The sequence below is a fragment of the Manis pentadactyla genome, chromosome 13 (assembly GCF_030020395.1).
Source record: "Manis pentadactyla isolate mManPen7 chromosome 13, mManPen7.hap1, whole genome shotgun sequence".
NCBI classification, from domain to species: Eukaryota; Metazoa; Chordata; class Mammalia; order Pholidota; family Manidae; genus Manis; species Manis pentadactyla.
In genome coordinates this window covers 105,887,082-106,008,825 of record NC_080031.1, presented here as the reverse complement: position 1 = coordinate 106,008,825, position 121,744 = coordinate 105,887,082, and the positions used below count along the sequence as shown (strand labels likewise).

Genomic DNA, 121,744 nt, shown 5'->3' with positions numbered 1-121,744 from the left:
AACACCTCTGAAAAACTCACAATGGACGGAACTTCGGGTCAGCCATCATTAGGTTTCTCACGGACTCTGCAGCCTTCTTTAATTCTCCAGCCACGTGTGTTTGGTCTCAGCCGCTGATGGGCTGAGGCTGGTGAGGGCCGGCGTGGGGGAGAAAGCCGTGCAGGCTCTTCCTCTCCAACAGTGTGGGTCCCTCCAAGGGCAACATCAGCATCCCCTGGGAGCTTGTCAGAAATGTGAATTCTTGGACCCCCCTCCGGCCCCACTGGGTCAGTCAGTCCGGGTGATTTGGGGACTTGCTGAGGTTTAAAGGACTCCAGTTGCTGAGATGCAGCGCTGACTGAATTACACAGGATTTTAGGGCGAGCTGGTCAAAAATAATTGTCTTGATTAGATCTAGCGACGCCCCAGAAACATATCCCACTTACATGTATGTTCTCTCACTTATCATTTATGGGTATGTTGGGTGTTTTTACTCCACTGGGGTTAATAACTGGATATTAGACTTGCTAATGAGCCGCAGCCACGCACTCCTGCTGTCATTCAGGGGATGCAGTCGAGGAATAATCGCCTGCAGCAGCCAAGGGCTCAGCAGTCACCCATCTTCCACATTCTGCTCTCATGAAATAAGCAAGGGGAGGGTCCAGAGGTGTCACTGACGCTGACGACAGCATATTTATTTCCTACAGAGAAAAGAGCCACAGCAGAAAGACAGAAAGGAGGCTAACTTCTCTGAGGAGGAGCTACATGGAAAAGGTGATGCTGGCAGCTGCCTTTGCAGACGCCAACTCCAGCACCATGAACGTGTCCTTCGCGCACCTCCACTTTGCTGGAGGGTACCTGCCCTCTGACTCCAAGGACTGGAGGACCGTAGTCCCAGCTCTCTTGGTGGCTGTCTGCCTGGTGGGCTCCGTAGGGAACCTGTGTGTGATTGGCATCCTCCTTCACAGCACTTGGAAAGGAAAGCCATCCATGATCCACTCCCTGATTCTGAATCTCAGCCTCGCTGACCTCTCTCTCCTGCTGTTCTCTGCACCCGTCCGAGCTACGGCATACTCCAAAGGTGTCTGGGACCTCGGCTGGTTCGTCTGCAAGTCCTCTGACTGGTTCATCCACATGTGCATGGCAGCCAAGAGCCTGACAATCGTTGCAGTGGCCAAAGTGTGCTTCCTGTATGCAAGTGACCCAGCCAAGCAAGTCAGGGTCCACAACTGCACCATCTGGTCAGTGCTGGTGGCCATCTGGGCTGTGGCCAGCCTGCTACCCCTGCCAGAGTGGTTCTTCAGCACTACGAGGCATCATGCAGGTGTGGAAATGTGCCTCATGGATGTACCTGCTGTGGCCGAAGAGTTCATGTCACTGTTCGGTAAGCTTTACCCCCTCCTGGTATTTTGCCTTCCAATACTCCTTGCCAGTTTTTATTTCTGGAGAGCTTATGGCCGATGTCAAAAGCGAGGAACTAAGACTCAGAATCTTAGAAACCAGATGCGCTCAAAGCAGCTCACCGTGATGCTGCTGAGCATCGCCCTCACCTCCGCTGTCTTGTGGCTCCCGGAATGGATAGCTTGGCTGTGGACATGGCACCTGAAGGCTGCAGGCCCGGCGCCACCGCAAGGTTTTGTAGCCCTGTCGCAAGTCCTAATGTTTTCCATCTCATCAGCAAACCCTCTCATTTTTCTAGTGATGTCAGAGGAGTTCAAAGCCTTGAAAGGCTTATGGAAATGGTTAGCCAAAAAACGTCCGAATGCCTCAGAGTCTCAGAAAACGCCAGATGGCAACTCAGAGGTCCTCCCTGCCAATGTCCTACCCCCCGAGTCCCCTGCATCCACACCAGAGAGAGAGAAAGAAGCGGGCTCTCCATCCTCCGGCAAAGAGAAAACTGAGAAGGCAGAGGTTCCTGTCCTCCCTGACGTGGAACAGTTTTGGCATGAGAGGGACACAGTCCCCTGCGTGCAAGACAACGACCCTGTTCCCTGGGAGCACGAGGGTCAAGAGGCAGGAGACGATGATAAATAAAGTTCCAAAACAAATTGCAACTATTGTATTAACTCATACTGCTGCTTATCAGTATTTTGGACTTCATCATATAACACATGATAGAATAATTACTGCAGGAATTACAAAAATGCTTCAGTCTGCATTCTCAAAATATGCAATTTGGTAAGTTGAACACCATATTAGTTATAACCTGGCTATCCAAATAATTAACCAAGTGCTGTGTGAAGATGCTTCTCTCACAAGTGCACAGAAAGCCCAGCTATTCTGGCCCTTGTTCACAATAGCTGTCACCGGGCGCTCCTAAGGACCGGCCCTGCTCCCCCTGGGGTAGAGCTTATCTGTCAAAGGCTTTCAGTTTCTTCCCGAACCTGCTAGCCCTGACCTCACCCATCCATCTTTATGTCATGTAACCAAAGCTCAAAGTCTACTTCCACTTGAGATTTTTCTTTAACACATTAATGAATAAATTTTAATGAATTATTTTCATTTGCTTTAAAAGAATGTTAATTTACTTGGTGAAAACACACACAGAATTTCCATAACTTCAGGTTGCAGAACAGAGCCCACCACTTCCTTCTGGGTTAATTTCCAACCATGGCTTAGGCTGGCTAAATTCAATCCAAACTTTGCTTGTATGCTAAACATGCTTACAGATCTTGTTAAAGCCACCTGTGAAGATTTTAGTAATTTAGCATGACATTATTATTCCAAAATGCCAGAGACAGTTCTCTTCTACAAGCTGAAATCAATCTGTTCCTCTCAAAATAAACTATCTTGAAAGTGAATCTCTCAAGATAAACTGTCAGCTCCTGGTTAATGATATGGGTATTAATCACCGAAGGCAGCCTTCAAATACAGAAGTCAGGATAGAGATGGTGATCTTCCTTGCTAAATGGTATTAAATGAACCCATCACACCGAACCTGAAGCCTGCCCAATTTTTAAAATACCTCAGGGTTTTCAAGTTATACGATGCAAGAGTACCAAGAAAAGAAAAAAACAGAAAAGACTAGTAAGGAAGAGAGAAAATTCAATGGACACAAGGTAATTTGGCTGAATATAGGAAAAAGCACCAAGGCAATGAAGAAAAGCAGTAAAATTAAATTCTGTGTTATTTATAACTTATTATCAGTATGATTCGAACAAGAAGCAGTAACTGCTCATTTTACAGCAAGGCAAAGCATAGCCAGTAAACATGATGATTATGATACATTTCTTCCCCTATAAAACAAGAACATTTACGCATGTTTCTTGATTACTTTGTAATAGAACTCTGGGGTATTTTCACCAAGGGGTTCCCCCAGAAAAAAACTGCCATTAGGGCAAATAATGGGGACTTTGCTGTGGATGGAATTTTAGTTTTTTTTTAAAAGTGTTCAGTCTGTGGGTCTTTCTTTTTTTTTTTTTTTTTAAACATAGAAGATAAGGTTTTTTTTTACCTGGTTCATTACAAATCTCATCTTAATCTCACAAGATCACATAAAGTATAATTTAACCCAAGTATCCAAAATAGTTTTGTGAGGCAACAATTGAAAACTGTCTGTAATGAACTATTTGAATTAAGGATTTTTATGTTTGCATTATATATATAAATGTAGGATGTAAGCTTTGTGTCTGACATTTTAACTTGTAAACAAATAAAAACAATTACGTTTTACTTCTGACAGTTTTAGAGATTTAAAGCTACTTTGTCTTGAATGCTTCTTTCAAAATCATCACTTGGCATTTTGGGGCTCACAGGGACGTCAGACATTCACTGGCCCAGGTCTCAGGGTAAACTGAACCACATTCTTGTAAAGTGTTTGCTGTCGAGCACCATATCAAGATGCAGACAGTTTAATTATAATGACCCACCCTTTAATTTGTACCTTATATGAACAATCAATCCTGAATACTTTATGACAAAAGTAGGAAATTACATTTAGAATAGATACCACCAAACCATTTTCCTCACGCTTCTCCGCCAGGAGAGACTAAATGTGGTGACTGGCAAACAGTACTGCGTGGAATTCAGAATAACAAAATAAAGCACTCTAGAAACTTCACCTTTATAGGATACATTCCTGTAATAGCTATGTTCCTCTTGGCAAACATTTCAGTTTGACTCATAGAACTTAAAAATCACTCAATGACTTTATGAAAATGAACTTCAAAAAAAGGAAAAAAATTTTCCTATTATTCATTTTACAGGTCACAAACTTTAGATAATCAGCTTCAAGTTTCTACATACACAGCTCACATTTCTATGGGGCTTAATATATTTAAGCTAAATACTAAGTAACAGACATGTGCTTGCCTGTGTGTGCGAAGCACAGCTGTGTCTGTGTGCACTAACAAACAGGTCTATCTGTATTCCCTCTTTTTAGGTTTGCTGCAGTCCACAATAGGTGTGAGATAACAGGGAAAATATCCTATGAACATACATATTTCTTAAATTTTTATTTATATGGGACTCTGAAACTAGAAATCTATGAAGGAATGAAAAAGAGGGATCTTTTCTGAACAGGAGAAGTGAAGCTAAGAGCAAAAGGTAAGTTCCATGCTCTGACGTGTACGACACGCTGGAAGGATGCCCAAAGGGCACGTCATCAGTGTGTTAACATGAAAGACAAAAACATGAAAACAAAAAAATTAGTGCCCTTTGCTATGAAACAACAGGATATTGCTAAGAGACAGAGCACCAAAATGGTTCTTTGCAAATCTCTTCCCTTTTATATCACAAATAATTTATTATTACAGTCAAGCCTTTAAAAATTATGTGACACTCAAGATTTAAAATCAACTTTCTTTGTGCCAAATTACATTTGCTTCAGCTTTTAAGAACAGGTTTAAAAGAAATTTTATAAATTATGTAACAATAATCATATACAATCCACATATATAAAAAGGGCTGGTTTATTGTAGTTCAAATACATAAACTGAACATCAAAACATCTTAAAATTAAACTTTAGAAACAAAAGTTTAACATTTAACAGGAGTACTGTTTACAGGGAACACCCAAGAAAGGTAATTTGTTGTCTAATCCAGAATATTGATAAAGATCACTTAATGGCGAATAAAATGTGTTTAACCAGCAGTCCTGTTTTGGTCAAATGTTAGTTATGACCGTAGTTCCATACCTGAGAAGAAATTACTACATAAATCTTCTCTTAGGCTAAACAACAAGACATGGCCTATAATTCAGAAGGGATAATCAAAGCACATAGAGTGAACAAACAAAACTAAAGTGTTGTTTAGAGACAAAGGTAAAAGTATGTCCATAATAATCTTAGCCTCTGGAAGATAAGGATTCAATTTTCAGTGTTTTCTCTTTTACCCGCTTTAAAAAACAAAATCAAAACATAACAAACCCCAGCTTAGGTTTCTTGGAGTCTGTGGTATTAGCATCTTGCAAGTTCAAACCACAAATGCTCTTAATGTCTTGCATGTGTAACACTGCTAGAAAGAACTTCACCAAAAGTCACTGACTTCCACACCTCATAAAGGGATGATTTTTAGCTTCAAGATTTAAGAGTTACTAGAGACAGCCTATATTTGAGTATGTATGTCAGTCATGCCACACAAAGAAAAGCATAAATATTTCCAAAGTGTTCTCTGTTCAGAAACTGTTCACGAATGCTTCTCCTTCTGTTCATTGGATGGTTTTGCAATAGTTTGACTAATGCACATGTATGTAAAAACCTGAAAATTGGCTCATGCAAGCATTTTGATTTAATAGATACCCCTGGGGAAGAGTATTCAGAATTACTTTGTTGATCGTCTTGTGGGCTCTGACGCCGTGGGAGGTGGGGGGGGACCCCGGCGATCCAGGTCATCCACATATGCCACAATCAGTTTACGCCTCTCCTCTGGCACACAGTCTAGTACTAGATACCGTTTGTCGTTCTGCAAAATTTTTTCTACATCTTTCAGGTGCTGATCAGATTCCTGGATTAGCTTTTTGGATCTGAAATAAAAGAATTCCAAGAATTACTGACTGCTGTTCATAGGTCTTTCAGAAATGAGCTGGAAATGTCCATCTAGTTCCTAATTGTGTTTCCATTTTTTTTTTAAGAAAAATTTCACTGCAGTGGTCACCTTTGTCAGTCGCCTCAGCAAAGACTCCAAGGAGCGAAAGGGCCTCAGAAGCTGAATTACCCTCCCGCCCCTACTGGTGGTCCCTCCAGACCAGGGCTGAGGGTGGGTGGGTGAATCTTGCCCGTGCTGTACCTGTTCTGTGGATGAACAGAGGACTTCAGTCTGCGGGGCTGCCAATCCCAGCATCTTTCACAAGCTTTCACTTTCACATCTTTCACTAAATTAACTATAAAAATGTAGAAAGAAGTCTTACTTCACATCTAATTTAAAAGCCCAAGCTGATGCAAAACATTAAGGATCCTGACCAAAAAAATCCATGACAAAATACCTAAAAACCACACCCTCAGCACTCTCTATCCTCCCGTGCACATTCCCTTCATTAAGATGTTTCAGATTTTTCTCTTAAAGGAAGAAAAGCTGGAGCATGGAACAAAAATGGTTTCCTGCATACTGACTGCTAAGCAATGTAAAATTGTTTTCCTGATGATAAACTGTTGATTGGGGAACTACTGGGTATGCTATAGAGAAACTTTGTTTTAAAGCTCTGGCTGTATAATTTAAAATTTTTATTTAGAAATATCCAGCAAACTGCTTTCCTCCAAGAAAAAATGTTTTTGCTGAGCTTAAATAAGATGATTTCAAGCTTTAGAATAGTTCAACAACACTGAATAGTCTTCAGAGGAGGCAAAGATAACTGATAGTGAAGGATTATTTTAAAAGTCTGTATGAAATACAATTTTTATACAGCCTAGGGGTACTCCTAAAAAAGCAGTGAAGTAAAAACAAAAGTATGTTCAAAAACTGGATGGGTGGGTAACACAAAATAAGAATTGACATCTGGGCCCTTTCTTCAAAAAAAAAAAAAAAAAAAGTAAGGTAGATATGGGCTGTATTTGGCCTTTGATAAAAGTTGGTTTCTTCTTATTCCTAAAAATTAATAATGTCAACATGTGTGTGAATGCAAAGTATGCTCTGGCCATCAGAGTAAGGACTAGTAAAGACAATGACTGCCGACGTGAAACACTGCACCACACACACCTGTATGTTATAAATTTGGTCTCTTTCAAAAGCGTCCTGAAGTCAGCTTTGGCTGTGATGTATTTGTCTCTGATGTATTCTTCAAACTCTCTTTGTTTTTTCTGCAAAAAGATAATAGAATTATGAAAAAAAGTTCCACTAATCCCAAATTAGAATCAATTATTTTTTAAGCCAGGGTTTTGTAAGTCACAGCATAAAATAATTCAAAAGAAAAAGGAAAGAAGGTGTACATTTTTGCTCATATAACTAATTCATTAAAATGAAAATATGCAATGTACATTTGTAAAACGAAGCAGGAAGGAGGCACCATACAATGTATCAGTCACCACTAACGCCTGAAGGCTTGCTATGCGCCCCACTGCGCTCAGGGTTTTATGAGGTTATCTCCTTTGATCTTCCTAATGACCTCATGTGGTAGAAACTCTTAGGAATAAGGACATTAAGGCTTAAATGGGCATTTCCTGTAGACTGTATTTATATTTTCAAGCACAAATGCAATAATGTGATATAATTTACAGACACACCAACTGTAAAATAACACTCAGAACTTTATACTGAGCATTTAGCTTTTCTAGTAAAGGAATACTTATGAAAGGCATAAACTCACTGGGCTAAAAGAAAGACCTTATTATCAATTTTAATCAGAAAAGGTAGAAACTGAGCCTGGATCTGCTTTCAGTCTACTACTCTCTCCCAGCCATGTATATTTTGTGGTCCGCACATCCAAAATCCTGCTTACTAGGGTCTGAGGGGGAGGAATATTACATCTGTGGACTTTTGGACTCTAGATCTGGAGAAACTAACCAGGACAGGAGAATGATGGGAAGACATAACGAATGGAAGGCCGAGGGACGAAACGGACTGGAGTAAGCCACAGTTCCCCTGACATCCTTCACTGCTTCAGTCCCTAGGTGAGTTCGTTTCCTACACGGGAGGCAGGGTGCGCCAGGACAGAGCTCAGCTTCCACAAACTTCCCGCACCTGAGATCCCCCTATTTCAAAGTCTCTGCAGGATACAGAACTAGAGACCATGTTACAGTGTTTTGCTAGCATGCCTTAAGAGGCAGGCACTTTGACAGCCTGATACCAACTGTTAGCCTGAAGTGTATTTATCTAGTGGGATCTAACTACACAATAAATAAAACCTGTAGCTTCACTGAATCTCTAAGGTTAAAAACACAGGCTTAACCCCAAGGATTACATTTTTTTTTTTTTTAGGAGCAAGAACGTGTGACACAGACTCACTTTAATAATCGTATAGCCTAGAGGCCTCACTGGAAGTCAGCAGACCTGGATCTTATGCTGGTTGACATGATGTGGTAGAAATCACACAGGCTTTGCCAAACCCCATTCAAATCCTGATTCTGCCCCTGCTTAGCTGTGGGACCCTGGCCAATGCATTCCAACCTTTCCCAAGGACTACATTTTTAAAGTTTCTATTGTGCTGTCTTAATATATTGTGCAAGAAAGAAAATATGAACTTAAAATTCAGATTTATTCCTCATACACTTACAAGTATATATACACTTAAGACCATCAACTCCATTTTGGTCAAGTGCTGCTGATTAAGCATTCAACTAGTATTTATAAAATGACAGTAAATCTCAGATAAAATCCTCTTACCCTGTCACTGGAAGAGAATTTAATGCACCGAGGATCTTCCTTAATGATTTTTTTTACTTCTTTCCATGTGGATGTTAAGGTAATCTTTGAAAAATAAGTAAATAAAGGACGTAAATACAACTCTCTTTCATTGGGTGGGTCAAACCGCAGCACATAGGCACATAGTATTACACACTGACCTGCAATCTCTTGCAATGCCCAAGCGTAACTGGACTAGTTAGGGACAGGGAAGCGGCTTTAATGCAATCTCTTTTTGCTGGCTTGCCACCAGTTATTTTCATGGCCACACTCTCAAGGTGGCCTAAGACAATCACCTGCAAACCCTGTATCTCCATGGGCAACATCACAACTTCTGAAGAAACCATCACCAAAGAGATCAGACAAACAGGAGCAAAACCTGAACAACAGAGCGTACAAACCGCCAGGCCAGGGGGCCATGGCACCGAAGTGAAAATGAAGCAAAAGAAGGACTATGTTAGCATCTATCATCAGGAGGCACCGACGACCGCACAGAGCTGAGCGGGGCTTAGACTTTACCAAGGGAGCAGATGTGGATCTGAAAACTAGACAAGGGAATAATTTCTAACTAGTAAGAATACAATCAGCATTTTACTTTAAAAAAACCAGAGAAGAAATTATAGGAATTCCAGGAATGGATCTAAAGACCATGACACTAAAAATCCTATCAATATTTTACTTTTGGGAATTATTGATGAAAATTAATCTTACAGGAGAAACGAGACTTACTGCAGAAGTTTCATCCAGAAGTTGCCTAAAGTGCTCCCTCTTTTTTTTGGTAAGTGCTTCAATGTGTTCATTAAAAAGCTTCTCTTTCTCCTCTCTCTCCAACAAGGACCCAGATTCCCAGCGGTGATCTTTACGGAGAGTCCTCCGAGTATCAGACCAGGACACATCTGAAGAACGTACCTAAAAACAAAGAACCTTATCTATTACCAGACAGACTTATCTTTTCATATTTCAACAATAAAAAGCACATTTATTTAGTTTAGGAATGATATACTCAATAAAAGAGCTTCTGGTGACCCCACCTTAGTTAATGAGTCACTGAAAGTCTGCTTCTTTAAACCAGGAATCTTACCCCTCAGAACTCACCTAACCTATCAAGTGCGGGTCTTAGAGGTGGGGAAGGATGAAGAGAAGATCTCCCATCAACCATGGTCCCTAAGAACCTTAACAGAACTTAGGCACTCTATTTAATAGCTTACCAACTTCTGGTAGGGAAAAATGGGTATGAATAAAAAAGGAAGTAACATTGTCTTACTGTAACTCTAAGCAGCTCAGGGAAAAAACAGAAACACTAAACAAATCCAGAGCTCCAATTTAGACTTATCAATTTCACAATAAAAGTGGCACTTCTAAGCACAAACAAGGATTAGCATGGTTAACAAGACAAGGTAACAGAAGACATGACAGGTCTGGCTGGCTCACCAACCAGCAGAAAGGTATGTCTCACTGCTGGTAATGAATGGCATTACAAGTTAAGTCACACGGCTGCCAATGCTAAAAAATATGGAAGGCTGAAAAGACAGAAAAGTAGAAGAAAAAGAAACATTTATTTAATCAACATTTATTAGGCATTGAAAAACATGTCAGGTAAATGCTAAGACCATCACTGGGAATACAAAATAAGTAAGACATTATTCCTTCCTTCAAAGGGCTTGCCTTTTTTTTAGGCAAGACAGGCTTTAAGCAAATAATTGCAATAACATGTAGTAAGTGCCGTAGTGTGTGCTGAGCATGGCACAGTAGAAGGAACCGTGAGATCGCGTGTGCCTAGATGGAGTGGCATCAGCCCCCGGAAGTGATGCTGCAGTGTGCTCCTGGAGAATGGCGAAGACCGCCACTGCAGGAGGAAGTCTAAAGGCATTCTAGGTGGAGAGACAGGCATAAAAAATGGTATGATTTATTAAATGTATGATTCATTAAAGGCAAGTTCAGTAAGGTTAGCATTCAGGGGGCAAGAGGGGAAACCACAGAGATGAGGTGATACGGAGGGTGGGAGTCAGGGATGAACAGTCTCAGGTATGACACCTGAAGACGGGATCTGAGACGTAGGCACCTGCGAGGGGTAGGGACAATCTGCACCCTGCACGCGACAGGGAGAGGAACAAAGTGAGATTTGCGTCCGGCAAAGATTTCTGTGAGTGCAATAACGATGATGAACTGGGGGAAAATAGAGGCAGGGAGAGAAATTAGGTAATGACTTTAACTGTCCAAGAACAGAAGTAAAAATTGAAAACAGATGACTAGAAGCCAAGGAAGAAATCAGAGGAAGAAGCGACAGGAGTGAGAAGAGCCCGCGGCGACACAGAGGGGGGACTCGGGCCGGACGGCAGGGCGGTCAGGGGCGTTCACCGTAGGGACAAAAGACCCTACATACCTCAACGAGCCTGGGTAATGCAGGACTCTGAGAAAGTTCCAGGCTATCTCCTGGGGTCAGCACACCTCCAGCCCTACATCTCATACCATCTACATGTACAATAACTGATCATCACAGTGATGACCCTAAATCATCAAGAAAAAGGTTAAATTATGTTCAGCACACTTACTTATATATATAAAACACCTATCTCCTGAAAATGTTAAATAACCAGGTGTTCCTCTAACAGTGCTAATACCAACACTCCATTTTAAAACACTTTATAAATAACTTAGCAAATTTTATCTCCCTGAGCCAATTTAACGAATACTAAAATGTTCACTAATGGGGAAATATAATGGATTTTCTAATATCCAGCACTTATAAGGAAAAAAGCAAGAGGAACATATACCATGTCAGACAGAAGAGCCTTGAAATTCTGGATGGCTTCTTCCCGCTTGTGTTGCTCTCTCTCCCGATCTATTTCCTTCGTCTGCTCTGAGCGAGCCTTCTGAACCTCTCTTTCTCGTTCTCGAAGGCTTGCCTCAATCCGGGCTTGCCTTTCAAGCTCCTTTTCTTTTTCTGAGTCTAGATTCTGTAAAAGTGAAATTTCATTATCCTCGTTAACAACTGCATTCAAGTGTATTTCCACAGAGTAACCGGTTTGCAAACACAAAATTTCAAACCTAGTTTTTACCAAAAATATGTCTAATTTCCAAATCAACTACTGGGGATTCTTATATTAAGAATATAAGAATTTGTTCAGCAAGAAAATGTCCAAACCCCAAAAACAGCAGCAAATACCTACATAATGCAATTAGGGATTTCATTATTTTATGGCTACAGTACAAGTAAACACAATAGTTACCTTGGCTATTTTTTCAATGTACTGTTTGAAAAGGTCTTCTCTCATCGATGAACTGTCCACTGCTTTGTACCGTGGATCACTTTCTACTTTGTCTTTAACTTTGCTCCATCGAGACTGACTGTCCAAGTGATGATTAGACAACAGTTCAAAGAAATCCGACTTAATCTATAGTTTAAAATATGTAGTAGGATGGGGGAAAAGTATGAGAAATTCCTCATATCTAAATGCTCAGAACACAACTAGAAAAAAAGTTCACTTATGTTAAAGTTAAGAATAATTATTTTTAAAATGTACACATTTAGAGTGGAATAAATGTTAATAAAAAGAATATCAGAATCAATTTATGAGAAACATAAAAATCAACACAAATACAGACTCATTTAAAATCTACCAAATTCAAGATAAATTCTATTCTCCAATGAAATTATTCAAATATAGAAAAAAAAATTTTAGATTGTAACTTTTGACCTCAGAGCTGCCAAGTTTTTATAAGGAATATGAATTTGGCATTTATTTTTAGCTAAGATTCAGGCATATGAACTGATAATAAAATAACATCAAGATGGTAAGAATGATTTATTATAAAAAGTAGATGAATAAAAATTTTGTTTATTAAAATAGGTGCACAAATACCAAGTCTTTTTCATTACAAACCTGAAACCACACTGTCAAATGTCAGAACAAAAAAAAGGGTGAATATTTGCATTCTGGTTTAAAAAAAAGCAATGTTTGTACGCTTATATTTAAGAAAATGAAAATTTCTATGGTCATAATTATTCCTTAAAATTTTCCATTCAAATTTTGTACTTTTTCAGAAATTTATGTAATTTCATGTACATAAAAACATGTATGCTTTCACCATTATATAACTCAGAATGTAAGTGCTAATAACATACTTTATAAATCAAATACTAAGTTAGTAATATTATACTAAAGGCATTAAATAACATTACTCCTTTAGTGTAAACATATAATACTTAGGACCTCTCCCTAACAGTATTTTTAATTTTTTTAAATAGGGGAAGAAAGGGATGAGGTATTTTTATGCACCTTTGAGGATGTGTTTCACAATTTAGTCTCATTTAAATATTTTGCGATTCTTCCTACCCGGAAAGACTAAGTCACTGCACCAGAGGATTCCCACGTCAAGAGCTTCTCCTCGCCAGGGGGACTAAACATGCTGCCTTCCCACCCGACCGAGGGAGGGCCTGAGAAATCAGGGACGCAATCAGAATTTACAATGTGTGGGCACAAAATAAATGAATCACTCCTACCCGGTTCAACCCTCCTACTTCCTCCTATAAGCCTTACTTCTATTAGAGGGCCAAAAGGGAGGCTGATGTCCTTTCCAGAAAATACTGGGTAAGTTTATTAGCAACAGAGTCTCTGCGTTAGAGAATTTTTTAAGTAAAAGACAAAAGCTAAACAGCTGTGGACTCCTCCACTACAGAACCTAGCCTTTTTTTCACTTCGGACTTGTGGGAAATACCTAAACACCCAGTATTTCCAGACGGCGATAAACTACTTGACTAGAGACATAACGTGATTTTCCTGTTCACCCTGCTGACTTTGTTATCTGACAGGATGGACACCAGATTCCTAGATGTGTGTGAAAACTAGAAGGCAAAATTTATAGAATTTATGTTAAATAAAACACACAAGCTGTATCAAATAGGAATCTAAGTCACAGAAATTTATATTAACTCAAACAATTTTCAAATACTAGACATGAAGCCTATGAAGTAAGGATTACCATATAGCTTTTAAAATGCACGATGTATAAACAAAATAAACTTCAAATAAAATTAAACTTTATCTTTCATTCACTGTGAATATGACCACAACAGGTTACAAATGGCTTACCAAAGCTGCTATTTGTATGGAGAGTTTTAACAACCGGTTAATGTCAAAATATGTCAATTTCCACTAGCAGCAATTCAAGACCCTATTTTCCCTGTTTGCTTCTCTCCAAAAATGAAAGTAGCCAAGCATCTAGGCTATTCACCTTAATAAGGAGAAATCCTTAGCCTAATGTATGTTAACAAAAATACTTAACTTGCTAAACAGGAATTTTTAAAAGAGGGAAAAGAGAAAAAGGCCAATTTCATTAGAGGATTAACATTATATGCAACTTCAAATGTGTTGCTCCAAAAGGGACATTACCTGATCCTGAATTCTATAAAAATTGGTTATACCTACAATAACAGATTACAATAAAATAAACACTTAAGGGTAGCTAGCTACTTTCATAAACAAAATAATCTAGTAAAAACAAACAGTTTTTAGGGGCATTTTTTATAAAACAAAATTAGCAGTGAAACCTACATGAAATGATTGTTCTGGTTAGCTTGGAAATCTACTGAAGGAAAAAAAGGATTTCATCAAAAGTCAGTGTCTTTCACAGGTTTTTGACTGAGCAAATAATTACCTTTACACTTTAATTGCTCAGCTATTGATTCTATTATCTCAATGCCACAAAGACCAGTTAGACTCACAAGAACAAAGCAACTCCAATATAGCAGCATATTATTGGTACTGATCTTATTAATCAATTATATACAGTTAACATGTGATTTTAAAAGAGTACAGACGATATACTTTGTAAGAATAAATAAACAGCAGAGTCATGAAAGGATAAACTTCATCAATTAGATACTTCTCAGAATGTGAATCTAAATATACTATATTTAAACCCGTATTTTAAAGATGTCTGCTTTCATGGCCTAGTCAGTAATTGATTTTGCATTATTTAAATTGGCTGAGAAAGTTTCACTTTAGTAATTACCTGCCTTATTTTTTAATTAAGTAATGGTACGAACCTATAATTTACAGAATTAAAATTTTACAATCAAAAGAAAATAAAGCTGAATATATTAGGTTTATTTAGATGTAACGGCTATTTAATTTCTTATATTAACTAACATATTCTGGGCACAATCTCATCACTTCGTACGGAAAAAGACTAAAAAAATTGTAAAGTACCGGAACAGCGAGAGGCTAAAGTCATCACAGAGAGATACCAATTCTTTCCTCACTAGGGAATCCCATAATACTTTTCGTATCAGTGATTGACAGCTGTCAGACTGAACTGATTGCCAGGCCACACAGCACAAAACTGTAAAATCTATCCACTTGTTATAAAACAGAATACATAAAATAAGTTATAAAAAAGTATCTAGAAAAAAGAACATTAGTTACAAATGCAAAGAAAAATACATTCAACTTGTATAAAAGCAATTATAATAGGATATTAATCATTTATTCGGTTTTCTTTCACCGAACAGGTTATTATTAAACCAAAAATAGCAAGCAATTCATTAACATGACTCTAATTCAACATATAAAGTGTTTTCTGTAGAACTCAATTTTTCACATTTCCTCTAAGAAGCATAACCATTCATTTAAAAAGTTCATAGTGAAATAATTCTGGACAAATCTACTTTGAAGTCCAATAAATCAGATAGTCAGAAAATTTCAGATATTTCTGCCAAAACTTGTTTCATTTTCAGTGAAAGGGGCTTCTTCCCAACAAGAGTGGTATTACTTCCCTAATAACAGTTCTTTATAGAATTTGTAATATTTTAGCTTTCTGGAAGGAGAGACAATTGTAAATGTCAAGAATGATTAGGCTTCCTAGGCTCTCTTGCTCCATTCACAAAGCACACAGGGACACTAAGGGGGGCAGCTGCCGGTTGGAGGGCTCACGCCCTGCTGGTGCCGTGCCCCTCCCAGTCCGCCTCCCGGGTGGTGAGCTCCTCTCCCACTCCAGACACTGCTACCAAATGACATTTGGAATTCATTAATCTTTAATAGCTGACCTTTAATTCTGACAAGCAATAATTCGTATGTAAGACATGTTTACTAAAAGATTAGAAAGTCACTGAAATGCTGTCTTTTAGAGGGTAAAAAAGATAAAGAAGCTTTTTGAACTTAAATGTTACTATCTATAAAGAATCTTGAAATCTTAGCAGCCACAGAGCAGGCATCAGTGAACAGACAGGGCTAAAAACCAGTTCTGGGTTACTGCACATCTTAGTATTAATAAAATTCAAAACAAATCTATGTAGTTTAGCAAAACTACTAAAATAAGTATTATATAAGTAAAGTGACAGAATATACACACATGAACAACTGTGCAAGCTAACTCAAAAGGCTAAACAGTAAGTATTTATGCCAATGAATGAGATTAGAAACACAGCATCAGCCTAGTGCCTTTCCATTCACACTCCCATCAATCACACCACTGGAACTAAAACCATCTTACCTTCTCACCTCTGGTCTTCGAATCCTCTTTCTCTTTTTTCCTTGCAGCTGCCACAAATTCATTGAACAAGGCTTCTCGATCTTTCATCTTTTCAATTGCTTTGAATCTTGAATCTTTAGCATGCTTGGCTGCAAATTCACTAAAAGTAGCTCTGTAACAAAATGGCAAGTGTGCTAACTTTGGTAGAGCTATTTCTGCTTGTAGAAAGATACAGCAGAAGATACCATTTTTCCAGCAAGAATATGTACCCCAAAGATACTGAGTCCCAATATCTGCCTAAACAGTGAACAATGAGCTACAGAAAGGAATAAAAAAGGCTAACGGGTAAAAATGTGGTTACAGAGCTGTATACCATCAGCTGTATACTACCAGTACTAGGGGCATACCGTCAGCAGAGAATCTGTGCTTCACAAGACTCAAGAGCTCATGTATTTCCAACCTAAGATGAGGCCGAGTCTTGCTTCCAGCCATGGTGCAACAACTTTTATTGAATTAGCTCTCCTGCCATAACTAACTACAAAAGAGGACAAAATATTTGAGGCCACTGATTTCCAGCAGTGGACAATAGGAAGATTAAGACTGACATTAAGAGCCCCATCACCTCTGCCTCAAGACGATTTCCCAAGCTGCAGAGCTAGAGTCCAAGCAGAGTACAATGGTCCCAATGAACTAGAAGCAGCAAAGATCAGAGTCTGAGTGCCAAAACAACAGAGGAAGAAGCTAAACACAGACAAAACCCTAGAATACCACAGAGGGACTGTCCACAAACAGACGGCCAAAGCCAAGCCCCACAAGAGCAGCAGCGAAAGACTACTTACTCCCTATACCAAGCTGCCACATAGTTAAGAGCAAAAACAGAAACACCAGGCACTGAGTTCTGGGAAAAGAATCATATTAGGACAAGGAAATCCACAAAAGATCCACAACGGAGACAAAGTTGGTTAAGTTGAGACAAACATCTTCTACTTTCTGAGATCCACACTAACAAAGCATAAAATCTCACCTAAATCAAGGTGATCAACCTGTAATTGAACTGCCTGCTAAAACAAGAATCAACAATTTCCAGAGGTAAACAGCAGACTTCAGAGACTCTATTACTATCCACAATTTCCAATATTCAATTCAAAATCACTGAACATACAAAGAAACATGTGATCCACAGAAAAAAAATTTTAAGTCAGTACTGAACCCAAGATACGCAGATACCTATTTTCAGTGAAAGAGGCTTCTTTGTGTTGTTGTTCTAGGTTCACAAATCCTTTTAAACTATTATAGTTATATTGAAAGAATTCAAGAAAAATAGGTTCAAGAATTTAAAAACATGGTATTAATGAATGAAAAACTAGGGAGTTTCAGCAGAGGCACAGAAAATTTTTAAAAAGAACCCAAAAGTAACTGAAAGAAAAATTCACTGGAGGGCTTAACCTAAGAGCAGAAATAAAGAGTCAATGACTTGAAGTTAGATCGGTAATAACTACCTAATCAAAACAGTATGCAGAAAAATTTTGGGGGGTGAGGAGGCAGTCTCAGGGACGTGTGAGAAAATATCAAATACTTTAACAATATATATGTAATTAGGACCCTAAAAGAGAAAAGACTTAAATCAGGACAGAAAAATTCTGGCCAGAAACTTTCCAAATTTGATGAAAAACATCAATGTAGAGATCTAAAAAGCTTAGTAAATGCCAATCAGACTAAATAAAAAGATGTAATGCAGTTAGGTGTAAAAAGAAGTTTCTTCACAAATAAAAGGCATCTATAAAACTTCCACATATTTGGGTGTATTTCAATATTTGAAGCTTTCATTTTCCTAAGAATTTACTTTTATAAACACTTCCATATTTAGCATGTTTTAGGACAGGAAAAAATAAAGTCTAATTTCCCCTTGAAAAACTATTTAACCATTGTGGAAAGCAGTATGGAGGTTCCTCAAAAAACTAAAAATAGAAATACCATTTGACCCAGGAATTCCACATCTAGGAATTTACCCCAAGAATGCAGCATCCAGTTTGAAAAAGACAGATGCACCCCTATGTTTATCGCAGCACTATTTACAATACCAAGACATGGAAGCAACCTAAGTGTCCATCAGCAGATGAATGGATAAAGGAGAGGTGGTACATATACACAATGGAATATTATTCAGCCATAAGAAGAAAACAAATCCTACCATTTGCAACAAAATGAATGATGCTAGAGGGAATTATGCTCAGTGAAATAAGTCAGGCAGAGGGAGGCAAGTACCAAATGATTTCACTCATCTGTGGAGCATAAGAACAAAGCAAAAACTTAAGGAACAAAACAGCAGCAGAATCACAGAACCCAAGAATGGACTAACAGTTACAAACAGGAAAGGGACTGGGGAGGGTAGGTGGGAAGGGAGGGGGAAAGGGGAATAAGGGGCATTACGATTAGCACACATAATGCAGAGGGGGGCACGGGGAAGGCAGTACAGCACAGAGAAGACAAGTAGTGACTCTATAGCATCTTACTACGCTGATAGACAGTGACTGTAATGGGCTATGTGGTGGGGACTTGAGAATGGGGGGAATCTAGTAACCACAACGTTGCTCATGTGATTGTATATTAATAATACCAAAATTAAAAACTTAAAAAAAAAAAACCTTAACCCTGGCCCCTGACCCTAACCCCTCACCCTCACCATCAATGTCACCCACACCTCACCATAGACCTAAACCTCAATTTCACACTTATCCTAACAGTAAACCTGGACCCTAACTCTGTGACCCTATCCTCCCTTTACACAATACCAAAAACCTGACTCTAACCCTAACCCTGGCCCCTGACCCATAACCCCACATCCTCACCATCAAAAAAAAAAAAAAAAAAAACTATTCAGCTATTTCCATGCAAAAGTAAAACACCTGCTCAAAGGTATTAGAACAAAGATTCTAACTTTTAATTATTAAGAAAAAACTGGTTAACTTCAGAATTTAGAATTCAAAACATAAACTGAAGATTAGGAGTGCCACTTACAGCTAACTTCTGCTATTTTCAAGCTTTGCTAACCAAAGCCAGATTCTAGTAACCTTTTATATATGGCTGATATTACTCGCAATATCTAATTTCATTAAATCAACATTTTGAACCACAGGATATATTGCAAACCTGGTATCTATAACCATAAAAAAATTTAAGGTAAAATAAAAATGCATATCCCAGAAATGAGGTCCATGTTTTTTCATGATAAATTAAGAAGGCTGCTTTATCATTTTAAGACAGAAAAAAGCAATTATTACTATGATTCAAGAATAAACCTTCTTAAAAATGTAAAACCAATGTGTTAAAGTGAGAATTTAATTATTTTACATGTATTTATATTATTTATAATAACATAAGTAAAATACTTAATATTTTTCCCCAGGACAGACTAAAATGGAAGTTACAGCATTAGAGAGAGATATCTATGACTCATTCCTTAACTCCAAAAAGTGCCAGTTTATAACAGATGTGGTATAAGAATCCTTTTTAAGAGGGAGTAGGGGAGGTCAGACAAAGTTTGGTAGCAGAGGATGGGGAAGAGTAGAGTGATCAGAGGTGGACACAGGAAGTATGCCTGAAACTTTGATTAAAATACAAAGAAGACACAGAATAAACACCCACTAAAGTAAAGTAATTTTCCCCAGTCATTCTTTCTTTTGGAATATACCCCAACGACTGTATCTGCAAACTCTACTAAAAAAAGTTTGCTGATGGTGGTCTTTTCCCAATTCAAAGAGAGATTTAATTTTAAGTTTCTCCTGGTTTTCTGCTACCTACTAACTTGGTCCTAATCTCTATGCTAATATTAAATGTGTCAATACAGCACAATGTCCAAAGAGCTAATAGAACTTCAGTTATGTGCTTGATGGCTTTACTTTCTGAAATCTGCACAGTACAGGTCACTCCGGCAATCCTATTTGTCCCAAAAGAACATCAGTCAGGTCGGTCATACAGGAAGACTGACTCGTCTCACCCATAAAGGGAAGTAAGTCTGGAGTCTCAATTCTTCCCAGCCCATAGTTTTACGTAAATCAATGTATTTTGCTAAATCAGTTGAAAATAAGCTGTAGACATTATGAGACTTCACCTATAAATACTTCAGTATGCATCTGAGTAAATCTTTTTTTCTCTATAACCACAATACCCAAGAAAATATTACGGATTCTCTCACATTATTGTGATACCAGCCCATGTTCAAATTTCCTTAACCGTAAAACCCAGTTGCAGCGACTATGACCTGTGAACTCCCCCTTTTGATTAAGAATACGCCCAAGACCCCCTGGAGAATCTGAGACTCTTATTATCCCTGAAAGAATATTATGTTCTTCATAATCAAATACTCTATTAGCTTTATTTTCTGAAATTTCTATTAATGCCCCAATGGGTTTCTCTTATATTCAAATGTAAAATAATACCAAATATACTTTCTCAAACAATATCACTCTTCCCTACCTCCACTGACAAAAAAAAGTAACTGTTTCAACAGATGAACTTTTTATAAAAAACGCCACTGAACCTAGAGACTCCACAGTCCTACCCTACAGTTTCAGAAATTCTCTGAGATGTTCTCAGCAACCCAATTCCACTACTGCCAAAACTAAGCCATAAATAAGACAGCAATTCTCCCTGTCCGGACTACTCCTGGACTCTAACAAACCCTCTGGCCCCGTTCATTGGGCAAAGTTACCCAAATTATGTCTTATTAGCTTATATCTTATTTTCTTTATCTGAAAAATAGGTAGGAATACCTAAACCATATGGGCTGTTTTGAAGACAGAATGAGATAATGTAAGTCTGTGTATGTATATGCACATATACACAGAGATGCTTTAAATGGACACGTGTTTTTAAGTGCACATAAAATACCTAATAAATGATGTTTTTATTATGTTAGTTTAAAAAGGCGCGTAAGTTTAAAATGTCTCATTTTCGCCAGTCTGCTACATTAACAATTAATTGGAAATGTCAGGCAAAATGATACTCTAGACACTTAAAAAATTTTTTAATGAAAGATCCTTCACCACTTCAATTCAATCAAACTAATGTTCCTGCTCTGCAATTTATTCTGTGTAATACTTTAGGAACACAGCAACAGATTTACTTTATCATTTACCAGTTTGTAGAGAAGGAAAACTTATTCCTACAAGGAAGCTTTTAAAACAAAAGTACCCTTCTTGAAAACCAAAGCCTCTTGCAGAGCACCATGGATTCCTCTAAAGGAAATACAGTAAGAATAAAGATTAGAGAGGCAGAAACCAATAATCAAGTTAAGTTTTTTATGTCTAAATATCCAAAATATATTTTATATATATATTAACTAATAGTAAGAGAAAATACATACATATTTTGATATTTGATGGTAATGAACCATATACCTTGGATTAAATTTTGCTTCTTCCATCATTTTTTTGAAATCTTCCTTGGCTTGCATTATTTTGTTTTTCTTTTCCCTGCGTTCTTCCTCTGCCCTCGTCTTTACATACTGATCAAATACCTATCACAAAAAGAAATCAATTTGACAAATTAGTCTTTCATATAAGTAATCTAACTACCAAATTATGTAGTCTATAAAAAAAACTATAAGTCAATACCTTTGTCTAAACTGCAGCAGGAAAAAAATATTAACTCCAGGTAACTCAATTATATACAGACGATCCATGGCAAGTCTCACTTTAAAGATTCAGTTCATAGTATTAAACAGAGATACAAGCCCTCAGCTTATATTTCCAGAATAGAAAAAAATTAAACACCCCTTTAATTTTCATTTTCCCTGATTATAAACCGAATATTTATCAAAAATTCTCAAGCGATGTACAATGTGTAAGAGTCCTCACAAAACCTTCCAGGAAAAAAAATGACATAGAGAATCTATAATTTTACTTCTACATTTCTCTTTAAGATATATTGTCACCAAAATGTAACCATGCTTTATATCTGTATTTTTCTCCATAGTCAAGATGGTGAACTGAGCATGCAAATCTATTTCCTGCTTTCTTCGAACACCAATAAAATGACAACAGAGGACTTTTTTAAAAGTATTATTGATATACACTCTTATGAAGTGAAAAAACAATGTGCTTACTACACTTACCCATATTATCAAGTCCCCACCCATACCCCACTGCAGTCACTGTCCATCAGTGTAGTAAGATACCACAGAGTCACTACTTGTCTTCTCTGTGCTACACTGTTCTCCCCATGATCCCCCACACCATGTGTACTAAACATAATACCCCTCAAACCCCTTCTCCCTCTCCCCCCACCAGCCCCCCCAACACTCCTCCCCTTTGGTAACCATTAGTTCCTTCTTGGAGTCTCTGAATCTGCTGCTATTTTGTTCCTTCAGTTTTGCTTCATTGTTATACTCCACAAATGAGGAAAATCATTTGGCATTTGTCTTTCTCCGCCTGCCTTATTTCACTGAGCATGATGTCCTCCAGCTCCATCCATGTTGTTGCAAATGGTAGCATTTGTTTCCTTCTTATGGCTGAATAGTATTCCACTGTGTGTATGTACCACCTCTCCTTTATCCATTCATCTACTGATGGACACTTAGGTTGCTTCCATATCCTGGCTATTGCAAAAAGTGCTGTGATAAACATAAGGGTGTGTATGTCTTTTTGAATCTGGGTTGTATTCTTTGTGTAAATTCCAAGGAGTGGAATTCCTGGGTCAAATGGTATTTCTATTTTTAGTTTTTTGAGGAACCTCCATATTGCTTTCCACAATGGCTGAACTAGCTTACATTCCCACCAGCAGTGTAGGAGGGTTCTCCTTTCTTCACATCCCTGACAGCATTTGTTGTCCTTAGTCTTTTCGATGCTGGTGATCCTTACTGGAGTGAGGTGATATCTCATTGTGGTTTTAATTTGCATTTCCCTGATGATTAGTGATGTGGAGCATCTTTTCATGTGTCTGTTGGCCATCCTAATTTCTTCTTTGGAAAACTGTCTCTTCATGTCCTCTGCCCATTTGTTAATCGGGTTATATGCTTTTTGGGTGTTGAGGCTTGTGAGTTCTTTATATATTTTGGATGTTAACCCCCTTTCAGATATGTCATTTACAAATATATTCTCCCATATTGTAGGATTCCTTTTTGTCCTGTTGATGGTGTCCTTTGCCGTACAGAAGCTTTTTAGTTTGATGTAGTCCCATGAGTTCATTTTTGCTTTTTGTTTCCCTTGCTAGAGGAGATGCGTTCAGGAAGAAGTTGCTCATGCTTATATTCAGGAGATGTCTGCCTAGGTTGTCTTCTAAGAGTTTTATGGTTTCATGACTTACATTCAGGTCTTTGATCCATTTCGAGTTTACTTTTGTGTATGGGGTTAAACAATAATCCAGTTTCATTCTCTTGCATGTAGCTGGAGGACTTTCTTTTTTTAAGTCATAAACCAACAACAACAGGAAAATGGGGAGGAGAGAGAACAGCACCTCTGCAAGCTGCAAAGCACACGGACAAGTGGCAAAGGACTTGGCACACATGAGAAAGCTGACCCTAAACCAGCAGTCACGAAAACAAAGAAAGAACCTATTTTTTTTTTTTAATCAGAGGAATTCCTCAAACAGCCCTGGAATTGATGGCACTAGATACCCAAGGAAGTGAGGATGGGATACAGCTACAATAAGGCTGTTTAAGAAGCAGTTCAATCACCAAATTCCCCCATACCAACTTTCTGTGTCTGAGGAACTGCTACTCGTGAACCTCAGCAAAACAGGTGGTTATTCTCTAGATCAAGAGTTGACAAATCATGATCTACTAGCCAAATCCAGACTGCTGCCTGTTTTTGTATAGCCCAGATAGTTTTGACATTTTTAAATGAATAGAAAACATCATGACACGTGAAATATTAAATTTCAGTGTTTGTAAATAAGGCTTTAACACAGTCATGCTCATTACTTTACATTTATAATCTATGTACTCTTGTACTACAAGTGCAGAATTACACTATTTTATCAGAGATCATATGGCCCATAATACCTAAAATATTTATTATCTGACCCTTTCTGTAACAATTTGCTGACCCCTGCTCTAAAAGGTAAAACAGTGTCTCTGGACCAAGGGAACCTAAGTTAGGAATCAGGTGTACCAGCTGAGAAAACAGGGAATTAAGCAGTTATATACACTAGACACAATTCTCCCAGGACCAAAGCAGCAAGAAGTGTGACCACTGCCCAGAAGACTAGAAATAAGTTGTTATCCACAATCTGATCAGCCTAAAGATTATTTGCTCCAGGGAATCCTCAACAAACCAGCTTAAGTCGCTCTATAAGCAGAGTTTTTCAACCTCAGAACTTCTGACACTTGGGCTACATAGTATTTAGTAGCCTCCCCAACTAACAGATGCCAGCACCACCCCCCTCAGTTGTGAAAACCAAAAATGTCCCTTGGGGCAAAACTGCCCTGGCTGAAGCCCACTGCTCTACAGTAAAGGCAACAATCTGAGAGCCCACCCAGATGCTGAGTGCCCGAACGGCATTTTAGTGCCTCTTTCCTGATCATGAGCCATCAGGGTCTACAAAGACATCTAGGACACTTCCAACATGAAAAAGAGACCAAAACAGAGAAAATTTGGTAGAAACAGACTATGCAGGAAAGTGAAAACATAAAAGAAGAAAAAAATCCTAAATTGCAACCATAACCATAAACAAGAAAAACTGCAGAAAAAGAACTAGTAGAAATTAAAAGATGACATAAGAAATGAAAACTCTATTGAAGGGTTAGACAACAGAGTTGAGAAAATTACTCAGAAAGTTAAAAAAAGAGAAAAAACAGGTAGAAAATCAGAGAGAAAAGAAACTCTGAGGACCAGCCAAGCAGGGCAAATTCCAAAAAGAAAAAAATGTTGTAAAGTAGTTAGAAGCAAATAAAAAAGCAATGCAAGAAAATCTCCTAACTGAAAGATAGTGAGTTTCCCTATTGAAAGGGCCATCAGTGCCCAGCACAGCAGGCCCTCCCCGCAGGGCACACAGTCACCATGAAACTCTGGAACACTGAAGATGTGGGAAGACCTTCCACGCTTAAAGAGAAGGGAAACACGCAGGTCTCCATACAAAGGAACAGGTAACAGAATGGCTTCAAAAACAGCACCGCAATCCATAAGCAGAGCAATGCTTTCAAAATCTTGAAGGAAAAGATCTCCAACTTAAATTCCTTACCCAGCCAAACAATTCCAAATAAGGGTACAAAAAAGGTGTTTTCAAATAATGAAAGGCCTCAAAATTTTATTTCCCATGACTGTTTTCTCAAGAAGCTACTCCTCCTTGAGAAGGGATGGAATGCAGCAGAAGAGAGTAAACCGAAAAAGAAAAGACAAAGTAGGAAACAGGTGAACTCCCACCCCCACCAAGTAAGAGAGACGAAGGAAATCCCCAGGGGGCTGGTAAAGAGCTGACACCCCCAGAAATGCCTGCCGCACAGCACCTGGGACAGGCAGCCAACCCAGGCTCAAGCGGGTCAAAAGGCTCTGGAAGAAATGTCTTCACAAGATCAAACGAGGGCAACACTCCACTACTTTTCCTGACATATCTTATAGAACTATTTGGTCCTTTATGTGCAGGCACAATCTTTGGAAAAAGTAAAATAACAAAAATTTTCTTTAAAATACTTTTAAGACTTCTTTCCAGGTCAGTCTATATATATATATATATAAAACAAACCCTTTTAAAATATAGAAATAATCTATAATTATCTCACCAGTTCCCTGCTAAGCATGTAGGTCATTTTCAATAACCTTAAATATAGCACTGCAGTAAATCCAAGGATCTGCATGCTGACAGAGGTGGGAATGAGTATAGTTCCCAACCCCTTTCCTTTCTCAGTATATATTTACATATAAAGGTATTAAACTATAAATGATATCCAAGTGAATTTATATTAACTCTTTTCAGAAGCTGGAGAAAACTTCCAACCCCTTCCCCGACAACATCCCACTCAAGTTAGAAACCACTCTCTGAGATGAATACCTCACAGAAGATTAGGAGTTCTGTTATGCTTCCAAGTTTCTCCAAATAATTTGTCATGCTTCCGAATGTACCTGACTTTATGTTCCCTATTTTAAGCAGTTATTTTCTTATAACATCAACTCATGAACAAAATAAATACCATGAAAGTTAATAAGCTTTAACAATTTCTAGTTTATTTTTATAGGTATAATCAAAACATGCATGTTAAAGGGCTACATTGTCTAAGTCTTCAAGGAAGCTTCTGAGGAGCTGATAATAGTCCCTTTCTTTTCTTTTTTTAAACCACTTTACTGAGGTAATTAACATAAAAAAACTGTATGTACGTAATGTATACAACTTGATGAATTTGGAGATAAACACCTGGAAAACCATTACCACAATCTGTGCCAAACACATCCATCACCTCCAAAATGTTCCTCCAGCCCTTTTATTTATTATTATCATTTCTATTTCATTTGAGATATTAAGACCACTTAATGTGAGATCTACCCTCAGCAAATGTTGCAGTATATAACTATAGGCACTGTGCTGTATGGATTCTAGAACTTATCATCTTGCATAACTATTTCCATTTCTTAATCTAGGTAATTACACGGTATGTTCACTTTGATTTTCAGACTTTTCTATATGTATAGTTTTCTTCAAAATGTAAGTTTACAAAAGTAGGGGCATGATATTGTGATGTAATAAAATACACTTGGTCTTTGCACTGGCCAGAGCTCCTAAGACCCTTGTAATTTCCTAAGTGAGAAGAGCGACAGGAGCATCAACTATCATATCCGGTTTTTCTCCTGAACCTGAAATACATAAAGGTGGGAAGAGCAGTCTTCTGTTTCTCATACCAAGGCCCCTGCGACCACACCTAAGTTCACGTCAATGAAGTGGTTTCTGGAAAGCCTCTAACCGCAGAACGGCTACTGGCTGCTAGTACAACCAACCACGTGATTAGAGGGTTGGAACATTCAGCTCCCCACCACACACCCTCCCTACAAGGGAGGCAGGGGGCTTGCAGTTGAGACCAATCACCAGCGGTCAAAGATTTCATCAATCATGCCCATGCAACACTGCCACCAGAAAAACCATAACCACAGGAGTTCGGAGGGCTTCCAGGTTAGTGAACACACCCCAACTCCATAGAGACAAAAGCTCCTGCATTCAGGACCCTTCCAGACTTCGTCCTGTATCTCATCATCTACTGTTCACCTGCATCCTTTATCACATCCTTCATTACATAACCCAGTCAACGTGTTCCCTAGAGTTCTGTGAGTCATTATAGCAAATTATCAAACCTGAGGAGGGAGTCAAGGGAACTCTTAATTTGTAGGACAGAAGTGGGGGTAATCTAGAAACCTACTACTTGCAATTGGCATTTGAAGTAAGAGAATCTTGTGGAACTGAGCCCTTACCCTGTGGGATCTGATGTTCATTCCAGGTAGACAGTGTCAGAATTCAATTTAATTGTAAGATACCCAGCTGGTGTCAGAGAACTGACTGGCATTGGAAGAAAAACCTACATATTTGATGTCTAAATATTCAGTGTGTAGAGGAAGTTTTTCTTTTCAACAGGTCTCATTGCTTGATTCCCACATCAATCTAGTTCAATTTATAATTTGATACTGATTCAGTAAGCAGTGGCCTAGACAGCTGACAATCATGAGTAATACTGACAATATATTACCAAACTATAACACAGTCACGATTAAAAAGTTCTAAAGAACATACACTATATTAAAAGATTTATTTTTGAAATAAGATAACAGACAACTTATTTTGAAGTGTCTGCATAACTAATCTCTATGTCAGAGCCAATCTTGCATAGAAATGGTCTGGTTTTGTTGAAGAAGGCTATTCGTATCAGACTTTGCCAAAACATTTCTGCCTCCTTAATGACCTTTTATCAAAAACAAGATTAAGTAAGGAAAATCGTAATTTAAATTTATGGTTACAATTACATGAAATACTTCCTCTATAACGAAGTAAAATACATGTAAGTTGACGAATAACTAGAAATTCTAGGACAAAACTGAAAGAGATGTAACTGTAGATTATGAGGCATTTTCAATGAAATTGTTAGTTTTTTAAAATCAAAGCACAAATCTCAGATATGAAATTAGAGTGCACTACATAACCTCACATTTAATTGGCTTGTTTTACACTCCCATGAGAATAATAAAACTAAGTACCAAAAATACATATGTATATTAATACCAATGTTAACTTCTCCTTTCTCTCATTTCTTATACTGCAGTTTTAAGAATCCTATTTGAAAGGCATGTGAGCCTTTAAATGGAGTTTCAATTTAAAATTAAAAAATGCTTCTAATTTTTCTTTTTATGTGAAACTTATTAGTAAGGTAACACCATCAGCTTACAAAATGCCTCTAAAAGTAAAAAAGAATTTTAGTTCTCAGTATGTACTTATAATTTCACTCAGTCAGAAACTTAACATGCAGTGTCATAAAAGTCTTAAACTAAGTCTTCAGGGATATTCAGGTTAAGCACTGTTGTAGACACTACCCACAGAGCAAGGAACGAAACAAAGCTCCTGCCCTCACACAATTTATACTCTGCAGTAGGAGGAGAAAGATGATATTTTAGATAATCAGAGACATGAGTGCTATTCAGAAAGTAAAGAAGGCAAAGAAACAGGTGGGCCAGAAGGCAACCAGACAAGTACCTGAACAAAACAGCACCAGCTATGCAAACACCTTGGAGAAGAACATTCCATGCAGAGGGAATAGCAAGTACCTGTACGTGCCTGGCTTGTTCAAGGCGTATCAAGGCCAGTCAGTGAGGCTAGGATGAATGGCTATAAGAAAAGAGCGTCAAGAAAGAGACAGACATGCATGTATGCAGAATCTTACAGGCAGGGTAAGAGTTTCACTTTTATCCTAAATGAAGTGGGAAGCACTGTACATTTTTTAAGCAAGGAAACACTGTCTGAATTTATCATTAACTTAAAAATTAGTCTGGCCGCTGTGTAGAAGAACAACTAGACTACAGAGGAACAAAAGTAGAAAGAAGCAAAGAGATCCAATTAGAGGCTCACAGATGATGACAGCTGATAACGGGGCCTTGAAACAGGGTGTTAAGAGAGGGACATGTGAGTAAGTGGTTGAATTTAGAAAAGTGTCTCGAAATACATTTTGCTGGTAGACTTAAAATGCCCAGTGGGGAAAAGTAAAGAATCAAAGCTGATCCATAGGTTTGGATATGGCCATCAACAGAGGTGAGAATGAGACCATCACACATGAATCATCAGAAGAAAAGACTACTGTACTTGTAATGTAGATGTGAATATATTTGGAAAGTCATGTCTTTCTATAACAAGTACTAAAATACATGTCTGGCACACTGTAAATTTCCTCTCTTTATAAAAAGCCTATGATTAGACCTATATGCATAATGGCACAATGTGTGTAGAGAATTAGTCCAACCATTAAATTGTAAATGTGAAGGAAAGATGGATATTTCTGTCACCAAAGGAAATCTTGTAGCCCAACAGCACTATAGCAGGTGGTTCACTGTACTCACCATGTTATAGAGATCAGTATCAGGGTGGTCCAAGTAATTCAGAAATTATGTAAGTTAGAAGTATGCAATGCTTTAGAGGAAGAAACAATCACCATGAGATGATATGTGTCACAATCATCACGGGAATAAATGGCAACTTAGTAAGAAGGCAACTTCAGTTCATTTGAATTTTCGTTCAGCAGACACCCAGATGCACCCACCACGTCTCTGTGTTTATGATGAAAAGGCATTTTAACAGATGCCACTTAAATGTAATGTGGACTTTGCGCAGTGTGTGTGAGACAGAAACATGTCTGAGTGTTGTTTGTCTACAATACAGACACATAAATATGTACATACTGACACATAACAGGAAGGCTATAAACCAAACTGTTCAATGGTGGTCCTATCAGCTGGGTAGGATTGTACTGGTTTTTTTTTTCCTTTTTACTCACCTGTATTTTGCTATTTTTCTCCTCTAAATCTGCATCATTTGCCCAGTAAAATGGAAATTAATAAATGCATTTGAAATTAATTTTGAAATCTTCTTAGATAATAACTTTAGTGTGCATGAGGTACAAGGACAAAATGTTCATGAGGCAATAACCATGTCTATAAGGGCAAAACGTCAAAGTTATTTCTGAGGCAGAAAAGTCCACATAGAAGATGACTATGTTCTAAGATATGAAACTGTTTTTAAAGTACTGTTAAAGAAAAAAAGCATGGTAATTATTCCTTATAATTAAAAAATCTGTTGGCAAGGGATAAACATTTATTAAATGTTATTTTCCTTTTACCTGTTTTCTCTCTTTAGGATTGAGAAGTAAGTATCGAGGATCAAAAACTATCTTGTGCAATTCCTTCTCCCATGTTGAAAAAGCAGACACCTTTAAAATAAAAAATGTATTGCCTCATAACTAAGCTGTTTCTAAAACATAAATGTCACATAATTTTCCTTGAAATCTACAGGACATCTGCTTAAAAAGGAGACATAATAAAACACCACACTGAAGTTTCCATCACTAATAAATGACAAGCAGTGGGAGGCGAGCATTGCAAATTTCCACACTAATTGGCTCTGAACATTTCTATTCTATATAGAAATAACACAGACTTAATTACTCATTAAAATAACGACTACTGTGTGACATTTTAAAAATCAGTACATCAGAAAAAGCCTTGAAGATCTGCATTTTGACTTCCCATGCTTGCTCCAAGGAAGTGAACAATATTGTAATTTAGAACTGAACAATTTCACTTATTCAAGTGAATCTGTGAATATAACCAAAAGGTTGACATCTCTTCTTTAATATCATAAAGTACCAGTTCTCCTTTAACCAAAAGCCATTCTGAATATATTAAAGGAAAAATCGTATATACCTTACCTATCCCGAGTAGTCCGCCATTCCGCAATGTTAATACTCGTCTTATAATACTCACCAAAATTTAACGACCCAATAAATGTTAAACGTTATTTGCATTTGAAAGGATAGTAAAATTCATTTAGTTAAATATGACATGATTAGCCAAGAAAAAAGGCTGTTTGGAGAAAAAAAAAAAAAAAACAGTAAAATTTGATAGGCTTCCCTTCTCCCCCCCCCAACATGAGCACTAACCTTAGATTGGACCTTTTAGCAAGACATATTTATATTACTTATACAAAACAGAAATATCTCCCCCAAAGATTGTTTTCTGACCCCTCTCTCTAGCAGCATGTCCTTGAACTGCTTCATTCGGGCCTCCAGAGGGACAATGGCCCTTTCTCGGGCCGCTTTAATTTCAGCTTCCATGGCAGCTTCTTTCTCTGAATCCATGTCTTTATTATCATCTCTCCTATAAAAAAATAAAATACAAGGGATCAACTGACAAAATACTAACAGGAAATCTTACTAAAATCTTAAAATCAATGGAATATCCAAGACTCACTACTGAGCAGCATATTTTTGGGAAAAGCCAAGTATATTGAGGGTTTCAAATGTACCCTAAGGGATAAGTAACTTTCACTATAATAATAATAAAGTTACACTGAGCTTCTAATGATGTTACAATGGCTACATTGTTAGGAAAAAAAACTTTAACGTGCTGTCTCTCCCTGACACTAGTTGATACACAAAATGACCTTAAAAAAAATAAAAAGCAAACTTATCTAACATTGCGGTACAACTCTATGTGTTAGAATCAAACAGCACAGAATATAATTTTTAGTTCTTGAAATGATATAGGGAAAATAGTATTTTCCAAAAGATCTTACATTATAAATCCATAAAATATCTTTTAAATCTAATAAAAATTGGTGTCTTAGTAATGTGAAATATTTATTTTGAAAATAAAATGAAAATATCTGCAAACTTGGCCAAGTGAGATATATACCTTACCTACCTGACATTTTTTTACTCACTTTCTGGGTGATTAGTTGAGATTTAAGTTGAAGGACAGGTCCCAGAGAGCAACATAGGCCCAGGAGTAGTTAGGTGGAATTAGAACTGTTCATCAGTGACTAAACTACTTCTTGTTTCTCCAAAAATGCACCTCAGTGCTAAGACCAATGCTGTTGCTATGTTATACTCAAGGGGTTTGGAAACATGAAATCAAGTCACCTCTCAGACATCTTTACATGAAGAAAGCTCATTCATGTAAATAATCCAAAAAAATAGGTAATTCAGTAATATTCAGGTGTGGCTGAGCAGATCTTCCTTTTTAAATATGATCTGCTGGTGTACAAATAGAATCGGTTCATATTCCCTACATAAACTTAAGGGTAATAAATCAGGATATCAGGAAATTCAAAACCATGCTATACAAGGAAGTGAAGTTAGCCCAGGAGATTTAAATGGAACTGAGGCTAACCCACAAATAATAGTGAGAGGTAATTAGCAACTTAGGGAATGAATCAAAAGAAATAGAAGACATAGTCCGTGACCTGCAGGAACTTAGCGAGATAGTCTGTGACCTAAGATATGCACAAAACAAACAGGTAAAAGCAATTTGCCAAACAATACACCCTCTTATAATAATTTATTTAAGAACTATTTAAATAGAGTTAAAAGACATCCAAGAAACACAACTAATGAAAATAACCTTATAGAATTATATTAAATAAAAATGTCACAATACAAACTACCACTATCTATCTCAATAAAAGAAATAAAGAAAAACTAAGCCAGAAAAAATAGGCTTTTAACTTTGTACCTAAATAGAGAAGCTCGGGCAATCCACATAAAGGACTTCTTTGACATTCTCCTGATAAAAGCAGTTAAAAACCTTACAGAGTTGTCTATAAGAACAAACAATTAAAAACAACCTAAAAGTTTAACATCGTAGGAACATCCAAAATTATGGTATATAAACAGAATAAATGCAGTCATTTATCATAATTAAGAAAACAAATGTCTTATTCTAGATTTTTTTTTAAAAAAACACAAAATCAATTGATTACAACTAATAAAAATACTTATACATTTGGTCAAGAACTAAAAAGTCAACTGCAAAAATGAAAACAGCTGTGACTACTATGGTCGATTATGGGTGACTCTCTTGACTATCTTAATTTCTTTACCATTGTTGCCAATAAAGAAATTTTTTAAAAAGAGCCACCCTTCTAGGGGTTGTCTTCCTGATTTCTTTGCCATAATTTGGCTGCATTCAATCTGTCCTTTTCAGGTAAGGCCTATGATCAACCAGTCCCTAACCATGTCTTTAAACTTTCTTTTGCTGCTAAATAATGGTCCCATTCCTCCCCCACCCACACACAAACGCCCTCTACCCCACCATTTCACCACCCATACTCAGTAACATTCATATTTTGCCAGTTCTAGAGTGCTGGCCAGACTAACGTGCGCTCAGGACAGTCTCTCTCAGAGCGCTTTCAGAGCTCAAGGGTTCCCTCTTCAAAGGTGGCAATGACCCCAGACTCAAGAGCAAGGATATAAAAAGAAGTCTGTGTCTGTATTTATGAGGTTTCTGGAATGGTGTCTGTTGGAGTCTACATTAGGGAGGAAACTTATTTTTGATAAAATTCAGGCCTAATGAATGTCTGGAAATAATTTATCAACTAATTTCTAAAATTTAAACAACAGATCTTTCGCAAATCTAGCAAGAGAAGGGACACCATTTGTACATTTTAAAGCAAAGCTTTTATATCAGGCCCAAGAGAGCAATCATGACTTCTGTCTCCTGACAACATACACATTACCTGTCCCAATCACAAGCTGACTGCAACCTAATGAACTTTTAAAAGGTAAAATCTATGAATTACACATAAACTATAAGTATTACTTACTTCCGTTTTTTGGCTTTAATAGGTTCATCTTCATTAATTTCTTCCATTAATTCTTGCTCTTCTTTAACTGTAAGATAAAATTTAATTAAACTTTGTCAGAATAAAAGTAAACCAGTAACAACTGAATTATTTAGTTATGAATCCCTCTGCTACCCACTACCACAACATTTGCTCTAATAGTATTAAAAAGAAGCTGCAATTTAGTTCACTCACTTGCACTCATAGAGAACTGCCACTTCTGGATGGACAGCATTGTCGGGGTCGGGTGCCCTGGCAAAAAACATTTCAAATGTTATCATGAATAGCTATACACACATAACACTATTTTTTCTTTTTAAAAACTACTGTTTATCACAGAGAAGACAAGTAGTGATTCTACAACATCTAAGTACGCTGATGGACAGTGACTATAATGGGGTTTGTGGCGGGGGCTTGGTGAAGGGAAGAGCCTAGTAAACATAATGTTCTTCATGTAATTGTAGATTGATGATAACAAAATAAAAATAAATAAATAAATAAATAAATAAGCTACTGTTTATACAAATAAAATATCCATCTCATAACATTCACTCCTTTATAAAACATTCAACAAAGCATGGTAATTCTATACCTCTATTCATCTTCCCTTTCCATTAAATTTTGAATTCATTTTCAGCAGTTTATGATGCATGTATTTATCAAATATATGGATCAAATATTGGAAAACAGATTCACAAAATAAAAGCAAATCTCACACTTTCTTGGCATAATTCAATACTATGTTATAAAGTATCATCAATATCATAGCTGAAACAGATATTGCTGAAGGGGAAAAACAGATGCCTAGTGTCTTCAGCACCAGGCAAGCAGTTTTGTGGATTTAGAGATCACTTGTAAGCAGAAGATGTTAGTGCCACACGAATACAACCCAGTTACTGTAAATGATATGTGATCATCAGGACTTGCTTAAGTATTAAATGATTCTTTCATCAAGCTTCTACACGAATATGGGTTAAGTTCTATAAAACACAACCACATCAATATAAGGGCAAATTACCAATAAAAAATACACAATAAAAATTATGTACAAATATTTGTGTTCATTATATATACTTAAATGCTATCTGAACATGAGGTAGATAAAAAGATACTCTTAAGAAGGTTTAAGATGTCTCTATAGTCTCAGAAATAAGGCTTACTTTTCCTAAATTTCATCTAGTTTAAAAGATGAAACTTTTGATTTTCACAAAATTTTATATTTCATAATATTTTAGGAAACATTTAAAAAATATTCTGTACAGTTTTTATTATTTCAAAAAATACACTACTAGTCATGAAAGGTGCTAAAAGGCTCAGAGGAGCATCTTAGTATTATAAATAAGCATGGAGCCAAATGTCAGCAGTACAAACATATCTTGTACTAACTGAAAATCTACAAGTTAAAGCATACATATGTAAGTATTTTACAAAAAATAATTTTATTCAAATCCTCTATTTTTTTAAGTCTCTATTACTGAACTCAAACTATCATAGCAATCTATTTTCCAGCTCACAAATTTCTGATATTCCTTAATAGAAAATTTTTCTAAATGGTCTCTGTAAAAATGTTACAAGAATGTTACAACTAGAGGATAAACTCCTAATTTAAAACTTACTTAATTTCTTTACTTCTTCCATTCCTTTTTTATGAGGGGGCTCCTGAATAATTTTGTCAACATCCGCCCTTCCAATCAGATCATCAGGTCGGTCCCACATAGAAAGACGGGTGGTAGGATTATAAAAGAAGACCCGCTCATCACCGGTCCAAACAACACACCTACAAATGGATTCAAATATCAGTTTCTATGTCATATTTTACAGCTAAGTATTTTACTGTCATCCTGTCAAAAGCGGAGGTGGCAGTGGTGGGAAAGAACACTTTCATATTTCCACTAGTTATTTGGAGAGCCAAACATGACTTTTAGAGCAGAAGAGAGATGAGTGGCTGAGATTAAAACAGCAGCGCAACATATTAACTGAGAAAACCAGGAAAAGCAAAGCGATTTGTGATGAGAGTTGAGAGTGCTCAGAAAACTGGTCTGGCATGTTCAATTTGAGAATGATACACTTTAACCTATCACAGAGGCTAAGTTTAATGGCAACAAATAATAAAGCTATAAGGCAGTTCTAAGGCTAAACAACAGTTCACAGCACCCTACCTATCACATCATACTTAGTATTTCTTACCAAACCAGAATTACATACTCAAATATAACCTTCTAAGAAGCCTTTAATATCTGATTATATCCAGTATGAAAAATAAACAGATGCCCACTGCACTACAGCACTGAGTCCACTACAGCCACTGTTTCATTCATTACAACTAGGAACAAAGACAAAACAGAAAAAACCAAGTATGTGAGAACTCTGTAAAGTCTAAAAAAATAGAAGTATACAGGAGAGTCAAAATTCAGAGAAGCAATTGCAAGGGTGTCAACTCCCAATCTCCCTCCCTCACACCTCTGCCCCAGGGAGCCCCCGGCTGGACAGCGGCACAGGCAGCGACGGCTCCAGGGGACAGGGCTCTCCAGGGCCAGGTGATCACATGGTAACAGCTGCCAAGTCCACGGTGACCCAAAGTCTCCATTATTGAAGTAATCAGACAAAAACTTTAAAGCAGCAATTATAACTAGGTTTCATAAGATAAAGAAAAACAAACTTGAAATGATGAAAAGATAGTTCTCGGCAGAGAAACTTAAAAAAAAAAAAAAAGCACGGATTTTATAAATGAAAAATGCAAATGAAATAAAATTTCTCTGATTGGCTCGAGAATGGAAATGACAGAGGAAACGATCAATAAGCCAGGAGGAGATAGATCAATAAAAAAAGAAAAAAGAATGAATGAAGTCTCGCTCAGGAAGCCCTAGGCCCTTATATCCCAGTGCCTAGCATCAACGTCAGCAGTTTCCAGGAGACATTATTGGGGCAGAAAAAAATGTGGAGACATAATGACCAAAATAATCTCCAAATTGGGTAAAAGATAAATATTAAAGAAGCTCAGTGAATCCCAAACAGAATAAACTTCAAGAAAACCATGCTTAGATACAACATAATCAAACAGGTGAAAATCAAAAAGAAAGAAAAATCCTTGATAACTAAGAGAAAATATAGCACAATTACAAACAGAGCAAGCCCAGTGATCATGGATTTCTTACCAGAAACCACAGAGGCAAAGATACAGTAAAACATCTTAGAATTCTGAAAAAAGGAACTGCCAACTCAGAACTCTATATACAATGAAAATGTCCTTCAGAAACAAAGGCAAAAATTATATTCTTAGCTGAAGGAAAACGAAAAGATTTCAGCTCTGGCAGACTTGCTCTATAATAAAGTTTTTCAGGCTCAAAAGAAAATGATACTAAGAGAGAGCCTGGATCTTTAGGAACAAAAAGGGAAAAACAACAGAAGTGGTAAACAGTGGGGATGGGGCTTAAGAAGAACCTATACAGAAACAAGTTTTCCTTTCATGTTTTACATGAAGTGGTACTTAATAACTCTATATAATGACTTTAAATGAACTATAATGAGAGTTATAATAACTCTAAGTAGACTATAACGGTTGTTGGTATGTGTACTGTAATCCCTTAGATCCACAACTTTTAAAAAAACGCTAACAGGTATCACTGGGAAGACAACAGAAAACTTACTAAATGGAATGTTAAAAAAAATTCATATAATTCAATTGAAAGTGTAAAGGGAGAAGAGAGGACAAAAAATAGAGAAGACAGAAAACAATAGATCATATAACTGTATGAAAAATTACACCACTGTTAACAGTCTAACATGCCAATTAAAAAGCAAGTGGCAGAGTGGATAAAAACGCAAGACACTAACACCAGCTGTCTTAAGAGATGAAAGATAAAAACCCACAGAAAGGTTAAAGTAAGATGGAAAAAAGATACAATATGCAAACAGCATAAAGGTAGGAATGGCTATTTTATAATGCATGAAACAGACTTCAAAACAAAGAACACAAAGGGTTTATGAAAAACAAAGGTTATTTCATAATGGTAAAAAAGGAAATCAGGAATATGTAACCTCTGTAAAACACGTATAGCCTGTTAACAGAGCATCAAAATAGATGATGTGAGTCGAGAATGGATCAAATTACTCTCACCACTTTTATTCAACACAGTACTGGAGGTCCCAGCCATGGCAGTCGGACAAAACAAAGAGATAAAAGACATCCAGACTGGTAAGGAAGAAGTTAAACTGTTTCTATTTCCAGATGACATGATATTATACATAGAAAACCCTAATGAAACCAGCAAAAAAAACATCAGAACTAATAAGTGGATTCAGCAAAGTTGCAGGATACAAAACTAATACACAGAAATCTGCTGCATTCCTATATACTAAGAACAAACTAGCAGAAAGAGAAATCAGGAAAGAACTCCACTTGCAATTGCATCAAAAAGAATAAAACACCTATGAATAAACCTAACCAAGGAGGTGAAAGACCTATACTCTGAAAATTATAAGACACTCATGAGAGAAATCAAAGAAGACACCAATACATGGAAATCTATCCTGTGCTCATGGATAAGAATATTGTAAAAATGGCCATCCTGCTCAAAGCAATTTACGGGTTCAATGCAATCCCTATCAAAGTACCAACAGCATTTTTCAAAGAAACAGAAGAAATAGTTCTAAAATTCATATGGAACCACAAAAGACCCCAAATAGCCAAAGTAATCCTGAGAAAGAAGAACACAGCTGGGGGGAATTACGTGCCCTGACTTCAAGCTCTACTATAAAGCTATAGTAATCAAAACAGTATGGTACTGGCACAAGAACAGATCTATATACTAACAGACCAGAACAGAGAGCCCAGATACAAACCCATGCATATATGGTCAATTAATATACAATAAAGGAGCCATGGACATACAATGGGGAAATGACAGCCTCTTCAATAACTGGTGTAGGGGAAACTGGGAAGCTGCATGTTAAGAGAATGAAACTGAATTACTGTCTAACTCCATACACAAAGGTAAACTCAAAATGGATCAAAGACCTGAATGTAAGTCATGAAACCATAAAACTCTTAGAAGTAAAGATAGACAAAATCTCTTGAACGTAAGTATGGGCAATTTTTCCCAGGACACATCTCCTTTGGGCAGGGGAAGCAAAATAAAAAATGAACTAGTGGAACTACATCAAACTAAAAAGCTTCTGTACAGCATAGGACACCATCAGCAGAACAAAAAGCATCCTATAGTATGGGAGAATGTATTTGTAAATGACTCATCTGATAAAGGGTTAACACCCAAAATACATAAAGAACTCATATGCCTGGATATGAAGAAGAGGGAAAAATTACAATTGGTCTGTGACTTTAAAAACTTTTGTCAAAACATTAAAAATCTCTTAGAAACTAAAGTTTAGCAAAACAAGTGAATACAAAAGGCTTCTAATTTTGACCTCTCTTTCCTAATTTTTTTTAAATGGTCAAACTAATGTTGTTAAATGCCAGAAAAAAAAATCCCAACATAAGTACAGGAGAGATGAAACTTAATGTTGTACATTTAGCTTCTTTACTTTTCATTTGAAGAGCAACATGTGAAGATACCAAGAGACAGACTTAAAACTCTGATAATCCAAGAGAAGTGGCATACCCTGCTGAGATGAACAATTTGTTTAAACTTAGCATGTACCCATTTTATGACAGAAAATAATAAATTAGAGAATTACAGAAATATCGATCAAGATCTCCTAAACAGCAACTTTTGTAATGCCAAGGGTAAAAAACCCCACCAAAGACAGAAGACAACTGTATCACCTATTTGTAGGAAAATTATGCATATTTTCATATAACAGAAAACTACGCCATCACAAACAGATTTCTATGTACCAGAATTGAAAAATTTCTGAGACACATTTGGTAAAAAGCACTGAGGAAAAATTATACAGTTTTTAAAAAGATACTATAATGGGAATGTTACCACACACACCTCTACAAACATATACATAAAACACAATACAGCAAAAGGTCCAGAGACATATGTATATGAGGAAGGTTGGTGAGGGTGAAATTCTACAATTTTAAATTCCTGTACTTCTTTCATATTGTATACTTTTTTATGCATTCACATTTTCTTTTTTAACAATGTATCAGCTCAATGAGAAAAATAAATAAAGTCAAGCACAAAAACTATAGAAATATATTAAGAGAAAAAGAGGTTTAGAGGTTAATAAATATAAGAGACCTGACATGCAAACTATAAATGTTCCAGAGAAGGAAAAGAAACAAATGAAGAGAAGCAATAATTAAACAATTCCCAAAAGAATATTTCACTAATCTGAGGACAGACCCCAGTCTGAATGATGAGGCCCATGAAGCTCCAGAGTTGGTTACCAGCGTTTCATATACAATACTCAGAGAAATCACAACTTAGGAATATACTCTTTGCATACAGATTATTTCCATAACTTCAGTTTTGGAACCAAGTAAATATTTTGCATATGTATTAAGTTGGTGGAATAAATATATAGAAAACAACTTTTTAAAATACCTTTAAAACACAGTAATTTGACCATACATCCCTAGAGTGATAAACACTAAACATAAAAATAAAACAAAAAAAGTTTAAACTGTCTTGAGTATCACTCTGTTAGTGATAGTGTTGGTATTGTTATTCTATGACCTGCGGGTAAGAAAAGCAAACTGAGTTATTACAGTGCATTCACTCAGAAACTGTATTTTCAGCAGGAGATACTGAATTAAGATAGATGTTAAGGTTCACAAAAATCTTGTAGAAGACCTGAATTGCAAATAATGGTATGAAATTCATGACATAACTTTAATGTATGTACCTCCCATCTGTCCCTACCTAACAGGTCTAAAAATAATGACTAATTCAGTAGTAACAGCAATCCCGAATCCCACACCATGACATGTAAATGCCACATCCCACAAAAAGAAACCAGGGCTCCTTGGAGAAATGACTGCGTCTAGGTCTGGGAAAGGAAATACCTGAGATAAGCCAGGGACATCTTGTTAGAGCAGAAAGCAAAGGTAAAGATAGGGCTGTAACCAAAAAAACTCTCAGGAATCAACCTTAAGAAGCTTTTCACCTAGCTGAAGATGAAACAGTGAACATGAAGAATAATAATTACAATGGATAGAAACATAAAATATAGTTAACTCTATGAATCTGTAATATTCAAACAACTCATTATTACGAAAACCTCAGCACTTTGGGCCAGATAATTAATTCTTGCAAGGAGCCACCCTGCACATGAGCGTGCCTGGCCTCAACCCACTAGATGCTGCTGTTACCCTCCAAGTTATACAATCAGAAATGCCTCCAGACATTGCCAAACATCCACTCATGAGCTTGTCTTGCCAAAAAAAAAAATCTGATCTGAATGTGACTCCATGTCTGTGTCCGCTTGTGGCTGTAGAGCATCTGGGAATGGAGGGGTCTGCTAACAGTACCACGGGGATGCAATAAAATCCAGACTGCGGGGCGCTACAGAATAAACATACTCATTTTCCAATAACAAAAATAAGGAGGGAAAAACAAGGAGAACAAGTTGGAGGGGACCTTACAGATTACAAGACAGGAAACAAGGTGACCCATTGTAGTGTGTGGTATGTATGTGGATGAAGTGAGTTGGAGCAGGAACAAGAGAGAAAGCACTGATGGGAGAGGAAGAAAAGGGAGAACCAAACAGAAGAAGAAAAGAAAAAGTAGTCTTTCAACATTTAGACAGACATAACTTTATATGGTTTTATAACATACTCACACAGTATATATACACAAGTTTTTAAAAATTTTAAATAAAAAGCAGATTCAGGATCTCACAGTGGTTCATGTCTGTAACTATGAACCATAAGCATAGACGGAGAGTACCTTGAAGCAGGAAGACACTGTAGCAATTTGAGTTTTAGGTTTGAACATGCAAAACATTCAGTAGATAAAAACATGTATCTGACATAAACTTTTTTAAAGTACTTTCTCTTTCTACAGGATATATCATGTTATAATCAAGTATGACAATCAATTGAACGATTTATGAAGCCAGCTACATACCACGGAGTACCCGGAATCGGCGTGGTGGCTACTGGCTTCGCCTTCTGGGCGGCCTTTTCTTCTTCAGTCATCTCCTCTTCTTTGGGCTCCTATGGGAAAAGGTGTCACTCACATTTTATTAGTTATCACAAAGCTATACTGAATATTCCACAAATACAAGTATTGTGGCAAGTACTTTGAAGTGCAATCAACGTTAAGATCTGTTGCTAGCACAGGGCAGGGAGACTGAGTAGAAATTTCCAGAAAAGTTCTAAACCCTTGCAGCATAGACAGAGCCAAATTCCACAACAGCAGACCACAACAGCAGTAGACTTATCTTACAGACTCATTAACCCTCTGCTTAGAAACAGAAATGAGGAACACAGTACAGAAAATCAGAGGAGACCTCTTCATTTATCATTTCTTTTTTCTGCTAACTCCCTTACTAATACAATATGACTATCATTGAATAAAGGAAGCTTCCAAAGAAGCTCTTTTAGTCTTGTATAGAGATCCTTCCATGCCAGGAGAGGACAAATAAAATATAACAAACATCCCCAAATGTGAAATTGTACTTATAGTCTTTAACATGTACCAGTCTGTATGTCAGGAGGCTATGGATCAGGTCTAAGTCCCAGACCAATGCCCTTTCTTTCTAGAGCCCTCGGTTTAGTAGAAGAAATAATATAATGAAACTTCCAAATGAAAAACTGGATTAGAAACCTCAAAGAACTCTAAAATTTCTGGTTCATAACAATTACCTAAAACTCTTGTCATAAGGGTTTCCAGTTACAAATCAACTATACGCACAATCAATGCCGGCTCCCAGGTGAACGGGCCACAGCCCTTTACCTCCTTCATCTCCTTCAGCGGTTCCTCTTTGGGGTCTTCCTCCTCAGTCTCCATTGGTAAGGGTTCTTCAGAAGGTTCTTTAATTGGCTCTTTAATCTTCTCCTCTAATTTTTCTATCAAAAAGATAATGTCACTTAATGGTTTTAATAGAATTTCCCAAGAATTTTGAGAGACTAAGTAGTTAAGATAATCCATAACTAGAACTATTAACCATAAAAATAAAACGTTCTTCCTTGTATTATCATTAATATGATTCTAAGGTAAGGCTCAACTCCAAACACCTTGCTATACCAATCAGGGAACTGGGAAAGAACTACTGATTTCAGAAGGACATTGAAGTCTTTCAGGTCATTCATGAATCACCGATAGCAATCATTCATTTTGCTGACAGAGATAAGATGCTAAGACCCTTAGGAACAGAAACAGGGACTTATAACATAGAAAATTATGAGTCTTCATCCAAGACTCCAAGGGCCTTAATTTTTTTATTTAGAACACATAACAATACACACCTTCTTTCCTGATCAGTACGATCAATCTTGATAAGGATAACAATAATTAAACAGAATTATGCAATTCCTGACAACAGAAAAAATATGTATTTGTATACATGTGTGACTTAATTTTTCCAGATGGAAGAATGGACAAATATGTACATAGAAGAACTGGCCTTTTAAAATATATACTTACCAAAAAACAAAAAACAAAAAACCTCAAATGCTACACTAGAATTTTATATTCGGTAGAAATAAATAATCCAACTACATCATCACAAAACCCCTCAAATGTGTTAAAAAGGAATTTACTCAGAGTTTCAAATAACATTCTATTTATAGTATCATAGTTTTTACTACATCCTACCAAGCATCCAAGCATTAAACTATACCTTTCTCCTTTAGTTCTTGGGGTTTTTCCCAGGTTGATTCTAATGTTCTATTGTTATAATAATATGTCTTCCCATCTGCTGTTTTGTATTCAGTCCACTCAGAAACTGCTGTCGCTCCAGCTAAGGTAGCAGGTGAAGCTGCAATAGCGACCTGGGGATGTATCATGGGTACAATAGGAGGGGCCATTCCTGGCAATACACCTGGAAAAAGAATAAGAAGAAGTGAGATTCAAGTATCAAACTGAAATACAAAATAAATCTTTAGAACATGAGCTAAAGCTATTAAATATTAATAAATGAATGAGTCAGTTGGAACAAAAAAAAATCATATAAAATGTGATTTAATTACTTAAATCTATTTCCCTGGTTTAGTTCTAGTACCTAAATTCAATTAGATTTGGAATTCAACCCAAGAAGTACCTTAAGAACAATCAGAAATTTTGGGTCATACCTATAAAGAAGTCTTAATGTAACAACTTATAAAAATCGTGGTACATTTCTCATATTAATAGAAATACATTTTATAAAGATTTTCTCAAATTCTAATGAAATCAAGGCAACATATTTACTATATAGTTTGAGGCAAAATTATTTTGATTTCTAAGGTACCTAAAAGGGAATGAATAAAATTCTCAGCTTCAAAGTAAATGACTGAGTTTAGTATCAAATCTACTTTAACATGCTAAGTGATTAAATCAGATATCCCTTAAACTCTGTTTAGTTCTTCCCTAAAAGAAAGCAAAGTTTCTTCTATTTTTTTTAAAAGATAAGCCAAGATTTGTATTTTCTATGAGACAGCTAGACAAGCTATTAAATAAACAAAATAACTGAGGATATGTGAATCAAACTGGAAAAACAAAAAACCTCAAATACTATACTAGAATTTCAGTTCTGGGTAGTTATCTTCAATAACTTTAAAACGTAAATTTATACTATACACACAAATATTCACACACATATACTCACTAGCATGCAAGCATAATCACATCACTTTACACATGGAAATGATTTTTTTATATTTAACTTAAAAACATACATCAAAAAACAAAATTAAATGTTATGAATATGAGAATGAAGTTGTTTACACTTATTACAAAAATTAAGATATAAAGTGATCTGACCTTAATTGCTTTTGTGAACCAAAGAAGCTAATACTACAGGCAACTGGGAAAATTAAGTGTTGGCCAAAATGACAACTGCATTTATACTGCTCATTAAAAAGAAAAATATCAAACCCACTCACTTAGATAAAAATAAATAAATAAAAGGATAAACAACAACATTCACTACCATGCCAACTTACAGACAAAACAAACTAAGATGGTTTTAAAAATTACCGGTTTTGGTGGTAGCGACTGTCTTTACATACGGGCAGCTGACTATTTGCATCATTGCTACACCTGTAAAATGGATAAGCAAGCATACGTTGGAAAGCTGCCATTGTATGTCGGCTACCACTGGGATTCAGGGAAATAATTTACCACTACAATTTAGAATGTTATTTCCAATGAGAAAGACCAAGAATGGAGGAAAATTTCTTTTTGTTTGACATTTTGTGGGAAGTGGTGCCAAATCCATTGGTAACTAATTTTAAATTATAGCATCAATTAATTACCTTTTTATCAAACCAGCTGGTATTTTTTAAAGGAGTCTCAAGAGTTTAAATTCAACAAAGGAAGCCCCTTCAGTGCATATACGTAACAAGTTCTCATGTGGGGTGTTTTCCCACAGGACATCAAACCCATGCTGCTGTTGCTTGGCCGCCAGTGAGAGGCGGACGCAGCAGGACACTGACAGGACACCTCCTCTGCACTGCTGCTGGGTGGGAACTGCACGCAGAAGCTGAGGCACGGGGCATAACCACGCAGAAGTAGAGAAAGAATAAAACAGGACAAAAAGGATGGGAGGGAAAGGAAGAAAATAAGGTATGAGATGGATCCAAATAGCCCACTACAAATAATACTTTAAATAAAAGAAGGGCAAAGATGGAGAGGAGGGCAGGGTTCAACTGATAATAAAATTTCCATGCGAAGTGACTGCTCTCTGAAATGCCCTGGGCTTGGAACACTGTGCAGGCAGGCTAACACGTCAAGAAAAAGACGGCTACTTTAGTATCACTAGTGGCTAACTGGGCTGGCTGTTTGAGAAACCGCTATCACCAAAGCCAGCTAAAGGGGTAGCACTTGTACTAAAGAATGGAACTTACGTACAGTTCTCAGAAGAATGAAGACTCATCAAGATACATTATAATGGTGATAAAAAGGGGACGAATGGCAAAGCTGGAAAACTAAGAGTGATTAATTGAGGAAGTTCAAAATTAAGAGTGAATTTAAATTTATTTTTAAAGGAAAAGGGTTAGGGAATCAAATTTTATTTTCTATTCATTATGGCTGAAAAACTAAACCTAGTTTGATACCAATAAAAAATAAAAATTATAAACTATTTCCTCCACTAAAGTATAGAAAAGAAATTTCTCCTAATTCAGAGACAAAAATTAAAACTAAGCCCCTGGGTTTGTAAATAATGTACCTATGTTCACACACACACACACAAAAATACTACAGATTTTTGAAAAGTACCTTTAATTTCTTCACTGCTTATTTTAAATAGAGATTATGAAAGCTAAATTTTCTATTAACTCTGGAAATAAAACAAAAGCACTGGATCATAAAAGCATGCTGAATAACATTATATAGTTTTATTTTCCTTAATGCTTAAGGAAAGCAATGGAAAAATTTGTTTGGTTAAGGAAGTTACAGCCATGTATTAGGTTTAAATTAGTATAAATACTGCCATCTGCAGGAACACTAAACCTATTAAGTCAGCACTAGGAATTCATTTCTTAAAATGAACTTAATTCTCAAAGACTGTTCTTCAAAAGCATACCAAGTAATGTTCACTGCACAACTTAAACTCAAGAAAATCAAATCTATGCATATGTAGGCCTGTTACTGTTACATATCAACTGGGCCAACACAGAATTTTTGCTCTTGTATTTGACTATTAACATACAGACCATATTAAAAGGTCATGTGTTTCTTCTCATGCTAAAAAGATAAACCTAAGATTTTCTCTGAGGATGATTACATGCTTATCATGAAGATTCACAGAGTAACCACACATCTAAATTTTTAACCTTCTTTTTAAAGGGTATGATTATTCAATTTGCCTAAAACTCTATCCTCAAATTATGTTTTATTAGGAAATCAAAGACTTCCATTCAGCATTTTGGATAACTTGGATGTCACTGACAATAAATTTGTAAAATTCCAAGTAAGATTTCATAGTCTTAGAAGCAGAAATCCTATAATCCCAATCCAATTTACTATCACCATTCCATCTTTTATTCCTATGTTTTACCTAATTCTTCCACTCTTTTCCTTCACCTTGTTTGACTATTCCTTCCTTAATCATCCTCCTTTTGAGCCACTCTTTGCTATTTCAGGGAAGAATTTAAGGCTAAAAGATAAATTACATCCAAATCCCTTTTGTTCACCTGCCAAATTGATATGAAGAACGTAAAACAGAGATAAATCTCACTGTATATAAAACCAAAGATTTGGGGAGAAGAAAAGTCATCTTTTTTTCTTTTTCACTAAAGTACCTTGGAGGACTGAATTAAAAGGGAAAATGAGAAATGAATGAACATTAGCATCAGATACCTTACTATATAAATATTAATATTACTTTATATATTTAACATCTGCTCCCTTTCCATAGAATTTTGGTATCTTGGACAAAATTTTACAGATTACCAAGTTCTCTTCCAACTAACCTACAAAATGTCATTAGAGGTTGCCATCTATTAGATCTGTCTTACTAACCAATCTCCTAAGTACCACCTCATTTGGTAAAATGGTCACTACCATTTATTCTAAAATTTAATGATGGGATAAGGATCATGACTTCAAAATAGAGCTATAACTGAAGGGATTTTATTGTGACAAATTCCACTTTCTATAGAAATAAATTTTGCTACTCTATACCTTTCACTAATTGGTACCTATTAGGAACCTCTAAAGCAAAAGAAGTCCTTTTAGATGATAGCCTTTCAAACACTTCAATAATGTTATTATGCTACCTCTCAATCTTCTCTCTATAGAATTAACAACCCCGGGTCCTTCAGATCACTCAGAATCCAGGATCTTGTCTTAATACTGTCCTTGACCCTAAAGCAGACCAAGATTGGAAGAGGTTATGATGAATGTCAAACTAGTTTCCATTTATCCCTTAGTTTTCTACAAAAGTATATCCGAAGAGTAAAGTATCCAGCTATTTATCTTACACATACTAGTCATTTAATTATTTAACACTATATGGACAACATGTAGGTTTTCCTACCAAAAAAACACTAGTTCTTGAGATTTTGCGTTTTTTCCTTGTATAATGTCTTAGTGTTCTTTTCAAAGTGATCACACAAAAAAGACAATTAGAAAAACAATGATAATTAAAACGGGTGCAAATCTATGAAATGGCTGTAATATAATCCTATTTTTATGCAAAAACTAGCAAAAAAAAGTTTTTATAATAGATAGGCAATAATTGTGGGAGGAATGTGAAATTGGAAGACAAGAAAACTAGGTTCTATTCATCTTTGCTACAAAGTAGCCCTGGGAACTTGATCTCTCTAAGGTATCAATATTTTCATCTATAATAGTAAGAAAATAGGCCATATATTAAGGATTAAATGTGTTTAACAGCAGCAAATGCATTCAAATTAGGGTGCCCAACACTCTAATTGTTTAATCCCTATGGGAAGAATTCTACTCCACAATTTTTTAATTCCTTCTCTAGCTGTAATGATTTCCCCCTAAGACAATAAAACACATGAATTCACCGTAATTATTTAAATGTTTAAATGGTTCATGTTATACTTAACTTCACAACTGTCACAAGGGAAACTTCTGGTTTCTGTTTTAGATGAATTCTTTATAGTTAAGTGATTCACATTTTCTTCCCAGTATAACATAATTAAGAGTATGGTGTTTGGATTGGGAATACCCAGGCTCAACCCATCACTTATTAGCTATATGACCATGGACAATTTAACCTGTGTACCTACTTCATAAAATGGTTATGAAAACTACATTGAGTTATCACATGTAAAGTTCTTAGAATAGCGCACAATAATAAATCACTCAACTTGTTATTAATGACTTGTGATTTCTCAATTTCAAAGACTCAATTCCTTAAAAATACTTCATTTCAAACATATTTACACAAAAAGATGATCATTTTTAATTTACTGAGGCTACTGCCCAAAATAAGTGTGGCTTTAAATGTGGCTCTAATTTTGAGACATGTAAACAACAACAAAAAAAGGACATTTACCAAAACTGAAGGTAAAATATTGCAGTTAGCCATGAATCCTTCAAAAACATTTCAAACAGGTGAGATTCAAGGCAAGTTTCAAATGCAACGGACACATGAGAACAAACTAACTGACAGTATGAAAGCCTGGCTGGAAGGACTGCTATAATGCGCTGGTTTACCTGGAAGTGGAATCGGCATGCCGGGGAGGGGGACACGGAACGGAGGCACCATCACTGGCGGAAAGGCAGGTAAGGCTGCTGCTGGCTGAGGTACTGAATGGGGAACAGCGGGAGGTAACGCCTGGGGGTGCGGCTGGGGAACCGTCTGCACAGGTGTGGCTGTAGGAGCAGGAGCTGAAACACTAACTGTAGGCGTGGCAACTGAAACAGCAGAACTTGGGGTCTGATCTTGTGTTGTGGGTGCTGATAAAAGATAAAGCAAAAATATGTATCACTCCTTCATAAGCCATTTTACTATATTCATCCATCATTCACTCATTCAGTAAGCAAGTATTTAAGGGCCCATTCCATGCACTGCAGGAAATTTTTAACAAGATGTGTTTTCAAGAAGCTTGAAAATAGTCAAATGAAATATAAAAAATAACTAAAATACAAAGTGAAATGGGATAAATGTACAGGAGTGCAAATAAAGACCCAAAGCCCATTTCTAACTGTGAGAGGGTAGAGTAAGTTGTGTACTGTGATGACAGGCCTTGAAAGATGAGGATTTCAACAAGGAAAATGACAAAGTGGAAGTAGAAAATAAGCAAGAGGTGGGAAAAGTGACTAAAAAGCAAAGAGTACAGAATAAGAAATTGCTTAGAAAACAGAATGTAAACAGCCAACTAGTAAAACACTAGGCATACGATGTGCTTTGACTGTAAGTACAAGTCATGACTGGAAAGGCAGCCCAGAGACGTAACGTGGGACTTGAACAGAAGGCCAAGGAGTCTGCACTTCAGCTGGTAGGGAAAGGAAGGAAGTTATAAATAAAGGGAAATGGTCTGGAAGTATATATACCAAAATGTATTAACTTGTTACACCTTTCACTTTTTACTACATATACTTCCTTAGAGTTTGAATTTTTTATAAGAATGCATTCGTGTGTTTTTTGTGAGACTTCAAGAATGTAAAGGGGTGTGGGGGAGGCAGAACGAAGGTCTCTATTTGGAAGTAATAATCACTGTTCACTGGATGAATCAACTTGGGAGATAAGTAGGAAGATAAGGAAGAACAGAGGTGGAAAAATTAATTTCAACATATCTGGAATTGTCCAAGCAAGAAAGAACAGAGAGAAAAAGGTACGGAGTAACTTCTGGCTGACTGGATATGAACAAATGTAGTCAAAAACAACTTGGGTTTCTCTATAATTATTTCAAAATAAAAATGTTAACAAAGGAAGAAAAAAGTCAGGTTTCCAGTATGAGAGGCCAGGAGAATGTGAAATTCTGGATAATTTGGTTCTGCTAATACATTATTTCTAACTATCAAAATTAAAACACTTCATCCTTAGTAATCATATTTAAAATCAAAATGTGACCCAAAAAACAAGCAAGATTCGTATTTTATATTTTCTAAAAAGTTTCAGTTCTCAAATATTACCAAACAGTTTTGTTATTTATTCAAAACCCATCTAGCTCCAAAACAATTCATTTTGGTAATCCACTGATAACAAATACTTCTTCTTCTTAATGTAAAGATAATGTAAAACCCTACCTGTATTGGACTAAGAATGAATTTACCAAATGAAATGATACAAAACAATGCTTTCCCAATCTTTATGCCAATTTTACTCTAAGGGAAAGCACATTGTTAATACAAACCACCCAATGATCCAATTGACAACAAAATTTGTCACTATCTTTTTTCAGCTCCTAATAATGAAAAACTCACTTAGGCTGGGAAGATGTGAGCAATTTCATACTTGTTAATGAGGGACTCACCTTGGCTAAATAGACAGCAGGGCCAAACAAGTATCTTCAGGGGCCCAGGAATGAATTGTTGGTCTAGCATAGACCTAGCCTTAGGGTACAGTATCATATTAATATAATTTTATAACAGTGTGAAAAACAAATTACATGCAACATTTGCCCAGTCCCATACATACATCATTTAGCATTTGTAATCACTGTAATGGCTGAAAATATATCTACTTATTCTTCCCAACTTCCCTCAGAAGTAGGATTTCATTCAGACTTGCACAGGATAAAAAGAGTTCATGTACAACTGGGGTTAAAATATAAATTCCTTAATTTTTAGTTCCATCTACCCATAGGAATTACATTTTTTAAAAATATTATGACAGTATTTAGCTACAATTACTAAAATCATGATACAAAATATTTTAGCCAGCAAAGTAAAATAAGCTAGAAAGACATCAAATTTCAAGTGGAAATGAACACCAAATGGAGATGACAAAAAGTATTCACTCAACCTAGATTTACACTTACTTTGCAAAGTACCTTGCTGACACAGGATTTTCTGAATTTGATTAGGGGTCATGAGTCATGAGAGGAAAGGGATAAAGGCAAATAAAAGAACTGGATGGGAAACTGTGAGAATGGTATCTAGGACTTTATGGTGGGTCAGTTCCTACTAACTCCATTTGCTAAAATAACTAGTGAAACACTAGGCCTCAAATAGACTACTAATCCAACCACACATCTTAAAAAAGACGACCATCTATAAGAGATGGAGAAACATTAAGACTGTAGTATGACAACACTTCATGACACTGAATAAAGTGAAATAAAAATAAGCATGAGTAGTACTCAGAAAGACATCAAAATTGATGCTTAAAGGCAGTTAAAAGAACACGATTTTGCTATTCTGTTTTTAGAATAAAGGCCTCCCAATCACGAAAGGGCAATGCAAAAAATTATCAAAGTGACTTCTGAACAGAATAGTTGACAATCACAAGGTAGCTATGAGGACTACTGACAGACCACTCTGATATAGAAATGGAACACATATAGGATAGTTAAAATATTTGGCTACCCACTTTCCTTTAAACAAAACACTATTATTTCTCCTTCCTAAGGCAGGAAACAAAGTATCAGGAACACAGAGCTTCCACAGAGAACTGAATTGCTTTTATTAATCCCCTTCTCCCATCACCAGCACATGTGCCCCATAAAAACTGGCGATTGTCTGCCTTGCCACATGTGTTTTAGAAGCAGTGGCCACAAAAAGGCAAAGCCCCTCAACCAGCTAACTAGTATCACTATTATACTTCCATGGCAGAATTCACCTTAGCTGCAAAACCGAAAATAGACTTACAATGCATTATTTACATCTTCCTATTAAGAGCATTTTCTTCCCAACTGTCTAAAAAAAAATCGAAGTAGGATCTTCAAAAAACTATCTCTGTATTATTACATGTACCTTACTTTTTCAATTACTTTTTTTAAAATTAAGATATCATTGATATAAACTCTTATGAAGGTTTCACAAGAAAAACAATGTGGTTATACATTCACCCTAATTATCGAGTTCCCCCACACACACCCCATTGCAGTCACTGTCCATCACTGTAGTAATATGCCACAGAGTCCCTACTTGCCTTCTCTGAGCTACACTGTCTTCCTCGTGAACACCATGTGCTTCAATCACTTCTTTATCAATAAAATCTGAATCTACTATGACTAAATTTCTCTCACATACGTATTTCTCACAGGATAATATATACCAATAATTCCCAAGTCCCTGAAACTACAGGTGGGGGCTTTTTCTTATTTTCATCTATTATCCAGGTAGCAAAATAATCCAATTTATAATCACCCTGTAGAAATAACTATGTATCTCCATACAAGTATCATTACAAATAATCAAATCAATAAAAATTATTTATTTCTGGGCTTAATCTCAGTCTGAAAAGGAGCAATATACAAAAACAAAGAAGTAGTAGTATAAACATTAATGACATTGTTTTAAGTGAATTAACAGATTCTTCTCTCAATCTATAATCTATTAATTGCCTCTCATCTTTTTGAAAGGATCTAACCTTTGGGCCTCGATGGCTTCATACCTGATAATTCTCTTACCTTTCTGACTGCTTCTATCTCACCCCATCCTGTCACCCATCTGCATCCCATTCTAGGATACATTCACATCTAAACAAGATCATTGAAAAGTTCCTATTGCATCTCCCTGATTTCAATGCTACCCAAAACACAATCACGTGAACTATCTCCCAGAACACTGCATTCATACAAGGCCCCAGAGCCTGCCTTCCTCACCCATTTGCCTGGCTCTTGAAATTCTTCATGACCTGGTTTCATTCTTATCCAATCTATTAACCCATATAAATCCTCCCACTTCAGAAGTTCCCTAACGATCCCATGAACTGCACATATCCTCATTTCCTGACCCTTGTTCATGCTATTCCCAGCTACCTGAAAGACCTCTCCTTACTTTGGCACCTACTTAAATACTACCACACATCCTTCATGACCAACCTCAATAACCATGTCATCCACCCACTTGTCTGTTTTCTCCAATTTGTACATCTTCTATTTTCACTGCATAATTCTGCACATTATTCTCTTAATTGTTTCATGTGCATTATTTTGCCTCCTCAATCAGAAAAACAGGAAGCAATGTAAGGTAGAGGCCAAGACTTACACTTACTTTGCAAACCCCACAGCACCCAGCATTACTGTTGGCCAAGTTGAACAGTAACTCTGCACTTCCCCAGTTTAGCTTCATGAATTAAAACAGGGCAAATAATTTCTTCTATTAATGTATAATTTCTGTTCTTCTTTAACTCAAGGTCCTAGCATCAAAAAGTATTTTAAATAATACCAAGGATAATACCTGAAACACTAGGATCACTTTGGGATACGGTCCCTACCTGTTCATTCCTCTAGCCCCTAAGTGAAAACACATGCTGGCTGGTACTCACTTGATACTGTCTGCGCAACCGAAGAGGCAGTTGTCGTGGTCGAAGTGGTAGAAGATGGGGTGGATGATGATGCTGACGTGGATACTGCAGGCGCTGGGCTACTGGTCGTGGGGGTGGACGCCCCCACCGCTTGTGCTTGCACCTGCGCCTGCGCCTGGGCCTGGGCCTGGGCCTGAGCCTGTGCTTGTGCCTGAGCCTGCGCCTGCGCCTGGGCCTGGGCCTGAGCCTGAGCTTGGGCCTGGGCCTGTGCCTGCGCCTGGGCCTGCGCCTGCGCCTGCGCCTGGGCCTGCGCCTGAACCTGGGCCTGGGCCGCAAGCATTGGTGTCAGTTCTGACTGCTGAATAACCTTAACTCCATCTGGCTTGGTCCACGCAGATTCACGTGTCCGAGCATTATAATAATAAACCTGCAGAGGAAGCAAGATCATTGGTATCATAAACTGTCAACTACGACTAAAAACATAACACAACTATTATTTTGTCTTAAAAAAACTGGTTGTTCATATATTATAGGACTATTGATAATTTTCCTTCCTTTCTTCCCTTCCCCCAATTTTATAAAAAGCATACTATATTTTTAACATGCACAGAAAAAGGAAAACCAAGATTATATACTGTGCAGAAAGTTGATACAGTATGGATCATTTTGGTGGTGACCCTCCTGAAATCTGAGGATTTTCTAAGGAAAAGTCCTTAGAAAGCTTGCTTGCGAAGTTGGCCCTTGGCTGGCATGAGAACTTGGATTTCAGGAGGGTTACCACCATCCCCTGAAAACCCTCAACTCCTCAGCTCAGGCTAGTTTCCCTGGCATACAATGTCTCACACATATTGTCACAATCCACAACAGAGGAAATAAAACATTTTCCGTATGACTCCACTTAAGAGGATTCCTGGAAGCTTGTGCTTGGTTTCTTCCAGACTTCGACCCACTCACCCTTTTCTCTTTGCTGGTTTTGCTTTGTATCTTTCACTATAATTAGTCTCACTCAGTAGTGAGTACAACTATTTGCTGAGTCCTGTGGGTCCTCCTGGCAAACACTAAACCAGAGATTTGTTTAGGGGACCCAGGACACATTGAAAATACAAGCCTTCAAAATCACAAGTAAATGTATGGAAGCACTCTAGGCAACTTTATGTTTGTGCAAAAAGTCCAATCCAGTGAGCCTGTTCTGAAGACCACCACCCACCCCATGCTCATTCAAGGCTCAGTCTTAATTAGGAAGGATATTGTCATGCATCTCAATCTGCCAGAATTTTTAAGTTTTATTCCTCTGTCACCAAGGATATAAAAATATTTTTAAACAAATTTTATAATTTACCTTCCCATCTGGAGTTTTATTTTCAACCCATATCTCCTCAGTAGGAGGCAGTGCTGGAGTACCAGGAGCAGTCACAGGCGGCATTCCTGGTGGAAACATCATGCCTGGAGGAGGAGGCATGGCTCCCATGGGCGGGGGCATGAAAGGTGGCCTCTGTTAATGCACAAGAACCGTAATGTCACTTGCGGTTATTATCTTTCTTCTTTCGAACTACTACTAAATTCTACCCAAAAGTAAAGCACTATAAGAGAAACTGATTTTATAGTTGAATAAAATACACTCATCTAGGTTGTGCAAGCAGTTTCTCTGTAACAAAAATGATTACTAAGCAGACTAGAAAGAAATATATCAAAATACTAACAGTATTCATGTCTGGGTTAAAGCATTATGGGGAACTTTGTTTTTATACTTTAACTGCATATTTCATACACTAGACACTGGACTACTCTCAAAAGAAAAGAAGTAATGTTGCATCTTGTTTAAACCAAGCACATCAATGCCCCCACAGCACACCTACAGTAAGAACCAACCATAAGGGAAGGGTTATTTCACAAATAACACAGCGGTAGCTAAAAAAAAGTCAGATATACTTAACTAACCCTTTATTCTATTTTCTTACAATAAAAAATATATATATGTTAGCTAGGAAAATAATCATTCCCTATTTTTCAAACAGTAAAAATAATAATGTAGCTCATCAAAGACATGAACATTATCAGTAAGTGTAAAAGACACGGTCAAATAATTACCCACTTTACTTTTAGTGGAAAATAAGAATTTAAATGGTATATGTTACTTTTTTAAAAAAATTTCCTGGAGCCATTAACTGATTCAATCCTACCTCTGGTAATTTCCTTTACTGCCATTCTTCAATGATTGCTGACCCAACACAAGATCCTGAACCAAACAATTTAACTGTAACTGCCGTATCTTACTTACTAAAGCAGAAAAGTAAAACAAATTTTAACAGGGATTAAAATGATTGCCTCTACAATACAAGTAACACTAAAATTCAAATATTTATAGCCCCTTAATCTGGATAATGAAATTTACATTATGCTAATAATGTAAAACTGTATTTCATTTCCCTAAAAATGTTTTCTTGGATTTCCAGTTTTTTTTGTATTCATTTAGTGTCTTTCAAGCTTCAGCACACACACCCATGTTCTATAAAATATCCACCCCAAATATATCTTAGACACCATTAGCTGGAAATCACTTGGATTTAAAGTAAAAGAACACAATTATCCATCATAACAAAGGGAAACATGTAACATTCGAATGTATCCCATTACAACACCTGACATATTTCCACTAGAGTGTTTCATTAGTCTATTACACTATATAATAGTCTTCAATGTTTAACTCTAAAAGGCACAAATTAGAATAAATTACTTATAACAAGTTATACCAGAGTAAGATGGTCTAAAAACTATTCCTTATTCTACTCGTAAAGAAAATATAAAACCATTTAATAATTTAAGGGGGGAGGGACTACTCATTATTAGGAAGGCAATACAATTATTAAGAAAAGTATTAAAACCTTGTGTCTCTTCCATGAATATAGCACTATTTAAACAGAGTTAACATCACTTGAATAGTACCATTATTTTTTTCTATTTTTAGTAAATTAACTCTTGATTATCTAAGCTAATGGAGAGCAAATGGTTATTACTGTATTTATTTGGTTTCAGAAATGTACAGGCTGGATACACTAAGAAAATACAGATACATACTCAAACAAAAAGAACACAATCTCAAAAGTACACAATTGAGAGTTGATACCTTAATGACCTCATTTCAGACAATAACTGAGTCTACATACTCTAGGGAGTGATATATGCCCCTGGTTAAATTCCAGGAAAAGAAAGTACTTTAAAGGAATCCCACAATAATTCTAAAATAGTAAGATTACCCTATTACTTTTTTCACGAGAAAAATAAATAAATATCATGCTTATAAAATGTTTGTCATTTTCTAGATTCTATCTTAGATATCATTTTTTCTATCACCATCAAAATTCCCACTCTGAATTTCTATAGTAATTACTGTTACCGCTGCTTTTGAGGAAACATGTAAATATATGAATGTTCCCTTTAGCTCTCATTTTCCTATAAACTCAAACTAAGAACACAAGCTTTTTACGCAAAACTCATATATGATATTGATACCAACAAAGAAACAGCAACCCCCTTACCTGGAGGTGTGGAGGGCCCATAGGTGGAGGAATCCCCCCTGGAGGAGGCATTGGCGGCATATTAGGATCAAAAGGAGGACGTCCGAAGGGGGGACGAGGTGGCGGAGGAGGGCCTCGCATCATGCCAAAGGGGGGAGGAGGTCGCATGAGAGGTGGTGGGCCTCGCATCACTGCATTTGGGGGGGGAGCTGGGCCTCGGAACCTCAAGGCCTGCTGTTGAGCCATCCTGTGTGGGAAAGCAATGAATAATTTTTTCTTTCTCAAAATTGCAAAAATGTAGCTACTGATTACATCTAATATCATCAATGCCCTTACGAGTAAGTGGAGTTGGAAAGCCATCATTTTGCAATTATCACAGTAAAAAATGCACCAGTAAGGATGATCAATAAACTTCAAATCTAGGAGGAGATCTGGATGAGATGGATGTTTAGATGATCATGAAATATCTCCCCACAGGCTGTTTACAGCTGCAAGGGAGGATGCAAAAAACACTAACTATATAATGGAGAACCTGGGCAATACCTTGACCAGGTGACCAAAATTACTATCATCTAAAAATTTTAGGATAGGTGGGTATCATGTGACCGAAAGGGACACAGTATCACTTATTCCAAGTAAGAATGTGTAACTTCAATCCAATAATGAGGAAGTTTGTGTTAGACAAACACAAATGAGGAATGTTGAGAAACGTTCTGCTAAAAAGGGGGGAAGCAGGGATTGTATTCTTCAGAAACGTCAGTGCTGTACATGAAAGACAAAGGAAGGCTGTGCAAACGTTCTAGATCAAAGGAGGCTAAACAGAACTAACTGCAGACTGGATCCTGTACTAGAAGGAAGAAATGTTATAAAAGACATAATTGGATTCATGGACAACACTGCACTACGGACAATAAAGTATTGTATCGTAAATTTATGAGGTTGATAACTGTGCTGTATAAGTAAAAGAATATATCTATTAGAAAACACACACTTAAGCATTTAGGGGTAAAGGGCCATGGTATATGCATCTTACCCTCAAATGGTTCATAGTAACAGCATGCATGCGTGCGAATAAAGCAGAAGAGGTAAAATATTAACACTAAGTGTATTATCTTTATTTTTGCAACTTTGTAAGTCTGAAATTACTTCCAAATACAAAGTTTTTATGGGGGCCCGGGGGAGTAGCAGCTTAAGAGGTCAGGAGTATTCTCTAACTAAAGGGAATGAATGCCTTTCTCTACGCTCCACCCCACCCCATGCTTCAATCTCTAGCTAAACACCCTAGTTTATTTTCTCCATGGCATTTAAGCAGGTAAGTGGTATTACACAAGCAAGATGGTATTAACTACCTCTTCTCACAGAAGTGTTTTAAAAATTAGTAACTCTTAGAAGTGCTTACTATGTGCGAGGCAGCATTCTAAGCTTGAGTCATTTGATCATCATAACAACCCATGAGATGGATACTATTATCAAACTCAATTTACATGCGAGGACATTAAGGTACACAGATGTTGTTCACTAACTTGCCCAAGGCCACAGAGCTGGCTCAGTGGTCAAGCCAGGATCCAAACAGAGGCAAATGGTTCTTAAACACGACACCATGCTGTCTATGCGAGCCCTTTCAGAGTAGGAATTCTGTCCGTCCTGCTCACTCTTGCGTCTCCAGCACATAGTTAGTTCTGGACATTGTAGGGCTCAATAAACATTTGTTGAATGAACCAGTGAATGCCTAGATGATACTATACCTAAGCTACCTTACAAGTAGGACATGTGCAATCTTAAAGAAATTATTTTTACTGTAATTTACCATATCAGTTAACTTAGCACCTACCACAGACTTTACAGTAGCTACTATAAATCTCTCAATTATCCATGAAATTTACATTTCTATGCTGAAGAGAAGGCTAACAATTCATTAAGTATATTTGAAGATAATCATTCTTACACTCTCACCAGGCTCTTTCAACTTTCCTACCTTTTTCAACCCTCTGGTTAAGATTACCCTTTTAACTTTCTCAATTCTGACACACAAAAAAAAGTCCTAAAGAAGAATCAATATGCCTTCTTTGGGAACACTAGGATTGTAAACACATCTAAGAACTACTCTACCAAGTATATTTAACCAAATTTGCAAATCATCCTGCACTCAAAGTTACAAAGTATGAGTTAAAAATAGTGACTGCAAAGAAAGCATGGATTCTATCAGAATTATCAGTCTTTTTCAAATTACATGCATTCCCAAAAGACAGATGGCCACTCTTACTAAAAGAATGTCAACCTTTAGGGCAGAAAAAAAAGTTAACCACCAAGGAAAGATACTGTTTCACCCTTCAGTCAGTAATATACCTTAATCTTTCATTTCCTTCCTTAATCATCTGCATTTCCCTTTTCAAAAAGTTTCTCTTTCTTTGGAACTTTATAGTTTGAAGTTAAGCCTTAAGGCTCTAGAATCACAAAAGGCAAATCAGGGCTCTCTCTGCCTTTTGCGGGAGACTAGTTACAAACTTTCCAAGCCAGAGTACACTCAGACGGAAATGAGAAGGGGAATAGAAATAAAACCTCTCTATCTCTATTCAGTGAAATAATCCCCATGAAACATTTAGGATAGTCTGTATAAAGAGTAAACTACTTTTACGATCATTACTTTCACTTCCCCACAAACCTAGTACACTGCTCTGCCAGAAAAGGCACTTTGACTAGATGACTTTCAAGTCTGCCACTAAAATAGTGACAAAGTTCACCTAATTTCTTTTGTCAAAAGCTTCAAGCTGCCATTTTCTGATGTCAGATTTGTATGTCACATGTGCTGAGCTCTTTAGTGCTCCATCACAACAGCCTTACCAGGACCTGCAGTGAGGACTCAGTGAGCCAGTGAATACTTGGAACAGCAGCACCTAGCATGTACGTGTTCTCTAAGTATTAGCCACCATTACTGTTGGTATGGCATCAGTGACAGTGTTAGCTATTATTACCATGATTATCATCAGGCTCTCTATAACCTAGCCCTTGGCAACCTCTCTATAGACTCAAGTCTTCTTTTTGATCAAATACTTCAAGTTCATTACCTTGAAGCTTCTACACTTGCTGTTACCTCTGCCTGGCATGCTTTTCCTTAGATCTTTACATAACTGGCTCCATCTCATTATCCAGCCTCAGCTCAAAAGTCACCTCAAACTGCTTACCCACCCCTAGCCTCTCCCAGCCCCTCTCTGCCTCACTACCCAATTTGAGTTTTCAATTATAATAAATGCTATGAAGAAATATCTCACCTTTTTATTTTCTTTTCTACTCTCTCGACCCACTAATGTAAGTTTCCCTCAGTATACTGCTGCATCCCAGTGCCCAGGATGGCAGGTGTTCAAATATTACTGTTTTAATAATGATAGTGAACACTGGGAATTTCCCACATAGCAGGCACAGTTATATGGAAATTATTTGTACAAACTCTTATTACTCGTCACAACAACTGGAAAAGGTAAGTTTGGCACCTGTTTTACAGAGGAAACTATGGCACAGAAAAATAACCTGTTTAAGGCAGCTAATCAGTGGTAACACTAGTATATTCTTATTCTTATTCCCATTTTACAGTTTACGTAATTTAGGCTGCAAGTACCTTAAGTCAGAAATCATTAATAGGTAAACAAAAGCCCTAAAGATCTATGCAAATATGACTCTAAAAGTTACGTTAATGGCCCTCAACAATAAACAGATATATGATATTTGGATCTCTGAATAAATTGTTTATTGCAGGTTTTTTCATTTTTACCACTTTCATCTTTATCGGAAAACAGATGACCACTTGGTGTGAATAGAAACACAAAATTCTTTTTACAAGAACAAATGCATTTCTTTAAACGTACTCTATCCAGATATGTAACCTCCCCCCAGTGGTGAAGACAAGACCACAAATACTTTAATAAGAGGGGCAAAAATGGAACGCTGTTACTGCTAATACGGGCAGCAAATTAGGGAGCAGACTGTTAAATGAGGAGACTCGGGTTTTAATCCACACACTCTCCCAACTACTCAGTGACCTGTGTAAATGTCTTCATACTTGCAGGCTGAGCTCTTCATTTGCTGTGGTTACTTTAGTTTAGAATTTAGATCAATCTTAATTAGCATGTAAGCCCCTTGAAGACAAAAGTTTTTCTGGTTCAAGGCTCTACTGCCACAACGTAGGTCCAGTGACTATCACATAGCACACTCTCAATAAATGTGGGTCCGCTATTTAAACCATCTCTAAATCTCCTCTATTCGTTTATTTACCATATATCCACCAAACACCTTATTTTCCAGGCCCTATAACAGTCACACCACGAGATACAGTAAGGATACAAATACAGAAACTAAGCCCCAATTTCTGCCATCAAAGAGACCACATAAACAGCTAAAAACAAAGGTCTGTACAATATGCTCTGAAAGCAACTTGCAACCAAGAGGCTAAGCTACAAAACATTTCCAACATAACAGTTAATTTAAAACACTATTCAATTTGTAACCACGTCTAGACTACTATTAATGAAGTCTAAAATGTTACTCATGTAAAGCTGGAGAAAGATACTTTCTAAAAATGCAAAGTAATGTTCCCAAATGAACCCATATGGACTACGTAACCTTCTCTTGAAATCAAAATCAGGAATAAGCTTGCCATCACTTAACACCCAACAACTCTGACAACACACTCGGATCACGAACTCATCGCTTAAGTGTACTTCTGGAGTTTAAAGGAGTTGAGATCCATCTCTGAAATGAAACAAGATTTTATTCCTGCCAAAGTATGGATTTGTGTGTGTGTGTGTGTGTGTGTGTGAGACAATTCAGAATCTAAAAGTCCTTTTTTCCCCTTAAAACTTGAACAGAAACACTCATTTCGTTACACGATATCGTCCTGAGCTCTAGACAATACTAGAATCGTCACAACCTACGCTCTTTTTTCATTTTCAAATGTTGACAATGGCACAATTCAGAACAGGAGCTGAACATCTGAAATGGCATGTGCCCCATCCAGAAAAAAAAAAAAAGTACCGACTATAAAGCTTGGTACCTATTTGTCCTCAAAAAAACACTGACTGAAGGTTTTTCCAAGACACTTCCACTTCACCAAACCTTAATTACAAACGCCACCGACACCGGGACACCAGGGAAAGGTCGGCCACTGCGCTCTTGAGGGCAAAGGAGGGCGCGGGCGAACGGGCTGGCGGGCGAGCCCCCAGGCTCCGGGGCCTGCCGCCGGGGTCCGGGCCGCTTCCCGCAGCCGGGGTCCCCAGCGCGGCCCGGCTCTGCTTCCTCCATCTCTGCGAGGTTCGGTTGGCTCGCCTGTGCGGTGGGCAGTGACTTAACGGCGGCCAGGCCCGGTCTGCGGCCCGCGGAGGCGGAAGGCGGCCACCCGAGCGGCGGGCGGGAGGGCCCACGGGGCGGCCCTGCGGGGGCGCTTCACGGGGCGCGGGGGCACCGGACAGCGGCTGCCCCTGCCCGCAAACGCGAACAGGAAGGGCGGGAAGCCGCGCAAAGTGAAAAGCAAGCGACGTGGGGAAAGGGAACAAGGCACTCGGGAGACCCCAGGGCCGCGCCCGGGGTGGGGGGGGAGGCCGAGGGTGACCGCGCCCGGCCCCGAGCCGCAGGCCGCGACGGCGCTGCGGCCCCGCGGGAACCGCAGGCGGCGCCCCAAGGGCGCGCGGGAGGCCGCGGCCCGGCCCGGCCCGTCTTTCTCATTCAAGGCACCTTCCCCTGGCCCAGCCCATGCGGCCCGCGCCCCGAGCCGCCGCGGCCCCTGCTCCCTCGCTCCGCCCCGGGACCTGCCCGCGGCAGGCCTAGCCCCAGGGACTCCGGCGTGCCGACGGGTAAGAAAGGACAGCGTCCCTCACCTGAGCTCCCCCGGGTTGAATCGCTCACCGTCCCCCCCGTCCCCGCCACGCTCCGCCATTACAGAAGGCCGCGTTCATCCACCCGCCGACTGGGCGTCTGCTATTGGCCGGACGGATCGTCAATCCCGTGCGAGAGAGGCGGGGGTAGCGGGGATCTTCGAGATGGTTGGTGAAATATTCCGTCAATCTTAAAACTGAGGGCGGTATCTGCCTTACTATTAGTGAAAGGGCGCGCCGACTTTGAAAGCGGTATAGAGACAGCCAGTTGATTGGTCACTTGGAGGCTTTATGGGAAATGAGAGTTCAGCAGAGGAACCGCGGGCGCCCTCTCGCGATAAGAGAAACTAGGTCCTCCCACGTATTACTGCCCTGCCTGCGGTGGCCACGTGTCTGCCGGCTTCCCGGAAAGCCAATGGTGGAGCCATGTTGACCACGTATTGGCCATATTGGCTCAGGCCGAGACCATGCACATCGCGGGAGCCAATCAAAAACGACCTGGGTCGCGCCTAAACCGGTAACAGAGTTGCTGCGGAAATGAGTTATTTACCATCATTTCAATATCAGCAGTCACAAGCTAGCACCCGATTTATAGTCGTGTCATTAAGTAACATTATTACTGACCTCAAGAATGCCTCCTAAATTGGATTAAATAATTAGTTACAGGCCGATGAGGGTTAAGTTGCTGTGTGAAGAAAGTTAAATAAGTTGGGGAAGGCAAACCTCTCCCCAATTTATAATTTAAAGCAATTGTCCATCAGTTTAAAATACACTTGTCTGAAGTCAGCACACTCTGACACCCAGAAGGAATTGATGAGTATTCACGTTTCTTTTCTATGAAAGAAAAAAAACACTTCAGGCTCTCAGGTTTCAAAGGCACAATGAAGATGAACCCTATCATTAAGGAGCTCAAAATAATAAAATAACTACAGGTAGTTTTTACTCAGACCTAACGATATAAATCAGCCACTGTCTTAAGTACTTTCCATGTATTACCTCTCTTAGGTTCAGTCTGTGAAGTCACCCTTCAGAAGGGACTCCTGAGAGTGCTTCCAATGCAGAATCAGGTTTTTCTTTTCAATAACTACCTTTTTTGAACACCTGTGTTAAATCCATATTAAGTAGTTTGCATGCACTACTTTTAATCCACTTAACACCCCTGCAAGGCAGACTTACTGTCCTCATTTTACATATGGGGAAACAGGCTCAGAGAGATGATATGACTGGTGCAAGTTGACAAGAGGTGAATCTGGGATCCCAGCACAGTGGATCTCACACCCAAGCCAACTGAGGACAGCTAATTCCCAAGAAGCACTGAAACCAGAAAGAGAGCATAGCTCATATATCATTTCTTCCTCTTTCCTCCAGACTAAAAAGACTTAAAAGGACTCTATTTTCCTCACTGGATCCCTAACTTCTAGTAAAGTGCTCATTCACCCATAAGCCCGCACTGTGCAACTGCTACATTATTCCTTACAGGAAGTAATTGGGCTTTGAAACATTTAAAGAGATTTCAGAAATAGAGTTACACGTGGTAGCTACCTCATAGGCAGCGGGAGAGAAGTTGCTAAGAGGCTTTGGAGTAAATCAGATAAGGGTTATAGGCCTGTCTGAAACACTGGCTGTGCAATTCTGGGCAAGTTACTTAATTCTCATAGCTTCAGCTCCTTTATTTGGAAAATAAAGGGTTTCTGTGAGGTTTTATACCTAACAACTTACCATGGTCTAGGCAGTAACTAACAAGCTTCAATAAGTAGTATTTGTTAACCGAGTTGATTTGGAGGACTTTGTTAGCTAGTGCTTTACCTAAAAGATTAAAATCAAGTTAGTTTTTAAAAATAGAAATACCATTTGAACCAGGAATTCCACTCCTAGGAATTTACCCAAAGAAAACAGGATCACAGAGTCAAAAAGACATATGCACCCCTACGTTTATCACAGCACTATTTACAATAGCCAAGAATGGAAGCAACCTAAGTGTCCATCAGTAGATGAATGGATAAAGAAGATGTGGTACATATACACAATGGAATATTATTCAGCCATAAGAAGAAAACAAATGCTACCATTTGCAACAACATGCATGGAGCTGGAGGGTATTATGCTCAGTGAAATAAGCCAGGCAGAGAAAGACAAATACCAAATGAGTTCACTCATCTGTGGAGTGTAACAACAAAGCAAAAACTGAAGGAACAAAACAGCAGCAGACTCACAGAACCCAAGAATGGACTAACAGTTACCAAGGGGAAAGGGACTGGGGAGGGTGGATGGGATGGGGAGGGAGGGATAAGAGGATTAAGGGGTGTTATGATTAGCACACATAACATAGGGGAGGCACGGGGAAGGCAGTATAGCACAGAGAAGACAAGTAGTGACTCTATAGCATCTTACTATGCTGATGGACAGTGACTGTAACGGGGTATGTGGTGGGGACTTGATAATAGGCAGATTTTAGTAACCACAGTGTTGCTCATGTGAAACCTGAGCATAAGATTGTATATCAATGATACCTTAATTTAAAAAATCAAGTTAGTTTTCTGCTTTTTGCAAATGTATGTTGAAGACATTGAGCTATCATTCAAAAAGCTAGAACTAGATAAACAATATTACTCTATGATACTAAACATCATACTAAATCAACATACAGGATCAGAGCAGAAAATAATAATAGCTTATATTTGTGGAGTTCTTAGTATGCCAAGCATGTTAATTAAATAAGTACTTCATTTAATTAGTAACTTAATGCATCATTCATTTTCTATATGCTAGGCACTGTTTTAAACATTTTATATGTATTGACACATTTGAACTTTGACTTTTAAAAAACTCTAATAAGTAAGCCGTGTTATTATTTCTATTTTACAGATGACAAAGGCACAGAGGGACTAAACAATGCACCTGAGTCACACAGCTAGTGAGTGACAAAGCTGGAATACAAACCTAGCTGTCAGGCTATAGAACCCACATTCATAACCACCGTGCTTGCTTCCTAGTCAACAGGAGAGTATGAAGTCTCCCTAAGCTCCTGCCCTCCTGTACAGGCATCTCAGGGCAGCAGGCAACACTTTTCCAGATGGTGTCTCAGTTGCCTCTACTAACTGTCTGTCACCTCATCATCCTGGGACCTAATTACAGAATTTAGAACAAGAGGTTCTCACCTCCCATCCTCTAATCTCCATTGAATCTCAAGGTGTGGGAGACTCAGAAATCATTATTATAGTTCAACTCTTATGTAGTATCAGCATTTGGGCTGCCCAGATGGGGCGGAGGCCTCCTAAACTAAAAAAGAAATACATCCTTATGAATATATTGAGTTCAAAGATGTGTCTTCAGTAACATCCAAGTGTTAGGAATAGAAGACAGAGCATTTGCATTCTATCCCCCAACTCACACATTTTTTTTTAATCTGTAGAGATCAAATTATCTATTCAGTCATGGTGCAGAAATCTGTCTAGTCAAGACATTTTAGGGTTTCAAGGAAAGAATCCTACTAGTCTGTGGACAGGAATATTAGTTCCCTGACCTTTACAGGGACTGGGAAGCTTTGAGAACCTGAGGAACTTCCCTCCCTGTTCCTTTCTTTCCTTCTCAGAGAACACATGGCCTCTCCTCTCGAGTTATCTTTGCCCGTTTGCTCTAGTTTCTTCTTTCTGCAAATCCACTGCCTGTTCTTACTCCTTCTAGTCAATGTGTATATAAAGGCAACGCCCTGGCTCACCTCGCTGCCTAATGTCCGAACATCACTGCCAAGTCTCTGGCTGAAGGTTCAAATCCTTCAGGAAAAAAAAATTGGCTGGCCACCATATTAGTTGGTATTGATTCATTATGTCCATCCATTATGTCCATCCCTGCACCAGTTCTGCGTAACCATAGTGAGGTCACAGAGTAGAGCTGACCTTTACAGAGTCTGAATAGAGAAAGGCAATAGAGAAACAGAAAAGGCATCTGTTTTCTGTAACCATCCCTGAACGATTCAGCCCCTTCCCCAGATTGATTTGCACCCTTGCCCCTCTCTATTCTGTTCTCTGCGAAGCATTTTCAGAATTAAGCCTCTGAAATGTCTTCACTTCAATTGTTTCAATGGCTTCTCATTGCCCTTAGGATATGGAACAGACTTTTGACTTAGTCTTTGTAACCTTCAAAATCTGCATCATGCCCACCTCTGCAGCTTCATCTCTCCCTGCTGCTCTCTAAGTTGCAACATTTAATGTCTTTCAGTTCCTCAAAGGCAGCCATTCTTGTCTTGGGTAGTTAGCTCATGTGTTTTCTCTCTGCCTGTAGGGCCCTTCTTGCCCTCCTTCACCCAACTCTTCCCTATCTGTATTAGTTATCTATTGCTATGTAGCAAATTACCCCAAAACTTAGCAGCTTATGGCAACAGAATGTATTATTTCACAGTTTTCATGGGTCAGGAATCCGGGTGCAGCCTAAGGAGGTGCCTCTGACTTGAGGTCTCTCATGAGGCGGCAGTCGGGCTGTCAGCCAGGGTTGAAGACTCACCTGATTTTGAAGGATCTGGTTTCAAATTCGCTCACCCAGCTGATGACGTGTGTCACTTCACTGCAGAGACACATCACATGGGTCCCTCCACAGGGCCGATGACAGCATGGCAGTTTGCTTCTCCTAGCATGAACAGTGTAAGACAGAGAGACAGAATGCCCCACACAGAAGCCACATATCGTTTTGTTACCTAATATGGCCATGAAATTTCATCACTTCTGCCCATATTCTGTTCATTAGAAGTCCAGCCCACACTCAATGGGAGGGAAGTACCCAAAAGTTGAACACCAGGAATCAGGGATCACTGGAGGCCATTTACATAGCACACTATCCCTCTAGTCTCAACTTACACCTTATCTCCTCCAAGAGGATTCTTCTGAGAGAAAATCTGACCTCAGCCACCCCCACCTGGGTAATTTCTGCTTTTATAGTCTTCTCCTAAAGCACCCTAGATGGCTTTGTAATATTCCAACCAGTTGTTACTGCATATTATAAGATTGAGCATTATGTGTATCTTTTACATAGTTTATCTTATTTCATTTCTTGTCGACTCACTTTATTGTTTTTAATGCTGAAGTACTTTAAAGTAAGTTATAAACATCATAACACCCCACCCTTAAATGGTATATAACATACCACCTCTAATTATACATCAGTAAGTATCTCTTTAAAAAAAAAAAAGACTGTTTTCTGCATATCAAAAACAACATTTTCACACCTAACAAAATTAACAGTAACACAAAGCCTACATTCAGATCTCCCCAACTGTCCGTAGCATGTCCTTCTCAGCTGGTCTGGCCAAATCAGGATCCAGTTCAAAACCACGCAATGCACTTGGTTGCTATGTGGCTAAAGTCACTCTTAACACAGAAGAGTCTGTTTTATTATGACTGACTTGCTGAAGATGCCATGCCAGTCCCACACTCTGGGTCTGATTGCTTCCTTTAACCCTTGCATTTCCTGTAAGCTAAAAGTTAGGTCTGTAGACTTGATCAGATATAAATGGGACATTTTTGTCAAGAGAACTTCATAAGTAATGCTGTGTAATTCAATTATATCAAACCATGAGACACATGAATATCGGATTGTCCCACCCTTAGTGATGCTAAAGATTGACGCTGGGTTAGTGTGATGACTGCTCAGTCATTCCACTGTAATCAGAATATTGTCTGAACTACTAATAACTATATGTGAACAACAGTCATAAACCAGGGCCATCTCCAGCACAACTGGATGACTGGTCACCCTATCTATCACCCACTAACCTAATGGTTTCATGGTTTTATCTTTTCCTGAATCAATACTTTCCTTAGGGGTGGCAAAATAATGATTTCCTAATTATATGTTACGTTCTACATTTACTAGCTAACAATTCTTCTGTAAATCAGGGACTTCCTTCAATAACAGAGGCTAGTTACCCCAAAATACAGTCTCTACTTAAATGGTGAATAAATGCTTAATTATTTCCCTTTAGTTATCAATTTTCAAAATAAAAAGATGGTTTGATAGCCATCTCGACTGGATACAAATTAGTTTTTCTGACTTCTCTAAGTGTTATTATGTGCTCATGGGTTCTCAATAGACTCAATCGATTTCAATTAACTACAATCAGTAATCACTTTTGATGCTTGGGTTTCATCATCCAGTTACTCTTCACAACAACCATCTATGGAAGGTATCATTACTACCTCCTTTCACATATCAAGAAACTGGGACAAAGAACTAAGTAACTAAGAAGTTAAGTAACTAAGGTGGCTCAGATAGAGACTTCCATGTCCAGTTAAGTACAGATTCCAGAAGAGTAGGGGATGTATTCCTATTGTTTAACCAGCTCCTCCTGAATGTAGCTCATTGCCAGGTCAATAAATAAGTCAATGAGCAAATTAACTGATTATTATTTCTAGTTGGCACCAGTAAAACATTCTAAAACCTACTGGATACTTTCAGATGAAATAACATAACATCTGGGGTTAGCTTCAAAATAAACAAGGGAAGAGAGAGAGTAGTGAGGGGCGGGCAGGGGGCTAGAGAAGAAACAAGGCTGACTCTACCTGGATAACTGTGGGAGCTGGGCGATGGGTACATGAGGTTTTATAATACTTTCCTCTCTACTTCTTAATGTTTGAAATTTCCTGTTAATTAAAGAAACTCTTCTAAGCCCTTGAAACATTAAAGTGTAAGCAACTGAATAGAAGTATTTAAACGGATACACAGAAATGTTTCTGCTTACATTATTAGTCTACAGTCCAACAGCAGGTAAGAAAGTAAAAGTGAATTGTTGATGATACCAGCTATCCCAACACAAGACAAATTAAATTTGTAAAGAGTAAGTGCATCCTCATAAAGATTAAGAGAACAGAAATCTCACATTTGACTTTTTGTTGGAAAGCTAATGACAGTATATGTGATCTTTTTTTATTGCGAAAACTTTTATAGAAAGTCTGATGACCTACAAAAGGAAGGAGAAAAGAATCTTTCTTCTAGAAGAAAAGATATGCTCCAGACCAAGGTTTCTACAAGTTGACCACAACTGAGCCAGATAAAAAGATGTCAGGTCACAAAACACTGGGGTACAAATATTACACATTAAAAATATTGTTTCTAATAAATGTAGGAGAAATTAGGAAAATAGAAAATCACCATTAGGACCCCACAATAGCTATTGCTGCAGGCCAGATCTACTGACGCATTCTAAGATTAGTGGGGGCACTTTAAGGAGAAACAGGATATTGCTCCAGCAAAATTTATAAAATACTGTGGTAGTTTTAGTATACGTCCATGAATTCTTTGATACTCCTCCCTCCAAAAGGTGGAGCTTAATTTCCCTCTCCTTGAGTGTGGGTTGGACTCAGTGACTCCAATGAGTTCGCGCTCACAGCGGGGAAACTTGGCAGGTGCCATCTTAGCCAAGTGTCCAAGGTTAACACCTTCAGTGGCATCACATACCCTGACAGGATGCAATAAGAAGATCTTCCCTTCTGTGGTATTCTTCCCCAAAACCCATCGCCTCTGTTTAAACCTGAAGAAACGTTAAGCAAACACAGATTGAGGGGCTTTATACAAAACACCTGATCAATTGTCTTCAAAAGTGCCTGTCATGATAGATAAATACTGAGAAACTGTCACAGGTTTAAGGCGACCTGGGAAACAGGGAACTAAATGCAATGTGGTACCTTGGATTGGGTCCTGGAACAGAAAAGGGCACGAGTGGGAAAAACCAAGGGAATCCGAGTCATCTGTAGTCAGCAGTGCGCCCCATCATTTTGATAAATGTGCCACGGTGGGTTATAGGCGTGAAGAGAAGCTGGATGCTGGGTACCTCTGCACTAACTTTGCAACTCTTCTGTTAATCTAAAATTATTTCAAAATGAAGTTTTTAAAATATGTTTGAAGCTTCCAGATAGCTAGCTAGCAATGATGTAACTAAGTACAGAGGGTGGAAATCACAGCCATGTTGTCATGAAAGCCTCAGTTTGTCCAGCTACAAAAGCAGAGGACTGGACAAGATGCTCACCTAGTGATAAGGGTGAGCAGTGCAGAGGTGTCCCTGGAGAAGGCTCGGCTGCGGGAGCGCCGGGAGGGCCCCTACGGCCTCCCCAGCCTTGCAGATACACGCGGTTAAGGATTGAGCCCCTGGCTTTACAGCCTCCCAAATAGATTTTGTTGGCAAAATAAGACTGGAACCAAAGTCAAGAGCACTCACTTTAAACTGAGCATATAAAGATCCATCTCCATAAACCAGAATTGTCCATTTATTTACAGAGAACTACAACTATCAGATGGGTGGAGATATTCCTGTCCTTTCTGTGGGCAAACTTACAGAGCAAGCAGAATTATGAGAAAGCAATTCAATGAGACTGGAAGCTGAACAAGGGCAGTGAGTTATCTTATTTGAATTTTTAATGGCATTGGGTCATAACAGCCTGTTAATTCACTGTTCCAGAGAGAGAAATACCTTCTACTTAGACCATCTGTGTGTTCCCTTGCACTGGGGAACTCTCTGCCCTACCCAAGAACCTAAGCCTACTTCCCCAGCTGGAAGGAAAAATTTAAAAGAGGTGTGTTTTTTTCCATTCTGTTTTATAGGAAGCAAACAGAAAGGGAATCATTTTCACTATTAACATCATTGGCTGACTCAGGCAATAGACACTAAGCGACTGGTGAGCTTATAAATTTGCAGATACTTAAAATAATTCCATGGGCCATCCGGATTCTGTAACACAGAGTACACTGCTCTAGGATAACCACCTATGCTTTGTTTCCACAATTTTTTCTCAATAAGACATCATATCATGATTTAGGTCTACACTTATTGAATGATTATAACATTCCCTAAGAATACCCTAATTTCGTTTTGTCCCAGAATAATAAACCAGTCAACCTTTTACAATCTCTTGGCTTATGAACACTGATGACTATTACTAAGTCCACTTTGTGTGTATTTTACTAGTTTAGCTCTCAGAAACTTTAGATTTATCCCCAAATACTCAATGACACATTTACAGTCTCTTGGTTTATTAACATAAACAGTTAATCAAAATCTATTGTGTCAAGTAGATGCTATTTTACTGAATTGTGGGGGTGGGAGGGCTGTCTCTTTCCTCTTTTATCAACAATGACATCTTTTATGGTTCTTTCCAGCTCTAAAATTATACTATTAAGATGTTTCTGTTTCTCAAATTAAAACAGTGCCATCTCAGGAATCCTCATGTAAAGGTAATATTTAAGACTCTTATAATGCAATTGTTGTATATACTTATCTGTCACATACAATTTCCCCAAACTGCCACCATGGGAAGTTATAAAAGAAGTTGACTGGAGAGCTGAAAAGAATCTTCTGGATGATCTGGTTCAATATTTTTTGTCTACAGATGAGGAAAGAGAGACCTGAGAGTTTGATTATTCACTTTCTCACTGTCACATAACCGGTTAGTGGCAGAGACAGGACAAAAACTCATCTTTAGGACATTGTGCTTCCTCAGTTAAATTTGACTGAAAGTTCTCTTAAAATTTACAAAACTGTAGTGTATCATTAAGCATCTCACCAATCTCAGGATGGAGGAAATAATTTTTTATTACTATAGCAATAACTCACCATTTTAGAAGCTGGTTGAATTCTTCTCCATTACACAAACATATCAGACCAAGTGTTCTAATTTTAGATTCAGAAGATAGTTCATTTGTCCATTTGGCAAATCCATTCATTTGTCCACCTGGCATATATTTAATGAACACTGATTTTGTGCCAGGAACTATATAGCTGCCAAAGACACAAGAGTCACCGTCCGTGGAGAACACAGTCTAGGAGAGAAGTAGACAAACCAAATCTCAGCCAAGACAATGTCTAGTGTTTACTAAGTGATTAGCATATGCAAGCATCTTACATGGTACTTCTCGTGTAATTCCTCACGACAATCAGATACAGCAGCCAAGTATTATCCCTACTCCCCAGATGAGGTAACTGAGAATTAGGTTAATCAAATTGCCTAAACTCAATTTAAGTGGTATAGCCAGACAATTCCACACCACTATATTTGCTTGGAATCTTTATGCCATACTGCCTGGAATGCAGGCAGAAACACAGCCAGAGGGCCTATGTTAGGAGGGAGACTCCGCTATGGACCTGGAGACTGAGAAAGCAAACAAGGACCAGGAAAGGATACAGTGAGGACAGCATTTTGGAAGAAATTTTAGGAACTTCACATCTAAAGCTCTGATGTACAGAGGAGTGGCAGGAGATGGGGCTAGAAGGGTAGGTGAGGTAACATTTTATTCTGCAGGTGAAAAGTCATTAAGGGTTTCAAGTGATAGGATCAGATTGGCTTCTTAAAATGATCATTTTTTAAATAGAATTCATGCCTCATATCGAATTAACTGAGTATCATAATTCTTCCAAGTGGTAAAGATACCTCAAGACAAATGCTGGGCATAGAAGCCACAGGGCATAAATATGCAAAGAAGTAAAAAGCTAACCTTTTCAAACAATAAGGCTTCTCTCTCACTTACCAACTTTACATTTCCCTGTATGGCCCCGGAAGATGACTGGTTAGCCAGAGACGGGTAAGATTCCTCTAGGGAGGAACAACCTAAGACAGGCACAGTCGCAGGGGGGCCATCAGGTGAGAAACTGGGGATCAACAGAGGTGAGGCTTAGAACCTTGCCCCCCCTGTTCTGAGAGAAATCTTCTGCATACGTGGATGTTTTATTGCCCTTGTCTAGCTTGGATTAACACATAGTCTACAGGCACACACCTGATCATCTACATTTGCTCTCTTACAACACTAAACTATGTTTTCTACCTTTATCTTGTATCTACCTACCACTTCAGCATTTTATTAAAAATAATAATAATAAAGAGAGAAATGTGGTATCCACATATAAATCAAGTATAAAAACCAAATGAGTATTCATATTTGAACTGATTGTTTATAGTTCATAATGCATGAGCAAAACCAAAAGTTTCTGTGATGACTGCCCTTGTACTGTTCACCATGTAACTTATTCACTATGTAAGAATTTGTTCTCCATGTAAGAACTTGTTTGTTATGCTTCAGAAGACTGGAGACTGACAAAAATTAGGCTTGGGGTGGATTAATGATTGTGCATTGAGCATTGACCCCCCTATACAGAATTTTATTGTTGTCAACAACCATTTGATCAATAAATATGAGAGATGCCCTCACAAAAAAATATATATATATATACATACACGCACTTCCAATTGTAAAATAAATAAGTAACCGGGATGTAATGTATAGCATAAGGAATATAGTCAAAATATTGTAACAACTTGGTATGGTGATAGCTGGTACCTAGAATTATCATGTATATAAATGTTGAATCACTGTGTTGTACACCTGAAACTAATGTAATACTGTGTGTCAACTACCCTTCAATAAAAAATAATTATCTACAAAAAAAAAAAAAAAGATCATTTTGACCTCAGTGAGAATGGTAAGTTAGAACTCAGCAAGTTGCAGGTACAGAGACAGTGAGAAGCTGTGAATGGCCATGAGGAGACTTTGAGCTGAGACTACGACAGCAAGATAGTGACAGGTTCAGGAGCTATTTAAAGGGTAGGATCAATAGAACTAGGTGATCAATTGGATTTGAGTGTGGAATACGTAGAGAGATTGGGGCAACATTAAGATTTCTCACTTGGAAAGCCTACATTTATACACAGGGATAATTTTTCCAACATTATCCATCTAGTTCTCAGTTATAATCCCAGATACATGTTCTAAATAGACTTGCTCTGGGTTTGCATTTGGGTTTACTCCATATCATATTCAAATTCCCTTGCTAATGAGCTCTGTTATCACTGGAGACTGTAGGATTTTTAGAACAAACTGGAAAATGGAGAAATGTGGAAATTAAATGGTCTACCAACAGCCCACTCACTTGCATCAGAACACGAAAACTTTGTGAGCTCCGAATAAGGAAGTTTCCAGAACTGTCATGAAAGGCAACGGGGCCCTTTATGCAGAATAACTTGTTAGGTCAAAGTAATTGTACTAAATAAGAAAGCAAATCACTATTAGCGGAATTCACTGTTAATGAAATGATACGTTCATTCAGGAATTTTCATAGCCTTCCTAATCTGTATCAGTCCCATACTAGGAAATGGGAACAGTACAAGACCCAACTCCTGTCCTCAAGGAGATTATAGTCTAAAGAGGAAACTAGGAAGCAAAAGTGTAGCACAGATGATAGGCTCTCCAGCAGGGATCCGCCCAGACACTGGGAAGCCCAGCAGACGGGCAGGAGACCCAGCCTTGTGGGCAGTGGGCTCCTCCTCTGCAAGGTCAGGACAGATGTCAGGACAGACCACACGGGAGGGCACTTCAGGTGGCAGAAAAGCATGGGATGGAAGGACATTCTGACTCACCCGACCATTTTGTTCCAGAGAACGTTTTCACGCTGAAATATCAAGAAATAAGCAATCAACACGTAAGGACTGCTGCGGCTGCTCTGTCCCACGCCATCTGTGCTTGAGTCCTGACTTTGCCACTTACTGGCTGTGTGATTCAGGACAGTTTATTTCCAGTCTTTGTGCCAAAGTTTCCCCATCTTAAGATGGAAATAATCATATCTCTGCAAAGAGGTGATGTGAGAATTAAAGGAGTGTAAGCCCATTTGAAGTGTTGGTGTGGTGGTGGTGGTGGGGTCACGGGGAAGACAGCTCAGCACAGAGAAGACAGGTAGGGACTCTGTGGCATCTCACTCCACTGATGGGCAGTGACTGCAATGGGGTGTGGGGGGACTTGATAATATGGGTGAATGTAATAACCACATTGTTTTTCATGTGAAACCTTTATGAGTATATATCAGTGACACCTTAATTTAAAAAATTAAAAAGTAAAAATTAAAGTGTTTAGAAAAGGGCTCATAGTAAGTATTCAATGAACATTAGCTATTACCATGACTGTAAATACAATTTTTCTTATTATATGATCTCTCTTGCAGTCTTTCTCTCTCCAAGTCTGAATCTTTGCCTCTGTTTTACCTAGTTCTCTCTGTTACATAAAATGTTTCCCATTTTTTCACTAGCTAACTAAGAAATAAGTAAAATTATTAGTCTACTATCCAATTCATAATGGACATTTCTGGTAAAAATGATACAAATTAAAACTGAAAATGATTATCACTGCACATGGTAATATATTGACTAAAAATTGACTGAAGATCAAATCTTGAAAGGCAAATCTACAACATTTGACCCAAGAAAGCTGGCTCTGTTAGAAATATCAGTTTGTTGAAGAAATCACACACAAATAATATAAAACTGATAAAATTTGACACAGAACTGCTGGATGATTCAAATCTTCACTCTGAAATTTAAATGAAGAATTCTGTCAGAAATAACTTTAGTAAATAAAAAAATTAATAGCAAAACTTGATATAAAGTTTATATGATATAGAAAACTGATCCAGAATGCATTGGTATGTTGGGGGGGTTTCTTATTTCTTGGAGGTTATCAGAGCTTTTGGCATTTGCTCCCGAAAAGCTTTCTCAATGAACACATAACAATGTTGATGTGATTTTGATTCAACATCAAAATGTTATAGGGCCCAAGGGGTCAGCATGGGGATATGGATCGAGGTGCGTGTGTGTGAGTGTAGAAGAGAAATTAGGGGAAAACAAAAGGCAGCCTGGCCTCAGAACTTGGCAAGCCTGCAGAATATTGCCCCATACTATTAGGAATGTCATTTTATCCTAACTGAGGGGCCAGAGACAGAGCACACACAGGCTTGAGGGTTGGGCACCCCTGGGGTGCAAAAAGGTTCCAACAGTCACTAGCTGTCACCCTGCAAAAGTCACCGCCTTCCCGAACCTCAGCTTTCTCATCTGAAAATGAGAATGGCAGCAGTCGTCACCTCGTGAGGTCATCACGAGGCCCTCCTGTGCCTGCCACGCAGTCAGCCCTCAGTCTAGATGTCAGTCAGCATGATTTGTTACTGGTCTACTTTTTTAGTGTGTTTGTGATCCCCGAAGTTACTCACGAGTAACTCCTGAGTAGGGTCTGCATATCATCTTTCTTTCCCCCTCAGCCCAGTTTCCAGGACCCCAGAACAACACCCTGCTTGTCATATGACCCCAGTGATTTTCTAGCTGTATGCTGAGTGTGTGTCAGAAAGAGCAAGACAGGGGGAGAAATGAAGGGAGCTAGGGGCAGGGCTGTTAGACATATGGGGCACCTCAAAGCATCGCCAGACAGATGGTTAGCAGGGGCGCAGCGCGAGGCAGGGAGAACACCTGGGTGCAGTGTGCTGATCAGCAGACAGGTAGGTTGAGGATGGGAAAGGAGGAAAACAGTAGGTGGTCTTTTCCCCAGAATCAGAGCTGCCTGAGGCCAGATTCCCCAAAGCCCTACTCCTCCTGCCTGAGAACAGTAACTAGTTAGTAGCTAATAGAGAAACTTAGTGTTAAGACTAACCAATAGTTACTAGTAAGAACTCATCTAGGCCGTGTCCCTTCACCTTGAGAAGGCTCTGGGCCAGGTGAAGGGCAGCCTAGCTGACGGGCTGGTAGCTGGGCCTTTCAAGAACAGCTCAGAGCCGCTCTGGCCTCAGCCAGCACTGCACTTCCTCCAGTGCCATCCTCCCCGAACCTGAAATACAGCCTGGAAAGACAGCTCGCTGCCCTCACCATCGCTGCGGCTTCCTCAGGCCATGACACGCTGCTCTTTCATGAGCCTGAGGGGCTGTAATTCTTATCACCTGACATTTATGGGAGGCTTCATATTAGCAAAACACTTTAGAGCCATTTTTATGAGGGAGGCCTCCCAGAGACCTGTCAGGCATAATCACCCAGCCTGAGCAGAGGGAAAGAGAGCCGAGGCCCACAGCGAGTGGCCCCTGCTGGCCCGCAAGGAGCCAGGAACAGGGCCTGAGGACGCCACCTTCTCTACCGCACAGCACAGCTGATCTCTTGTCCTTGTAGCCTCGGCAGCTCTCTCTGTCACCTCCTTTCACATCCAAGCCATCAGCGGGTCCTGCAGGCGCAAACCCAAAGGAACCTCAAGTCCATCCATTTCTGTCCATCTGCGTCACTTCGCTCCAGCCCAGCACGGCTCCCTGCCTCCCGGGCCTTGTCCTGCTGCCCTACCATCCATTATGCACACAGGAGACAAAGTAATATTCTAGACCTTTACTTATCTATTTAATGTAATGTATGCACCTTTGCACACTTTCTGATACTCCTGGGAAATTCCATTGATATCCTATAGGTAATATGTCCTATTGAAAAGAATCATCTTTAAAAAGCGAAAATATGTATAGCATAAGGAATATAGTCGAGATATTGTGGCAGCCTGGTAGGGTGATAGCTGGAACCTAGAATTATGTATATAAATGTTCTACCACTGTGTTGTACACTTGAAACTCATGTAATGTAATACTGTGTGTCAACTACCCTTCAATAAAAAATAATTATTTAAAAAAAAAAAAAAAAAAAAGCGAAAATAGCAACCCTTCAATAGCTTTTTCTACTGAGTGAGATTTATTCAGAATAAAATCCAAGTTCCTCTGCAGACTGCAGAGTCCCTTTGCGGCCTGGTTTTCCACACACTGACCCCTGCTCCTGCACCGGGTTCAGGGACCCAGCCAGCTCTTCCCTGCTTCCAGAGTTTATACCCACTTCACCTGCATGGAAGGCCCTTGCGCCTGCTCTCAGCACAGCTGGTTTTTTCTCATCTTCCAGTCTCAGCTCACATGCCCCCTGCCAGCCCAAACCATCTTAAATTGCCCCCTGTCCCTCATTACCATTAATTAGTTTCAGAGCACTTTGAACAGCCTTAAAATGTTTCTTACCTGTTGACTTATACGCAGTGTCTCCTTTGCTAGACTGTGCATCCCATGAGAACAGGGACCTCGTGTGGGTATTTTCTATGCAACTCTATTAATGCCTGCACAGAATATACATTCAGTAAGACTCGCTGAAAAATTAAATGAAGGAATGAAGCGATAAAAGCCTCTCCTTCATTCAACCCCCCGCTAGTCTTCATTATACTCAGTAGAGGGCAGCAAAGATCCTGAATTATCTAACTTCTGGGGTTTATGGCAGAAAACTTCAGAAAACTTCCTCTCTTTTGCCAAATAGCAGACTTGGGTTTATCAGGAATTTCGGGAAAATGCCCAGCCTTACAAACTCTTTCTTCAACTTGTTCCTGAAGCCTTCCCCTTTCTGAACCATTTACAGAATTTTTTTTTCTTAAACATTTTAGGCTAACAATGCTCCTTAGGAAATGAAAGCAGATGTTGTATTGACTAAGCCAAGAGAAACCCAATGGCCTGGAGCCTGTACTTTCCTGCCTGACAAGTTAGTGTGGAAAAAAGAAACGGTCCATTCATAGCCCGCAGCTGTTCAGGACTTACAGACCTGCCTTATGGTGTGTCCCGAGGAGCAGGTTAGCAGCTGCTACTGTTTGTTTTGGGTACTTTGCCAGGGGGGTGTGTGTGTAGTTCTGTTTTGCTTATCCCATCTTCTCTTTTTGTTTAACAATCTCCCACCCAGGGCAGAGCCTCAACACCTTCTGCCTTTGGGGTCCTTCGAAGAGAAGGCCTGAACCCAGGTAATCTGCAGTGGGACCCGCATCCACACACTCCGAATGCCGTTTTCATTCACTCTCTGCCCAACAAGCAGTACTGAGTCCTGTGGCTTAGCAGGCCCAGGTCTGTGCTCCGCGGGTGCCCCATCTGCTCCACCTGATTGAAAGAACACTTACTAGAATGCAAAGGGAGGAGGGGGTTCTCCACGCCAGCACTACTGACGTCTCGGTCTAGATAATTCTTCCTTGCGGGAGCATTCTAGGATGTTTAGCAACACCCCTGGCCCCTACCCTTTAGACGCAGGGAGTCCCCACCCCTCTACGTTGTGATAGCCCCAGAATGTTTCCAGACATTACTAAATGTCCCCAGGGGGCAAACTGCCACCCTCAATCTTGAAAGCCACTATCTTAAAGATCACGGCAGACGCCTCTTGGAACGTCTTTCCGTCAAGGAGTCCTCTCTCCTAGCACTGTGCCTCCTGTCACATGCTTGTCTCTTGTGACCTGAAGCCTTAGGTTTGGTAGATTAGCCATCTGATCCAACTTAGGCCTGTCAGCTTCTCTTCTTTGGGAATTTGAAACTAGGCCTGAGGAACTGACTACCACCTGGGTTCTTTGTGGGGCCAAAACTTTAACACAAATTTAGAAGGCATGGGTGGGGGTATAACAGGGAGAGTGTGAAGCACAAACGCCCTCCTGAGGAGACAGGAACGAAATAGGCCACAGAGAAACACAGAGAAAGAGGCAGAGAGAATCCCTAGTTCCAGCACCTTCAGGTTCTAGTACTTTCTAAAGACAGGTAGATCTTGGGTAGTTTAAGACATTCCTGTACATTTATAACTAATACCTCTTTTGTGCGAGGGCAGTACTTTCTGTTCTTGTTACTGGCGAGTGAATCCTGACTGGTACATCTCAGTGACCTAAAACTGAAACCATGGCCAGAAATGACCTGAGATCTAGGCAGTTAAGCGAGCAGCTCCCAACCCCCCAGCAGCTCTGCCTACCTCAGTAGGTGGGCTTGTTCTCCTTTCTGTACCAAATGGCTTCCTCATCCTCCCTGCAGCCTTTTCTTGTCTTAACCTTGGCATAAATGACCTGGTGTCCCACGGCTTTGACTCAGGTTCTATTGCCCGTTCACCATCACCTTAACTGCTGACAGCAAACCCAGCCTGGGCTCCTGGGCTCCGATTCCTGAGCAAGTGAGGCTGACTGGCTCCTGTGGCCATGCCGCTGGTCACCCATCCAACAACATCCCTCCCGATCAGCTTTGTTCAAGTGAACAGCCCCAAATGGCAACTTGGAATTGGCTTCTAAGGGCAATGAGACATAAAAGGAATCTTCTGGGGGGCTTATGAGAAAGAATTTTATCCTTGATGCGGAGGACAAAGCCTGAGGAGGAGCTAGCCCATCCCCTTCCTGCTGGCTTTGGATGCGTCCTGCGAGGACGTGATCCTGGAGCCGAGGTAGCCATTCTGTACAAGGAAGTAAAACCAAGAGGAATGCAGAAGAGGGGGCGGAGGAGGGCTCTCACATCCTTGAGCTGACAACTGACCAGCCCTGCAGCCATTTGCCTTTAGGCCTCTTGTTACATGAGATAATTAAGTGTCCTCACAGTTTAAGCCTCTTGGACTCAGGTGTCCTGTTACTTGATGCCAAAAGGGTCCCAACAGTCACAACGCAGCTCATCTTTGCAGGCCAGCTCGGCTGGGCCCTAGGTCACAGCTGGCCACCCCGCAGACTGACCGTCCTGGAGTCACGCACCTGCATCCAGTCCATGTGTTCATGCAATGCCCTCCCCGTAACTTTTATTATGAAAATGTTTAAACCCACAGAACAGTTGAAAAAAATAATACAATGAACATTTAAATATCCTTCACCTAGATTCACCAGTTATCACTTAGCTACATACATTCACTGTACATATTTCCCTATAAGGGGTGTTTTTATTTTTAACTGAATTATTTGAAAGTAAGGTAAAGACTTTATGAAGCTTCACCCTAAAGTATTTCAACATTTACCTAAGAAGGAAAGGCACTGTCCTATAAAACCAAATTGTCATTATAGTAGATTTAATATTGGTTATATTATTCTCTAACTTAATGTCCTTGGGAGCTTTTTTGGTTTATTTTGTCTTATTTTTGTCTTTGTTTTTGTTCTTACTCAGGATTGATCAAGAACCACATGCTGTGTTCACGGAGACATCTCTGCAGTCTCCCTTGTTCTCAAACGGGTCTCCGACCTTTGTCTTTTGTTGTTGACTTTCAGGCAAGTTCTTTTATAGAATGTTCCACAGTTTGTATTGTCTGGTTATTCCTTCAGAATTAGATTTAGTTAAACATTTTTAGCAAAGACTCTACAAAGGCAATGTCGGGTCCTTTCCAGTGCCTCACTTCAAGAGGCACACAATGCCTCACTGTCCTGTCTCTGGTCGAGCTAGGTTTAATCAGCTGATTACAGTGCTGCCTGCTGGAATTCTCCATCGTAGAGTTACCTTTTCTCCCTTTAAAATCAGTAAGTAATCAGTGGGTTGGAGCTTTGAGAATATGAGAACCTCTTGTTCCCCAACAATTTTCACCCAGCATTTTAGCAACCACTAACAAACCTTCCCTGAATCAATTATTGTATCAGTGATTGTGAAACCACATTCATTTTCTATCATTTCTTCTATACTTATTAGCTGGCACTCTACTTTTTAAGGAAAAGACCTTATCTGTACAGCAAAGGACACCATCAGTACAACAAAAAGGCCTCCTACAGTATGGGAGAATATATTTGTAAATGACTTATCCGGTGAAGGGTTAACATCCAAAACATGTAAAGAGCTCACATGCCTCAACACCCAAAAGGCAAATAACCCGACTGAAAAATGGGCAGAGGATATGAACAGACAGTTCTCCAGAGAAGAAATTCAGATGGCCAACAGGCACATGAAAAGATGCTCCACATCACTAATCATCAGGAAAATGCAAATTAAAACCACAATGAGATATCACCTCACGCCAGCTAGAATGGCCAACATCCAAAAGACAAGAAACAACAAATGCTGGAGAGGATGAGGAGAAAGGGGAACCTGTTCTACAGGTTCCTGTTGGTGGGAATGTAAATTATTTCAACCATTGTGGAAAGCAATATGGAGGTTCCTCAAAAAAACTAAAACTAGAAATACCATTTGACCCAGGAATTCCACTCCTAGGAATTTACCCAAAGAAAACAACATCTCAGTATCAAAAAGACATATGCACCCCTATGTTTACTGCAGCACTATTTACAATAGCCAAGATACAGAAGCAACCTAAGTGTTCATCGGTAGATGAATGGATAAAGAAGATGTGGTACATATACACAATGGAATATTATTCAGCCATAAAAAAGAAATAAATCCTACCATTTGCAACAACATAGATGGAGCTAGAGGGTGTTATGCTCAGTGAAATAAGCCAGGCAAAGAAAGACAAGTACCAAATGATTTCACTCATTTGTGGAGTGTGACAACAAAGCAAAACTGAAGGAACAAAACAGCAGCAGACTCACAGACTCCAAGAAGGGACTAGTGGTAACCAAAGGAGAGGGGTGGGGAGGATGGGTGGGGAGGGAGGGAGAAGGGGCTGAAGGGGCATTATAATTAGTACACACAATATCATTACATCACGGGAAGGGTAGTACAGCGAGGAGAAGACAAGTAACGACTCTATAGCATCTTACTATGCTGATGGACAGTGACTGCAAAGGGGTCAGGGGGGACTTGATAATATGGATGAATGTTGAAACCACAATGTTGCTCATGTGAAACCTTTATAAGATTATATATCAATGGTACCTTAATTTTTTTTTAAGTGGGTAAAAAAAGAAAAAGAGCTTACTTTTCCCTCACACTCATTTTTAAAATTTTCTTGAGTATCATTATGAACTTATATTATTCATTCCCACCAATGTTCTCACGATTTTCAATTTGTCCCAGATTTGGCCCCTTCAAAATGACAGCCCCTTCCTGCTGGTTTGTGTCCTCCTGACATGGCCCCGTCAGTGTCTGAGCACTTCTGTGCTCCCTAGTGAAGTCCCAGACTCATCTTGTTCAGAATCAGACGGGGTTCCTTTCAGTGGGAAACAGTTTTTAGAACCCAAGGACAGGATGGTAAGGGTGCTCACTGCACTTGGGTTGCCCTTGCTTCTAAGACCTTTCAGAAAACAGAGCCAGGAAGAACTGTATATTGTATTTTAAATAATGAATTTATCTTGATCCCCCAACTCCAATCCAATACCATGGGGTTCTTCCTCTTTCCCCCCAGTCCATATTTTCATCTTCTTTCTCCTACAGTGAGAACCCTGGTTTTCACCAACACCAGTGTATTTACTCATTTGCTCCTCCCTACAATACATTCAAATACAGTATCCAAAACCATATCAACACCACTACCAACAACAGACCAACTAAGAAAGCTCAAGATTGTTTGAAGCTTTTTTTTAATCCTTAGAATATTACCCACTAAAGATAATGGCATGTTTAAAAACCTTTAAACCTTGAAATTGGTTTGTTTCCTTGGGTTCAAATATCCTTTCTTATTTGCAAAATTAAGCAAATATATACACATTCCTTATATATATATTATTTTGCCTTTTATTCAAATAATAGTGTACTATGTACACTTCTCTGCTCCTATTTTTTCACTTCATATTGCTCTATGTTATACACACACAAGTCATTAATTATAGCACTAGTTTTTCACTATGTGACCTGCTTTATTTGCTCTCTCAAATATGTTTGTATTTAGGAAGCTTTTACTTTTATTTTCATGGTTACTTTTATACTAAAGCTAAAATAACCTTAGTCCCCACCCCCATCTTATTTGTTTTATTTTTCTGGTGGTTCCCCAACAATACTGGAATTAGTAATTTCTTCCTTCCTCTCTCATCTCTATCCATCAGCATCTCATTTGAATAAATATCCTTTTACCCCAATCATTAAGTATAAAACAATCAATAAGTAGAAAATAGCATGTGGTTCTTGATCAATCCTTTGTAATTTTGAAATCTTGATATCTCTTTTACCTTTTTACCTTTTTAATTATTGTATGATATCTACTTTCCTGGGCATCTACTCTTCTTATAACCATCATTGTTTTATGGGTAAATATATGCTCGATGCACATCATCAATTGATAAACCAATGTCTTTCCATTTTGGTCATCTAAAAACCTTTCTTTAGTAACTTCCTCAGGAAAGGCATATGGGAGCAATACTCTCTGGTTCTTTTATGTTCATAATTTGTGACATGTTTGTTTTCCTTGAGTATCTTCAATACATTAGTCTATCTATTCTGGAATAAAGTCTGAAGTCAATCACTTAAGTGACTTGATATTTTGATTAGATGCCCAAATGACTTTTTTCTTATTTTATAAAGTCCATAAGTGTTTTCAGAATATATCTTGACATTGGTCATTCTGGGTTGATTTCCTACTATTAGTGTCACATGTCTTTATTTCAGTAAAGTTTTCTTAATCATAGCTTTTTAATTTAAATTACTTTTAAATTTCCACTGCTTTTCATTTTCTTCTTTGTGGGTTTTCTATTATATATATAATAAAATATTATCCAACCTATATATGTGTGTGTTGATAATTTTTGCTCTCCTTCTATACCCCCCACTTTCTCCTGAATCTCTGACTTGCTGAAATTCCCTCCTTTCCACCTCATATTTATGGTAAGGCATTATCTGTTGTATTTATTCATTTTTCTGGTCCTTCTATTTCATTAAATGATTAATTTCTATTTATCAAATGATTAATATTAATTCTGAGTTCTCCTACCTTATTTCTCAGATTTTTCTAATTCTGATTTATATAGTTATATCCTAATATTATTTGATTAGTTTTAAGCTCATTTTAAAATAGTAAGTTAAATTTTTCATCTGTTTAATAAGCATGTCCTTCTGATATGTTTTCATTATTGGAATGTTATTCTACCCCTTATTTTCCTCTTTTCTTATAATAACAGTGTTGATATTGTGTCAGTTTAAGGTGTACAATTCAGTCATGTGATAAATGTACATATCACAGAATGGTTATCACAATAAATTTAGTTAACACATCCAACTTAGTGTTGGATTTGAATACAGTTTTATCGTCCTGCTCATTTTTATATGAATTGAGTTTTTCTCTTATGAAGGAGGGGTGAGTCAGGACAACTTTTATGACTTCATTGCTCTAAATCTCCCTGTACTGATGTCCTTACAAAGAATTTATTTTTTAATAGCCCTGTGCTTTCTGAGAAGTGGCTCCTGTGCTCTCTTACATACTTTCTTTTTCTTCACTTCTCTTACCTATCCTTCCCCATTTGGGTTCTACTCTCAGAAGTTTACTCTTGGTATGAGACTTTCTCCTGAAAAGGAGCTTTGTAATTTTGGAAGTTCACAGCCAAGACTATACCAGCAGCTTTAGAGCTCTTTACCCCGGACCCCACGCCCACCGTTTACCGGAGTATGTGAAATCTCGGCCCAGCCCCGGGTGCTCCCCAGTCGGTCTGTCTGCTTCTCAGCGAGCACAGCGCAAGTTCCAGAGCAATCCTGCCCTCACTAACATTTGTAAATTAGCTGTGATTGATCAAATGCAGTTGTGGTTTCAGAATAGTGTAAAGCTAGAGTGGTGCTCGCCAGAGGCTAGAAGGAGGGGGAAATGGGGAGGTGCAGTTCAGCAGGTATAGTTTCAGTCATGCAAGTTGAAAAACTTCTAGATCTGCTTCACAACACTACTTACAGTTAAACACTACACACTTGAAAGTTGTTAAGAGGGTAGATCTCATGTTAGGTTTTCTTATCACAATAAAAAAGGGGTGGGGGGGACATTAGTGGAAAACTGGTGAAATTCCAGTGAGATTTGTAATTTAGCCAATAATATTTATCAATGCTAATTTCTTAGTTTTGAAAATGGACAATGATTCTGTAAGATGTTAACATTCAGGGAAGCTGGCTGAAGGGCACCCAGTTACTCTCTGTACAATCTTTGGAACTTTACTGCAAGTTGAAAATTATCCCAAAGTAAAAAGTTGATTTTTTTTTAAAGTAATGAAATCCAAGTAACCCATAAAGGGATTTTTAAACGACAAAAATTTGGGGGAAAAAAGTCATTCAAGAAGAGATTGGCTTAAAAAAATTGGTTGAGTGTCATGCAGTTATTAATCAGATAAAGATGAATTTTATGTAACAACATGGAAAGCAGTGCATAATATATTGTTAAGTAGGAAAAGAAGCTTACCAAAGTTATAAAAGATGCCTAGAAAAATAAACACCAAAATGTTTATCTGGTAATTTATTCAGGCACTGGTAGGGGGAAGCTACTATACATCTAAGTTATACATGTAAATTGTGTTGAATTTTTTAAGTTGAGTTTAGCCCTTAGACTTGGTCAAGAGAGGCTCTTACCTCAGATCTCAAGTGTTAGAGGGTCTGAAAATCACAAATGCACTATGAAAAGGTAAATTTACTAAAGAACGTGTGAGATTTGGTGCTCAATGCTGACACAGAAGAGCCATAACCCTAAACATCCACACTGGTGGCTAACACCACTCACACCACAGGAAATGTTTCTCCGTATCTCTTGCTCTCTGTTCTGGAAACAAAAGGTGACTCTATCCAGCTGTCATGAAGAATTGTGGCCTGTTCCTCTGCTAGCATCGTGGAATGATACCGCATGAGTAGAATTTGAGCTTGGGAGCATTTAGGTAATAGAAAAGACAAATTAATTAACTTGTCAAATCCTTCCTCTCAGATGTCATGAACGCTATAGATTCTTGCATAATAAAGTATCATTTCCCAGGAGTGCTGAGCCTCTATTTTCTTGCTGCCTTTGAGTCCTAGTTCGTGGACCAATAAGCACTCACAAAGTATTGCAGTAGTATTTGCAGGAGTTACATATGGCAGCAAAAGAATATTTTGCAATATTAGATGATATTATCCCTAATTCCTTTTTATACGTAGTCTAGACATAGCATGTTTGAAGCATAAACCAATTTTTTTGCATTAACTGATTAACACTGAATGAATTAATTTTATGATCATAAAAATACTTTGTAAGACAAACTTAGAAACAAAATAAGCTTTATTTGAATGATCTTTATTTAAATTTTAATGTTCACTAGTTATTATTTCTATTTTGCTCATTCATTTTATAGATACTTTCGATATTTTAGACAAAAAATAATTTTTTGAGGTTATATAGAAAAATTTTTTTAATTTTTTAAAATAATTGCTGTAATTATATTTTTGATGAAGTATATGCAGACTTGGAACCTTTCAAATGTTATTATAATTAATCTACTAATTCTGTAGCTCATTGATAATAAGAACAAGTCGATATTGAGATAGAACCACTAATGAAAGTGGAGCTCAGAAAAGCAAGGGCTGAAAAGAAAAAAACAGAACAGAAAAGTGGGCTGCTTCAATTTTTTTTTGTTGGAATAAAGTTGATATGCAAAATTACATTGGTTTCAGATGTACAACACAGTGACTTGGTAATTACACCCATTACTAGATTCTTGCCTCTGGGAGTGCAGTCCCCCCGTTACCATATCAAGATACTACAATACTACTAGTTACATTCTACATGCTGCAATTCCATTCCTACGAATAATTTATTTTACAGTTTGCAGTTTCTTCCTCTTTATTCCCTTCACCTATTTCACCCAGCCCCCTCCCTATGGTAACCAACAGCCTATTGTCCATATTTATGGGTCTATTTCTTTTTGTATGTTTGCTTCTTTTCTTTGTTTGTTTTGTTTTTTAGATTCTACATGTAAGTGAAATCATACAATAGCTGTCATTCTCTGCCTGGCTTATTTCACCTAGCGTGACAGGCCCATTCACGTGATCCCAAATGGCAAGATTTCCTTTTTATGGCTGAGTAATAGTCCATTGTGTGTATAGACACACCGTCTTTATCCACTCAACTATCAATGGGCATTTGGGTTGCTTCTACATCGGCTGTCATAAATAATGTTGCGGTGAACATAGGCACGCATATATCTTTTCAAATTAGTGGTTTTGTTTTCCTTGGGTAGATTCCCAGAAGTGGAATTGCTGGGTCATATAATATTTCTATTATTAGTTTTTTGAGGAATCTCCATATTGTTTTCCACAGTGGCCGACCAATTTATATTCCCATTAACAGTGCAGGAATACTTTCCTCCACATCCTCACCAACACTTGTTATTTCTCGTCTTTTGGATAGTGGCCATTCTGACTGGTGTGAGATGATATCTCATTGTGGTTTTGATTTGCATTTCCCTAATGCTTAGTGACGTTGGTTGAGCATCTTTTCATGTGCCTGTTGGCCATCTGTATGTCTTCTTGGAAAAAATGTCTATTTAGGTCTTCTGCCCATTTTTTCAGTTGGATTATTTGTTTTTTAGAAGTTGAGTTGTATGAGTTCTTACTATATTTGAGGTATTAGCTCCTTATCAGCTGTATCATCTATGAGTATATTCTCCCATACAGTAGGTTGCCTTTTTGTTTTGTTGAGGGTTTCCTTTGCTGTGCAGAAGCTTTTTAGTTTGATGTAGTCCCACTTGTTTATTTTTGTTTTTGTGTCCCTTGCCTGGAGAGACATATTCCAAAAAAATTGCTCATGCTGATATTCAAGAGATTTCTGCCTATGTTTTCTTCTAAGAGTTTTATGGTTTCAAGTCTTACATTTTTTAGGTCTTTAATCCATTTAGAGTTTACTTCTGTGTATGGTGTAAGACAGTGGTCTAGTTTCATTCTCTTATATATAGCTGTCCAGTTTCCCCAATACCATTTATTGAAGAGGCTGTCTTTTCCCCATTATTTATTCATGGTTCCTTTGTCATATATAATTAACCATATGTGTGGGTTTATTTCTGGGCTCTGTATTCTGTTACATTGATCTATGAGTCTGTTCTAGTGCCAGTATCAAACTGTTTTAATCACTGTAGCTTTGTAGTATAACTTGAAATCAGGTAGCATGATACTCCCAGGTCTGCTCTTCTTTCTCAAGATTTCTTTGGCCATTCGGGGCCATTTGTGGTTCCCTATACATTTTAAGATACTTTGCTCTAGTTTGTTGATAAATGCTATTGGTATTTTGATAGGGATTGCTGTGAATCTGTAAGTTGCATTTGCTTCAATGTTTTAAATTGCAGACAATGAAAGTAAGCAGACTTCACTAAGCCTGACCCACATAACATTCATAAACAGGTATTAAATACTCTTATTTAATGAACACTTAGTTAGCAAGCAAAACAATGAAGCTAAGCAAGAGAAGTATTCTTAGCAAATCCTCAACTAGAACAGGTCAGATGGAACACCCATAACTTTATATGCTTTACTATTGAAGTTTTCTTTCTGATCAAAAGAAGAGAATGAAAAAGATAAATTTTCATAAAAAATTCACAACTCAGAAGAAATAAATGCACTTCTGGCCTGCCCATCAGATGATAAAGAAATTGAAAGAATTGGCAAACTAGATGAGAAAGATAAAAACTTTGAATCTTTACTGTATATTGGCAAGTGATCCTGGGAAAAGTCAATCACATCCTTCCTAAATCATGAAAATACTTTCAGAAAAATGTAAGTTAATTCAAATCACTGGTTATGAATTTTCCATTGGATAAACATGGCAGAAATTTTAATATTTCATATTGTAATAAAATGTTTTTCTCAAATGGAGAAACTATAGAAACTTTGTTATATTTTAGGTTGAAAGACAGTCTTTTGTTACTATTACTGCACATTTCACATTTAGTCTCCACAATCAGCTCTGGCCAAGGGGAGGATTTGTGACTAGAAATACTTACATTTTCAATTAAAAGAACATAAAATGCTACTTGTAACCAAAAGTGACAACAAAAAGTCCAGCATATGTAAATGATAGAACTGAATAAAAGCCTAAAACAACAGTGAACAATCAGTAATAATCAAAAAAGGAACCAGAAGACAAGTAAACACTGATTTAAAATACCACTATGTCTGTACGGCAAAGGACACCATCAGCAGAACAAAACGGCATCCTAGAGTATGAGAGAATATATTCATAAATGACATATCCAATAAGGGGTTAATATCCAAAATATATAAAGAGCTCACATGCCTCAACACCCAAAAAGCAAATAACCCGATTAAAAAATGGGCAGAGAATCTGAACAGATGCTTCTCCAAAGAAGAAATTCAGATGGCCAACAGGCACATGAAAAGATGCTCCACATCACTAATCATCAGGGAAATGCAAATTAAAATCACAATGAGATATAACCTCACACCAGTAAGGATGGCCAACATCCAAAAGACAAACAACAACAAATGCTGGCAAGGATGTAGAGAAAAGGGAACCCTCCTACACTGCTGGTGGGAATGTAAATTAGTTCAACCATTGTGGAAAGCAATATAGAGGTTCCTCAAAAAAATAAAAATAGAAATACCATTTGACCCAGGAATTCCACTCCTAGGAATTTGCCTGAAGAAAACAAGTTCACAGATTCAAAAAGACAGATGCACCCCTATGTTTATCGCAGCACTATTTACAATAGCCAAGATATGGAAGCAACCTAAGTGTCCATCAGTAGATGAATGGATAAAGAAGAGGTGGTACATATACACAATGGAATACTATTCAGCCATAAGAAAGAAACAAATCCTATCATTTAAAACAACCTGGATGGAGCTAGAGGGTATTATGCTCAGTGAAATAAGTCAGGCAGAGAAAGACAAGTACCAAATGATTTCCTTCATTTGTGGAATATAACAACGAAGCAAAACTAAGGAACAAAACAGCAGCAGACTCACAAATTCCAAGAAGGGACTAGTGGTTACCAAAGGGGAGGGCTGAGGGAGGGCAGGTGGGGAGGGAGGGAGAAGGGGATTGAGGGGTATTATGATTGGCACACATAATGTAGTGGGGAATAGGAAAGGAAGTATAGCACAGAGAAGACAAGTAGTGACTCTATAGCATCTTACTACACTGATAGACAGTGACTGTAATGGGGTGTGTGGGGGCACTTGATAATATGGGTGAATGTAGTAACCACAGTGTTGCTCATGTGAAACTTCATAAGATTGTATATCAGTGATACCTTAATAAAAAATAAAATAAAGTACTGCTACTTTTTTTATTAAGAGACTAGCAATAGATGTTCCATATTTAGCCAAGCTTTGTGCGAAAGCAACAGCACAACACTCACTGAAAACAATGGAATATTTCTAGGTTAGTAGAAAAAATAATTTTCAAATTTGATGCCAGAATGGTCAAGCATGTAAGATAGATTAAAAGCTAATAAAAAAAGAAAGCTCAAAATAGTATTAAAGGTGAGAAAAATATATATAATGTTTAATTAATTTATTTGGACAAATCTTACTGAGCAACTAACATTTGTCATTTATATTGTCAAACTGTCAGAAGACTAAAATTGAAGAAAAAAAATTAATGAGTATTTTCTTGGTTATGCTTACTGTGAAAAAAACAAAAATGCATAAAAACTGAATTTTAGGTATTGATTTAAAAGAATAATGAAAGCTAGCTACTAATACAGTTAAGTAACAGGTAAGAAAAGCATTTTTTGTGAGCCATGGACAATGCATTGTTTGAATTTCTTAAGAGACACGTTCTCAGTTGTGCCAATAAGTGATACCATCTTTGGAACAATTCAATGATTTACATACACTACTTTCTGTATCTGCTCATATTTGAGACATCGTGATGAAAAAAAAACATGCTTTTCTGCCACTACGGCCACATTCGGACACACAAAGGGAATGCTGATTAAATGTCATTAAAGCAATAAAATTTAACTTACACACAATAACAAGAAGCATGAGAATCGACAAGAAGTAAAAGATGATCCTCAGGTAGAGGGAATCATGCTCTCCGGCAGAAAATACTTTTATTGTAATTTTTTTAATTGAGGTATAGACAATAAAATGCACAAATCTTAGTGTACAACTTGATGAGTTTTCACATGTGTACACTCACGGAACCATCACCCAGATCAGGATAGCAAACATTCTCACTAACTTTTTTTAGAAAATTATTTTTGAATTTGCACTGTCCACATTGCCTGGTGTGAACTGTTGCTTACTCTTAATAAAGCTAACCAAAACTGGCAGAAACTCCAAAACCTTGAACTGTTATTGGTTTGGTGATTTTGCCTTTTTTAACATTAATTTTTTTTTATTTAGAGGAAACAGCTTCTCCTGATTGAAATGAACTATATGTGAAATATGTAATAAATGTGACATCCTATAAAATATAAGAAAATCAGAACAAGTAGACAAACGTGTATCACTATGAAAGAGAACATTCACATACAAATAATCCCCAAACTAATTTCTATTAAGACTATTTAGGGGTCATTATAAATCCAGGTATAGTGTCAGTTAAAGAAAGATTTGAATCAATCTCAGAACATTTTTCCATTTTTGGTTTTCCATATAATATTTCAGCCTTGTAATTTTTGAATAGAGCTTAAATGTTGTATGGATCTAGATATTGCATTAGAGAAGGTAAAAATTGCAATGCAAGTGATAGTGATTTATATGATAAAATTAGAATATATTTTATATGATAGTAATGTATCATAAGACCCCATCAGACTATTTGAACTTGATATGTAAGATCCATTATTGATTTCTGAATGTAAATGTTACTATAATAACTTTGACAATTACAGTTGCTATTGGCTTAACAGCAAGTTTTCTCCATATTAAAATTAATTTTAAAATAAGAATACAAATGACTTAAGAAAGGTTGTCTAATTTGGCATTGCTATCATTAGATCACAAACTAAGTAAAAATCCTAATTATAACAACATAATTTGTAATTTTGCTAAAATGAAGAAACAATAAAATTTATGGAATCGTTAATATCTCAATGTATGAATCATGTATGCCTTTGTTATAACTCATCCAAACATCAGGCAAAGAACAGAACTCCCAGGTATGTGCAAAAAATTAAAGATCAGACAACTTCAAATTTTGCTGATATTCAGTCATATAAAAACTTGTTTTCTAGATCTCATGTTAAATGTTCTTCCCACAATAAAAGAAATATTGTTTTCAAAAGGACAAAAAGGATTTGTATTCAATTTTGTTTCAAAGGTAGAAGGATAGAAATTTTATTCTGTTTAACAGTTTGTTCACTTGTTTTTAACTTCTAAATATTTAAACATACTGTTCTCCATTTATATTTTTGTACCAGGCCCACCAAGTTAAGGGTGGGTTGACTGAGCATATGTTAGTTTTATAATCAATGCCAATAAGAACTATTGTTTATAATTTTTAATAGAGTAACTGACAACTGTAAGGTAATTATTCTAATTTCATTTTACTGCTAGGGAAACTGAGGCTTTAAAGGGGTTAAGCTGCTCGCCCCAACACTGTCAATGCTGAATCAAATGGACACTTGCTGTGCCCGTCCTGAGCCGGGCCTAGCTGGTAAACGCTGACAGAGTACTAGGGAAAGGGCTTTATAAATGCCAGGCCTCTTCTGGGAAATACCCGTCCCTCTACCCCAGTTGGTGTGGCCTGAAATTTCACCATGATGCACTGATTCTTTTTCATTGTAAAGTCTTTCCAATCCCCAAAAGAAACCAATGGAAATGGAAATAAACCCCAAGAGGCATAAGATGGTAGCCTGTGAAGTGGGCAGTTTTCTCATATTTTTTCCACCAAAGTAACCCATCTTTGGGCTCAGCTCAAAAGATTCTGGTCAATTTCTTTCAAGTCTCAGGCTCTCTCTTAAAAATCATATATGTATTTTCCCATACTATGTATCTATGGTATCTATCTTTTAATACAAAATGTTTACCTCCAGATCTCCAAAATGATGCTTCAGAAGAGATTCCATGTTCATCTTGGAGTTCAAGGACTCCTTGGCGTACTGTCTCGCCCTCTGGTTTGAAAAGCAGAGCCTTACATTGCTACTCGGTGGGGTCTGCTTGACCTTCGGGTGAGATCAAGGCCCTGCGGAAAAGGGGGAAGTGGGATTAACTTTCAATGGAATTCAGGACCTGCCCCATTCGTCTTTTGTTTTACTCATCTTCTTTAGTCATTTCAAAGTCTACCTCTGACTCTTTTGAAGGCAGGTGAACTCTCTGGTCTTTAAAAGTGTGCAAGTGGACTGGACAATTGCTGCTCAGAGCACTCTGGTGGGTAAGGCCTGAGCAACCAATGGAGGAAACTTTCCAATTTGATGTCCTATGATCCTGCAATTTCCTAAGTCCTTTGCAGCAGTAATTTCAAGAAAAATGTCCTCAATTCAATAAATATTCAGCACTTTTGAAAGGGCTAGATCCCCACACAAGGCAGTGATGTACAGGGCAATCTTGTTGAAACTCAGTTTGCTAGGGAGACATAAACAAGCAAGTAACTATAATACAGTCTTGAGGTTCTCACAGGAGAAGCACAGCTTCCAGAAGCACAGAGGGGAATCACCAAGCCTGGAACTGTGGAGAAAGATCCTGGTAGGCTTCCAGGAAGAGGTGACATCTAAGCTGAGGTTTGAAGAATGAGTAGGAGTTTGCCCAAGTCCTTCCGAAAGCCCCTATATTTGGTACTCATTTCAGCTAGTTTCAGGTCCCTTCTCTGCCCTACTACATTTTGTTCACCCATTCTACTCACCAATTTAGGATATATAGGGACAAAAGTGCTTTTTAATTATCAAATTGTAACCACAGGGGGGTAGAGTGAATAAGTGGTCCATCCATTGAACAGAACTACTTCACACAGGGGAACCAGACTTCAGGGTTTTGGCATCAAAGTTACTGGGCAGATACTAAACTCACTTGAAATAGTCACAGCTGTCTAACCAACGGAGGGGGAGGATTCACTCTGCGTTTGCCTCCTGGGCTGTGAACACAAAGGAAAGAAAATATTGTGAAGGAAAACTGCAGACTCCTCCTGGCAGTGCTATGTTTTTTCGGTTATCACACAGCAGACAGCAGAGCCAATAATCCAGTCTGCAAAACTGCCAGCTAAAAAAACCAAATCCTTTGAAGTGGCTAATGAATACACTCTTTTTAACTTACTCCGATCTCATAGCTGAGAGCTATGCAGTTGCTCCTGGGCAGAAATTTCGCTAATGTAGGGATGTTGACTGGCCACTGCATCAAATATTTATCAAGTCACAGATGGGAATCTACAAAGAGTTCGCAGAGAGGTTTAGTGTCTCCCTTTGGTTCGAGGGGAAGCACGTCAGCACTGCAGAATGCAAGCCCACAAACACACACCTTTAAGCTTCTGCATATGGTTCCTGACCCATTTTAAACAGGTTAAGTGGGACCCAATTTACGGAAACCACTTTTTTTCTTAAAGCAACAGTACTGCATTTTTCACTGTAGACATTTTTAGAAACTACTTTTACACTAAGAGAAGAAAAGAGAGCTCACCCATAATTTCACTATATTGAACCAGTCTTTTAAAGAAAAATTAAAGTGAACTGTAGCCAATGTTCTGTGCAAGTCTCACTCTTGCTTTTCTCATTTAGTAATACATTCTTAACATCTTCACACAACACTGAGTATTTTTCCACAGCATATTCTTATGTATTTACACAGTACTCTAGTGTATAAATGTGCCATAACTTACCCAATCAATCTCTTAGGGATGGATATTAAAGTTGTGTCTAGCTTTTCACTATTTCAAGTGGTGTTCCTGATAAGCATCCTTGTCATCAATTCTTTGTGCCCAGTTACGGTATTTTCTCAGGCCAATAAGTGGAAAAGGAATTGCTAGTTGAAGAGGCAGCCTGATGTACCAGTTCACATCTCCACCCTTGGAATACACGAGGCGGGCGGGGCTGTCGCTTTCAATGGGCTGTCAGCTCGCCCATCTAATGGGAGACGGTCACTGAGAGCTACGTATTGGTCTAGGCATTTGGGGGCTGCTTGATCTGTGTATTTGTTTTTGTAGCGGCCTTCTTGAAACTTGAACTTTTTTCCTCTTTAATGTAACAGCTATCTGATTTCACTAATCTCCCATCTTTATTTACTCACACTGGAGAGAAAGAAGGATCTCTTCAATGATAAACAGCAGTGCCTGGGTTCAGTAAAGAGTTATGGCTTGCTGTTTTGCATTGCTAGTAACCACAATTATAATGCTGGGTCTATCAATACCTTTTTCCTCTAACAATAGAAGCCAAAGTGTTTCCTGCAATTTAAGTCTCCTTAGAACAGAGGTTCAGTGATACATAGGAAAAAAAAAAAATAGAGGCATAGGTTGTTAAAATAAAATTGCCAGCATTTTGTTTTGCCAAGTAAAGACATTTATAATAAAGAATGGCCATTTACTATCATCAAGTGATCACTTAAGAATGAGCATTTTTAAATGGATGCACTTATACCAAAAAAAGAACATTATTCCAGAATAAAGTGCATTCTTATCTAAGGAAGAACAATTGGCATTCTTGCACTGACATACACACTGTCCTTGTGTTTTTTTCTCACAAAGGATTTGGAAACAGCAGTTTGGACGGGCTTCAGTCTGTGGACCCTGGCTTGAGAGCCGCTGGTCTTACAGGCTCATGACCATGTCTTCCACATGTCGTGGGGCCTGGCCCAGTCCCCTTCCTCCCTGGACAAGAGAGACGTGAAAGAAACTCTTCATTGCTCCCAGGAGGTCTCCTCCTGCCTGCTGGTCCACGCAGCCCTCCCAGATGGCAGTGACTTGGGAGCTTTGTTTTCATGACTTGCACATCTCCACAAACCACCTATATCATTATTTATTTAGCATTTGTTTTAAATCAACACACTCTTTTAACTTTAAAGATAAACTTATTTGAAAGGGAAACTTAGTATCTCAACCATAAATGGAAAAACCACTATTACTTGTCTTAAATAAAGCAAAATGGTTTTAGATTCTAGATCTAATTTACCTACCAAAGGTTTTGAGATGGAATCCAGCACTTGTTTCAAAAGAGAGAGACAGATGAGCAAAAGAAAGATGTTAACGACACATTAGCACAGACAGGATACTGACCTTGGCAGAACTACAAGGACCAAGGGGAACTGGAATGGAAATAAACTTCTCACCAAGTGCGGTCATGTATTTTAATGTTCTGCCTCTGTGCAGCTGGTAGGGGTCCCATAGTTTGGAAAGTATTGGTAAAGTGTAAAGAAAACTGGACCTGGCTTTGAGCCTTGGCCTGGCTACTTACTGACTATAAATCCTTGGACAAATCACTTCACCTCTTTCTAAAACCTCAGCTCCCCAGCTGTAAAATGAGATGCGGATAATCTCTCTCTAACAGTGTAAAGAATAAATGAAAATAGTTAAAACTTTTTGTAATCTCAAAAATGCTATACATATCATGAATGATTAGCCTCACTTGTGGGAATATTTTTAGTATCAGATCTTTTCTTTGGTGGCCCAAAATATACTCCCAGGCCAAACATCTCATTATAGCCTAAAATAAATAAACAGATTAAAGTCTTTAAAAATGAATTACCGGATCCCCTATCATGTGGAATAAGCCCTAGTAGGACTGAACTAACCATTCTTAGGAATTCTAATAATTGGATCCATGGCTCTAATCAGCAGAAGGGCAGGGACCGTGCCTGATTCGTTCCCTTTTATGTCCCTTGTACCTAGTTCAGCGTGCCGTACATCGGAGATGCTGGGTGAATGTTAGAGAATGAATGAATGAATGGCTATGTGAGTGAGATGACATTCCTATATTAGACCTTGGTCTTCTTAGTAGATATCTGTAACTTTTTCCACCCAGTACTGTATTAATCATGTTTTGAATTTTCTATTTCTGACGCTTTGACATCTTGGGGCACTGTGGACCCATGCAGGGACTGGCCCTCCCTCACAACAACTTGCCTGTGAGCATCCCTTTAATATACAAACCAATCACCCCTGAGTCCATGCCCCCCATATATCTTCCTATCTTCCTTTATCAGGCTCCTGAAATCCCAGACATCATCAGCCCTAAATCACCCCAGGGTCACGTACCAACAACTAGGACCCCCCTGAGCCCGGAGCACACCGAAACTGTTCCAACTATGCCACCCTGAACCAGCTCAGCTGTTTACCCTTCCGTGTCCATTCCCTCCCATGAAAACAAACCACAATGACTTTTGCCCATTTTCTCCTTCTGCCTCCTGGAACTTCCCCAGGCGGCCTGCGCGGTGTGGCATGCCCCCTCCTCTTGGGAACCATGAGGCACAAACTATCTTTGGCAATTGTCTCCCCGTGGATTGGCTGGGCCATAGCTGAAAAAAAAAACCAAAATCTCCAGGCACCTTGTAAAACAAGCAGCCACCCTGAGAATCCACCCCGACTCCAGTCTTGATTCAAGATTAGAGGGAGCTGTTCTCACCTCCCGCTCAGGGAGAAGTACACAGCTCAGGTGTCAGGAGGCCAATCAGCTTACCAGGATTGTCTCAGAGGTGGGCACATGACCACATTAAAGTGTCAATGAGTGTTTTGCCAGGACAAAAACTCCGGATTTTTTTTCCTGCTAGATGAGAAATGGGGGAAGTTTTAGGTCTGAGCTCTGCAGTCATTTGGCTAGCTAGAGGCAAAGAGCCTGTTTGAAATGGTGCCAGCCAGAGAAAGCTGCACCAGGAGATAGAGGAAGAGAAATCAGTTCCCGGGTGGCATCGTTTGAGCCAGTCCTTCTCCTGGATGTACTGGTTACTGGTGTTTAAACCAATTCAGATTAGGTTTTCTGTACATATAAATAAAAGAATACTCATCTACAGGGTTCTCTTTCCCCTTTTCTTGGTACTCAAAGCCCCATTTGGAGATTTTTTTAACTGCAGTTTGAATTAATTTAGTTCAATGTGTGTGCCAGGCACTGTGCTGGGCCCTAGTAATACAACGTCTATTAAGACCCTTGAAGAGCTTCAGTTTATATGGGAAAACAAATATGCAAACAACCAGAGAAAAGGAGAGTAAGAGCTTTCGTGGAGGTTCAAGCAAAGGCTTCAAAGCTGGGAAGGAGTGGTCAGATCTGCCTGGACCTTCGCCTTTCAATCCTGTAACCGTCACAGCCTCGACTTGTCCAGGTCCTGGTGGGGCATCCCTCCCATTTCCAGGAGCACCCACTGTATTGAGGGCTAGCACGTAGTGGGGGGCTCCTGGGTCACTGTGGCCCTGCTCACTTCATCCTCTGGGGTCCTTTGTAGGGAAGATATTATCATCCCCATTTTAGAGAAGGGGTTTCCCCTATTCAGAGGCTTAGCTTGGGTAAACAACCCTACTCAACTCAGTGGTAGAACCGGAACTGCAGTGCAGACTGTCTGACTGCAAAGGCCTTGCACGTCATTGCTAAGCCCGTCCGGGACTGCCGAGGCCTCACTGAGCGCCAGACTCCACCCCGGAACGGGAGAACAGGAAGAAGCTGAAAGCATTCCTTACTTCACAAAAGAACTTGCCCTGTAGGGTTCTTTTACATTACAGTGCATGGCCAAGAGCAGTCAGCTTGGACGGATCTTTTAGCACACAGGCTTCCCTGAGGACCACGGCCAGGACAGTGAAGTGTGCCTGTGGATGAGCAGGTCCTCACCCAAGACCTTAAACTCCCAGTTTGATGTCTCCCCAAGCAGTCCTCCGGGCGATGGAGAGGCCAGATGCAGCAGTAAGTTCAGAACCTCCTGGGCCCGATGTTGAGGACTGCCTGCAGCTGGAAGGGGCCAGTCAAGGGGCACTGGTCAGCGGCGTGTGCCTTCACTGCCAGCAGAGCAGGTGGGTTTCCGAGAATTTCGTCTCTGCCTGAGGGAGGCACCCAGGCAGCCTGGGCCCCAGGCAGATCGGCCACCTGGGCAGATTTCCTTTCCAAGCTTCATGTTCGCTTGTCAACCTCATCATCCCAAGCCCATTAAACAAACAATTTATTAGACTGGCAGCCCCTCTGGACGCTGTAACTTTTATACAAGGGATTGTTGGCTTTTCCATTTTCAACTCGCTTTAATGATTTTCTTGCCAGAGGAAAACGGATGCATCTTTCAGCTTGGGTAAGAAGTGTATTATATGAATGTGAACATGTAATTCATATACTGGCCATGAATATTCATAGACTCTCCTAGACATATCACATCAAATCTGTGTGAGGGGGTAAGTATTTCACTTTACAATCAAAGCCGAATAGGATGCTTTTAAATCATCATTAGGTTTTTGTTATAAATGAATACATCTCTATTTAATCTGGATCAGAATTAGATACAATTCACACAATACATAATTAGATAACTTTCTTTCTTCCCTTAATGGTTTTTCCTCAAAGACCTTTTTATGATCATTTAATTTTAAGTCTTTTGAAATAGATGTGAACGGATATATTGGATTTTGTAACACATTACTGCCTCCTTTATTTCAAAATTGCTGTTTTAGGTTTCTTGATGATTAAGAATGGCCTTATTTTTCTCTGACAATTTTTGCAATGACTGATCAGGAAAATTGGCATTTCACTGCCCTGTTGTGTTTTATTTTCTTTTATTTATTCACAGATCTCTTTGGGATGCAGTTTTTACTCCTGTAAAACCTTGATTTTATTGTTCACTAGTCCTAAGAAATATGCAAGTCTTAATAATGACAGTAAAGGCCATTCGCTACTACTTACTCTGAGCCATCAGTGTGCTACGTACACCGTAGCTTGTTCAAACCTCATAACAAACCTAGGAGGCAATTAATATGTTTTCTTGCTTTATAGCTGAGGAAGGTGAAGCTCAGAAAGTTCAAGAAGTCTTGCCCAAGAAACCGTGCTCCAAAGAAAGGGACAGGATTATCAACTGAGTACAAAGTCAGCGCGCTTATCCTGCCCATTGCGTCTTTCATTCCACAAACATCCACTGAACCCCTTTGAGGTCCCGGCCACCGTTCCAAACACTGAGATTCGGTGCGGACAACAGACAAAGCTCTCTGTTCTAAAGGAGCCTGCAATCTCCCAGCTTCCCCAACAAGCCTGAGCATAAACGTGGACTCCTCCCCTCAGATGTGGAGGATGGTCCAGGTCTTCCCTGGCTGGTTTATCTCCACTGCTGAGCATTTCTGTGTTTGGTGCTGGAATTTATTTCAATGCCTAGTTCAGTGTCTGCATCACTTCACGGTTTTAATAAGCATTTGTAATTGTTGTTTGGCATTTAGGCCTCCAAAAGAGAGGAGGAAAGTTCAGATGAAAACTTCATCTTCAGATGAAAACCCTTCATTTAAATATCCCTTTAAAGATGTCCCCACTTTGATTTTAATCTTGACCTGAATTTGCTGTCCTTCCTTCGCTTGCAAGCACCTGACAGAACCCCGGGGGTGGTGCAGAAGCACTGACATCTCACGCCTCACGCCAGCACTTCTGCCCTTTCAGAGGACCAGGGCCAGACTCGCTCAGGCCTGTCCCTCCCCTCCTGAGACCACCTCCTTCCTGGGGTCTGGCTGGCTTCCCACTTCTTCCTGTCTCCAGAAAACAGCAGGGGAGATAAAAAGAGGGCTGCTTCCTTCTCAGCCCCGTGGGTCAGATTTACAGCGCCTGCCTCTTGATCAGCAAAAGAACAGGAGGATGAAAAAGACCCATCAGCCCCACCACTCTCTCCTGTCCTTGTCAGAACGGCTTCTTCAGCCTTCAAAGCGTTGGGAGCTTTCTCACGGCAGGAAACTGAAATGCTTTTTTCCTAGACATGATCGCGGAGGTGCTCCCCAAGCCGTGGGACCTGTCTGCCTTCCGTTGGAATCTTTCATCTTCGTTTATGTTCCCTCATTTCAGAGCCTCTTTCATAATTGATGGCGCTCTGAGCGGCACATGCGTGGCCGCCACAGGGTGAATCGGGTGGGACGGGCGAGGAAGAGGAAGCTGGCCCTGCTGCGGGGCCTTCTCCACGTCCGCTCCTCCGTCGCCCAGGCCTGGCCCAGAGCCCGTGGAAGAGGCTCATCTTAGGTCAGGTTGTCCAGATGCAGAGGCTGCCATGGGGATTCTTGTCGGGTGATTCTCTGAGGGACCTCCGTCCGGAGAAACCCATGCTGGATGGGGGCGAGGTGGAGAGAGCAGCAGGCCGGGGCAGGGGAAGGGACAGTCTAGCCTGAAGCTGATCCCACTGGGGGCTCTGCAGGATAAACCGCATCTCAGAAGGTGTCCTGCCCAACTAAAGGGGCTGGGCTCTTCTGTGTCCGCATCAGTCAGCCAAACGCCACACGCTGCCTTGAGGTGGGGTGTCCCCTCCCCAGGATTTCCCATGAAGAGGCTTTTTGCAACCGAGGACAGGCTTTCTGAGAGAGGACAAGTATGTGAGCCCGTAGCAGCCAGCATCTGCAGCAGCTGGGGGCTGGGTGTGCTGGCCGGGTCAAGGGATCCAGACGGGGGCCACCAGCATCCGCTCCAACGCTCAGCAAACAGTCGGTGAGAACAGCAGAATGACCAGCGCTTCCATTCACACTGGAGATGTTTATCAATGAGGCTTCCCCCTCCTCTCTTCTCCTCTCTTCTCCTCTCCTCCCCTCCCCTCCCCTCCCTTCCCCTTCCCTCCTCTCCTCTCCTCTCCCCCTTTCCCCCCTCCTTCCCTTTTCTCCTCCCCTGCTCCCCTCTCCCCCACCTTTCCCCCTCCCCTACTCTCTCCCTTTCTCTCTCTCTCTCCCTCCAACACATAGTTATTAGTAAACCAGTCCTCAGGAAGCTTAGAGTCTCAGTAAGGAGACAGGTTGTGAACAAGTGACTGAATGAACACACAAAATAATTCCACATTGTGGTCACTGCTCTGAAGGAAACAGAGTACCAGGATAGAGGACACCAGACAAGGGGCACAGGGACCTATTTTCAGTCAGGCAGTCAAAGAGGGCTTCTCTGAGTAGGTGATTTGTAAGCTGAGACCCGGAAAGAGAGGAAAACCCCCACTCTGAGAACACAGGGTGAAGAGGATTGGGGGAGGAGGGGACGGGCAGCAAATGCAGATGCCAGGAAGGAGGTGTGCATGTTCTAAGAACTGATGCAAGGCCACAGGTGAGTGGGGAGTTCGACCCAGATAATGCCAGACCATGTAGACTATGGGGAGGAGCTTAGATAATTTACCTGCAATTGGAAACCTTACTCAACTGTATTCAGATGTGCAAAGAAAATGTCGCCTCTGCTTCCTCACATGGACCCCATCTTAAACACTTCCCAACTCCGGCAGGAACTTAACCTTTCAACAGTCATATCCCAGGCTCAGAAAATGTCAGGAGGCACTGGCCCTTTCCCCGGCCCAAAGATCCTCTCCGGGGTGGGGAGAGCTCATGTACGAATCCTGGGGTGGCCAGGGCAGGGCTTGCACCTAAGGTGGGTCCTTGTGAGCGTCTCAGAGTCCTTTCTGAGCCCCGCCCCAGTAATGGCCCCAACCTTGATGGTGCTGGTGCTGGTGTGCAGACCTGCAGCCTACCCAGGTCTCCCATTCAACCCCGGCCTTGGGGACTGGCCTTGCAGTCCTCGGCTTTTCCGTGGTCAGTAAGCTTTCCACACAGCTGCACTACATCCTCCGCAGGGCACATGGGAACTTCTGGGCACTTTCCATGTGGTAGGGGGCCACGGGTAGGTTTTTTTGTAATCTAACTCTAGTCATGCCAAGCTAGGCTGGTTTTACCCTGATGTGGCTGTTCCACATTCACCGGGATGGTGGTCTCCTCCCAGAGTCCAAATCAGAACCAGGAAGCCAGGTCAAAGTCTCCCCTGCCTCTACCCAGCAGGGGGACGGGGCGCACATGTTTCCCTATCTCTGCCCACTAATCCGATGCCCCAACCCCCGGGGGGAAGGGGTTGGCCCCCCGCCCCCTCTTCCTTTCCTCTGCTGTGGATTTCCCACACTGCTCTTCCTTCCCCCAGAAACGGCACCACCCTTCGCTCTTACCAGAGGCTACAGTGCCAGGTTAGCTGTTTGAGACTCTTCTTTACGGAGAAAAGAATGATACATTGGTTTAGTATTTTCAAATTATTATTCCTGCTGCAAGTGGTATAAGAAGATCACTGCAGTTGCAGTGCAGAAATGGAAGAGGCCAAGGACAGATTCAGAGACAGCTGGAAACTGGTTCACAGTTCTCCGGGGAAGATGTTAGCAGCTTGAACCGGACTTGCAGTGGAGTAGAGAGAAGTGGGCACAGAGTTGGTGTGTAGATCTGGCCAACATTCTATTTAACAAGCATTTATTGAGCACATGCTCTGCGAAAGTTCCTGGAAAGACGCAGAGATGAGGAGGACATGGTACCGGCGCTCGAAATGTTACAAAATAATAGGTAAGAAAAGACATGTAAACAACTAACCTCATACTAAGTTAGCACTGGACTTATGTATAAGGGAGATGAGAAGTAGGAATTAGTAAGGGTAGACCTCCTAGGTCTGGTAATGCTTAATGGGTTTTAATACCATCATCTTCATAATAGTTGTGTGACCTTGGGTAAGTTGCTTAACCTCCCTAAACCTCAACTTCCTTGAGCCAAAAAAAAAAAGAGGCAGTAATAGAGTCTACTTCACAGGCTTGTATGAGGATGAACGAGGTTTTACATATAAGGCACTTAGGATATGCACCAGCTCATAACATACATTTGTCATCATCCAACAACTTAGTTCAGCACCTGTATTAGCTGGGTGCCCTTACTTCCCTCCCCTGAAATGCATTCCCCCCAACTGTATACTTCTCCCCATCAGTAGGAGGGCTTCCAGACTGCACAGTCTTCCATGGAGGCACTGAATTCATCAGCCACTGGCGTCTGCCTAGCGGCATCTGCCTAACACTTGTACCACTGACCCACACCATTATGGAGACCATGATCCGACTGTAAAGACGAAGCTACATGTGTGAAAGAAGGAACACTATGAAGCAGCATATTTAACAGTGATTCATTCAACAAATGCTTACTGAAGCCATACAGAGTGATAGCAGGCTTATTCAGGCCCCCCGGCTGCCCTCCCATGGAGGCATTATCAACCCATTTTCACATGAAGAAGATGAGGCTCAAAAAGGGTATTTGACCCGAGATCACACAGCTGGTCCATGGCAGATGTCACTCCCAAGTCTGTGCTTGCATGTAAGTATTATCAGCCAGTCAATAGCCACCTATCGAGTGCCAACTATGTACCCTATGAGCCCAGGGGACTCAGTTTGGGCTGTTTCAGACTGAGATAGAGACCTGCGGAGGATAAAAAGGTTAAATATGTGCCGCCAGGGCTGGAAGGCACACTGGGCGTTAAAGTGGCACAGAAGAGTTGCTATGATTCTCTAGGAGGACACAGCGTGGCTCAGAAGCAAGATTTTGGAGTCAGACAAACCTGGGGCGAATTCTAGCTTCCGCACTTGGCTGGCTGTGTGCCTAAAGACAAGTCTATTTGACCTCTCTATGTCTCAGTTTCCTCATCTAGAAAATGAGAAGAAATAACCACTTCATAGGGTAGTGTAGTCGATGTAATGAGATGATGTATGTGAAGCACTTTATCAGTGTGACAGTCGATGCTTTAAAATGCAGCTGCAATTATGATTGGCTAAAACTGGGTACAAATGATGGTGAGCACCATGGGTTCGCCACATTTCATTGTTCCTTGGCACAACCTCGGACCCCATGAAAGCTTATATAACCATCTCGCTGAACAAGTCCATCTCGTGGAAGGCAATCATGAAGCGATTTAATTTCTACCCCTCTGTCCATTTAAATCTGTCCTGTGGGAAGCGTTCTCCTACCACCAGATGGACATTTGGGCAAGTTCCACTGTTTACTCCTGGGTAGCTTGTGTGCACTTTAATTCAGAGAACATGTCGCAGTTTGGAAACTAAACGGGCCAGTCACCATGTAATAATAAATGTATTCAACAAGACTTAAACGCTCACCCTGGGGAGCGGGATGTGACAGGCGTCTGCAGGACCGCTAATGCTCCCCCCGCATCCCTAACTCCTGCAGGGCCAGGTGGGCTGAAGAAGGGTAACAGGGGCGATGAAGTTCTCACGAACAGTGCTAAGGTCCCACGTGACGAAGTGTAAGGCTGAGTCCCTTGAGGGGCTTTCATGGCTTCTCGAAAGATGCCACCACTGGATTCCACTTTCAGCTTCTTCCTACCAAGCACCCCCCACCCACCTGCCTCTTTTTGGGCAGAATCCAACTTGGCCCCACACCGACGTTCTCTTACACACGGTCCACTTCTGATCGTGCGAGAGACTCGTGCATTCTAAACTCCACTAAACTCTAGGACAGCCAATTCCAAATTCCAGCCCTCCAGGCAGGGCCAGGGCCACTCCTGCCAACGCCAGGCTCCCCAGACTTCTCAGACTGAGCTCACACAGTCCACTGCCCACCAGAACCAGCAAAGGACGCGCGCTCCCCTCTGACTAGTCTCCTTGACGTCCTTTTCCTTGGGCTTGGGGGAAGAACTCTTCAAAAAATGCTCTCATCTCCAACTAATGGCCTTTTATACCCTTGAGGTAAGTGAGGGGTTTCTCAGCCACCTACTTTGAAAACATCGTATCTCGTTCCAGCTCCTCACTTTACAATGTGCCTCCGCCAAAAGTTCCCTTCTGAGGTCTTATCACACTTGCAACTGGGTGAATGAGCTAATGACTCACGCTCCCTGGTGGGGGTGGGGGCAGGCGCCCTTAAACAGCCATTATGGCGGGCCCTTGGCTCTGCTCCTGACCTCAGCCCAGGGTCTCCAGGTGACCTCGGAGCAGCCCTTTCATTGCTCTGGGCCTCAGCTTCTCTCAGCGAAATGGAAAACAAACCTCTGTTCCCGCCCTCTCTCCAGGGAGGTATTGTGAGGAATAATAAGGCAATGCCTATAAAGTGCTTCAAGTACTTCGGGGAAAGACGTTGGCTAAATACCAAATGATAATAATAACACCGTCATCATCATCCACATTATTATTCATGGGTTGAGAGGAGAGAGCGGTTGCTGATGGTGTCTTTGCTCTGAGGGAAGGAGGGCTTCAGGCCCCGGGATGTTCTATCGATAAGTCAAAGCCAGTAAACACAGGGCACTGGAGGTGGGAGTCAGCCAGCCATAAAGGCTGAACGTACGGGCCCATTTGTATCTGAACTGACAACAACCCACTCCGTTTCTCATTTTTTATTTTTACAGTTAGTGCTCAGAGCAGCCAGAATTGAGGGGAAATTGCATTCCTTTCCTGGGAGACGGGGAGCAAAGGGATTCATTTTTTTTTTGTATCTTCGATTTTGCTACCCACCCCTCTTCTCAGCATATCTTCTCTATACGCCCCCCATTTCCCTCCCCCAAGTCCCCATTCCACTCATTTCTGACTCAAAGCTCCAATCAGCAGCCTGGGTGTCGGTCTGGTAAGAGATGAGGAGCAGAGGTGAGCCGTGTGTGAACTAGATCCGGAACGTGGCCAAGGGAAGGCAGGGTGTCCCTCCCCTAAAGCTCTGACCCAAACTCATTCACTTTTTTGTTCATCAAAAAAAGAATGTCGCATTGTGTCAAGCCCGCACTCAGTGCCAGAGCTAAACCCAGAACAAAAGGCAGTGCCTGCCAGAAGTTCATCCTGGTAAAGTCCTTCTCACTGGAGGCGGGCAGGACAGCAGAGTTGAGTGGACGCTGGATCTGGAGCCAGCAACGCGACCAACAGGGGTTGATAAGCTATTCCCTTGGAAGCCATCTCCCGGAGACTGGACCGTGGGTGTAGACAGAGTAGGGTGAGGGCCTCCAGGAAAAGCAGGGCGGAATATTTACAGTCAGAGCAATGTAACAATGGGCAAAGAAGTCCCTATTGAAACTCTGTGTTAAGCATTATGCAAAGTCAAGGTCACACTAATTCTCTAGGGTAAAGATATAGACATCTTCAGTGAGATCAGTTAAAGGTCAAAAGGTCAGGAGCAACTTGGCCTGGGATGTTTGAGTGTTCTGCAAGGGTATCTCAGCATAACCCGTGACTTCACTGTAAACAGCCCTGGCAAACAGACAACGACCCAGCCCACCTTGAGGACAGGGCAGGTGGTACGAGTCCACACCCTAAGCCTTTTTTATGTTCTCAAAAAATCCTCAGCTGCCTATAACACCCCTAGACAATGCACCGTCACGGGCTCTCTTGTCCCCTCCTGGCGTGAGCCGGGAGCTCTGTCCTGTCACTTTATCTCGAAATAAAAGCCTGTACCTTGCTCTCCTACCTTGGGTGTTTGTGAAGATCATTCTTCGGCTTCGTGAACAAGAACCCCGGCATCACCCCAAATGATTCTCAAGTTGACGCTTCCAGTCCTAAAGAAAAGCTCTTGCGTCACCATCCCAAACGAGTCGTGTGTGGTCAGGAGTCACAAGCTTAGCGTGTGGCGGGAAGTGCTAGGGACTTCAAGTCTAAAGCCAAGGTCTCAATCCAGATCTGCTTGCCTCGTAAAGTTCTCTGAGCCTCCGTTTCTTTATATAAATCGAGAATAGAAACGGCTGCTCCATTTACTTCCAGAGTAGCTGCAGGATCAAATGCGGTGATGGAAGCGATGGCGACCCGGGAAGCCCTGTTCGGACGGAAGCTGTTACCACTGAACTCCTGCTCGCCGCGTGCCCAGCACTGCGCTGAGCGGGCTACCCCCTGAGCTCTGCGGCTGGGGACCTGAGCCCTGAGCGCAGCCTCCTAGGCATTCGAGGACTCGGCTATTTTCTGTTCTCGGAGGCTGCAGGCTCTGAGGGAAGAGGCCCCAGCTTTGTTATCTTTTTTATTTTCAAATATTATACAGATAGCATTTTTGTGGTTATAAAAGTAATATAGGGATATAACAGAGGTTATAAAAGTAATGTAGGGTCTTTGCAAAAAAAAAAAAAAATTCAGACAATAAAGAAAGACAAAGGAAAACCTTAAACATGATTCCATCTCAGAACTGTGACTATTGGCGGTCAGCCTGCCAGACTTCCTGGTGGGCATTCACACACATCATTTTTTTCCAAAAATGAGTCCTTTTATCTACATTGTTTTATAAACTACCCTTTTGACTTAAAACTATACCATAAACAGCTTTCTACCTGCCTTTGTTTACAAGGCTTTCTGACCAGAACTGGAAGTGTCTTCTTGAGACATAACACCCCCTTTGAGCTCTTCTAGCAAGCCTCAGGGTCCCTTTGATGGCACACAGTCACTTTCAGCGACCACAAAGAACCGCAAACTTCCCGCAGCCCAGAGCGAGCCAGACTGGACACATTTACAAGCCCTGCTCGCTAGGTTCTGAGACATTGACATCTTGTCATTTCCCCCTCTTTTTCAAATTTCAAGTTGAAGTTTGATGTTGAATTAAAAATGTTGCCAGGGGCTGCCTGCAGGGCTCTCTGGCTAAAGCAGTGGCGGCATCTGCCAGGGGAGACCCACAGGCCCGTCCTCAGGCCGCAGCCACGGGCAGCTGGCATCTGAGCACAGCAGAGAGGAAAAACGTGCCAGTGAAGGGTAATTCAAGGTGCACTACTTTTTGAAAAAGCCAACCTTGGCCCACGCTTCTCCGCTTTATTTGGGTTTCATGACTAAATACCCGGGGGAAATTTCCTGTTTAGGTTTTTTCCAAGAGCTGGAAAGGGAGCAGTGACTTGTGGGAGAAACACCAGACCCCTTGAAATGTCCGGGGACCCTGGGTGATGCTGTGGAGGGCAGAAGCATGGAGCAGACCAACAAACCTCCTTCACGCAGTCGGGCTGTTTTCAGAGCTTTTCTGAAGAGAAGTTCATGTGGATGTGCTCTGGAAACGGGGAAACCCTCTACAGAGGAAGCCCAGAATTCCCAACATGCCTATGTAAACAGAGAACTAACTGGAAGTGTTCACGCAGGGCTGCGGACAGGCATTGCCACTGGAAAAAAGGTACTTGGTGGTTAAGAAACAGGAGAGGCAGGGAGACTTACTTTTCACTCTATATCTTTTGGGCTTTTTTTTAATTTTAATTTTGCACCACGTGCATGATTTACCTTTCAACATTAAAAATAAATAAATAAGCTCAAAGGAATCTTGGCCCCTGGGACATATCCCTTAGGAAAAATACTGTGATCAGGGCAGCCCAAGCCTCTGCCCTCAGATCTGCTCAAGCCCATGGAGTCTTGTCACTGAACAGGGCTGAGGCCTCGTTCTTCTACAGAGCAGCCTTCCTTTGAAAAGAAAAAAGACCACCCAGTGAATGAACGAGCAAGACGTCTTCTGTTATCGCTGTCTTTAGGGTTTGCTGTGATACACATTTTCTGATTGTAGAAAGGAAGGAAAAGTACTAAATGGCCTCAGATGGCATATATAGCTGTCAATCAAAGAGACTGAGTTTTGCATGTGATCGCACCGTATTACTTACTATCCCTTTTATTTGTAAGTAGTATTATATATAATACATTTAAATCAATATGCTTACTCTATTGTTCCAGCTTGTTCTCAATCCCAACTGTGCTGCCTTGGACATTACTAGCTGTGCTACTTGGACAAATTACTTAATCTCTCTGAGCCTCAGTTTTTTCATATGTAGAATGGGGACTAATAGTAGGACCTGTCTCACAAGGTTGTTCGAATGCAGCAATAAAAATCTTTGGACTTCAAAAAAAGAAAAGAAAAGAAAAGGTTGAACAAGGTCTGGAGACTCAAGAGTCCTGGATGCAATACATGTTCCAGTACATGTACAGGATGGCGAGGAGGTGACTGGGTGAGACGTGAGCAAATATGTCAGGGAGGTGGGAAGGTAGGCAGATGGGTGTCTGGGAAAAGCACTCCAAGCGCAGTGAACAGCAACAGCAAAGACCCTGAGTCAGAGCAGCCCGGCATGTGCATGCGACAGCAGGGAGGCCAGATGGTGGGGGAGTAGAGAAGGTGAGATCGGAGAGGAACCAGATCATGCAGGGCCTCGCGGACCACTGTAAAGACTTTTATATTGACCCTGAAGGCATGGTTTTGAGCACAGACGTGACATGACCTGACTGATACTAGCTGCCTTCTTGAGAAGAGATGAATGAGGGACAAGGGCGGAAGCCGGGGGGGCCCGTGTATTAGGAGACTGTCTGTAAGAGAGGATGACGGTCTAGACGGGTGGTAGCTAGTGAGGCAGTGAGAGGTGGGCAGATACATTTTCAAGGCAAAATCATCAGGATTTGCTGATGGGTTGAAGAATGACCCTAAGGCTTGTGGCCTGAGCACCTGGAAGGGCGGAATCACAACGTGCTGAGATGGGGACAGAGCTGAGCAGGTTCAGTGAGGAAGCTCAGGGGTTCAGCCTCAGTCCTATTAAGTTTTGGGGTATCTATTAGATGTATGAGTGGAGATGTCAAATCAGCAGTTGGATATACAAGTCTAACTTCAGGAGAAAGACGAAGGCTGGAAATATACATGTGAGTCAAAAGAATGGACGTGGGATTAGACGAGATGACCCATCGCGCCACCCACAGGCCGGTGCACGTGGAAGGAGAAGAGGGCCGAGGCCCAGCCCAAGGCACGGCGACGCAGAGCTCGGGGAGGAAAGGAGGATCCTGCAAAGGAGACCGTGAGGACCGACCGATGAGGTAGGAGAAAACCAAGAGAACGTATCATCCCGGAAGCAAAGGAAGTAAGTGTATCAAAGAGAAGGGAGTAATCAACTGGTCGAATACTACTGTTGGGTTTAGGATGTTTAATACTGATTTTTTTAAATATATTTTTAGTGTACAATTACTTGAACAACATTATGGTTACTAGATTGCCCCCCATTATCAAGTCCCCCCCACGTACCCCATTACAGTCACAGTCACTGTCCATCAGGGTAGTAAGTTATAGAATCATTACTTGTCTTCTCTGTGCTGTCCTGCCTTGCCCGTGTCTCCCAACCCCCCTTCCTTGTGTCCCCACCCCCCCTTCCCTGTGTCCCCCACCCCTCCCTTCCCTGTGCCCCCCACCCCCCACTGCTACATTATGTTAACACTGATTTGTGACCACTGGGTTTGGCCAAGTGGGAGTCACTGATAAACATGATAGAGCCATTTGGGTGGAACTTGACTGAACTGGGCTCAAGGGAAACTGAGAAAAGAGGAATTGAAGACAGGAAGCATAGCCAACTCTTGAGAAGTTTTGGTCTAAAGGGGAGCAAAGAAATAGGGCAGCAGCAGTAGCTGGTGGAATGGGGTCAAGAGATTTTTGTAAGATGGGAGGCATCTGCTGTAGAAAGCAAAATTAGAGTATGTGAGAGAGGGGGCAGATTAGCTGGAGTTTTGTCTGGAAGTAAACGAGAGGAGAAAGGAAAGGTGTCGGCTTTAGATAAGAGTATAGGAAGCTCATCTGTGGTGACAAGGAAGGCAGAGTAGGTGGGTGAAAGCGTCGAGAGGTTTAGGATGGATAGCGGATGACTTCAGTTTTCTCATAAAAAGACGAAGTTGACTTAGCAGTTGGATATTGAGGATTGATTATCCAACTGCTACGTCAAAGGTGATTCTACAGACTTGGAGAGGAAATGTGTGGAGTAATTGTCTAGGATATAAAAGGATGAATGAACCAAAATCAAGTAATAGGATTGCCTGGTAGGGGCCACTTGAGTTTCAAAGTCATTCTTTTAAAATGAGACCAGTTAATGCGGTTATGAGATTTTCTCCAGCACATTCAGCTGCACGGATACAGGCTCAGAGTACGGACGTGTTAGACTGAACCAAAGCTGTGGTGCTCATCAAGTACGAGGAAGGCATCATGAAACAGAAAGTTCACTTAATAATTAGCATATAGAGTGACTAGGTTATGAGAAATTGTAGACAACAAATGGAAACAATTCTTTGAAGAAGTCTGTTACATCTACATGTAAAAAAAAAAAAATAGAAAACTGGGTGCAAGTCTTGACACAAATTCTCTCTTAAAACACAACATTGGTCGGAAGTATCAAAATACCTCAGGAGAAATATTTTAATGCAAGTTTCCAAGATAATTTCCTCAACTCCCCATCTTGCTTGAGAGCATTGACTCAGCCAAAGACAGTTATTCTAACTCAGCTCAAATGTCCTTTCTTAGGATAAAATTATACTTCTTTAAGTAGGCCCCACAAATCTCTCTCCTGCTGATTATTTTTGTGACGATCTTCATAATGCTTTCTGAATTCTTCAAGTTTCTCTCCAACTCCTCAAGCATCATGAACTGGGAAGTTTACACAGCAGGGACTCCAGCTAGGTGAAAGAAACTAGTTAACTTCAGCGAAGAAATGGGGAGGTGGGGCGCCATCAGAAGGCTACTGGGAGCTCAAACACAGAAAGCTAAAGAACCAGAAAGGACAGACACCAAAGCAGCCTGGGGCGTCCGCGGGGGTGGAACGGGCAAGAGCGCTCCTAGCGGAAGCAGCATCGCCCACTTGGGCGACAAAGCCGGAGAGGAAGGCTGTCTTGATAGACAGGCTCATCAAGAAAGGGAATGGATGTCCCCCGAGAAAAACGATGGGCCAGAATAGGGAATGGAGGCTGGACATTCTCCACAGCCCCGTGAAGATTCAAGTCTTGGAGTACCTCGCTGCACGCAAGACCTCATATGGTTAAGCCTTGTAGAAAAATCACTCAAACTGATGATGGGGGGAGTCTAGTAACCGTAATGTTGCTCATGTAATTGTAGATTAATGATAACAAAATTAAAATATATATATATCATTCAAACCAAGATTCCCTACAGCATGGCTTTCCTTGCCAGCTTTCCTTTCCTCTCCTTTGGCCACGATTTCCACCCGCCTCTTCACTCCCTCCTAGGCTTACACGTACAGAGAAGCCTTCATGCACTGCAGTACAACAAGCTGCCATCTTTCCGGCGTGTCTCCCTCCTTCATCTGAATTAGAGTTTCAAATCCAAAATTCAGCCTGGATTTTGATGGATGGAGCATCTGAGCTTCACACCCCCCTTACCCGGCTCATCTGATTAACCAGACCCCAAAGTATGTTTGATTCAGACCCCAAAGTATGCTTTGAGTTTGGATGACTCCATCTGGCTGAATCCCCACACAGAGGAACTGGAGAGCTATCAAATGTCCACTTTGCTTTGTGCTGGGCACATGTAGCAGGCTGAGAATCCCAATGTTTGCAGTAAATAACCTTACACAGTTCACCGTTATCCCAGACCAGAATTGTCCTGGATGCACCCCAGTCACCACTTAATTGTGTGCAAAAAGAAATGTGAAGTTCTTTCTCTTTTTAACTAAGTCATGGAGAAACAGTTACTGAGCAAAAAGGTCATAGGTAAATATTACTCTTGCTAAACAGGAGTCATACTTTGCAAAACAGACCTGTTTCTGGAAACATACGCGTAAATAATTTGGGGAATTGTTTTGTTTTGTTTTGTTTTGTTAGATTAACTAATACCCATTTCCCACTGGCTAATGAGTTCAGACTGGCTTCTGCCTAAGCTTCACATCACAGATAATGTGGCAGTAAAGTGTTCTGGCTTTGGAAACGGCCAGCCTGAATTTTAATTCAACTCCTCTTCTTACTGGTTATAGCCCTGTGAGCTCATTATGGAATGTTTTTGAATCCCATTCTCTGTTTGTCAAAGAGTCTGCCCTTTTCTTAGGGAACAATGCACAACAATGCACAGTGCTCAGCACAGAGTAACCCCCAGTGAATTTTAGCCATGTGACTGATTTTCCGTTTGACATTTCTGGGTTCTCCAGCTCTGTAAGGCATCACTTGAAAACAACTCTTCTAGACAAAATTACTTCTAAAATTAAACAATGTTTAGTGTAGAAATTTCCAAACATATAAAAAAAGAATAAGGAAAAAAAAACAAAAAATGACCCTCAATCCCACCTCTGAGAGAGAACATCCTAACGGGCTGATGTTCTCTATGCATGGAGATACCCCTTTTTTTGTACTCAGTTCTTCAAAGTACTGAAAGGATTGTCAGGTAAAGTCATCCTGCTCATATGAATGAATCCTTTGAAATGTTTTGAGGCATAATTCATGTACCATAAAATTTACCCTTTTAAAGAGTACTATTCAGTGGTTTTTAGGATGTTTGCAATATTGTGTGACAAAAGGGACCTCATACCTATTAGTAATCATTCCCTATTCTTCACCCTCTGCCCTAGCTCTTGGCAACCACTGATCTACTTTCTGTTGGTAAGGATTTGTCCATCCTAGACATTTCATATAAATGGAATCCTACAATATGTGACCTTCTGTGTCTGGCTTCTTTCACTTAATGTAGTATTTTCAAGGTTTATCCATGTTGTAATTTGTATCAGTACTTCATTCCTTTTTATGGCTAAATAATATTCTATCTTATGGGTATAATAGGGTTTGTTTATCCCTGTATTAGTTGGTGGACATTTGGATTGATTTCACTTTTTGGTTATTATGAATAATGCTCTTATGAACATCCATGCACAAGTGTTTGTGTGGACATATGTGGTGAATCCTTTTGAAAAGAAAATTCTTAAAATAAATCTAGTAGATCTCTAAAATGCTTTCCATAAAGCAGTTTAAATTTATGACTAAATATTTCAATCACAGAGAAAAGCACAGAGAAGAGTGGTAAAACAAAGGGCCTATCATGCAAATTAATAAATCTTAATGTTTTTGTCCCAGACCCAAAATTACACCAGACATGGACATGGCCTTTGAACCCCTTCCTTCCAGCACCCCCTGAAGTACCTACTAAATGAAGGCAAATTAAAAAATTAGTTTTGCTGTGTAAGTATCCTCTAATAATACTATATTTTTGAGATCCATCTGTTGCTACACATAGCTTTGGTGCATTTACTGAATCTGCTGTACAGAATCCCATAATGGGTTTACCCATTCTCCTGCAGCTGGAGTTTTAGGTGTTTCCTGGGTTTTGCTAATAATATAAACAATGATGCAGTGAACATCCTTGCACATGTCTTCTTGTGATTGTAGACATGAAACGACTGGGTTGCAGGATAGGTACATCTTCAACTATCACTGATTTTGCCCAGTTGCTCTCAAAAACCAGATTTTCTTACTGAGGTACATTTATGGATGGTGTGGCTGTGTCAATATTGTTCGAATAGACTGTAAACTCCTGGACTGCAGAGCCCATGCAGTCTCTAATGCGGATGAATGGAAAAACTTGGTTTGGGATATCATGGGAAAATATATATTTTTTAAACCCACTATTTTACACTGTGTTGTAGGTTAAATTGTGTCCTCCAAAAAGATGTTGAAATCATAACCCCCATCCCTGTGAATGTGACCTTATTTGGAAATAGGGTCTTTGCAGATGATGAAGTTAAGATGAGTGTGACCTTATGACATAAGAGGGAAATCTGGACACAGAGACACGCACACTGGCAGAATGCCAACAGGAAGGCAGGGGCTGGGTGATGCATCTCCAAACCAAGGAATGCCAAAGGCTGCCAGCAAACCGTCAGGAGGCAGGAGAGAGGCCTGGACCAGACTCTCCTGCAGTCCCCAGTGGTTTTTAGGATGTTTGCAATATTGTGTGACAAAAGGGACCTCATACCTATTAGTAATCGGTCCCTATTCCTCACTCCCTGCCCTAGCTCTTGGCAACCACTGATCTACTTTCTGTTGGTAAGGATTTGTCCATTCTAGACATTTCATATAAATGGAATCCTACAATATGTGACCTTCTGTGTCTGGCTGCTGACCATTTGGTCTAGGACTTTCAGCCTCTGACTGGGGGACGACACCCAGTCTGCGGTGCTCTGTTACGGCAGCCTCCAGGAAACAAATACATACTGGAGTGAGTCATCTTGGCATCCAGATCAAAGACCAAATCAAAGATCCAAATGATCTGAGGTCAGCAGATCTGCTTTGGCATTACTTTTTCTTCCTTTTGTCACCCTGGACGGTTTCTTTTTAGTTTGTTCTGCCTTTTTTTAGCTCTTTACTATCATGCTTTTTCCTCATTAGACCTAATTCCATCCACTGACCCCTTGAACTTCCCTTGATCTTAAAGCATCTGTACAGATCTTTTGTGATTAGCTATTATTCAATATAACTGAGTGTATTTACCTTTTCCCTGCTTAATATGTAAGATTGTTTTTCCTGTTTTGGTGTTCAGTGACTCAGGCTGCTTATAAGGAAGATACATTAGGCTTAAGAAAAAAAACCTCGATTCCAAGGTGTTCCTAGATTCCAGGAAAGACCTGTGGAGAAAATTTGCCAGTGCAAAGTTCAAGGAAAGAATATAGGTCAAGGGATTTTTTTTTTTCCTACTTTTCTTATGCAGAAGACATGTTGATTCAGTAGGAAAAACACTTTGGGGGCGCAGTGTGGGCTCCTTACTAGGAAACCAAGTGGAAAGTCCGTAAAAGAAAGAGTGGAAGGAAATTCAGACAGAGTGGGACTTATGAGTAAAGCCAATAAAGCCAATGAAACGGAATGGCCTAATAATTATGTTTTGAATAGCAACAGAAGAATGGACAACTCAATTATGGGATTCTGTACAATAGTTCATAAATGAACCAGAGCTACAAGTAGCAATATGGGCAGATCTCAAAAACACAGAGTCGTTTACAGATACGCATACAGAAAAAACAAGTGTTTGAATGCACATGGGTAAAATATACATTAACGAGAGCGTAACAGTTACATCTGGGGGGATGGGAAGAGCAGAAAAATAAGACTGAATTTGGAACACTTAGAAAGTGTTCGAAGCTTTGTGCTCACTAAGAACCACATATTCTGCTAGGTAAGTGTACATACGTTATCTCCAAATCCTCCCAATAGTCTCAAGAAGTGGATAATTTTATCATCTCCGTTTTACAAGTGAAGAAACTGAGTCATAAAGAGAGCACGTCGGTCTCCAGGTGCCCACCACTGGTGAGCTAGGACTCCAGAGCCCGTGCCCTTAAAACCGCAGTGAAGGGTCTTCTGCAAATGTTAGAAATACTAAGTTGCTGGCGATACCATTCTTACTAGGGACTGGAGCCGTTTTCAGCCCTCCTGCAAGAAACTCCTTTCAAAGAGCAGGCGGCTCCCCTGGAAGGACCGGATGCCCGCTGGGGGCCCCGGGACTGCGCTCGGCTCAGCTAAGCTCTTGCACAAAGCTGGCAGAGGAGGGGCAAATGGCAGCGTTTAGCTTTTGTGACTGAACTGTGGGGGCCCTGGAACTCTTCCACGCGCTTGAAACACGGCCGCCCATCTGACAGTAATAGGAAAAGACCATTAAAAAGCTTTATGCGAGTCTGTTCTCCTGGTCCCGGTCCCTGTTCGCCTTCGTTGCTGCTGGCACTGTATGAATTATGGATGCGCCGAGGTGCCGCGGTTCCCCCGCGCCCGCGCCGGCCCCGCAGCCTCCTCCGAGCCCAGGGCCGCGGCCCAGACCCGCCGCCGCGCGAGGAGCGACTCGGGGGCTTGGCAGCAGCCTCGGGGGTCTGGTGGCCGAAGCAGGCGGTGTGGGAAGAAGGGGTATCGGTGTCCGCCCTTTGGCCGCAGAAGAGGTCGAGGAGGGGTAAACGGAAGGTGGGTGGAAACCCCCCAGGGGCCCCAGCGGGGACGGTTTGGGGGGACCGTCAGCCCCTGGGCTCTGAATACGCGCTCCCGCCCCGCAGTGACACGTGCGGTGCTGCCGGTAAGGGAGGGAGAGCGCTTGGGGTGCCTGCCGGGGGACCCTTTATTCTGATGGATTGTGTTTATGTTAAAGCTGGTGGGTGGGTAGGTGATAGATGACACAGGTTGCTCATCAGACCCCCACTCATAATTTCATGGATATTGTAAAAGTATTATTTTGCATCCAGTTTTACTTTAGAGAAAAATTACTACATACAGGTGAGAAGCGCTGCAGCAAGGATGATAAAGGACGCACAACGAACACACAAATGCGGTTTGGGGAGAGCCGCAAGAGGCCAGGGGTTCTTACCTGTTTGGAGGGTCATGGATTCCCTATAAGAACGTGATGAAAGCTGAGGACTTACCCACCCCCCTCAAAAAAATACACGTATACATTTAGGAAGCAGAGGCAGAGGTTTTGCAGGTCCCCTGAAGGCCATTCACTGACCTCAGAGGGATACATGGACCCCAGACTGAGGGCCCTGAGCGGTACTCTGAGCTCCTCAAAGGCAGGAACCGGGCCTTTTCCCCCACTGTATCCCACGCACTCAGGAGATGTTCAAAGCTGTTTGCTCAAGAATGAGCTGTAGTGCAAATGCTCATTTTTTCCCCAAAGGGCCCCAGAGAAATCAATGGATTTGTCTAAGATCACAAAGCTACGGCAAAAACCCATGTGTCCAGATTCCCAGCCACTCCACTGACTGTTCCTTACTCCCGCCCACCTCCATTCTCTGACTTTGTCCACCCCACTACTGCCGCCTCCTGCCTGCATCTGCTCCCCAGAATCCAATGCTTCGGGATTCGAGAGATGGAAGGAAAGCTAGGAAGGGTCCGAGACGATGGCGAGCGGGGCGCTGGCCCTGCCCGCTGACACTCCTGCCCAACCCTCCCCACGAGGACCCATGAGAGTGGCTCTCCCAGCCAAGGAGATACAGAGTGGGCGGTGACCCCAGGGCAGCGCTCTGTGCCCGCTGCCAGTGGGCACGGAGGGAGGAGATGGGTATATAGATTTTCTTTCCTTGGAGTGTCTACCTAAGCCCCTTTCCCGGATGGTTATGAGATGCACAAAGTTTACATAAGAGACCCATTAATGCTCTGTCTCTGGGGTTAATATTTAATCAGACAGTTTAAAAAAGTGCACACTCTTACGGGGAGAATGCTTCAGTGCTGTCTCCTTCCTCTGGGATGCAGGGTGCAGGGAATTCTGAGCCCCTCATGGTCTCCATGGAAACGCTCACTGCTGTTGACTCGGGGCCAGGCACAGGGAGCAGCAAAGGCCCAGTGAAGATCCCACACACAGGAGCCTAAAGGAGAATCTCCTCCAAGCCTCCAGTCCACGACTGTCTGACTGACTCCAAACATCCAGCATCAGGGACCTCACTACTCCAAAGGTAGCCCATTAGATCTGGAGACCATTCGATGGTGCCATAGGCCTTCTGTAGGTTAAGATCACATCACTATCTTCTAGTGGTCTTGGTTCCACAATATGTGGCCACAGAAACCAAGTCTCACTCCTTTTTTCTGTAAGTTCCCAGCTATCATCATTATTTGAGCACCTATATATGGGCAGGTACTGTGCTAAGCAACTTGCACATCCCATTTAGTCCACACACACCTCGTGACGTAGGTATCATTAGTGCTTTCACGTGACAGCTGACCAGGCCAAGTCTACACAGCGGGTAAACATCCGAGTAGGACTCCAACCAACCCAGGTGTGTCTGACCCTCTATCCCATGCTTTCCACCATAATGCCACTCAGCCTCGCCCTGCTTCCCCTCAAGAGCCCTTGGGACATCTAAAGCAAGCTCCCCTGGCCCCCATCCCCTTCTGCCTCTCTGAAGCTTCTCTTTCTAAGCTAAACTTCCCCAGTCCCTCTAATCCAAAGTACGTGGTTTCCGCCTTCCCCTCTCTGGGGGCCGGCCCTGGTGATTCTCCCATAACCACGTCCCACTTGGTCTATGTCCCACTTCGGATGGGCGGACAAGACCCACGGGCTAGCCCATCACTCCTGCTGGCTGGTTCGGAGAACTTGGGCGTTTTCTCCCCCTCCTCAGGGCAGAGACTGCAGTGCGAGATGGGATGGAATTTCTGTTAGTTCAGATTTTATGTTTAGGCTTAACTCAAACTCACGTGTATTCTGCTGCGTGAAATTTCCTTTTGTTAAGCTATGTTTTCCAATCCTTTGCCTTTGTAATTGTTCGTTTGGAACTAGGCATACATTTTTAATTTGTATTTCTCACTATTTCAATTCCATCCTTAAATCCGGTCCACCATTCCAACCTCTTGAGATCTTTCAGAACTGGGTACTCATTGAATTTGTTCTCAGCCACCAACTCTGTGCTGTTCCTGAATGTAATTAGCCTGCCTTTTGGGTCCTAAGTTGTTGATAAGCGTTGAGCAGAAGTGAGGAGAGAGCCCTGTCAAGCAGAGATGTGTCTGGGTACTGCACGGTTTTGTGTGCGCCGCCACCTGATTTCAGTGCAGGGGTGGACAGC

General features: G+C 39.9%; 2 protein-coding genes across 10 annotated transcripts; one reads left to right on the top strand and one right to left on the bottom strand.

Moving 5' to 3' along the window:
* Window positions 1-230: 230 nt before the first annotated feature.
* On the top strand, window positions 231-2,686 carry GPR151 (G protein-coupled receptor 151). The gene has a single exon (XM_036894064.2). It carries the CDS (start codon window positions 745-747, stop codon window positions 2,011-2,013), a length of 1,269 nt encoding a protein of 422 aa, XP_036749959.1. The 5' UTR covers window positions 231-744; the 3' UTR covers window positions 2,014-2,686.
* A 2,185-nt stretch (window positions 2,687-4,871) lies between these two features.
* Window positions 4,872-63,485, bottom strand: TCERG1 (transcription elongation regulator 1). Of its 9 annotated transcripts, XR_008993477.1 has the most exons (24): window positions 63,350-63,485; window positions 57,507-57,732; window positions 55,310-55,462; window positions 53,992-54,397; window positions 49,269-49,511; window positions 45,114-45,176; window positions 43,777-43,977; window positions 42,849-43,003; window positions 42,060-42,148; window positions 35,637-35,797; window positions 34,216-34,272; window positions 34,003-34,069; window positions 32,913-32,963; window positions 31,421-31,556; window positions 30,521-30,610; window positions 21,624-21,742; window positions 16,246-16,396; window positions 11,982-12,146; window positions 11,526-11,708; window positions 9,481-9,660; window positions 8,734-8,817; window positions 7,111-7,211; window positions 6,205-6,298; window positions 4,872-5,941 (listed from the first exon to the last, which is right to left on the bottom strand). XR_008993477.1 is itself a non-coding variant. In XM_036894714.2 (23 exons), exons 1-23 carry the CDS (start codon window positions 63,406-63,408, stop codon window positions 5,740-5,742), a joined length of 3,342 nt encoding a protein of 1,113 aa, XP_036750609.2. In that variant the 5' UTR covers window positions 63,409-63,485; the 3' UTR covers window positions 4,872-5,739. The 9 variants fall into 9 exon arrangements, 8 of the variants coding, with proteins under 8 accessions (XP_036750609.2, XP_036750627.2, XP_036750640.2 ...); XM_036894714.2 differs by lacking the exon at window positions 6,205-6,298; XM_036894732.2 differs by lacking the exons at window positions 6,205-6,298; window positions 32,913-32,963 and adding an exon at window positions 32,644-32,673.
* Between the last annotated feature and the right edge of the window lie 58,259 nt (window positions 63,486-121,744).

Bases quoted from the DNA above. Each gene is read 5' to 3' on its own strand.
- GPR151 (XM_036894064.2), top strand. From the start codon at position 745: ATGGAAAAGGTGATGCTGGCAGCTGCCTTTGCAGACGCCAACTCCAGC.
- TCERG1 (XM_036894714.2), bottom strand. From the start codon at position 63,408: ATGGCGGAGCGTGGCGGGGACGGGGGGGACGGTGAGCGATTCAACCCG. The intron at 7,212-8,733 runs GTAAGAGGATTT...ATCTTTTTGCAG, and splicing joins AATTCTCTTCCAGTGACAGG to AAAAAACAAAGAGAGTTTGA. The intron at 5,942-7,110 runs GTGTGTGTGGTG...CTTTTATTTCAG, and splicing joins ACCAAATTTATAACATACAG to ATCCAAAAAGCTAATCCAGG.